At 43.1% G+C, this 123,243-nt stretch overlaps 4 protein-coding genes across 11 annotated transcripts in view; 3 read left to right on the forward strand and 1 right to left on the reverse strand.

The window, feature by feature from the left end:
- The window catches only part of LOC133382323 (keratin, type II cytoskeletal 75-like), a 20,987-nt gene extending 13,609 nt beyond the window's left edge, over positions 1-7,378 (forward strand). The window contains exons 4-6 of the mRNA XM_061622015.1: positions 1,428-1,450; positions 5,857-5,959; positions 7,154-7,378. Coding sequence (XP_061477999.1) covers positions 1,428-1,450; positions 5,857-5,959; positions 7,154-7,378 — 351 coding nt within the window. The remainder of the gene's footprint in view (positions 1-1,427; positions 1,451-5,856; positions 5,960-7,153) is intronic.
- Positions 7,379-16,662: 9,284 nt separating this feature from the next.
- On the forward strand, positions 16,663-32,752 carry LOC133379504 (keratin, type II cytoskeletal 5-like). Its single transcript, XM_061614907.1, has 9 exons — positions 16,663-17,340; positions 19,052-19,266; positions 21,905-21,965; positions 22,441-22,536; positions 24,906-25,070; positions 27,559-27,684; positions 29,472-29,692; positions 31,283-31,314; positions 31,433-32,752. Exons 1-9 carry the CDS (start codon positions 16,774-16,776, stop codon positions 31,747-31,749), a joined length of 1,800 nt encoding a protein of 599 aa, XP_061470891.1. The 5' UTR covers positions 16,663-16,773; the 3' UTR covers positions 31,750-32,752.
- Positions 32,753-49,788: 17,036 nt separating this feature from the next.
- On the forward strand, positions 49,789-80,410 carry LOC133379505 (keratin, type II cytoskeletal 5-like). Of its 7 annotated transcripts, XM_061614909.1 has the most exons (10): positions 72,954-73,246; positions 73,805-73,853; positions 73,955-74,169; positions 74,534-74,594; positions 75,006-75,101; positions 76,286-76,450; positions 76,906-77,031; positions 77,865-78,085; positions 79,314-79,348; positions 79,729-80,407. In XM_061614909.1, exons 1-10 carry the CDS (start codon positions 73,149-73,151, stop codon positions 80,010-80,012), a joined length of 1,350 nt encoding a protein of 449 aa, XP_061470893.1. In that variant the 5' UTR covers positions 72,954-73,148; the 3' UTR covers positions 80,013-80,407. The 7 variants fall into 7 exon arrangements, with proteins under 7 accessions (XP_061470897.1, XP_061470898.1, XP_061470892.1 ...); XM_061614913.1 differs by lacking the exons at positions 72,954-73,246; positions 73,805-73,853 and adding an exon at positions 49,789-49,836 and having other exon boundaries at positions 79,729-80,405; XM_061614914.1 differs by lacking the exons at positions 72,954-73,246; positions 73,805-73,853 and adding an exon at positions 69,425-69,471 and having other exon boundaries at positions 79,729-80,405.
- Positions 80,411-81,639: 1,229 nt separating this feature from the next.
- On the reverse strand, positions 81,640-95,587 carry ETAA1 (ETAA1 activator of ATR kinase). 2 transcript variants are annotated; one of them, XM_061614905.1, is made up of 6 exons: positions 95,289-95,587; positions 91,823-91,960; positions 90,986-91,062; positions 89,195-89,313; positions 86,497-88,520; positions 81,640-83,921 (listed from the first exon to the last, which is right to left on the reverse strand). In XM_061614905.1, exons 1-6 carry the CDS (start codon positions 95,437-95,439, stop codon positions 83,809-83,811), a joined length of 2,622 nt encoding a protein of 873 aa, XP_061470889.1. In that variant the 5' UTR covers positions 95,440-95,587; the 3' UTR covers positions 81,640-83,808. The 2 variants fall into 2 exon arrangements, with proteins under 2 accessions (XP_061470889.1, XP_061470888.1); XM_061614904.1 differs by having other exon boundaries at positions 95,244-95,587.
- Positions 95,588-123,243: the final 27,656 nt, after the last annotated feature.

The following is a 123,243-nucleotide window of genomic DNA, read 5'->3' on the forward strand; positions in this document are numbered from 1 at the left end:
CCTCACTTGCTTGAGTCACCTAGGGAAGGAATTGGCTTTGCAAGCAGGTCTCTGCCGCTATGCACCTCTGCTGTGTATGGGCTGCTGGTCTGTGCTGTGCTGCTGATGTGACCATCCTCTCTTACGTTGTTGCTTTGGATTTCTTGGCCATTCACATCTGCAATTCTACAAGCAGCCCCTTCCTCTCAAAATTAACAGCTGTTAGTTCTAGAACAGAGAAACCAGGAGACAAGGGGATGTCTCTAAAGCCTAAGTTCAACTACCCAGGCTGTTGCAGCTGCAAGCCTGAAACCAACCAACACTGTCACAGTGGATGAGAGGAGTCAGCAGCCTGGGGGAGAATGTTTTAGAGTCAGGGTGCCACAACAGAAAACTCCATTTTCCAAATTTCCATGCATCTAAACTCTGGTGGTGGAGGCTCATTGAGAAGGACCTTTGAAGATGGCCTTAGGGAAGAGCCATAGCTCAGTGGCAGAGCAACTGCCTTTGCATACAGAAGGTCCCAAGTTCAATCTGTGGCATCTCCAGCAGGGCCAGGGGACACTCCTGCCTGAAGCCCTAGAGAGTTGCTGCCAGGAAACAATATTGAGCTAGATGGACCAATGGCCTTAGTATAAGGCGGCCTCCTGTGTCCCTATGATTTTGACAAGCAGGTTCAAGGGGGAGCTGTGGACTGCACAGATGGGTCCTTTGAAACTACCCCCATCCAAAAAGAAGGTGGCTACATGTGGTGGGGGATATTGATCAGCTGAGGAATGCTCTTCCCTCTGCCATATGTGAAGCAGCACCCATCAGTTGCATCATCCTCTAAGACTGGACCCTGTTTTATGTGTATGAATCCCCTGAATCTCTGTTTTATTGGCTTTTATATGCTTTTATATGTTTTTGTCACACATAGTGCATACAGCTCAGACAGCTTTGGAATATTAAATGGTTTAGAAATGCTTTTAATTAATTAATTAATTAAAATGGCCACTTCAGTAGTCAACAGTATGAATATTTGGAGGAGAATATTTTTGAAACTTTGGAGAAAATTCAGGTCATGGGCCTACAGACACACATTTTCATAATATTTTGTATGCTAATTTTGCATATAGATGTAAATTTTGAATTTAAATGTCACAGAAAGTAATTCAAATTATTTCCCATCCAAATAATCCCAGATAAATTCTTCAGTTAAATTACACTCCAATTAAATTATCGCCATTCATTACCCCAAATAATCACTAAATAAAGTCATCTTAAATTAATTTATTCCCTCAATTTAATATAATGCTCAGTAACCCAGATTGCACATACACCAGTTCAATTTCCCCTTAACTCATTACCCACCCAGGATGCTTACAAAAAGATTTGGGGGCATGTTCTGTAGGCCCACTCCTAACAACTCCCTGATTTTGATGATATTTTTCTACACATCTACAAAGGTGAGCAATGTCCAACAAAGTGTGTACCTGCAAACATGGTTCATATCCTAACATCATATCAACACACCACAAACACATTGGAAATAGATAAAAGTTTGTTACAGGTGATTTATGCCAATAGGTGCAGTAGATGTTATGGATAAATACATTCTTGTTGTTCATTTTTAAATGCCTAAAGGAGGAATTGGGGAGAAATCTGATTCAGTTCACATTTAAAACTGAATTTTCAAATCTGCAATTTCCTAAAGAATATGAGAACCAAAACATTTGAACTTATCTGAATTTTGCAATGCAGTTCTCCAACTAAACAATATTTACAAAAATGCATATGTTAGGGAGAAATAAAAATGAATATGTTTGTGAAAACAACATACAAAATGCATTAGGAGAAATTGCTGACAAAAATGAATATATTAGGAGAAATTTGCACTAAAATGCTGAAGAATTTTCAAGAGGATTTTTTTAAAAAAATATCGCAAATTGCTGCAAAAACCTGGAGAACTAAATTTAAGATTGGTAAAATAAGAACCCAAGAGAACTGAAACAGACAGATTCTTCTATCCTTAGTGTAAAGATACACTGAGGATATTATAGTTACAAACTGAAACTTCAGTGAGCTTTGCTTCCAACAGATATGAAGAGGAAATCAAGTGGCACACATCTGCTGAGAATGAGTTTGTCATGCTGAAGAAGGTGAGGTTGCATGCTCCCAAGGTTGATGGCAAACTAAGTTGATTAGGAGATACCCAAGATTATGCCCTCTCAGCCTGACCAAAAGATGTTGAATAAGGCAAGAAGAATGAGCATTGGCGTGGTGTGATTTCTCTTGGTACATTTTGTACTAAGGTAGAAGTAAACATGCACAAAAGCCATGCATTCTGTGCCAGCTTTGAAAAATGTACATGTATATGCACCATTTATGGAAGGTGGTGGCCAGCCCTGTCATCTCCCATGTGGTTCAGATCACATTCCTCAGGACCATCTTTAGCAAGCATCTCACTGATATTGTATTCTGAGAATGTAAACAAGAGGTCAGCAACTGGAGCCCTCTGAGTTAATTTTCTGCCACTAGCCTCCCACTTACCAACCTAGGGGCAAAAGAGGCATGGCAAAACTGGCGGCAATAGCAGCTGGATTTACTCTCAGGCCATTCTCTGGGCTGAGGCATTGGACCACTACCCCTCACTCAGTTCTTCATATGGCCCTCCAGGAAAGCTAGTTGCTGATCAAAGAGATAAGCTGTTAAGTCGACTTGTGCACACTTATGTTCCCCTTTGCTTCCCCCAAAATAGTGCTGACAAAAGTGCCTCTTTTTGAGACACAAAAAGAGACAGAAAAAAAATAACAAATGCTTTTAAAATGTGTTGTCTTTTGTAACTGTTTTGAATCTCCTGAAGAGTGAGCATTTGGCTGTTGCATATTTGTGCTCTCCTACACTTATCGCTCTCCTCTCCCCGATGAAATCTATGTGAATTTGGTTCCTGTCTGACTGTCTTTTTTAGGATGTGGATACTGCCTACATGAACAAAGTGGAGCTGCAGGCCAAAGTGGACTCCCTGACTGACGAGCTCAACTTCCAAAGAGCCCTCTATGAAGTGGTATTCAAACTTCTTATTACCTTGTTTGAGCAGTGTTAAGGAAATTAAAACAGCATTTTTAAGCCTAATCAGGCTTCATATGTATGGGTCCACAAATCAGTGGCTGAAATGCTTTGGAGGAATAATAGCAACATTGCCAGGAGAGACCCGAGAGACCCAAATTACGGTTTGGGGCCTGCTATTCCCCTCCAATATTGTGGAAGGGGCAATGTTGCTTTAAAGTCAACTCTTGGAAGGCTTCTAGCAAAAGAGATTCAAGTAACATGACTGGAACCTAAGAGGGAGATGAGAGCAGCCTAACTGAAGACTGTTGCTAGGCCAGTTATTGTGTTCTATAAACACAACTATTTGTCTTCATTCCCAGATCAGAACTTCAAAAGGAAATATTGGGTAGAAATAGCAATTCACTATTATTTCTGCAATGATTAATCTGACAATGGGTGGAATTGCTCCAAACTGCTCTAGAAACTGAATTACAACTGGGTAATTTCATCTGGATTCTACCAAACTACTGGACTGTGCTCCAGAATCGGCTTTGGTTTCTGGAAACCTGGTTTTTCCATGAAACTTACCCAAATTTGGTTCGAGAGGTTCTGGAGGCTCCATCGATGCTATAGGCTACTTCACATCTGTGTAGAATCCCATTGCCCCAATAATCAAGTGACTTGATTATGCAAATTGGGCTGAGAGACATGTTGTCCAGACAAATAGCATTGGCAATGTGATGATGTAAATGTCATGAATTCTCTCCATTCTTCAAGAAATTTCTGATAAAATATGGGTTTGAAGACACTTTAAGATTTTGTAAATGTTTTTGTTATGTGGAACAGTTTTGGGGACAGACCGTAGTTCAACTCAGTGTCTTCTAAATGTTGTTGAACTACAACCCCCATCAGCCCAGCCAACATGGCCTATAGCCTAGGATGATGGAAGTTCTAGGCTAAAACACATGTGGGGCACCACATAGGGGAAGGATGACACAGATCATCTGTCTCAGATTCAGTCCCTGGAATCTCCTGTTAAAAGCATCAGGGGATAGGTGATGGGAATTACCTCTGCCTGGGACTTCAGAGAGCTGTTACTAATTAGAGCAGAAATACTGGGTGAGATGGACAAATAGTGTGACCTGGTATAAGGCTGCTTCCAAGTAAGTTCCTAAAAGTTGGAGCTGAAATTAATTTAGACATTGAAAAAAAAAACTATTTCAAGCACTATCCCCCACCCAAATTTGTCTATACAAAAATTAAAATTACATTTTTTCTTATTTGAGTTTTGTCTATGGTTGTTGGTAGGGGAGATGTGAAGTGGATTTATAGTGTTGGCTTGAACTTAATCTCATGTTAAGATCTAAAGCAGGATACACAGAGGCCCCATATGCATAGGGTGCAGCTGCTATCCCCTCCTGGTAGCCTTTTGTGCTTCTGCAAATGGTTCCATTGACCTTTAGGAGTAGCTTTTGGACAACTCAAGGCACTATAATGGAAAAGGAGACATGAGTCCTGATGTACACATGAAATAGCACAAGTTGTCCTTTGGCTCTTCGATTTGCTTATTTTTTAAAGTGTCCCTCAAATCCAATTTTTTAGATTCAAAAGATTTTCAAAATGCAAACACTTCATGAAATGCAACCGGTTTTCTAATTTCTCTGCTCTGAAGCACAGGGCCAAACTAGATGTGAAAGGTTTCACTGGCACCAATGGGAGGTTTCCTCAATTTTTGTTAGGACTACAGCAGAGGAGGAAAAAGTTTAACTTCTCCTCTCCACCTACTGTAATTACAATAATTATCAGCCCCCACTCTGTGGTTGCTATATCCATTTTTAAAAATGTGACTATTAAATGCAAAGAGGCATTTAATGTGTCATATCTAGTTTGGCCCCCAGATGTCACAATCAAGCCCGAAGGTGTACGTTTAAGCTTTATCTCTGTATTGGATTGTGGCCAGAGCATTCACAAGAAATCTGCTTGTATACTATTTTAAATATTCATTCTGATGAGCAATAGAGATACACAACATGGGTTACTGTGGCTTGATAAGTAGTGTAATATTCAGAGCCAAAATGAATCTGGGATGTGGGAGACTCATTCAGATACCAAATTTGTAATTTTCTGCTTCTGGTTCTTGAAGCTGTTAACTCAGTGGATACCCCCAATATTTCTAGATGTATTGGAAATACATGTTATAGTTATTTTTTGGTCATTTACTTGAAATTACTTGAATTTATGTTGATTATTTGGCTGATGTATATGACATTATTGGGGTTTTTTTAAATAAAAATTGTTTGTAAGAAAAGATATCAAATTTTCAAAGTTCACACAATGCTAAATTGAAATGAAATGTCTTTTTAGCTCTGAGGTGCGACATAATGGAGTGCCAGGTGTCAGCAGCTGTCAGTTCCTGAGTCACTAGATATGATGGCTCTATACTACCCAGAGGATCAGAGGCACAATTACCTTTTAACACCAGTCACTGGGGAACAACAATGGGAGCAGACTACTGATTTCATGGCTTGCTCGTGTGTTTCCTCCATATGCATCTGGTTGGTCACTTGGGGAAACAGGATAATGCACTAGATAAATCCTTCAGAGCTCTTAGGTTCTTAAATCTAGCCCCTTCAATGATGCCATTTGGCCACTCCAACTGCCACCACCAGAAATGAGGGGTGCAGATGAGGATTTGACAGATGTGTGGGGGGGGAGGTGGTAGAGCAAGTGGCCCTCTGTCAAAATTTGTTCCTGACCGTGGCTGTGCAATTGTGTCCTTCCCCCCAACCCCTCCCCGCCTTCCCTTCTCTTCCCCACTTCTGTAGTTTGAAGAGCTCCAAGCCACAGCAGGGAGCATGGTGATGACCTGCATAATACAAAAGGAGAAATTTCAGAGCTCGGTCAGATGATTCAAAGGATACAGGCAGAAACTGAAAATGCCAGGAACCAGGTCAGAAAATATCTACTTGATGCAATGTTATATTTCAACGTACAGCACAATAATGCTTTAAAGGGTATCCACTGGTTAAGGTTCATATGGCAGGAACCATCTGCATCCAATAGCCTCATTATTGCTTTGTTGAGTGGCAGGGAGAGGTGAGGAGATGCCATCCTGCTTTTGGCTGGAAGTTTGAAAACCATCGGATGTGATCAAAAAGGAAACTGTCAGTTTTAAACCTACAACAGAATGTGGAAGGAAAAGAAGGGAATGAAATGAAATTACATGGCAAAATGAGCAGCAGTGTGTATGTTAACTTGGAAGCAATTCACTAATAGGCAAAAAACCTTGCGGTTTAAGAACATACTTATAGCCAACAGATATTTCTATCAAACTTTAAAAAGCAGGGAGATTGGGCAGCTATAGTGAATGCATCAGGGGAGCAGGAGACCTGGCCTCCTCTCTGAGATATTGGACTGCTCTACAAATTAGTCAAAATGCAAACACAATTTGGGTTGGTCTTTCACAGTCCAATCCACTTCCAGTTAGTTCTTACTGAGCATGCCAGACACTATCATTGAGCCAAAATTTCTTAAATTAATTAAAAATCAGCCAGGCACTTTTTAAACTTTTAAACTGCAGAAGATGAAGGTCAGAGTATGAGACAAGGTCAGTAAGAGGATTACAGGTACTCTGTGAACATGATGGATTTTTTAAATGAATTTCAACAGATTATGAGGGGGGAAAGTCCAAAATGGGTCTGGGTTTCCCCCCTCTTTTTAGACTTAACTCTGTATTCTCTCTGACTGTTCTGTGTATCACCATGAAAATTTAGAGGGTTGTTAAGCAAGCACTTCTGAGTTCAGGACTATAAATTTTGTGAGATTATGTTTTGAAATGAGCTTATGGGAAACATCAGAATGGCATGGGGGGTATTTTCAATTTAACATTGCGGAATGTGAAAAATCCATACTGGCTATAGTATACAGCCACTCTTGTGGCTGTTTAATTCCTGCTAAGTTCAGTCCTTACTAAACAGAACTCCAGCCTCCAAAGACTCAGAAATAAATGAAAGCATGATGGCAATGATGACAATAGCAATAGTAACAGTAACAATGATGATGATAACAAAAAGAACAGTAATAATGAATGTAGAGATATTAATGGCAAAAGGAAACAAGGAATTTAACATCTTCCTTCTTACAGTGCACCAATCTGCAGACAGCCATTGCAGATTCTGAGGATCGGAGTGAATTGGCTCTCAAAGATGCCAGAGCCAAGCTCACTGACCTGGAGGATGCCCTGCAAAAAGCTAAAGGAGAAATGACCTGCCTATTGCATGAGTACCAGGAGCTCATGAACATCAAGCTGGCACTGGATATTGAGATTGCCACCTATAGGAATCTGCTGGAAGAAGAGGAGAACAGATGAGCATGATAAAGTGCTAATAATTTTAACTATGAACTGGTTCAGATGTGGAGCGGGGGAGACACTATGTGGAGACCGGAGTGTTCCCAGCTTGAAGGATACTTCAGTGCTTGCAAAGGCATAGTTCTACTGGAAGATGCCTGTTCAGTTTGCTTTGTCTGATATTTAGGCCATTCTGGAATTCAACAGTATGAATTTAAGGATGAGTTGAATGCCTATTACAGGAATTAAGCCTGCAATCCTAAACACACTTACTAGTGTGTTTCCTAGTGTGTAAGCTCAATTGAACACAATTGTGCTTACATCTCAATAAACATGATTATGATTCTGCTTTGTCCAAGGAAACCTATGGGTTATTAATCCATTGGCATATGAAATCATATGTTACCCCATTCTCACAATGTAAATGGAGTCTCTTTCTGGGTATATGATCAGAAAAGAATGAGGCTCTTCTTGCCATGCATTTAATAGTAGAAGACTGAGGTGGATGGATTGGGAGGGAGAGTACTTGAGCATAACAAAAGTGTTACAATAAATTTCCAGAGAAGAATGGAAGAACAGCTTCCAGTTGGTGGAGAAAGGACTGAAGAGGGGGCTGTTAGAAGCACCAGGATGTAGAGCAGGGCTATGGAACCTGAAGAAATGTTGGTGGACTCCAAATCCCATCAGGTCCAGCCAGCGTGGCTAGTGGGCCAAGAATTATGGGAGTTGTAATCCAGCAACATCTGGAGGAGCCACAATGTTCCCCACCCTTGATGCAGAGATTGTTACATGTCTACCTTTGATCTCTAAAGGTGCCCTGGCAAGATGACAGTTTGTGAATCAGATAAGCTGGACTCCTCATCAAGCCTCCTTTCAGGGGCATAAGGCATGTCCAATTCCAAGCAGACTGAAGCCTTTCAGCCTGTCATTTTATGACCAGTTATGAGAGGTCTTTAAAGGGGTTTGATTTCATATTGTGAGATCTCCTCTAGGTGTCCCTCCCAATTCCTGGGTAGACCTCCAGATAAGAGTGTTGTTTCCTTACAGTACCACTTCACATCTTTACCAATTGTACATGGGTACAACAGCAAGTTAGCACTATCAGCATTATCATACTAAGTCTTGACATTATTTCCTCCATGGGGATGCTCTCCATGAAAGATTTTAGAGTGCATAACCTCATAAAATATATGCATGGAGCATTTTAAAACAACTGAAACCTGGAAAGATGGTTTCTTTCAGGTTTAAGATGGCCTGGGAAGAAGGTGTGAGGCAGTCACTGAGTGTGGCTTTGGATACCTGCTAGTCTGCTATTTAGCTTTTTGCTCAAGCTGTATGCACAACCTTGATATATACCACAGATCGTATTCACTGTGATAGATGAACCTGTTTTCATTTGGTTTTATGTTCCTTCTTCAACAGGCTGACTGGAGAGGGGGTCAGTACTGTGAGCATCTGAGATCTTGATCATTTTACTTATTTGCTAATAATAAAATATTAATAATGTGAGGTTGATTAGTTCAATTATCCCCAAACTGTGTGCTGGAGCAGAAGAAGGGCTGGTGTTAGGGATGGGAAGAAATTCATTGGTAATTTATACTTCCCAAATCAACATGCAATCTGAAACACAGCAATCTTTCAAAATGTACAGTTCTTCACATTTTGCAATGTAATGCTCTAGTCAAGAAATGTGTATAAAAAGCATGTGTTGGAGAAAAATGTGCACAAAAGTGCAAATAGCAAAAATGATGTAGAAAAATGGTTATATTAGGGTAAATTGCTTGCAAAAATGTCTATCTTGGGCAAAATTGTGTACAAAAATGGCTTCTATTAGGAGAAACATGCACAAAAATTCATACAAATGTCTATGCAGACTTTTAAAAGAAAATCACAAACTGACGCAGAACTGAACTTTACACTGGAAAAAAAGAGAAGTTGAGAGAAACTGAAATTGACAGATACGTCCATCCCTAGCTGGTGTGCCTTGAGGAAACCAAACCACCATGTTGGTTTAATCCTCCATTCTGTTCTCAAGAAGTCCAATGTACCATTGAACCTGCCTTTCTCTCTCTCTCTCTCTGTCTGCCAATATATGGACACTGGCATCATTCTAAGGGAATATCGATGCACCGGGATTTCCTGCACTACAGTTGACAGTAGGGGCGTCCCAGAGGCATCCCCATAACTCAGAAAGCAGGATCCCATCCCTGAGTCCCAAATGACTGGGCAAAGGGGAGGGAGGGGTGCCAGAAGGCAAGATTGTACAGGTTATCCCAGAGTTGCAAGGCAGGTATCCAAGGTGGGGTAAAAGATTTTGGAAACCCTGGAGTAGATCTTGAAGGGATGCCATCCAAATTAGGCACCTGAACAGGTTCCTTCCTTGGTACTACATTCCAGGCAGCAGTTTCTTCCAGCACAACCAGATGGGAACAATAGCACAGAGCTGGGACTCTTCCAAACAGGCTAGCCCCTTTTCTCAAGGAGATTCATACCCTCACCATGGAAAGGCAGTTGTGCAGTATCGCAAGTTCCCCTAGACTAGTGTTCTTCAACCTTGGGTCCCCAGATGTTGTTGGACTACAACTCCCATCAACCCCAGCCAGCTTTGCCAGTGGCCAAGGATGATGGGAGTTGTAGTCCAACAACATCTGGGGACCCAAGGTCAAAGAACAATGCCCTAGACTCCCTTGGTCCAGAAAAAGTAGCAAAAAAGAGCAGGCTTGCTTGCTCCTGAGGGCATCCTCCCTCCTGAAGATCACAGGGCAGCACCTCCTTTTCCTAAGCCACAAAATAAAGGGCAAATGGCTGCAGCTTCAGTCTGATCTTCCTCCTCCTTCTACCAGTCTCTTCCCCAGATGCTGTAGGGCTTCTTCCTCAGCTGTGCCCTTCTCCTTTCTCCACAGCTAATTGGCTCTCTTTTCCCTTTCAAGTATGGTTGAGCATCTTGTCCCTCTCCTGGCCTTCTGCCTACTGTGAGATATGCAGATCAAGATCCTGCCCAGATAGCTCATGAGAGCGATGAGCACAGCTGTTGTGGGAATTATCCACTCACTGCTCACCAGCTCCTCCTGTCTATCCATTGACACTCCCTTCATATACAGATCTCAGCCCCTGCTGATCCAGAGTGGGTCCTTCATATCTGCATGGACCAGTGACAAAGACCAGTGGGGCTCAAAGAACAAAACAAACAAACAAAAAACCCAATTTTTTTTTTAGCAATTGTCTTGTTTTTTTGTACACTATGCATGGATGATTATACTGGGCAGCTAGGAATGGGGAAGACATTTCGTTTGTTTCATCTTTGAATGCAAACGTATAGAATTTGCATTTCCTGAAACCATGTGTGTTGAAACTAGGGATGGAAAGATCCGTCTCTTTCGGTTCTCTCCATTTCTCATTTTTCCAGTGTTAAATTCAGTTCTCGACATTTTTACAGCGATCTGTGATTTTTTAAGACAAAAATCCTCATGAAAATTCTCCACCATTTTAGTGCGAATTTCTCCAAATAAACACATTTTTGTAGGCAGGTTTGACAAAAGTACACATTTTTGCAAGCCATTTCTCATCATTTCATGCCTTTTTGCATGTTATTTTCACTCATGTATTCGTTTTTATGCACACTTTCCCCTGATACGTGCATTTTTGTAAATATTGTTTAGTTGGCAAAATGCATCCAAAAATTCTAATAAATGCAAATTTCAAAGGATGGCTGTGTTTTGGTTCTCATATTGTTTTGGAAAGTGCGAATTTGATAAATTCTGCTTGAAATGCAAACTGAATCAAATTCTCACCCATCCATAGTTGAAACACAGCGATCCTTCAAAATTCACATTTCTCTGAATTTTGCAATGAAGTTCTGAAACCAAAAATACTGTGTGCATAAATGTATATATTAAGGGTAGGTGTGCACTAAAATGCAATGAGTGCATTTTATTAAAAACGCATGGTATTAGGCAAAATTGTTTGCTAAAATGTGTATATAAGGCAACCTTTCACCACACAATAATGTGTGTATATGGTGCAATGGGCACTAAAATGCTATCTTTCATGAGGACTTTAAAAAACAAACAAAAAACTGCAAACTGGTGTGGAAATGTGGTGAACTGAATTTAAGATTAGGACTGTCATGCTTTTGACCCCCGCAGGTGCCAAAAGGCATGCTTCAGACCCAATTTCTCACCCTGGGCAATTGATCTGGAACCCAATACCCCCCTTGCCAAGGCTGTGCAACCAACACCAACCCTGCAAGATAGAAGATAGGCTGCCACCACCCCTTCAACTGGTTCCACTCTGAGTTAGAGGAAACCCAGAGCCCAGATATAGGTAAACCAAGGATTCCTAAAGACAAGAGCCAAACAAGCACTCCTTGTCCAGAAGCCTTGTCCAGAAGCCAAAATACACTCCTTCTTTTTGGTAGTTATAGTCAGTGGTCAAGGTGCTGGATTCAGAACCAAATTGGTCTCACTCGATTAATACACAAGGATAATAAGAAGTAGCTTTATTAAAAATATGTGCACATTTAATAGCAGTAAAACAATTCCTCAAAACCACACCCAACAAGGGGTTTAGGTATAACATAAGAGAGTTCAAAACACAACATAAAATAATAAACTAACTAGCCTGTTCTACTTACTGAAGAGGTAGTTGTTGGTAAATCTCATTTCTCCTCAGAGAGATACATCAGGATACATCAAGAAGCAGTGGAACCCCACATGGACAACCAAAGGAAAAACCAGGGGTACATTCAAGGAACATCCAGGGGAATGTGCCAGGCATGTCCAGGGGAACAAAGGCTATGGGTCTCATCCCCTATACTTAAGGAAAAAAACCCAGCAATGGTTCAGGATGGATCAGCCAATCAGGGGGCTTCTGATGCAATCATCCTCCCAAAGCTTCTTCACTTTTTCGCGCCTTGCAGGCCCCCCTCCCCTCTCTGATCTCAACCTTCTCAGGCCCGCATGGCCTTGAGTATCAGGCACCCAGCAGATTAGCAGAGATAAACAGGTGTTTCTGTTCAGGCCTCCCAATTACTTGCAGCTGGAAACAAAACTTAAAATTTTCCTCTCACAGAGGCCCGTCTCCTTCCAAGATGTAACTCCCACAATTCCCTGTATCTGAGCCATGTTACAAGAAAACCAGGTTAACAAAATTGCAAGTTCATGACAAGGACAATGAGCCATGGAGAAAAACTGAAATTGACAGATTTGTCCATCCCTGTGAGCATCTAATCAACTTATGTTTTATTTTTGTTTTTCACAGCTGTTGTCAGCTCCAGTGCTAGAGGTGGTGGCAGAGGAGGAGCTGGACTAGGACGAGGATTTGGTGATCTTGGTCTTGGAGGAGGAGGTGGCAGCTTTGGTCTTGGAGGAGGAGGCATTGGAAGTGGACTTGGCTTTAGTTATGGTGATGCCAGCAGTGGTGGTGGCAGCAGCAGCGGGTTGAGCAATTTCAGCTCCGAGAGTGGAAAAGGCACCAGGGAAGCAAGCAACTCTAGTGTGAAAATTATCTCCAAAACCTCCAGTATTCCCAGCAAGAAAAAAAATGCACATATGCTTTCCCCCCATTTCCTGCCAGCGTTGGTACAAGTCTCACCTCTCACCAAGAATGGATATTCTAAAAGAGCAGCCCTGTGGATCTGAATTGGATCCATTTCCACCCTGAAGTTCTATTTTAAGCTAAACCATTGGAAAGGTTATCATAAAAAAATAGATAAGCAACATTTTGGTTAAACAGTTGGATGTGTGTATTTGAAAAGCTGTCTGATGTTTGGAATCTTACACTTTCTTAAACACTGTACATGTCTGTGTCCTCAAGAATGCAAATGAATGTGTGTGCCTGACATTTTCAGCAATAGTAATTGCTGAAAGGGGTGATCCTAAACATATTCTGATGCCATGAAAGTCAGAAATAGGAATTACACTTTGAAACAATAAAGCTGAACCTACTCGACAAATATTAATGTACTCTCTCTTTTTTAAGGCAGTGGGGAGAATCATAGAATAGTAGAGTTGGAAGGGGCCTATAAGGCCATCAAGTCCAACCCCCTGCTCAGGAATTAATAGAGAGCTTCATGTATACATTTATCCCTTGTTGGAGTAGCTCTGATGTCTGATGCATGTGCAGTGTCTCTGATGTGCACATGAAGCTCTGTGTATATGGGGAATTTTCTGTTCTTTTCCATTTCCACCAATCCAGCACTCTCTTGCAAAGGCTTCAGTGCATACATGGGGCTCCTACAGCAGCTTCCTTCCCTGTTCCTTTCACTGAAAGGGAACAGCACAGCAACTTTCCATTCTAGCAAATTGGGAAAGCCACATGTATGTTAGTGATCATTACGTGTGTGCTTCAGTGTACACAGGGCCCTAAATTTGAACAAGGATTGTAAAAGGCTGCCTACATTCCAGGGCCCATCAGAACTTTACACTGGTCGCTGGAATGAGTTTACTCTTATGTTTCAAGTTAATCAACGTATAACGCTGCTTTATATTGAATCATGCCATTGATGGTCCATGTATTGCCTATTCTCATTGGCAGAAGCTCTCCCAGCACTCCTACCTTTAACTGTGGGTGCTGGGAGTTGAGTCTGGGGCCTTGATAAATGCAAAGCACTTGTGCTGCTATTAAGCCATGACTCCTCTCAGAGGTTCTACAAGGTAGTAAGAATTTGCAGATTCAAATGTACAGTGTATGCATACATTGGTCAAATGCAAAGCATGTGCGCTATGATTAAGATGACCCTTCCCAGAGGTTCTAATACACAGCTAAGAATTGCAGATTCAAATGTACAGTGTGTGCATGCATTGCTAAAATGTGAATTCCACTTTTAATACATTTTTCAGCTTTTGCATTGACTTCTTCCAAAGGGAACAAGGAATGGTTGGGAGGGACAGGAGTGCACAGAGATCACCCAAGGAGTAACACTCTCAAAAGCCTACACTTCAAAGATTACAGCACCCTCTTGCTGCAGTACAGGCTTGCCGAAGCAGTTTTATTCTAAATAATACTAATAGCAATCAAATATATCCTCCTTTGATGAGCCTCAGGTGTGAATGACTCATATTACTGGCAGCGTACAGAGACAGGAATGCCTGGAAACGGAACAAATTGTGCAAACATCAGATTTTTCCAATTGCCGTGAGAAAATGAATTGGCCCTCGATTCAGGTTCTATCAAGTGGGACAATGCTGGTGCCCTTCAGCCATTCAGTTTGGATTCTATCTCCGGGCTTGTATCTTACAGGTCTGACTTTGCAAACTCCTATTCTCATGGTGTGGTTCTGCCAATACTAGTCATAGACAAGGTGTAGTTGTCGGCCAGCAATGTATGTAACTACAGTGAAATCAAGAATGCTGGCTGATATGTACGTGAGTTGAATCCTGCTCTTCCAATTGGGTAGGGCAGAGCGGCTTCTATAGGGCTCCATAGTGGTTTCCCATCCAGATGCTGACCAGGCTGAGACTTGCTCAGCTTGAACTTAAGAGCTTTACATGACTTCACACTGTATTTTTGTGAGCCACTTGACCACAATGTAGCCCAGGTAAACTGAATAAATAGGAAGCATTCACGATCAACTACTGTAGGATCGTTATCTCTTAAACGTCTATATTTGTTAGAAAGCCAAGGTCACAAATGCGCTTTGGGAAAGGACACACACACAAATTTTTCTCACAATAAAAAGTGTCGTCACTTAGTGACACCTGCATTGTAATTTTCCAACGCCTGGCTCTGAAACTTTGCCACAAAGGCTACTTTGGAATAATTAATTTAAGAATTATACATACGGTTATAGATGTAAGAACTCAATTCTGCAATTCTAGGGAATGGTCAAATGCTGAATTCCTAAAACCTATTTTAAAAATAAAATGTGGATCTCCTTCCTCAAACCATTACAAATCATTTAGAACCATAATTTCTAAAATAAGTAAAATAAATCTATTTTAATGTATAATGTTGATCCAAAACATGTTCTCCTGAGAGTTATGTCCCACTGAACACAATGAGACCAACTTGGGAGTAATCAGGCATAAGGCTGCACTGTTAAAGAAGGAGCAATCCAGTGGACGGCTTCAGGGAAAGTATAACCTCACCCAAACCTCTGCTTAGCTATGACTTTTGAGTCGTCCAGAGCTGAAGCTTCATGGTAGTGCATATGCATTGCATGCAGAAGATCCCTAGTCCAGTCCTTGGATTTCCAGTAAAAGAGCTGGGGAAAACCGTAGAGAGAAGACAAGTTTAGGCTAAATGGACCACAACTAGGGATGGGGAAGGAATTCCATTCAATTTGCACTTAAAGGTGAATCTACCTGATTTGCCCTTTCTGAAACAATACAAGAACTGAAACAAAGCCATCATTCAAAATTTGCATTTCTCCGAATTTTGGAATGCAGTTCTCCAGCCAAAAAATGTATACAAAAATGCATATACTGGGGTAAATTGTCCATCAAAATGCATATATTAGTAAAAAAATGACATGCAAAAGCCACAGGATTTTTGGAGGAAAGAGATTTGCAAAAATGTGTGTATTAGGCAAAATTGCATGCCATTTATTATCAATATCAATAGTAATATATGCATATATTAGGAGAAATTCACACAAAATGCTGATGAATTTTCAAGGGAACATTTTTTTAAAAAACAATTGCAAACTGATGAGGAAATGTGAAGAACTTAAAATTGGAAAAACGGGAACCTGAAATTAACAGAGTCGCCCATCCCTAACCACAGCGGTAACTCAGTTGTAAGGCAGCTTCCATTTCCTTGCAGGTTCACTGTGAATATAATTGTACAGGGAATGTAAAACTGTGCAATACAAAGTTGTTGCATATGACAAATCCTTTATGTATATTCCTCCAGACCCCCCCCAAAAAAAAGCAAAAAAGGGAGAAGATCACCTTTGAAGAAACACCATTGATTAAAGCAAACTTTGCTCCCATCGCACTGAAAACCTCGCATGGTTACATTCTGTGGGGATTCAAGTCTTGCAAGGTGGTCTTTGCCGGTCATTGTGCAAATCGATCCCGTCAAAAACCCTGAGTACAAATATGGGGGGGGGGGAGAGAATGTGGTTAGCATAATCTCATTTCCCTTTTCTTTTCTCTTTAATGAGCCATCTAGCTAAAAATAAAAGGGGGAAACGTCTATCTCTTCATTGCTTCTCCTCCCTCCCCCCAATTCCATGCTGCCGGCTTGAGTGGGTGTGTTTTTAATAAGACAAGTTGCTGCAAGGCACATCAGGACGATGAGAGATCAGGTTGCCTGGAATCCCGTGCCAGGTTCTTTCCCAAGCAGATAAAAGGGGAGGTCTCCCGCTCCTCTATATCAGAGGGGTTCTGCCTTCTTCGTCCTCTGCTCTTTCCTTGCAGCTCCGCTTCTAGTCAAAAACCTTTCCTCACATTTTCTTTCTGAACAAAACCACAATGAGTCGTATATCCTATCGATCATCCTCCGGAGGGGCAAGCAGAGGCTTCACCTCCGGCTCTGCAATTGTTGGTGGTGGTGGTGGGAGATCAAGCTACAGCTCCTACTCTGTGGCTCGGGTTGGAGGAGCAAGAGCTGGAGGAGGTGGTGGTGGATTTGGACTCGGCGGTGGATATGGTAGCCGAAGTCTGTACAACATGGGCGGAAGCAAACGCATCTCTTATGGTGCCAACGTCGGAGGTTTCCGACAAGGTTTCGCTGGTGCTGCATATGGCTCTGGTGGGGGAGCTGGCTTTGGTTATGGTGCTGGCGCAGGTGGTGGCTTTGGTTTCGGTGGGCCTGGGATTGGAGGTCCTGGCTTTGTCGTAGGTGGTCCAGGGTTCGGTGGAAGAGGTGGCCCAGGGTTTCCAGTTTGCCCACCTGGTGGCATTCAAGAGGTGACCGTCAACCAGCACCTCCTGCAACCCCTCCACCTTGAGATTGACCCAGAGATTCAAAGAGTACGCACACAGGAGAGGGAACAGATCAAGACACTCAACAACAAATTTGCCTCCTTTATTGACAAGGTAAGTCCAAGGATTAATACTTTTTTGATCATTCTTTCCATTAAGGCACTAAATCTCAGATAGCTTCTCACCAAATTAGGCCACCAATACAGAGGCTCTTTGCAATGGTCTAGACCAAGAGTAGACAAGTGGTTCTCTCTAGATGTTGTTGGACTCCAACTCCCATCAGCCCCAGCCAGTGTGGCCAATGGTCAGGGATGATGGGAGTGGTAATCCAACAACAAAATGGAGGGCCACCGGTTTCCTGTCCCTGATCCAGGACATGTAAAAAATGGTTGCTCCTCCATGAAGCCATGTCATAAGTAGGAATACGGTTCAGAGTGGGTAAGGAGTTCAGTTATTTCTAGAGTCATCATGCACATCCAGTTGTTGAGTTGCTACATCGTTTATGGCTGGGATGGCTATGTAATGTTCTGGCATATTGTCTGTGAGGAGGATAATTGAGTCACAAAATGCACCTCCAACCTCTGAACCACCATTTCCCCAAATATGGAGAAGTTTGACATCCCATGTTTCCAAAATCAGTTGAGGGAAGTGCAGCTTGAGCTGATGTCACTGTTATATGTGTGATTGACAGCAGATAAACAAAGCAATTCATTATCTATATTATTCTTGATCCATATACCTGAACCATTTCAGCTTCTCCAAAAACTGTAGGGAAAATCAACTTGAAATGCCCCCAAAATCTTCGTTTGAAAAGCAGAAAACACAGATATGGTGAGAAGGAAGGTGTTGGTACTTTAATTAATTTCAGATAATGGTAGCCTAATAGAAGCCTGTGATTGCTCCTAAATCATCTTTGAAGAAAAATATGAAGGAAAAAACCACTCATTTGGTGAAAAAAAATTGCCATCCATATCAGCCTGTTAATCAATTTTTGGATGGGAGCATGCTATTCATTTGTGATTTTCTAAATACTCTGGCAATGTAACAAATCTCTTTGCAACATACTGCACAGGCTGGAGAGGCACTGTGATGTCATTGAGGCTAGTCTGAGTTTCTTGAGAATAAGACAAAATCTAAATGGAAATATAACACCCACCTACCCCATAAAAAGGGCATGCCAATAAACATGCATATAAAAAGGGTGCATTTTTAATGTTACTTGAAGTACAAACTCCTCCCCTATTCTATTGTTGATGAAATGTTTTTGTTACTCACGGATGGCTAATCTATTATTAACTCTTGGTTGATTGATTGATTGATTGATTGGTATTGATTTGTGCTTGCTGAGGAACTGGAAAGGAACAGTCTCTACGCAGAGATTGCCAGTTTTCAACGTTCCTTTTGGATAGCGTCTCTCCCTTCTCTCTTTTCTTCTCCTTATTCTCCCTCTCCCCCATCCCACAAGCATTCTTTTTAACCCTTGTGATATCCTCTGTCATACCATTCTGGCACCGTGTACAGAGGCAAGATAGAGAGCAACATGAGCCAAAGATAGCTCCCTGCCCCAAGAAGCTTGCAGTCTACACTTAGACTGTAAATGGGGAGAGGAGAGGGCAAGAAGAGACCGATGTGAGAAGATGCATTTAGGCTTCATTTCAGTTAGGGGACAAGGACTAAGGGGTTAAGCCAACGTTTTCATCAAACAAGGGTGTTAATTTATTGCCTCCATTTCTGTCTCACTGGACACTTCACTCTCCCCCCCCGAGAATATGTAGATTGCTTATATACAGCACCACCAACTCCCTGCCTATCTTGCATCTTGCAGGTCCGATTCCTGGAACAGCAAAATAAAGTCCTTGAAACCAAATGGGATCTCTTACAACAGCAGGGGACAACCATTCGACGAAACAACATTGAACCTCTTTTTGAATCCTATATCAATAACCTCAGGAGGCAGCTCGATTCTCTTGTGAATGAAAGGGGAAGACTGGATTCAGAACTGAGGAACATGCAAGATATGGTGGAAGACTTCAAGAACAAGTAAGAATCTGTCCATGCCAATTCACACAAATTGGAATATTCAGTCTGACATACATGCAGGGATTCAAGGGCTACATTTACTGCTGGATGTGTAGCCCAATCCTATGCATTTTTTGACCCTGAAGTTGGTGCCATTAAATTGAATAAATCTAACTCCCAAATAAGTGTGGATAGGACTGCAGCCTTAGGTATAGTAAGAATTTTAATGCACATATTGACTGGCACCTTCTGTTGGTCTCAAAAAATCTAACAAATAAAAATGCACACATGGAAATCCCTCTGTGCTTCCACTGCTCCCTTTGATCTAGCATAACTGGGAGCCCTGCGGCAAATGGAGTCACTCCCTTTCTTTGGGGAATTTTTGGAGATCTAAATTTCCCTTACTTGATTTGATCCAAGAGGAATTGACAGTGCATGCTTACTGTACACAGATATCATGAACTTGTTTATTTAGGTCGACTGACTGTTACATTGGTCTGCAATTAATTTCTACAAGCTTATTTTCCTTAACCAAACAATAGTTGTTCTTGAGTTTCTAAAAGCTTCCAGTAGCCAAGGCTTGGCAGAAGTCATAGGTATGGTATGTGTCAGAAGTACATAGATAGGCTAAGGCTGCAATCCTAACCCCTTTTACTTAGGAGTAAGCCCTAGTGCATTCAATAGCATGTACTTCTGTGTAGACGTAGACTAATACTCCATCGCCCAAGACAATTGTTGGAAAAATGAAAAGGGGATAGATAGACAGGCAGTCAGGCAGATGGACAGGCAGACAAAATATTTTCTTAGCTTCAGCTCATAGTATTGCACTACGGCCTGGGAACCCACAAAACACCTCTCTACCACCATTTCATCTATGCATTTGCTGGAAGGCAAAATAAATTCGTACAGTGTCTGGCACCAAAGCATTTTAAGAACAAACCTGCCAGATGTAAATCCTTCCAGTCTTTCTCCACCCTACCTTCCAGATAGGTTCATTTGGCCCTAAGGGATTACGTTTCATGAAAGGGATGCCTCTAATGTAACCACAGTTTCTCTTGCCACACCTAGCTAAAGGATTAGAGATCCAATTAAATTGTACCATGAATTAGCATTACCTCACTGATGCCGTTGCACGAAGGCATTTTCTTACAAGAATGGCAACTGGTGCCTTTCAGGGGTCATTATACAAATTTAAAGGTAACTAACCTGAGCGTGCACTCATCCAGGGTCTCCAGCCAATCCTGGCTCTCAGTGATGAGAATACCTATATGATATGCATTCTTCCAGACATGTTGCTGTTTTATTCACATATTATATTATTAGTTTGTTTTGTTGTTTTTTGGGGGGGAAACTTAGATGTAATGTCTGTGAAGCAGCTTTTCAAGATTGCTCAAGGAGTCAATACGTGCCCCTCAGAAAAGTATTTGATAAATAGACTGCTTTGTATCTCCAAAGTATTCAAGCCAAGCTGCATGCAACTAGGAATTGGGAAGAAATTTGATTTTATTTGGCTTTTAATGAGAAACAACTAATTTGCACTTCTAGAACCAATATGCGAACTCAAACACAGCTGTCCTTGAAAATTCACACTTACTTCTCCAAATGTTGCAACACAGTTCTCCTAACCAAACAACATGTACAAAATATGCATATATTAGGGGATAAATATGTATATATTGATGGAAAGAACACATAAAATGCATTATATTAGAGAAAGTTGCTTGCAAAAATGTGTATGTTAGTCAAAACTGCATACAAGAGTATGTGTATTAGGAGAAATATGCACTAAGATGAATTTTTATTTTTTTGTAAAAAAAATGCAACTTGCTGCAAAAATTACAGAGAACTTAATTTAAGACTGGGGAAATGAGGCACTTATAGTACTGAAACTGACATATTCACCCATCCCTATGTGCAAAGGGGTGGGGCAAGTAGTAAGATGACTAAGAGCACAGCTATGCTACAAAAATATATCTCCATTTGATATTAGTTTAACAACCATAGTTTCTCCCATAGAATGGTGGGAATTGAAATTTGCCAGGAGGATTTTGTGTTGTCACTCTTCTCTAGCTCTACTCATTGAACTACAGTTCCCAGTTTAAAACTGTAGAGTAAGCATAACCCTTAAAATGCCTGTACCACTATCTTCATATGTGACTTGACATTAAAACACTGTTATTAATTCAGCCTGCATGAAGAAAGTCAATTTTCATCTAGCTGCTGCAGAATGAGGGTGGATTCTGACAACCAATAGATGTATGTCAATTCCAGGAACACATTTCTCCCGCTAGGTCTCCACAGTGGTGTGGATAATAACACAATGGGAAAAGCATGAGAGAGATGGTCATGAGACAACTGCAGCTGGCCATTAAAACCCTGATCTTGATAATCTATGACCATATATTAGACGTCCTCCTAAGAAGAGTTGATGCAGTATGCAGATGGCGCTTCTGCAAGACTTAATAATGTGGTTATGTTGACCAGACTTTCAAGAAGATAATTTGGCAGCCAATCACTTTGAACCAAATGTCTTGGAGAAATGTGGACTGTGAATGGGATGGACTCATCTGGCCCCCCTCATGCTTTCTTTCCACTTTCAGTGTTAGATTCTCACACGGAAAAGTATTGATGCTATGTTTTTTCTCTGTTGTCCCAACAGATATGAAGATGAAATCAACAAGCGGACACACGCAGAGAATGAATTTGTGGTGCTGAAGAAGGTAATATATATATATATATATATATATATATATATATATATATATATATATATATGATGGGTGGGGCTGATACAAGCTGGAATCCAACAGCACAAGTTCCCCATCCCTGGCACTGTATAATGAGCAGCTGCTCTGTACTGCGTCAAAGCAATGGTCCTCCTCTAGCCCAGAACTATCAGGCTCGATTGATAGGTCTTTGACATGATATAGTAGCAAAGAGCCTTCAGCGGCAGAAATTGGAGCTGGACCTGGAGAGTTTCTACATTTTAAAAAAAAAATTGTGCTGTGGCCTTGCAGCCCAGCCAAACGTAATTTTTTTAAAAGAGGGTGGGCCAACATCTGGTGCCTGCAATATTGGATTCTTCATGAGATTAAAAAGAACCACTGAATTTGCCGCTTTGTTTCAAAAGATGGTTCTTCAGAGTGAGTGTTACTCTCCCCTCAAAACTGACTGACTTTTCTCATGTTTTTGCAGGATGTTGATGGTGCCTATATGAACAAGATTGAGCTTGGTGGCAAATCAGATTCTCTGAACGATGAAATTGAGTTCCTGAAAGCACTGTTTGAGTTGGTAAGCATCCTCCCTTAGGCACCCAAAACTTTCACTTCTACAACTGAAATGAACTCCAGCCTTATACCCAGTCAGAGCCATTGGAGCATCTAACCCACTACTGTCTGCTCTGACTGGTACTATCTCTGATAGGTCTTTCCAAGCCCTATCAGCTGGAGATACCAGGAATTAATTTGGGACCTTCTATATACAAAGCATGTCCTTTACCTCTGATTTGTGGCTGCTCCAGAGAACACTGAAACACTGACTGAGCTCTCAATCCTATTGGTGCAGCAGGAGCCAGGAACATAAAATGAAATTCCAGCTGCACAGCCAGTTACCTGATTTGTGTTCACCTTCAAACAGGCAAGAAAAAATGCTGGCGTTCTTTCCAGCAAGGGTCTTTTAGAAACACACACACATGTTCAAAATGTTTGTTGAAAATATATAGAATTTGAGATCGTAATTGGAAGTTGTCCCACTGGTTTTGTGAGAACATTCTAGAAGGGAATGTGCTCAGATTTAGAGCCTTCCTCTAGAGCATATACTTCCCCTCAAACAATCTAAGCTAGCATTACCTCTTTACACAACGTAAAGAGGGCAATGTAAAAACGGAAAATGCTAACAGAAAACAAAAACAGGATGAACCACTGAGACATCCAAATCACGGTGGTTTGTTGAAGCTTGTATAAATGCACCAATCGTTAGATGTTCCATCGTGGAAATTTTCATATTTTCCTTCAGAAACTCTACATTTCCCAAGGCGGTTTGTGTCTCCACATGCCTCTGCTGATATATTTGAATATATTTTAAGGCAGGCAGAGACTTATTGGTATCAGTTATCACATCTTGCGCAATGTATGCACAATTCCCTCCAGCTATTACTGGATCAAGACAGATAAGCTGAATAAAGCTTCTCCTCTGGGAGGGTGTCTAGTCTGGACTTGATGCTTGCAAGCAATGGAAAATCCACCCCTGCTCTTGGCAACCTGTCCAAGTCATATTAATCACTTTGATTAGGAAACATTTGTAACTGTTTGAAGCTTATTCAATTCAGTTGGAGTTTAGCTCCCAGCTGTTGGGAATAAAGATCATCATTGTAATGGTAGTAATAATAAGCTAATAACTGAAGCCACACATTAGAATTCAGTGGAGGTGATATAAAACCACAAGTCTTTTCTGCCCGTGTTTAACCTCAGTTGTCAGAGGCACTACACCTCTGAATATCTGCTGGGAATCACAGGTGAGGAGAGCACTGTTGACCTCAGGTCCTGCTTGCAGGCTTCCCATGGGCCTCTAGTTGGCCACTGTGAGGATGTTGGACTCAATGGGCCTCCCTTTGGCCTAGGGATCTTCTTAACCTTTAAAAAGACCAAATGGGAATAAGTACTTCGGCTTATCATCTTTGGGTGTCAAAGTATAGCTGAGCTGAGGATCAGACTACAATTTTTAAAACATATACAAAAAATGTATGTCTCAAAAGGGGAAGTTTTATTAACAGTGCAAATAAGTTATTTTATTGATGCCAAATGTGATGTATATTTCTTCAAAGCTGTGTTTGGAGGTTTTCTGCTCATTCTGCTGAGTGGGGCCCTGGATTTCAACCTCACAGTGCCGCAAAAATGTTCAAATGTTTCATGTGGACTTTGGTCAATGTCAAATCAATGGCCTCTATACTGTTTTTTTCATAAAGTAAACAGTCATTGGTGTTTTCATATTACAGTGTTAATAGAACTGATACATTGCCCTGTTCAGTTCACACCCAGGTCTGAAAAACAATGAAAATGTTTTAGTCCTCCTGATACAGTTTGAATCACAGGCAATTTGTTACATATAAGAACTGGTGATACTGGCTGGGGATGCACATCGAAAGGCAGCCAGTTCAGTGGTCTTTGATGAGCATCACAATGGGGCTAAGGATGAAGATGTATCTTTATCTCCATTGGCTATTCACATGAAAAACTGCTTTCACTTCCACATGTGAATCTCCTTGCTCAATCAGGACAAGTGTGTAGATAATATTACACACAGTTAATTGAGTGGCAAATCCAATGAATTTTGATTTTGAAATCCAACTTTGAGGGCTTTTAAAAAAACCTTATACTGCTTAAGCCTTGAGGGTTATTTTTAAAACAATAACGTTAAGTAGCAACTTGCTAAATACTTCTATATCACCTTCTTTCAATGTATTCCAAAAGCCAACAAAATCCATAACAGGGAATACTGGAGGGTAGAGAGCAGAAACCACTTAATTGGAATATAAATTGAAATGGTTGCCAAAAGAAATCAGGCATGGAGGATTAATTGGCAGTTTTCTTTTCCATCCCTTTCAAATCTGCTATGTTTCCATTGCTAAATGCAATCTGACACCAATTTTGTCTTCTTTGCAGGAACTATCTCAGGTACAGCAGCAGGTGTCAGACACCTCTGTTGTGCTGTCTATGGACAACAACAGAAACCTGGACTTAAATAGCATAATTGCTGAAGTCAAGGCACAGTATGAAGACATTGCCAACAGGAGCCGAACTGAGGCTGAATCATGGTACCAAACCAAGGTGAGTGGCTGAGTTGCTAAAGGCTTAGGGGGTTACCTCTGAGTTTCACATAAAGTGAAATGCAAGGTGAAACAGGAAGAGGTGAAACGTGTATGAATTCATCTGAAGTGCACCTGAATTTCACCTAAGGCAAAATTTGAGGGAGGGAGAATTTCCTCATCCAAATTTATCCCAGGAATCAAGAGTTCTGAATGGCTAACACCCTCTTCAGGCATTACAAAACTGCAAACAAGGAAGAGGAACAGGCCCAGGTGCGCAGGCTTCCCCCCCCCCCCGATATTGCTTCATTGAGTGGCAGGGTCTAAAGGGGGCTTGTTCGCCAGAACATGCTTCTAAGCCTCCCTGCAACCAAGAATGCTGTCCAATTGGGGGGGGGGAGGTCAAGTCAACATGCTTAGAAGCCCTCTGCAAACCTTGCTGCTCAATGCAATAAGGTGAGATGGTGGTGGATGGGGTGGGCTGGAGCGTACAGACCCATGCCTTCAATAGCCTTAGGGTTTTTAACACCTGAAGAGAGCTATTGTCTTATTTCTGAAGTTGAACCATTGTACTAGGAATCTTCCATCATTCCGTTTTTTAAAAAAATTCTGAATTTGCTACAACATTAAATCCCTCCTGTTTATTTATATCTACCACCTCCCATGCTAGCAATATGCATTGTCCACACTGATAAAATGCTACCAAAAAAGAGATGTAAATCTCGGTCTGATTACAACTGTATATAGTCATATGAAGATTGCTTTTTTGCAGTGTTTTATCAGTGTTCATATGTGCATTGGTAACAATTGGATTATGGTGGAAATACTGCCCCTTTGTTCTCCTGTTACTCAACAAGCCAAGCTGGAAATGAATAGGTAGAATAACAAACAGCAGTGGCAACACAGATGTGGAAAGTAGATGGCAACTTGAGTTGACCCTGACTGTGTAGGCAGAGCACGCGAAAGGGTGTGGTAATGAGTATTAAAGTAAAGAGGCCCTGAATGAAGAGTGGCTTAGCAAATAAAATTTAGCAAATCCTTGGCTAGGACATCTTGACAGCTTCCGTCCTCTGCTGTTGAGCCGGACGTACTGTTAGGTGGAGTGAGGCAGCTGCCTCAGGCTGCAGATTCTGGGCTGCATACACACCATGCATTTAAAGCACTTTTAAAGCCCATCACTTCCCCCAAAGAATCTTGAGAACCGTAGTTTGTTAAGGGCGTCCAGTATTGTAGCTCGGTGACAGGAAAACTACAGTTCCCAGGATTCTTTGGGGGAAGCTATGTGTTTAAATGTATGGTGTGTAAACAGCCTTGAGTTTCAGCAAGTTACATACTTTATTATAACATTTTTTACCAGAAGAAGGGAAGAACCATTTAGATTTTCCACCTCAGGATCCAAATAGCTCAGGCCAGCCCTGCTCTTAAATGGCAGGTGACTCTCCTGCTCTTAAAGGATAGGCAAAGGTTCATCCACTGGGCCTATCATAGCAACTGCCTCATCCAGAAAGATAATTGGCAGAGATATCTAGGATGGTCATCCTGCAGCCCTCCAGCCAATTATATAAGCCCAAGCTGAGCCCTTGCTTCTCAGATTTGCTTTTCAAAACTTTGCCAGGACAGAAATATGTTAAACACCCTGAGACTGGTAGCTAATTTCTTGCCTCCACTCATTGCTGCCCCTGATGCTGCCAAAGAAGGGTACAGGCTTGGCAACAGCTGTATAGAATGGCTGGTGATCATACCAAAACCTTGCAGTTCTGATCTCTAGTCTCTATTTGAAAGCCAATGCCCAATGTTCAGTTACGCTCTAGCACAACCTTCCCCTACCTGGTGCACTCAAGAACATTTGGACCACAATCCCATCAGCCCCAGCCAGCGCGGCCAATGTCCAGGAGTTGTAATCCTAAACACCTGGAGGGCACAAAGTTGAGGAAGGCTGCTCTAGCATGACGATGAGACAGAAGGGCAGCTTGAGATGTACAAACGAAAAATGTAGAGCTATGCAGTAAAGAGCGACAATTCTCATCGACTGTGCACGCCAACGGCAGGGGCCAAATTCACCTTCTCCCATATAAAGAAATGGCTGCCATTCAACCCCTATGAGGAAAAGTAGAGTGCTGCATTCAGAGACAGTGTTGCTTTCCCACTTCTGCTGCCAGATGGCCTGGCCACAACTGGCTGGTGTTCCACAGTGGGTGCAGCATGTCCTTGTGTTCATAGGACAGAATGCTCCACTGTGCCTGTAGGGACTTTGCCATATGAAGGCTTCCCCCCTACACACATATGAATCATTTCACTTATATTATATTATATTATATTATATTATATTATATTATATTATATTATATTATATTATATTATATTATATTATATTATATTATATTATATTATATTATATTGTTCTCCTTTATCCCAGCACAGCTTTCTTTCCCACCTGTTTTTTCAACTGTGCTGGGGTGCTGATACCCGTATATAATGAATTCTACTCTTTTTTTGCTTCTGGATATTAGTATGAAGAGCTACAGGTCTCTGCGGGGCGCCACGGTGATGACCTCCGCAACACCAAGACAGAAATTACTGAGCTCAACCGGGTGATCCAGAGGCTGCGTAGTGAAATTGATGCCTTAAAGAAACAGGTACGTTGTCTGACTAGCAACTGCTGGCATGTTCTCTTGTTCAGTATAAAAATTGTGCTGCTGTTTACTCATTTTGTACAGAGCAAATCAGACACCTTTCCTCAAGGTGATGCCAGGGCATGCACAGGATGTGGCACTGACGGAGGCAAGCCAAGGGAAGAAGCCGTGGCAACGCAGGCATTCTCCCAGGCCATCTCTCCCAGAATGCTTCACTCTGGGAAAGAAGCCCCTTCCCTGCCCCAGAGTGAAGCCGAGAGGAGAGGGAGGCAGAGTTGCACAGCCACTGCATTAGAAGGGGCAAAACATTAAAAGCAAGGGAAGGGGGAGAGGAGTGGCAGCAGCAGGAGAAGTAATCAAATGGGGCCAGGGGCACTAATTCACTACCTCCCCAGCCCCTGCCATCTAAGGCAATTGCCTTTTTGTCCATTGTTATACAGAACTGAGTAATACAGTACACTCCCTTCACATGGAAAAGTAGTATGTCAAGGAAAAGGCTATACTGAATCCTTCTTCTGGATGTGCTTGTTTTATCTACACAAGGATTTTGTTTACCTTTGAAGCATGCATCCCAGTCTCATATTAAACTCTGATGTGGTACAATAAAAGTTTTACTATTTGATTCTACCTCTGTGTGTGTGTGTGTCTGTGTCTGTGTGTGTGTGTGTGTGTGTGTGCTAAGTTACAGTTAAAGCTCTATCCATTGCAACCATGTTTTCCTAACTCTGGCTTTTAGGGCCCTTGTTAGTTTTTCTGCCAGTGTATGACGGCATGCTGATAACATCACTAGCAATACAGTTCTCATTGTGCAAGTGCCAGAAGGCACTTTGTCAGAAAAGAGTAGAACAAGCCATCAGTATATCTGCCTTCCAATATCTCCAAGGCATTGCAAATGAGAGGAAGGATTCCTACCTCCTCTCTTCCCTGGGTATTGCACAGGCAGGCAAAAAGTTACCAAACGATTCCCACCCAAAGAATTGCAGACAAGGAGGCCCAGCTTCCACACCTCCAGCCTTTGAATACGATTTTAAAGTATTACTTTTCCCTAAGTGGCAATAGAGACAAAGCAGAGGACATGGATTAGAATCAGACATTGGGAAAAGAGCTACCACATTGCAGAAAATGCATTGCAGTTGTTTGACCTAAAATTTGGCTTTATAAATGTTGTTGTTTGTTGTCCTTGTTTCCTTGGTAACAAAGCTTTATCGTCTCTATCAGTCTGTAGCACCGTGCTAATTAATATGTCAGATAATAATACAGTTCTCATTGCAAAAATGCCACAGGGCATCTACGCAATCGAGTGGAACAAACCACAAATTATTTGCTTTACAGTATCTCCCAGGTGAATCTCTTCCACCACCTTTCCCTAGGTACCACACAAGCAGGCAACGTACAAAATGGTCCCCACCCTAAAACATTCACAAAAAGGAGACCCAGCCTTTGAATATTATTGAAATATTCATTTCCGTAATAACAGCAACAATATATTATTTACATTGATTATTTGCCTTTTACCCTAGTCCTCTAAGCAGGGCACAGAGCAAAGCAAATAATAAAATATCAAATTAAAAATAAAATAACATCTGCAGAAATATATATATATGCACAACAAGAAGTCATAAATTATAGACCCTGGAAAATGCTTCCAATGGGACCATTGCTTTGGGAATTACTCCATTTATGCCAATGGAATAATGAAACCCTAACACTGCAGTCATTGCACTAGGTGCTTTTATCGATTTATCAATCTGTCTATTATTAAATACATAAATATATCTCCTCGTTTGCAGTGTGCCAATCTGCAGGCAGCCATTGCTGAGGCTGAGGACCGTGGGGAGCTTGCCCTCAAAGATGCCAGGCATAAACTGAATGAATTGGAGGAAGCCCTGCAAAGAGCGAAGCAGGACTTGGCTCGACAGCTCAAGGAGTACCAGGAGCTGATGAATGTCAAACTGGCCCTGGACATTGAGATTGCCACTTACAGGAAGCTGCTAGAAGGAGAGGAGATCAGGTAGGCTGGGAGAAACAAAGCTCTTGCAAAATGCCCTTGGTGGTGGACTAAGCAGCGGATTGTCTCCCCCTTTTGACAGATTTCATCAAAATTCCTTTTAACTTTCATAAAAATAGAACGTTCCTTCAGGTGTTCCAGGTTCACCACAAATTTTACTCTAGGCAAAATTCAGTAGCATTTCCCACCTTGAGACTAAATGATTGCATTGACAAAGGTCCACCTAGTGCCTACAACGTTCCTGGCAATCCAACCACAATGTTTTGTTTTTGTGGTGCTGTGCCAGTCATTGACTAGGCTACCCTCAGCACTGGTTGGAGCATGATGGGAAGTGACTATTTCTACAGTGTCACAATGAAACATCACAAGGCTATGATCCAGTCATGGTTTGGGGAGTGCAGTTCCCATCATCCCTGACCATTGGTCATGTTGGCTGGGGCTGATGGGACTTGGAGTCCAACAACATCTGGAGAGCCACAGCTTCTCTATCCCTGATTTAAGGGAATACATGTATGTGTCTGTTTAAGGAGACGTTTGTCTTTTCTAGAGAGACAAATCTGGCCCCTCATTATATACACATTAACCACTGCTTGATTTAAATGTAGCTCTTTGGGAAGAACGTTTGGGAAGGCTAGTGGCTGATGTTCTGCTGCTGTGATTTTGTAGGGATTATTTTGCTGCTGATAGTAATTTTTCCCCCTGAACATTGGTTGATTTAAGTTACTTGTTGTTACCCACTTTTGGATCTTGAACGGAGAGAAAGTAGATAAATAAATAACGCATAGCAAATTATGCACATATGTATGCCTAAAGCAATTAACAACATAGCCAGAAAAAGAAATGGCCAACAAATGATCTTAGATTAAAAAAAAAAAAGAATTAGGTGTAGCAAGCAATGCTAATCCTACTTAGAGTAGACCCATTAAAGTTAATGGACACAACTAACATGGGTTCATTCATTTCAATGGGCCTAGTCTAGGAATAGATGGGAATTTTTATTTAGTTTGCATTTCAAAGCAGAATTTAGCAAATTCGCACTTTCCGAAACACTGTAAGAACCTAAACACAGCCATCCTTGGAAATTTGCACTTATTTGAATTTTGTGATGCTGTTTGCCAACCAAACAATGTTTACAAAAATGCATATATTAGGGGAAAGTCTGCATAAAAATGAAAATATGAGTGAAAACATGCAAAAGTGCATTATATGACAAGAAATGCCTTGCAAAAATGTGTACTTGAGTCAAAACTCTCTACATAAATTTGTTTATTAAGAGAAATTCACACTAAAATGCTGGGGAATTTTCATGAAGATTTTTTTTTTAAAAGTAGATTGCTGCAGAAATGTGGAGAACTGAATTTAAGATTGGAAAAATGAGAAACGGGGAGAACCAACATTGAGAGATTTTTCCATTCCTAGTCTACTCCAAGCAGGACTTAGTTGAATTCAACTACTTGACTAAGGAACAAACAGATTCTTAAAATGTCTGCCTTCACCACAGCGTCTTGCTCAAAATGTGGGACCTATCCTAACACAAGCCGAGGCATGCACGTCATTAATTATACTAATTCTGCCCTTCTTTCCTCTTTCTAGGTTGGCAGAAGGCCCTGGAAATGTGAGCTACTGTAAGTACCGTCCCTGTGTTTGGATTTTGGTTTGTTTTTTTAAAGAGACTCTGAAAATGAATATTCTTCCAAAGTGACAGAAGAAACTTAACTTGTTGTTACTGTTGTTGTTTTCCAGCTGTGGTCAGCAACACCACTACCACCGGATATGCTGCCGGAAGCAGCCTTGCAATGGGAGGAGGACAAGGTGTCTGCTTGGGCGGCGGCGGCGGAGGATTTGGACTTGGAGGAGGAGGAGGAGGCTATGCCATTGGGGGTGGCAGCGGCTATGGCGGTGGCAGCAGTTACTGCGGCGGAAGCGCATTCGGCTCCGGGCTCGGTATGGGAGGTGGTAGCAGCTACAGTGCTGGAGGGGGTCGCATTTCCTCAGGTGGAGGAGGAAGCTCCAGTGTGAAAATTGTGAAAACCACTTCGAGCAAGAAATCTGTCTATTAAAAGGTTCTCTCTCTCTCTCACACACACACACATACCCCATCCTGAAATGGCAATTAGCATTGCCAACTGCAAGTTGAAGCTCTTCAGCCCACTGTGTAAATAGCTCAGCAAAGCTCTTCCCCTCTGATACTTTCACCTTTTCCGTATGAGTTTGGCCACAACATGGATCCATACATTTATACCCTGATCCAGCACTGCTAACTCTGGCAGCATTCCTTGTGCTGAAACAGACTTTTGCACCTGCAGTGAGTGGGCAGTGAGTTGCTGTGTTGACAAATCATGTGAGGCACATGATTCTAGAAAATCTAAAGTCTGAAAAAAATACCTATCAGACAGGGTCTCCCTATACTGTGGGGTTGGGGTAACACCCCCCCCCCAAAAAAAACCATTACACACAAGAGTGGTTCTTGCTTGTCAATTGCTCCTAAGTGTGTGTAGAAAAGTCCCATTTTAGGAAATCACATGTAGCAGCAGGTATTTAGCTTTAAACACATCCTTAGGTCCTTTAGAAGGCAATGGGATTTAAGTTTGTACTTAAAGTTAACTTCTTTGCTCAATTAACAGCTTTCAGTGCTACACTTAAGAGACAGCAAAACCCAATGACGATGGAGATTTCCAGGTAGGCAAGCTGCACAAATGAGTCTCGCTCACACACTGTCTGAAATCTTGTCTCCTGTTTGAGCATGTTCTTCTTTGTAGTTGCAAGTGGAGACAGTATAAAGCTACAGATGTGTATAATCATCGGCTCCGGCCAAAAGAAACTAGTTTTGAGACATCAGTGATAAGATCTGCTCCCACCCTGTGTTCCAACATGCACGGGGCTCATTTTCAACAGCACCCCCCTCTTTGATTCCTCCTTTGAAGTGAAAGCAAACTTGGAAAAAGGTGATTGCTTCTGCTGCTGCTGTTTTATGAACTGTAACACTGAATTCTAACGCTTGATTCTAACGGCTATGGACCATGCAAGGCTGCATGACAAATAAAGAGCAATTGTCATTTTTAAGTCTGCTGTTCTCTTTGTCGTCTTTTCTTCTGAAAACATAAATTGTATGTGCATCGTTTGCCAGACTGCTAAAGGTGCTTCCACACTGGTTTTCCCCTGGGATTCAGGCATCTCCTTTCACTGAACCTGGTTTTTTTTCAGGTCACATGACTAGTCCCCAGGCCATATATGCATATGAACATAAGAAGCTGCCTCATCCTGAATTAGACCATTGTCCACCTGGCCCAGTACTGCCTCCTCTGACTAGCAGTCTTGGGAAGCCCATTCCCCATTGCCTGATGCCTGATCAGGGATGAGGAACTTTTTTTAACCTGAGGGCCACATTCCCTTCTGGGCAACCTTCTGAGGGCCACATGCCAGTAGTGTGCAGAGCAATGAATTTACCTTTTTATCTTTGTACAGTAGCCTCATTTTACAAATCCTCACACGCCTCTCTCCATCCTCCATCTAAGGAAATAAGTGGCATTCTCAATGTTCAAGGACGCATTCCAGCCAGGCAAAAACATTTGAGGCTGCAAACTAGAGATGGCTTGGAAATTGTGTGGCGGTGACTGAGAAGGTGTAGCCTGGAGAGAGTCCTGAGGGTCAGACAGAGAGCTCTGGAGGACCATATTTGGCCCACAAGCCTGAAGTCTCCCCCCCCCCATTTTAGCTGGAGATGCCAAAGATGGAACCTGGGACCTCCTGCATGAGAAGCAAGTGCTGTGTCACTGGTTGATACCCGCACACATCATTCTGTCCTGAGAATACTCAGCTGTGGAACCAGGGGCATCGTTTAGGGAAGGCAATGGAGGCATCACTTGTCCTCTTCAGGTCACAGACCACATATGAGTATTCTTCAGGAGCATCTAGACACACTACTGTCCTATACATCACTATAGTATACGCAGTGCATGTCCTATACATGGTATAATGAGACTTAGGCACAATGCATTCATATCAAAACATAAATATCCTTTGTCATTGTTTTTAAAAGAGTGGCTGCACTATGCTGATCACCTTGCTTTAGCTACTAAGAGGTATAAAAGTGTAACCACCTCAGCTCTGCTGAAAATCTTGATGTCCTTCTCCCATAGAAATCTATTTAGTTTACCACCAACCACCACATACCTGACACAGCGAGAGAGATGTGAAACGGTACCAATGAGGGACAGTCTCTCTCGCTTCCACCTTTCTTGTGAGATATGGTCGCAGAGAGATAGGGTTGTCTCCAGTGCTAGTCACAGAGCAGACCCACTGAAATCAATGGCTAGGACTAACAGCTCCACTGAGTATAATTTGGTTAGACACAACCCATGCACTTTGTGTCTTTAAGCAAAAGCAACGCTAGCACCATCCACATTTTAACACTTAGCCTGAACACGTGGACTAGTCAAACATACAGCTTCATAAAGAGTTGTGCATAAGTCTCCTTCTCCTTAGTGCCATTTGGCAGCTTCAAGCAGAACAACTGCATGAGTCATATTTTAAGATTTTTTAAGCGATTCAAGAGTAAAAGCGAATGAGAAAGGGTAGGTTGTGTTTTTTAAAAAAAAGATAAGCAAAAAGATCTAACTAATCCTTACACTGGGCTCAACAGACTTAAGAGTCTCCATTGTCAATGGAGGATCTCGGGATCTGATCCTGAGCAGCTTCGGTCAAGGGTGAATGGAGATGGAGGCAAAAGCATAATCATTTTTATATTGGGGGCCAGGAAGGAAGAGTGTAGGAGAACAGCAGGAATCAACCAGCCAGGGGGAACAAAGCCACCTTGGAACACCTGAGAGGAGGGATGGGGGAGAAATTTGGTTCGGTTGACATTCGAAGCAAAATCTATCAAATTCCAAAACAATACGAGAACCAAAACCCAGGCAGCCTTTAAAATTTGAACTTCTCAGAATGTTGCAATGCACTTCTCCAACCAAGCAATGTTTACAAAAACACATATATTAGGGGAAAGTGTGCATAAAAATGAATATGTTAGTGAAAAATAACATACAAAATGCATTGTATCAGGAGAAATTGCTTGCATAAATATGTACATTAATCAAAACATACAAACGTGTTTATTAGGATAAACTTGCACTAAAATGCTGACGAATTTTCATGAAGATTTTTTTTCAAGAAAATCACATATTGCTGCAGAAATGCTGAGAACTGCATTTAAGATTAGAAAAAATGAAAAACCAAGGGAGCCAAAATTAACAGATCCTTCCATCCCTACCTGAGAGGCTAAGAGACATCACGTACACAGAAGATCAGCCATTAGCCCCTGTCAATTAGCCTAGTGAAGTGGGATCAAAGGTGTGCCTGGAGCACTGTTCCTTTGATTTTCGTCTAGCAGCACAGCCCATTCCTGCCAAAAACATCAGATCCTCAGGGAGAGGAACCTTACACCTGTAGATTCCTCTAGCTGAAGAGCTCAATACGCAGCCCTGTCTATGTCTTACTCTCACTCTGTAGGTGCTTCCCAGGCCCAGCTCCAGCAGGTGGCCAAGTTGGCCACTAGCTGAGGTCCTCTGTGGCTGAAAGGGGGACATGCTGCTGGGGCTGGGGTGTGTGTGTAGCTATCGCTCCGTGATCCACACTAGCATTGGGTTGTGGAGCATGCGCCTGTGACCCCATGCTGGGACAGATCATGGACTAGGAGACACCCTCCCCGGCAACCCCCCCTGCTGACAACATGGAAAACGACACTTCAACAACCCCGCCGCATCAGCACCCCTGTCGCCATCTTGGATTATGGCTGGCATGTGCGCACAGATGCAGCCAAGCCTATTTAAGGCCCCCTGGCATCAGGCAGCAGTATTGCCACTGCATCGCCACTGCTGCCTTTGAGGGACCACTGCAGTCTGGTGCCAACTCTGGTGCTTCCAGATGGATATTCATTGTGGGATTGGTGCCCCTTCTGCATGGTGGTGGTTGGTTTTTTTGGCAGCATTCCACACAACGTTCCTGGCATCAAAATACCAGCCTGCATCCTCCCCGCCCCCAAACACATACACACAATTTAATCCAGATTTACCCTTTCCAGGCGAAATCCAATAGGTAAACAAAATACAAACCGTTGCCAATGACCAATTTGCAAATGAAGCCTCCATCTGGAAGCCCCACCCCCAAGAATCCTGGGCACTGTAGCTCACCTCTCACAAAGCTACAGTTCCCAGCACCCTTAACAAACTACAGTTCCCAGGATTCTTTGGAGGAAGTCACATGCTTTAAATGTATGGTGTGGATGTGGCCACCCCCGAGAGAGATTGATTGATTACACTATCTTTAGCTGGGAATGGGGAAAGAGATGCTTCCCTACCAATTCTTCTATTCAGAACATCCCAGAGTGGTCTCTGTGTCACAAAGCAATCTTCTATCAAACAACTCCTATTGAGGGGCATCCTCTGCATATCCTCGGGTATTAACACTACTTTGTCAAAGTCAAGATTCTGGCCACTTCCACCTGCTGCCTTTTGAGTAAAGCAACCCTATAGTCCTATACATAGAATTCTAACAGCAAACCCACAACAAACACCTTCCATTTTCCTTTCAAAAGAATAGCTTGAAACTGCTGAAGAGAAGTACTCTGACTCCGTCTTGTGGGTGTCTCTCTGGTCTAAGGTGGCTGGGTTTTTTGTCCTGTGCAGAGTATAAAAACATGCTGCATTTCATTTAAGCGATAACGTTTTCAGCTTTTCCATTTGAGATATGTAATTCCATGAAAGGTGTAAGCTAGGGGCTAAATGTGGCGCTCCAAGCTTCTCCATCTGGACCTCAGGAGGACTCTGCCCTGGCTGTATGCTCTGCTAGGGTTGCCAGGTCAGACACATCCCAAACCCTGTGATTTCAGGAGCAGGCCCTAGTGATGTCACAGGGGTGGGCTCTAGTGATGTCACGTGGTGGGCTCTAGTGATGTCATGGGGCAGGCCTGAGTGATATCACAGGAGTGGGCCCTAGTGATGTCATTAAGCATGATACATTAAGCATCAACCACATTCATGGAGCATGCAATTCAAGCAAAAACACTTCTCTGATTGGAAATTAAGATAGCAATCTTAGCTAAAAGATGGAGCCTGAGTAGGGAACATGTAATCTAGCCTACTTGCTTCTTTCAAGAAGGATTTAAGTGCCCTCAGGCCAGGCCAATCACCAGAAGGCCATTGTAGGAAGAAAGGAGCCTAGTGTTGTGGAGATGTTAGGTGGGAGCACTCAGGAGTAAACATGGATGCCAATGAAGGCTGCAATTTTAAACACACTTACTAAGCACCATAGAACTCAACACAACTTACTTCTGAGTAGATATAGTTTGCATTGTGCTGTTGGTAAAGCTTGACTAGGGATCTTCTGCAAATATATTGATATTCAAGCAGGGTTGGCAACCCCCTGCCTGGAATGCCTGCTCTACCTTTTATCATGGCTGCTCCAAACTTCTTTACAGATTTGACCCTTCACTTCAGAAAGAGGTTTGAGAAATGAGTAAGAGTAAGAAGATTCTCTACTCTTTTCTGTCTACCCGGTGGGCTGCTATAAACTCACTTTGACAGCCAACCCAATTCCAGTGAGTAATAATTGACAGAATGAAAACATACATGGTCTGCCTTCACAGGCAGCTTGGGAACAATAACAATTGCAGCCACACTTCCCAGTATATGAATTCTCTTTTACCACTATTGGGCAAGAAGCAAACCATCATGTAACCAACAAGGTGCATCATCAGTGGGTTTAAAGGGGTGGAGCTGAGTGCATGCAACCACTGTTGTTGCTTCTATGGATGTAAGGGAGTGAGGTTAAATGTAAATGAAATGCAAATAGAAAAAGAAAAAGAAAAGATAGTGATGATTTCCTAAATGCAATACCACACCAACCACACCAAGATTCCTATGAGTAAGGCAGAAAACTCAGCATCCCACAACCAATCAGGATTCCTAACCAAAAAACAAAACTAAAGAAATCCTGACAGCCAGTCAGCCAAGATCACAGAAATCCCCATGCAGCACAACCTGACCTTGGGGCTGCAGTTAGTGCAGCATGCTGTGGCACAATTGCTGACATGAAAGAGACTCTATCAGCACATAATACCTCTGCTCTGAAATCTGTAATGGTTGTTGATTTGCTACCAGGTCAAGTTCAAGGTGTGCGTTCCATGTTATGGATGCCACATAGCACTTGTTCTGCTCTTGCAAGAAATCAGTCCTTTGGAACTCCCTGCCTATTGACATTAGGCAGATGCCTTCATTGTACTCTTTTCAGCACCTGCTAAAAACATTTTTGTTTAGGCAAGCCTACCCAGGCATGTGAGAGCCAGTGTGGTGTAGTGGATAAGGTGCTGAACTACAATCTGGGAGACCAGGGTTCGAATCCCCACACAGCCATGAAGCTCACTGGGTGACCTTGGGCCAGTCACTGCCTCTCAGCCTTAGAGGAAGGCAATGGTAAACCACCTCTGAATACCGTTTACCGTGAAAACCCTATTCATAGGGTCACCATAAGTCAGGATCGACTTGAAGGCAGTCCATTTCCATTTACCCAGGCATGTAGAAGCTATTGTGTTTTTAATCTGTTTTTAACTCATTGTTGGTTTTATTATTTTCAATGTTTTTAAATACCTCTTTTAAACTCTTTTTGCCAATAATTTTATTGTTTTAATTCCTTCTGTAAGCCGCTTTGAGGACTTTTACAATAAAGCAGTATATAAATGTTGTAAATAAAATACATAAATACTTTTTGGAATCACTGTGGCCCTTGGATTTCTTTCCACTTTTAAGGACAAAGGAATCTGCATTATAGCGACTCAGGCCATTTGGTACCATCTAGCTCAATATAGGTGACACGGACTAGCATTGGCTCTGCACGATTCCAGGCAATAGTCTTTTCCAGAAATTGAATTTTCGACCTTTGCATGCATAACATGTGCCCTACCACTGAGCTGCAACCCTTCCCCTGTTTAAAAAAGTATATTTTAAAATTGTTATTTTCAATTCACTAATGAATGCGCATCATACCTACAACAGATCCACACCATTCATTTAAAGTTCATTCAACACACATTTGAAGCATGTGAATCACACCACAGAATCATGGGAAGTCTAGTTTGTTAAGGGTGGTGGGAACTATAACTGTGAGGGGGAAACTACACTTCTCAGGATTCTTTGGGGAAAGTCATGCACTTTAAATGCGAGTTGGATGTGCTTTAAATGTATTGTGTGGATCTATTTAACACACTTTGCCTGCATGTAAATCATTTTAATTAATTTTAAAAAATTGAAATAAGCTATAGAGTATACTGGGTGACCATGGGCTACTCACCATCTCTCAGCCTAACTGCCCCTCAGGATGAAAACAACAGAAAGGAACCATGACCACCCCAAGGAAGAAGGGCACGATTAAAATATAGAGGAAATAATAATGTAAAACCATAGTGTGAAATCAAATACTTAGCAGACATAATATTGTTGCACGCCTCCCCAATCTCCGAGCAGTGAGATTTCCGGGGTCCCTGCGCTCCTCCAGGGTTTTGGTTTCCTTTGGGGAAGAAGGTCAGCGGAGACTGCGGTGTCTTTATGAAATATGGTTTGTTTATTTACACACATTCCAACCTGAGCTTAGGATGGAGGGGGTTCAAGGCATCAGCAGTCCAACATCCAGCTTTCCCATCTGGGTTGCAGGAGGCACCCCAAATGCCATAGTGCAGAGAGCCAGTCTCTCTGCCTGCCTTCAGTCTCCAAAAAACATTCTCTGGACAAAACTCAAAACTACAAGCCTCTGCTGGGCTCCAGGAAGGGGGGGGATGCTCTCCTGAAGAGTTTCAATGACAAAAGGGTCTTCCTGGCCCATTCACCATTGCTGGGCAACTGATAGGCCCATTATCTTACCTGGCCAATCTATTTGGTTAACAAAGGAGAGACTCATCTGACCAGCAGAGTGAGTTTCTGTCCCCAAGGCATAGAATTCCAAACCAGAGATTGGAAGGGGACCCACAGGAATAATCCATCCCAACCCCCATGCTCATAACAATATGAAGAAATTTTTATTTTTATTATTTTTTATTATTAAATTTATTAGTCGCCCATCTGGCTGGTTGTCCAGCCACTCTGGGTGACGTACAAAATAAAATGTACAAATACATTAACCATTAATAATAATAGTAAAACCTAGCCCACCCCAAAAGCCTGCCTAAAAGAGCCAGGTCTTCAAGGCTTGGCGGAAACTCATCATAGAAGGGGCATGGCAGAGATAATTTGGGAGGGAGTTCCACAGGGTGGGGGCCACAATTGAAAAAGCCCTCTCCCTAGTCCTCACCAGTCTGGCTGTTTTGTGGGATAGAGAGAAGGTCTTTTGAGGCTGATCTTGTTGGGCGGCATCACTGATGATGCTGGAGGTGCTACTTCAGATAGACTGGGCCAATATCATGTAGGGATTTAAAGGTCAAAACCAACACCTTGAATTGGGCCCGGTAAGCAACTGGTAACCAGTGCAACTCTTTTAGCACTGGAGTGATATGATCTCGCTGGTGGCTGCCTTTAATCAGGTGCGCCGCCGCATTCTGTACCAGTTGCAACTTCCAGACCATTTTCAAGGGTAGCCCTACGTAGAGCACATTACAGTAGTCTAGGTGAGAGGAGACCAGGACATGTACCACTGATGGGAGCAGATGACTGGGAAGGTAGGGGCGCAGCCTCCGTATCAGATGGAGTTGATACAGTGCCTCCTGGCTTACAGCCAAGACCTGAGCTTCCATGAACAGTTGGGAGTTAAGAATGACCCCCAGGCTGCGGACCTGGTCTCTCAGGGGCAATTGTACCCCATTGAACACCAGCTCCAAATCCCCCAATCTTCCCTTGTTTCCCATGAACAGTACCTTGGTTTTGTCAGGGTTCAGCTTCAGCTTATTTCTTCCCATCCAGCCACTCACCAACTCCAGGCACTTGGACAGGGTTTCTACAGCCAACCCCAGTGAAGATCTGAATGAGAGACAGAGCTGCGTGTCATCCGCATACTGATGACATTGCAGCCCACATCTCCTGATGATAGCCCCCAGCGGCTTTATATAGATGTTAAATAGCATCAGGGAGAGGATGGAGCCCTGTGGCATCCGACAAGTGAGAGGCCAAGGGTCCGAAACCTCATCCTCCAATGCCACTCCCTGGTGCCTACCAGAGAGGAAGGAATGGAACCACTGCAGTACAGTGCCCCCTACGCCTAACCTCTCCAGGCGGTCCAGAAGGATACCGTGGTCAACGGTATCAAAAGCTGCTGAGAGATCCAGGAGGACGAGGAAGGTGCATTCACCCCTATCCAACGCTCTCCTCATATCATCCACCAAGGCGACCAAGACTAAATATTTATATAAGCATGACTGTCAAATATGTTTATTATTTACACAACCTGTAAAGATATTTATAGAGCAATCCTATGTTTGTTTACTCAGAAGCAAGTCCCAATGTATTCAATGGGGCTTACTCAAACAGGGAAGCGTCTGCAGAACTGCAACCTCAAGTGATAAGGAACTTCACTCATGTTTACTCAAAAGTAAGTCCTATTTAGCATGTGTTTTTAAATTGCTTTTTTAAAAAATGTGTTTTTAAATTTGTGTATTTGTTTTTAATGTTTTTAATTGTTGTAAACTGCCCAGAGAGCTTTGGCTATGGGGCGGTATACAAATAAAATAAATAAACAAACAAATAAATAAATATTGAATTCAGTGGGGTTTACTTTGGGTATGTGGGATTAGCATTGCAGCTTTACTCCCAGAAAAGTGAGCATTGGGTTAAAGCTGCACATTGGGAAAGTTTTCAAAACACTGCTCTCTTCAACACGCCAGGAAAATTTATACCTGTTTGACTCCTGCACACAAGAGAGAAAAAGACTGAAAACTATATACTTACTCAATTTATGAGATTTTCAGATAAGCAAGAAAAACAACATTTTTCTGGCCTTGCAATGGGATCTCTAGCTACTGTCTGGAGATCAACAAATCCCTTGTCAATCACAACCGTGACTTCACTTATAGGCTACAACCTGAAAGGGCGAGGTTAGAGCAGCCAGCTACAAGCTCATTTAACAGAAGTTGTGGGGAGGTGACGTTTTGGTCTACATCTCATGAACCAGATTACCTAGAAACTTTTTTAAAAAATGAAAACTGTGAGTCTGGAGATCAAGGTGACTCACCCAGAGAAGACCCAAAAAATCCGGAGACTCTGGGCAAAAACCAGAGACCTGACAACTCTAATGCTCTCACCAGCAGCACCCCACTCCCAGGCTACACTGCTCACTGGGTCTGCTTCATGCCCTCTTTATTGCTTTTGCCTGGATGGAGTGTGCCCTTGGCCTCTGCTAATGCTTCTTGCTTGCCTGAAAGGAGGATAGAGAGGGTGTGTGTGTGCATAGAAGCTAGGCAACTCTACAAAGATAGAACTTGCATTCATTGCTCCATGAACTTTTGTCTCTGGCCTCACCCACTACTGGAATGTGGCCCCTAGAAGGTTGCTCAAAAGTGAATGTAGCCTTTGGGTTGAAAAAGGTTTCCCACCCCTGCTGTAAGTTGTTGTAAAAATGCCAGGATCACTGTTGCATGAAGATGAGGAAGTTTGCAGTATGGGAACATCCCTTGATACTGTAAAATACAGCCTGCCAAAAAGGGAACAAGTCAAATGGAATATTATCACAAATCTTTCTGGTCTTTTAAAAAAACCCACAGTGGCTACTGTTCTCCCTCAAAAGTGAGGGTGCTCTAAACTCCAGTTTTACCCACCCCAAACTCCCCTGGTCAAGGTGAAGACGGGTTTTTCAAAATCACTCTCACCCTTATGCTGCTTAAGTAAACAATGTGGAGGGGGACCCCCTTTTAACTACTACAGCTACGAGCATGGCAAGGTGCTTAAAGGGGATGAGGGCTAACTTAAGAGAAGCTGTTTATCTGAGAAAGGTGCTCATGACATGGAGGCAAAACCTTCTGAACTTAAACATTATTAGCTTATGAGAAGGAGCTGTTGAGAATAATATCCATGTACTTCTTTATTGTCCTTTATATAAAACTCCAAGATATCAACTAATTACCCCTTTGCTAACTCCTTTCCCACATGAGTCTGAGCATTTTTGGATGGAATATCTCTTAGGAGATACCTCTCCAAAAATAACTGTTCAGGTGGCAAAATTTAGTGTTATTGTTCAAAGCCTCAGAACTAACATTTTTTTAAAAAGTATTCTTAATTAATTTTAGTGATATATATATATATTTAGTGATATTTAATTTAAATTGACTCATAAATATCTATGGCTATGTTGTTTTATACCAGTTTATATTTCTTTTAAATCTAAACCTATTGATTCTATTAGCATTGATATATCTTATGTATATGTATAGGATGTGTCTTTACATGTCTTGTACTTTTATGCTGACCATTGGTCGAATAAATTGAATTGAATTGAAATTGAATATTAGCTTATACACCTCTGAAAAAATTGCAGACATTTAAAATACACATAGGTACTTATAAGATTCTGGTGGTTATAAGGACATTGCTGATTTTTCCATTCATTTCTTTGAAGCTCTACCTGGAAATGAGGTAACTCCATAGTAGTAGGGAAGCTGGTCATGCCCATTAAGAGATTGGGAGCCCAAAACAATAGAGAACATGGAGAGGCTTCGGATCACCCAATTCATTAAGAGCAAAGCAACAACACAGCAGGGGGGTTTTAAAGCAGATTTTCCAACTGCACAAATTCTCCATTGGACACCACATACTAAAAACAACAACCCCCAAACGAACACAAAGCATGCTCTGCTCCTTCCTTACATCCTGTATCAGTGGCAGTTTCTTCATACGAGCCAGTAGTTCTTATCTACTATGTCAGCAACGATTCATTTATGAATCTGCCTTAGTTCACTAACTAACAGGAGAATCCAACGGATCTTGGACTGATATAGATCCCAGCTCGCTGACACTGACATCGGAGCAAGGGCCACTGGATCATCCTGAAAGTTATCTATCTATTCCTGCTCTCTCATCAGACTTGTGCTGGCAAAATTGGTACCTCTCAAAAATGGGCTTCTGTTTTCACCAAGGTTGCCCGATAAGCACAGCTCAGCTGGTGGCTTAAAACGAGTCCATTTTACACTGTAGCCAATAGGGCAGTGATTCCCAACCTGGGGGCCATGTTGTTGGAGGTGTGCGTGAAGTAATCCAGAGAGGGACGTAAAAAGTAAAGAAATGTTTTATTTATTAATTTTTTAAAAAAAGTCTTCACTCCCTGGACGGTGTCTGCTTCCCACTGTTGCTACAGACAACACTTCCCTCTTGCTCCAAATGAGAGGGGAGGACTTTTGCTGAAGCACCAGAGCATTTTTCAAGCACGCCGAGGGCAGACATCTACCTTTAAAACACGTGGCAGATGCCAAAGGAGACTGAGGGTGGAGCTGCCAGGAAGAAGAGGGGATTACTATCGCTGACTACTGTCTCCTCGCACTGTCACTGCTGACGGCACCCTTACTCAGAACAAGAGGAGAGGAATTTTCATGAAGCAAAAAAGAAGCAAGGCTGCAAGGAAAGGCTCCTTCCCTCCTTCCTTCCTGGCTGCCTGCCTTTCTTGGCTCCTGCTTTGCTGCCACTTTCTTTTAAAAATTATTCTTATTTGCGAGGCTGCCCAAATCTAATCTCCAGCCCAGAAATAGCCAAGGAGCAGTGAGGAAGCTCAGGACTTGCTCACCCCCACCTCTGAGGCTAAGTGTATGTTCCAGCGCCGCCCTTTCTTCCACCTACACTCCACCCCCCCATCACTCTCTCCAAGATGCTGCAGCAGTTGAAGGCTTCCCCCCCCTACGTACCCAAATGCATGCATGCCTACAGATGCTTGCAAGAGGGGCAGGTGTGTGTGTGTGTGTGCGCGTGCATGCACTGATCTGTCTCCTGCTCCACTCTCTTTCCCCAAGTGCATGCTAACCAAGGCAATAGTTCTGATTATCATCCCAAGGCCTAAAAGACTAACCCCCTCCTCAATCTATCCACCCTTTTGTCTTCACAATCTTGTATCCCCACCATTGCCACATTGATACTTCTTTATTATTATTATATTATTATTTTGTTGTTGTTGTTGTTTTGTTGTTGTTATTAAACCGTTCAGCATGTTGGCTGAGGGTGGGATCCACATACTGCAGCTGAAATGTATTTATTTATTTAATTATTACTGCATTTATATCCCACTTTTCCTCAAAGTTGCTCAAGGTGGTGCACATGGTCCCCCACCCTTCCATTTTATCCTTACACCAACCCCGTGAGATAGATCAGGCTGAGAGACTGTGTCTGGGCCAAAGTCACCCAGTGGGCTTCATGGCTGGATGGTAATTTGAACTTGGATCTTAGTCCAACATTGAAACCTACTGATGTTGGGAGACAGGACTGTACATCTTCAGACTGTGGGCAGGAGAGGGATACCAATTTGATTGGACCTTTGCATTAAGGGGGGGAAAGCAACACCTCCCTGTCTGCAGGGAGCTTTTTATGGAAAGGGAGGTGTGATTTTGCCACTCACCATTTTTTCAATTAACAGAGACTAAAATTATAATTAGTGGGGGGTCACAAAACATTTTGAGCTTACAAAGGGGGTCCCATACTCATAAAGGTTGGGAACCACTGCAGTATAGGGTTGCCAGGCTCAGGGCGTGAGAATGATTCTGTATCTTTAAGAGAAGAGAAAATTCAGCCAAGTGCAGGTTTTCTTGCAACACTGTAATGAGAAAAACCACAAGGTGAAATTCTCCCTTCCCCCTGCACGACTTTTAACCTTGTGGTTTTTCCCATTACAGTGTTGCAAGAAAACCTGCACTTGGCTGAATTTTCTCTTCTCTTAAAGATACAGAATCATTCTCACGCCCTGAGCCTGGCAACCCTACTGCAGTAGGGCCTGCAGTACAGACATTCAGTACAGTACAGTAGGGCCCCACTCACACAGCAGGTTACGTTCCAGACCACCACCGAAAAACGAAACCCGCCCAAAAGCAGAATTCCTTCAATAAAATGGTGCCCGACACCCAAAAAATGCCGTAAAAGTGGAACAAGCTCCATACGAGTGGGGCCTTACTCTAATTTTAGCCGCTGTAGAAGCGGAACGCCAAAAAGCAGGTCCTGAAAAGCAGGGCCCTACTGTACTGACTGCTGTTAGTTCACAGAAGAAACAGGACAATCAGGGCCGGTTCTAAAGGGCAGCCAAGTGGGACACTGGCTGAGGGTCACTGGGGCTACAGGGGCCACTGGGGGGCCCTGCGCTCCCCTTCCACAATCCGCAGCACGATTGCTGCCGCAGATAGCAGGGCAGGAGCTTCAGAGCCGCCCACTATTCCCCCGCTTCACCTACCTTTCTCTCTGCTGTTTTTTGCGGCTGCGCGCACCGTGAGCACAGGTTTGCAATCAATGAAGATGGCGGCCGAGGTTTCCCTAAGGGGCTGAAGCCTCTGCCGCCATCTTAGTTGATGGCAGCAATGTGCGCATGTAGCATGCATGCATGCCATCAACCAAGATGTTGTTGGACCACAACTCCCATCTTTCCTGACCATTGGCAATGCTGGCTGAGGCTGATGGGAGTTGTGGTCCAACAACATCTGGAGGCACACTGGTTGGGAAAGGCTTGGCTTGTGGTTGTCCTAGCCAGCAAGGAATTCCAAAAGCTGTCCTCAGCAGCTACAGTTACAGTTCTCCACTGCCCTTGAAGGTCTTCTTCCTCAGTCCTTCAACAGAATTTAGTCCTGGGTCTGCTAAGTTCTTACAGCAATGATATGCTGTTAGTTCTCTCTGTTTAGGAAACTATCACAGGCCAGGCCCCAATTCTTTCTTCAGGGCCTGCAGGTTTTCATCCTTCTCAAACTCTTCTTCTCTCACATTATAGCAGCTGTAGCAGGACACGTTCAGACTACCAGACAGCTACTAGGCCCAACACACTGAACTAGGCAGCACACAATGTGAGATACGTTTGTGCCCTAAACCTATTCCGATATTGTTGGCTTTATTCAAATCTCAACAGATCTGCTGAAATATATGGTGATCTACTGATTGTCTGAAAAATACCTTTGAATGAGAGAAATCTACAGATATTTGGCCTTCCATGATTTTTTTTACATATTCCACTACAAGGAAGCAGCCACAAACTCTATACAGGTTGCTTTAGCCAGGCGACTCAGTGGAGTCAAAGCAGAGGCAGGGTCAGATTTGCAGTTGTGTTCAGTGTGTACTCCGCGATTGGCAAGATGGTCTGCTCAGTTCCCTCTGCAAGTATATTTTGTATTGTCTGCAGAATCAAGTTGTTGCCAACCAATAGAGCTTTTTCAGAAGGTTTCTGGATGGTCTAGCTCAGATTCAGCCCAAGCCTATGACTGACCTGGTTTGGGCAGTTTGTTTTAAGTATGGAAACTGAGTGCATTGTACCCTTATATTATCTGTGTACATGCTGTCCCTGCCATTGTCAGTCATTTAATTGCTTAATAAACACATGCACCTAATGTGTCTAGTTTCCTCCCCATTTTCCAACTGCACATTATCAGTTTTCCAACTGCATAATTTTTCTCAACTGCACATTTTGTGTCCAACCACACTTACACACACAAAAAACCCCTGCAACACAGTTGGCACAGTTTTTTCTGTTAGGCTTCTGGGCCTCTAACAGCCTCATAGAGAAATGACCAGCAGAGGTTCTGTGGCCCCAGGTTTACCCCAAGACGGCACCTAAATTCTAGAAAAGGTTGCTGGCACGCAGGGCTTCGCTCTGTTTCAGCGCAAGCCCCAGTCTGGTAGCCACTGACAACAGGCGTACAGCAGGTCACACTCCTGGTGTCTTCCCTCCACCCACTTCCCATCGCTTGGGCCAGGGGACATGGGGCTCCCAGCAACTTAGAGCCCATCTCCTTGGGAGTTGCAGGGCTACCAGCCAAATTCTGCATCTACTGCGTGGCAAATTCAACCAGCCATTCCTCCTGATCTTCCAGGCACTTGAACCCGGTAATGTAGCCAACATGGTCTACGCCATACGTAATTGTATTATTTTAAACTGAGTTTGAATTATTTTAACTGTATGTATGAATGGTTTTAATACTGTAAATAGTTTAATTCGATTTTAATCTAGACTTTTGTGTGTTTTTAATTATATGTGTGCTTTTATCTGGAAGCCGCCATGAGTTCCAGTTTTGGAAAAAGGGTGGGGTAAAAATAATGATAATAAATAAATAAATAAATATGCCAGTGGTTCCCATCCCCCCCCCCACTGGCCACTTGAAAATTGCTGAGGGTCTTGGTGGACCATCAAATGATTTTTTTTCTGCTGGTTGTAGCAATGGTGATGCACTGGGCTAGATGCTGCATGGTTTTAACTGCATTTTTATTGCTTCTTTCCTTTCTTGTATTGTATTTTAATGTATTTCCGTTTGCATTCCATAGAAGTCAAATTGTAATACAATAAAATATAATATAAGAAAGAAAAGAAGCAATAAAAATACTATTAAACATCAATATGAGTACTGAATACAGACAATTAATCCACGGACTACAATTTGGGAACCCCTGGTCTAAGCAACACAGCAGCTGGGGGGGGGACTACCAGCCCTTGAGTGTTACCAGAAACCAATATAGCTCAAGAAGCCGCTGGTTCAAGAGAAGTATAAAAAGGGGGAAACTGGGGAAAAATTGTGTATGAGCGCTCAAAAGGAAAATAAAACACAAGACCAGACTATTGGTCTATCTAGTCCAGAGGTGGGGATTGGTCTATCTAGTCCAGAGGTGGGGAACCTCAGGACCAGGGGCCAAATGCAGTCCTCCAGGCCTCTGTATCTGGCCCTCACAACTCTCTCCAGGCCAGTGGTCCTGCTTTGCACTCCAAGTGTTTTTGCCTGGCTGGAATATGTCCTTGAAATCTGATGCTCCCTTTTGCTTGTCTGGATGGAGTCCAGCGAGGGGTGCACGAGTGTGTGCAGAAAGCAGCCTACATACAAAGGTAAAAAATTACATGTATTACTCTGCCCACTTTTGCTTCTAGCCCCACCCACTACTGACTTGTGGCCTTTGGAACACTGCCCAGGAGGGAACGTGGCCCTGGTTGAAAAGGATTCCTCACCCCTGATCTAGTTGAAGTCCTATATTAGGCAAACGAACACAGCAAAGATTTATGCCTACGGTCACTTCCATAATTTGTAGCTTCCAAAAATGGCTGACAGGTCTAGAGGCATAATTACATGTTTCATGCTGTTTGATCAGGGTGATCATGATTGACAGCTACAAGGGCAATGGATCAATCAGCAGGAGTCCGCATAAGTAAGGGGTGATGGAGGAAAGCAGCAGCAATCACCTGGTGAGAAGATGAGACACAGAATGGAGATGGCCAGTCTTTCCTGCCAGGCAATGATGTGGAGTCCAAGGGGGTGCTGGTTTGGTACCTGACCAGTAGAAGGTCATGACGCGGGGTCTGCTATTCAAACCAACTATATGAAAGGTTTAAAACAGGAGTGGGGAACATCTGGCCCCCAGGCCAATCTTGGCTATTTCCCCCAAACCACAATCACCCGCCCATCAGCTGGTATCACATACTCAATTTTTTCTTCTGTCTCCCTCCCCCCTTTAAAAAAGAGTAGCTTATTAAGATTTTATCTATAACAGCAATGCTAAATAATAATAGGAAGTAGAAAATTATAATTAAAATTACAGGGGAATCTTTCCTTTTTTATTAAAAAAAGCAGATACATTGGCCCTTGGGGTAATGCAAAATGTCATGAAGAAAAGAAACTTTTAGTGTTTAAATTGCATCCCAGGATATCCACTAGGTGGCCTTAGGCTACTGTTCTCTCCATGCCACAGCTTTGTATCTGCAACATGGGCATAATAACGCTGGCCTGTTTTACTAAATTCTTACGAAAGGGTTAGTGAGCAAAATATCAGAATTACAAAAAAAGCATGGCTAGAGAAAAAGAGTGTTCTCTCCCAACAACGTATCTCACCAACACAGGGACAGCCAGCTTCACACTTTCAGGACCTGGGTTCTTCCAATGAGCATTTTGCCTTTAAGAAAAAGCAAGAAAAAATATGAAAGCCAACCTGACTGTTTGAATGGCAGGCAAAACAAACCGAGCTTTGAAGACCAAGGTGCTGATTTTTATAAGGAAGAAAGAAAATTATTTTCATAGTGTGATGAATTAAAATGCACACTGAGTATTTGAAAAATAAATGTGCTTTGCAAAAACCATACAGGTAGCAGGCCTGGAAGCATATGCCCATTTAAGCACAGTGATTCTGTTGTAAATAAAGGAAAACATTTGCAGGGTGGGGGGATACATATCCGTGAAACAAAGACCCAAGAATTTGAAAAAGTTGAACTTTATATTAAAAACAGTATTTAGGTAGCATTACACCTCTGTAATGTTGACTTACATAAATAAAAAACTTTCCTCAGTATTGGAGGTCTAAAAAGGAGAATGACCTGTACTTTCACCTCTGGTGACCTGTACTTTCACCGTGTGGTTTAAGAACGTCCCTATAGCCAACAGATATTTCTATCAAACTTTAAAAATCAGGGAAATTGGGCAGCTATAGTGAATGCACTGGGGGACCAGGAGACCTGACCTCCTCTCTGAGATATTGTACTGGCCTACAAATTTGTAAAAATGCAAACACAATTTGGGTTGATCTTTTACAGTCCAATCCACTTCCTGTGTAGCTTGGAAGAATTTGGTAACATATGCCTCTGAGCATAAGATGAGTGGTGACAACACCTGCAATCAGGACTGCATTTCCAAAGATGGAGAATTACATTCTTTGTTTGTATGTTGGTGTTCTTTTTGCTTTGTTTCTTTCCTGTGTTAATACTGTTGCTACAGAGCATCTAACCTAGAAAATTATATTTCTTTCATTATTCATCCTAGAAATCTGGGTCAAATATTTTTTTATTAATTTCAAAGCCTTTTTATTGGTCAGTGTCATATGATGGTGAAGACAGCCTTTTGTGTTTCAAATTGGAGGTTGTGTTCTATTTCTATTTTGGGCGCATTAACAGTTGAATCTGAAGCTGCAGTTTGATGTAAAATCGGACTAATCACAATATGTTGCTACTTAAGCAATGACTCTAGCTGTTGGAAAAAATAAACTTGGCCTGCCCAAGATGCATGTGTTCAGCCTGCTATGCTTAAACTTCCCCACTTAAGGAAGGGTAGGCATGGTAAATTAAAAACACAGAACGCACCTAGAAATTTCCTAGAATATATTTCACCTCGCACTGTTTTATCTTGTGCAAAGTGAGACTCTCCTCATGTCCATTGGAGACTATTCCACAGGATAGTCAGTGCCATTATTCCACAATCGTTTTTGGAGTTTTTTTAGTGTAAATTATGCAAAGTGTTGCTGTACCTCACATATTCACAAAAACAGAAGCAAAACAAAATGCTTCACTGAAATTGCAAAGTAAATCAAACATATTCAAAGTGACTATCTGAACAATATCAACTGTCTTAATATTGTTGCTTCCTCCTTGTTAGAACAAGATCGGCACAGCACATGTCTTGTTTCTGTTTTTTGGGCTGATTGCAGGTGTTGCCACCACTCAGCAGATGTTCAGAGGCACATGTTACCAAATTCTTCCAAGCTACACAGCAAGTGGATTGGACTGTGAAAGACCAACCCAAATTGTGTTTGCAATTTTACAAATGTGTAGGACAGTACAATATCTCAGAGAAGAGGCCAAGTTTCCTGCTCCCCTGGTGCATTCACTGGAGCTGCCCAATTTCCCTGCTTTTAAAAGTTTGATAGAAATACCTGTTGACTAAAGGTACGTTCTTAAACCACAAGGTGTTTTTTTTTAACCTATTAGTGAATTTCTCTGTGTTTTAATCCAGGAGGTAAGAAATGCTTATTGAGTTCAGTAGTATTTACTTCTCTGTAATAATGCTTAGGATAGGTGAAGCTGATCACGGGGGGGAGGAGAAGAAGGAGGAAGGAAGTGAGGGTTGGAGTGGGCAGAGAAGAGGAAGAAGGGAGGAGAGAGGAAGGAGAGGAGAGGAGACAGAGGGACGGGAAAGGCAGATCTGATCATTTGCATGCTTATTGACTTCAATGGGATTTACTCTCCTGCAATCATGCTTAGGATAGGTGAAACTGACCACAGGATAGAAGGAAAAGTGGGGAGAAGAGAGGAGAGCAAAGAGGAAGGGAGGGAGAGGGGAGCGGAAGGAGGGGGTAGGGAATTGGAATGGGAGGGGGAGGGGTAGAAGGGGGAAGGGAGGGGAAAGAGAAGGCAGGAGGGAGGGGATAGGAGGGAGGAGGAGGGAAGAGTAGGTTTGATAATTTGCATGCTTATTGAGTTCAATGGGATTTATTCCTGCACAATCATTTATAGGATATGTGAAACTGACCTGGGGGAGGAGCCGGGAGGGGGAGAGAAGGGAAGGATGGGTCAGGCAGGGAGGGAGGGGAAGAGGGAGTAGGAGGGGATGAGACTGGGTGGGCAGAGGGGAATCCTCTTTCCTTTCCAAAAGGAAAACATTGTGAACAGTATCATTAGTTTTTCAGGATTTCCTCCACCTTTTTATTCTACAACAGGAACATGTAGTCTCCCACCCAGATTTTAAACCAAAGCTGTCCCTGGCAACATCCACACCAATCCTTTATTCCACTTTAGACAGTCATGGCTTCTCTCCAAGAATCCTGGGAAGTGTAGTTAGTGAAGGGTGCTGAGAGTTGCTAGGAGACACGCTGTTCCCCTCACAGAACTTCAATGAGTGGCTGACTGTTAAACCAGTCTGGCCGCTGGAGCTCTCGCAGTGGAACAAGAGTCTCCTCTCAGCACCCTTCACAAACTACACTTCCCAGGATTCTCTGAGGAAAGCCATGACTGTCTCAAGTGAAATCAAAGTCTGGCGTGGGTGTAGCCTCCTGATTAGGCAAGCCCAGCAGCTGTGAGTCTGGCTTTTAGAACACTGACAGTTGGTTCTCACTGAGCATGCCCAACACTATCATTCAGTTCAAGGCAACATTTATTAAATTAATTAAAAATCAGCCAGAGATATTTTAACTTTTAAACTGCAGAAGATGAAAGTCAGAGTATGGGGCAAGGTCAGTAATAGGATGGCAGGTACTCTATAAACATGGCTGATTTTTAATTAATTTCAACAAATTATGAGACCACTGACAGAAAAAGTCCAACAGGGGTCTGATTTTTTTCTCTTGTTTTACACTTTGAACTCTGCATTCTCTCTGAATGCTTTGTGTATCACCATGAAAACTTAAAGGGTTGTTAAGCAAGTGTTTCTGAGTTCAGGACTATACATTTTGTAAGATTTGTTTTAAAATGAGCTTATGGGAGGCAACAGAATGGCATGGGAGGTATTTTCAATTTAACATGGCAGAATGTGGAAAATCCATGGTGGCTATAGTATACAGACACTGTTGTGGCTGCATATTGAAATTAACCTAATCACAAAACAAAGAATGTCACCAATACCCACTCTAGCACTTTTGGGAATATGAGGTGGGCTGAATGTTGAAGGTACCAGTAATGGGCTAGTCAGATATCTACTCACAGCCACAATTATTGCAAGGTTTTGGAAGTACTTAGAGGGAGCTACCAAAGAAGGATGTATAGTCCTGGCGTGGGGAACCTCTGGCCCTCCAGATATTGCGGAACTACATCCCGCATCATCCTGGTGCTGACGGGAGTTGCAGTTCAACAACTTCTGGAGGGCTGAAGGTTGCCCACACCTGGTATAACCAGGTATTGCAATAGCAGAAAAACTAACCCAAAAATTTAGTTTAAGAAGAGGCTAAATAAAAATAAGGATTCTTTTTTAATATATGGCAAGAATTTATTCTCTATATGAACACTGAAAGCGACATGATTCAAGGTAAATATGCCAGCATCTGGAATACATAATCATCTCCTGGCTGATCCTCATATGGATCCACGGATTATAGAATGCCAAAGCCAAGCAATATGCCTCCCCCCACTTCTGCTACGGCCGATGTGCCCAGTAGGGCTGAGAATGCAATATAGTAGTGGCCCAACTGCTCCGTTAGGCCATGCTGGGTAGCGTTTGCACCCTAAACAAATTTCATAACCCTTGCCTTGACCCCACTGTTTATTACTCCTCTTCCTCTGTATGTATGTATGTAAATCTATCTATCTATACCAGCCAACTGAAGATAATGGTTCATGCATCTGAGGAAGCAAGTGAATTATAGTCTAAGAAATCTTATGCTACAACAGCCTTTCCCAACCTTTGGGTCCCCAAATGTTGCTGGACTATAATTCCCAAAATTCCTGATCATTGGCCATGCTGGCTGGTACTGATGGGAGTTATAGTCCAGCAAGAAGTGGGGACCCAAAGGTTAAGAAAGGCTGTGTTACAATAAACGTGGTAGTCTTTCTACAATAAATGTGCTAGTCTTTCAGGTGCTATAGAAATTATAACACAAGAAATGGAAGCTTGGTTTTGTCAAAGCGATAGACGTTATTTTATCCAATGTGATGGGGATGTTTAAAAGCACAGAGTTTTCAAACTATGACTATAAATACAGCTTTGACTCTCAACATTTTCATTTGCCTAAGGACCCATTAATATTTTGTTAAATTAAGGAAAACACGTCATTCCAGTGAAATAGTATGAAGTCATTTAATATTTCTTCACTATTATCAGACTTATATTTGGGAAACACTGGAAATTGGGTTCAGAACCTTCTAACAAAAAAGAAAAGAATTGTTGCTAAGAGTAAGGGAACAAAAAATATTTGTCAAATTAAGAGAGGTATATCTAAGCTGCAAACTATTAATCAAGTGTGAAGACAATGGGTTGTATTCAGTGTTAATCTGATTCAGAGTAGACCCTTTAAAATTAATGACCATGAGTAACTTAGATCCATTAATTTTAATGGGTCAAATCTCAATCAAATTTAGCTGCATGCAACCTCAATTACTGAATGATGATAAGCTCTTATAATGATCCTGTCTGATGTAATCCTAAAACTCTGAGACAGTGTTTGTTTAATATGCAGTTTTAAAATGTCAGATGTCTACCAGCTTTTGTTGTTTGTGTTTGTCTGCAAATCTGTTTTAAAAGTTTGAAAACACTGAAAGGGTGGGACGGAACTGTAGCCGCATAAAGTATTTTTCAGCAGAGGGACCCAGGGCTTCAGCTACAAGTGCTGAAATATTTTTGAAAGCTCGTAAGTCTCAGAATGGAATCACACACATTTGTCACCCTCAGGGGAACCAGACAATGTAATCTACATGGAAAGACTAATGTGAGCATTAAGGGCCACGCCTTCTTCACAAGTTCAAAAGAAGATTAGGCTTGCTGGTAGTAGTTATGTGATAATGAAATGAGATTTTAAAAATTACAAGCTCTACACAGGGCAGCTGTCACTACAGACAGTTCAGACTGACAGTAGAGCTGTCAGCGATTGTTTATTGTGCAGTCCAGAGAGACATCTATGTCAACATAGGGTTGCCAGGTTCAGGGCCTGAGACTGATCCTGTATCTTTAGGAAAAGAGAAAGTCAGCCAAGTGCAGGTGTCCTTGCAACACCGTAATGGGAAAAACCACAAGGTGGAATTCTCCCTCTCCCCTGCACAACTTTTAAAGATACAGAAGACCTCTTGGTTGCCAGGCCCGGCCTCCAAGAGGTCTTCTGTTTCTTTAAAAGCTGTGCAGGGGGAAGGGAGAATTCCACCTTGTCGTTTTTCCCATTACAAGGTTGCAAGAACACCTGCACGTGGCTGACTTTTTCATCTCCTAAAGATACAGGATCAGTCTCAGGCTCTGAACCTGGCAACCCTACTCGACATAGAAGAGTATGAGGTACAGAAGCATGCATTGAGGGGAAATGATGGGCTTTGTCTGGCAAAGCGAAAGAAGATTTCCTGAAGTGCCTCATGGCTCAAAGTTAGTTACACCTTCACTTCAAAGTGCCTTGAGTGTGTCGCTGCCAGGCCCTCCAGGCTAACAAGCACTTCTCCACAGCTCCAGTCCTGGGAAAGCAACACAAAATGGTCAAAGAGGGGACATATTTTCAGAAGAGCAGAAAGAGCAGAAGAAAAGTTGTGGCAACTTAAAGACGTTAGCTTGGTTTATCGTGACACATTACGTTTTTTCTTTTTTTATAATTCATCATATTGTTGCGCGCCTCCCCAATCTCCGAGCGGTGAGATTTCTGGGGTCCCTGCGCTCCTCCAGGATTTGGTTTCCTTTGGGAAGAATGTCAGCGGAGACTGCGGTATCTTTATGAAATATGGTTTGTTTCTTTACACACATTCCAACCTGAGCTTAAGATGGAGGGGGTTCAAGGCATCAGCAGTCCAATATCCAGCTTTTCCATCTGGATTGCAGGAGGCACCCCAAATGCCATGGTGCAGAGAGCCAGCCTCTCTCCCTGCCTGCAGTTACCAGCCTTTCTTCTCAGACAACTAAAACTACAAGCCTCGCCTGTGCTCGGGGGGGGTGGGCTGTCCTGAAGAGTTTCAATGACAAAAGGGTCTTCCTGGCCCATTCACCAGTTGCTGGACAACCGATAATCCCATTATCCTACCTGGCCACTCTATTTGTTTAACAAAGGAAATTCATCTGGCCAGCAGAGCCGGCCCCAAGGCATGGGATTCCAAATCAGAGGCTGGAAAGGGAACCCACAGGAATCATCCATTCCAACCCCCATGCTCATAACAATATGAAAGGTGTGAACCAGCAGGGACTTGGGTTCCAAGTACTGGCAAGTACCTGGAGTGAGCAGGCAGCCCAAGAGGATTATTGGCCGGATAGCCTCTCTCTCAGTTACAGGTTTCCCAAACTAGGAGACTGCAAGAGATTTGGAAGAGTTTTAGCAGCCAGTGCTACAGGACTAGCTCTGTGAGACAACCTGATTCACAGAAAGATACTAGCATGTAGTGCTAAATGCTTGCAGTTTTCTCCTTTCACCGGTGGCCCTGGTGGGTAGAAGGGACAGGGGATCATGGAGGATAAACCAAGGTAACATGAACACCAAAGTACCTGTGGTGCCTTAAGACCAAACTAGATGAGATATGGGAGATCTGTAATTGACTGTGTGGAGATCCAATCACACATCTCCCATATCATGTCTAGTGTGGCCCTTACTTTTTATTTATTATGACAAGGGTTTACTCAGGCAACAGCCCGCTATACTTCATCAGAAGCACGAAAAGGCAATAAGGCAAGGATGCCTTACTTGTGGCCTTCCAGATGCTGTTGAACTACAAGTCACACCAGCATTGATTGACCATGCTGGCTTGGGCTGATGAATCCAGCACATCTGGAAGGCCACATAGTCCATTACAAAGGAACAAAGGAAACTGCCTTATCCTGAGCCAAACCATTGCTCCATTTTATTCAATATTGACCACACTCTCTGGCAGTGGATCTCCAGGGTTTTAGACAGGGAGTCGCTCCCAGCTGTACCAGGAGATGCCAGGTATTGAACCTGGGACCTTTTGCATGCAAAGCATGTGCGCTACCACTGAGCCATGGCCCTTCACAGATTAGCCACCCTACAGTAGGGTATGGGTTAAGCAGTACAAGAGGATGTTTCCATTTAGCAAACAATAAATTATTTATGACATGTATATCCCACCTTTCCTCCAAGGAGCTCAAGATGGCATGCATGCCCCCCCACTCTCCATTTTGTCCTCACAACAACCTTGTGAAGTAGGTTAGGCTGAGAGATGGTGTCTACTGGCCCAGGATCACCCTGTAAATTTCATGGCTGATTGGGGTTTTGAACCCAGGTTCCTCCAGTCTTAGTCCAACACTCTGACCACTATAGAATTGCTATCCCAGAGCAGGGTGGAGACTTGTTTGCATAGTTCCCTCATGAGTCAAAAGTAACTCAGCGGCTTCTGCAGCTCAGTAAGCCCTTGAGAAGCCCCAGCAGCCACCAGAACTAGGAAATTCACGGTGGAATTGTGACAGGGTAGGAGGAGAGACATTGATGGGTATGTGGATGAAAGATCTGGGTCCATCAGGACTTTTCCAGGTTTGGAACTGGGGTGGTTCCTCCACCTCTCTCTGTGCTGCATGATATGGCTATACAGTGGTGGCTGGTGCCCTCTCAGACTGGTGGGGCAAAAAGCAAGGAGGCCAGTGGAAGGTGGAGCCAGAGCCAATGACAGGTGGAGCCAACCAGTTCTAGCTTTCTCCCCATCTTCCTCCGAGCTGAGTCCTACAAGGGCAAAACAGACTGAGGAGGAGGAGGAGGAAGCTGAGAAGTAGTGCTACCCTCTGGACTGGATGTAAGTAAGAAGGCAGGCAGGTGGGGCCTACCTGAGGCCCCTGAATAGACCAGACTCCACTGACTGCACTAACTGGGAACTGGCTCAAGGCAGGCTGAAGTTGGTGGGGCAGTGCCCTGTTCGCTCTAATGGACCAGTCGCCACTGTTGGCCTCAGCCATTGCTGACACATTTACTACCAATACCAACCTAAACCATTGGGTGAAACCCTAGCCATGAATGCCATGCACAATAAAGCACAACGGCAGGAGTTCAATTATGAACAATGCAAAATATGAGAGTGCAAACAGGTATTGATCTATAGTGCCCCTTGTACTGGAACTCCCAAATGCGCATGCGTACCCATACCCACACAAATGTGCATATGTAACAGTGTTAAGAGACTGGCTGTCTCTAAAATAAATTTAGGGTGGTAACTCTGCTGTCATCATCAGTCACTCCCGAACCTGTATGTACCTCTCCTTACACATAGTTTTGCCTAGTGTCATTAGATTTTCCTTATTCTTTTCTGGTGAATAAAAACCACACCATGTCCACCCACTGTGAAGTGCTGAGCACAGAGTTTCCTTTACTTTCTAAAGGTCGCTAATGCAAATTCTTCACCATCATCACATTATAGCTTGCAAAAATATATATTATAAGTCTTTTCTGCCCATGATAAGAATGGCTCATCTGCACATAACATAAAAGAATACATTTCCTGGAATAAACAAATCATTCCTATGACTTTTGTTGTTGTTGGTATCAGGTTCTGCTGTTTCCAAGACTTTACCTATTGTTGTGTCAGATGGTACTTTCCAGCAAGGAGGCTAGACAATTTTGGTGTAACCAAGAGTACATTCACAAGTGGGACCTGCAACAAAATACTGCCTTGTGGAAAACTCCTGTTCAGGGTGCCAGCCAGCCAGCCTCTTCCAGGATACTCCACTCCATTCCAGAGCTTGGAAAGTTAATTTGAAAAAGGAACTACTTCAAGTTCAACATGTTCAAGAAGGAACTAATCCCAGTTCATGTTTGTTCCTTTACAAAAGAATCTAGTTTGGTTCATGTTCAGTTCACAGTTCAATTCCAGCTTATCCAGATGATCAACTGCAACTTTTTTCCAGCATTCAGAATGCTGCAAGCTGCTGTGTTGAAGTATAAAATATACTTAAGATGACATCAAAATGCACGCAGTGGAATATGAACTGCTTAATGTATTTTTCCCAATAATTATGATCTTAAAGCTTAAAGACCCAAAGAGCCTGAAGAGTAAAAAAAAAAGTAAGAGAATGAACCTGAAGATGAACTATAAATCGTTCAGTTCTACCCCAAAATCAACTTAATTCATGTTCGGTTCACCTGGCAATTATGGGAACTTTGCCTGTCTTTTTCATAGAGAGGCTACCATTATTCTGGCTATATAATGGCTGCACATCACTTTAAATTATTCTTTAAACCATAGTTAATCTTAAACTAGTGCAAGGGGTGCATGGGGTGGGTGCTTTGCTTCTGCTGTTGCTGCACGTCTGGGAGCCAAGCCATGGTTTGGCTTAGCTTTATGACTAATCTCAGATTTGTGGCTTTTCTACCCCAAACAAACCACAAGCAATAAGACAAGAACAATCCTTGGTTACTACTAATGGTTTGTTTGGAAAGATATAAGCCACAAACCTCGGTTTGGAGTTAACTCTAAACCAAATCAAGGCTTGGCTCCAGCAGCATAGCAGCAGCAGGAGTCGGGGAGGTGCAAAGTGCCTGTGATTTCAGCCTGATGCACCAGCAAGCTACATGCTCACCTGTAAACCATAGTTCAATTAATTCACTTTAGTGTGAATAAGGCTAATAAGTTCAGAGAATTATTTTACTATTAACAGGCATGGGGAACCTCTGGCGCTTGAGTCAAATTAGGTCCAGCAAGGGTTTTTTGGCCTGTAAGGCCGCTTTCCCCAAGCCATGCCCATTGGCTTCACATGTGACATCTTAGGATGTCACATGTGGGGCAAAAAGGTGTGCCTGAAAAGGAACAATGGGGCTCCTTAAAGCATGCTCCCTACTATTCCTTGGCAAACAGGGCTTGCATTCAGCACTTTTTAATTTGGCACCAAATGCAAGCCCCACTAGGATTGATTCCACTCAGAAGTTGATCAGGATTGACTGCAAGCCCTGATCCTTACCAAAAGTGGGGCTTCAGATCGGCCTGATCAGCTCATTGGCACTGACTGAAAGCCCCACTGGGATCGGCTGCAGTGAGGAGTTCTTAATCAGGGGCTCCCAAATGCAGCTGATCCTTGCTTAGGCAGAGAACTTTACTTGCAGCCTGGTTTGAGTTCAAGCCGCGTTGCAAAGGGGGGGGGAATTCCTTTGACCTGCCCAGCTGTCAGAGTAGTCCATAGGGCAGCCTTTCCCAACCAGTGTGCCTCTAGCTGTTGTTGGACCACAACTCCCATCAGCCTCAGCCAGCATTGCCAATGGTCAGGAAAGATGGGAATTGTGGTCCAACAACATCTGGAGGCACACTGGTTGGGAAAGCAGGGGTGTCACTACCGGGGTGCAGGGGTACAGATCGCACCTGGGTGACACCATGAGGGGGGTGACACCCAGAGCCGCCCCGCCCCGTGCCGCCCAGCAAAGGAGCCAAGAAGCGCTCCGGGTCCTCCTTGGAGGCACGCAGGCGGGCGGGTGAGACGGGGAGCAGCGTCGGCGGGGCGAGGAAGGTGCGCTGGCGTTCCCAGGCCTGCTTCTCCAGCTGGGTGCCCCTCCGGCGCGCGCCCTCCCAGGGACATGGATGGGGGTGGCTGGCCTCACGTGCACACGTGCACTCAGCACAAGATTTGGGGACTCACCAAGGGCCCCTCGGCCCCCGGTCCGGTGCATGCCAAAAGCAGGTGCCCGCTTGCTGGCGGTGAAGCCTGGACGGGCCTTCCACGATCAGCCTGGAGTGTGTGGTGAGCACACACATGCGCAAGACCTGCCACCCCTCTCCATGCCCCTGGGAGGGCGCGTGCTGGAGGTCCGTGTGATGTTCCTATATATTAGTGTATATATGGTAAGTGCTGGTTGTTTAGAGTATACATGGTAAGTAGTGAAAGAGGAGGGGGAGTGAATGGGCAATAGAATGCTTGATGATTGGCTGAATGTTTAAAATGGCTGACAGTACAAATGAAAGGATGACAGGTAAATCTGGGTGAATGTGAGGTGGTAAATTGTGGAATAGGGGGGAGAAGAGAAAGAGTGGATTGCTTGGTGGGGTTTGAGAGAGTTGTTTGTCAGGAGACAGTGAAGAAGGAGGGAGGTGGAGTTCGGATTAGTATTGAGTAAAACCATATGCTTATGTGCCTTAAGAAGAAATCCTGTTAATCTTGTTAGTTTTGTTATCTGTAATAAATACTTAATTTGGTTTACCAAAGGCCTGATCCTTGGCTGGGGTTTCACAGACCAGAAGGGAGGGTAAGGTAATGACCAAGGCTGAAGGGAAACTGTAACAAATGGTGGCAGCGGTGAAGAGAATAACAATACCAGTCTCTGGGAATACTAGTATTGGGACGTTACTGGTGGTTGCCTAGCAGGGGGATCTGTTGAGATCTGTGCTAGAGCGGATAGGTAAACCATAAGAGAGTGCAGTCCGGACTGGTGGAGTCCCTGGTGGTGCCTAGAGACAGGCAGTAACCACGAGCAGGTAGGAACCTGACAGGGAGAGCCAGGGAAGGACGCATCACAGTCTGCATCCCCACACTCCCACTAGTGACGCCGCTGTGGGAAAGGCTGCCATAGGGGACGGGGGAAGTTCAGGATGTGGCCTGCCAGCCAGAATCTGGCCTAAAATATCAGATTACCTCTTGCCAGTCATCCTCAAAAACATTCAAAAGCAAAGTTAAAGTTTAACCTTCACCCTGTGACTTGGAAAATAACTCAAAATAACTGGTTCTTTGATCAGTGGATCTTGTTGTATCTTGTGTGTCAACCTGTTTAATGGGCATTCATCTTGATTTGTTTGTACAATGCTTATGCAGATGTTATATGATGTACACTGTTTATTGAGCATTTGTCCTTGTTTGTTTACAGGTTGTCCAACTTACCATCAATCAGTTGTTATCCCATACTTTCTAGTGCATTCTCCCATTACTTTCTTTACAGCAAAAAGACTGTTTTTGTTGTAATGGATTTGTTGCACCAGGACACTTTAATCCACTTTAATTGTGCAAACCTAAATTTCCCAGCATGCAGTTGAATCCTTCCCACAAAATGGGGACAGTCTGGAGGGGACCGAGGTGAAACTGGTTCAGACATAATACCAAACTATAGTTTGGCAATACATGAATGAGTCTCACAAGCTCCTTCCTCTCCCTCCTGGCTTTCCTCCAGGTAGCAATTAATGTTGCATCTAGTTTGGCCTAAAACGATGTGTCATACCTGCACTTTTTGCAAGCTTTTTAAACTGCTCCCTGATTAACAATGGGGGACATATTTTTAATCAATCTACACGTTTTCAGTCCATCAAAACTTACAATCAAGCAAATGTCGCAACCCTAGGTCTTAGACAGACAAGGTATTTGTCTCTAGTAGAGAGCTAGGAGAAATTTGATTCAGTTGGCATTTAATGTTGAATTGGTCAAATTTGCACTTTTCGAAACCAAAGCACAACCATCCTTCAAGATTTCCAGTTATCCAAATTTCGTGATGTGCTTGTCCAACCAACCAATGTTTTTTTAAAATGCATACAATAGAGGGGAAACCCCTTGAAAATAAATGTTTACAATGCAGCGTACAAAAATGTGATTAATAGGAGAAATTCACACTAAAATGCTGAAGAATTTTTTTAAAAATGCAAATTGCTGGAGAAATGTGAAGAGCTGAATACTGGGAAAATAAGAAACTGAGGGAACCAAAACTGACATATCTTTTCATCCCTATTCTCTAGGTTCAGGCAACACAACCAGTATATATAACTTGACTGCTTTTAAAAGACTTTACATTTGGATTCCCAGTGATACGAAAACTGAAATACCTAAAGAATAGATAATCCAGGATACCTTTAAAGGGTGGGTCTTTTTTCTTCTTTTTTAGCTTGCTTCGGCATCTAAGCATCTTCCCAGACTATTCAAGGAAGAAGTGATTCATGCCAAAATCTGTTTATACAAGCAGTCTCTCAGACACATACCACATGGCAATCCTCATTGTTCACATATCTGAGTGTCTGCTGGTTGCAAGAATGGGATGGTGTAACACTGAGGGTGCTTTCTTGTTCTCTTTTGTCTCCCATTCCCTGCAGACTGGCCTAACCCTTTAGCCCTCCTCATCCCCAGCTGAAACAAAGCCTAGGTACATGTGACTGGGCTTGCTCATATCCATCCTTTTGTTACCCTTCCCTCTGCTGCTGTCGTGGATTGTGAGCTCATCAGAGTGGGAGCGCATTCTTTTCTGTACCCTATACATCCAGGGTGCTAGAAAATAATAAGTGCTCATGGAGGCCACTTTGGATCTCCCTAAGTGGTGATTGTGACCAATCACAATGTGATTTTAACAATGTGATATGGTGATGGTGAGCCACTCATGCCCTGCTTTTGACCACATGGATTGGCTGTTTTTGTTTTCTCCACACCATTATTGGGATCTTTCTTTGGCCACTGTAGTAAAAATGTAAATGTACTGCCTTCAAGTCGATTCCGACTTATGGCAACCCTATGAATAGGGTTTTCATGAGGCTGAGAGGCAGTGACTGGCCCAAGGTCACCCAGTGAGCTTCATGGCTATGTGGGGATTCGAACCCTGGTCTCCCAGGTCGTAGTCCAACACCTTAACCACTATGCCACACTGGCTCTCCTGGGCCACTGTAGTGGCAGTAGGGAACTGCAGGAAAAACAGCATGGTAGCTGTTGCATATGGAGAGTTGCCATTGTGTGGACTTAAACTACAGTAACAGCTGATTTGTGGTTGCTGTCAAAAGCAGCAGTCCCACATAGGGATGAAAAAATCTGACAATTTTGGGTTTCTCTTTGTTTCTCATTTTTCCAAACTTAAATTCATTTCTCCACATTTCTGCAGCAATTTGCTATTTTTTTTTAAAAAGCCGCATGAAAATTTGTCAGCATATTAATGCAATTTTTCCTATTAAACACATTTTTGTATGGAGTTTTATTTATTTATTAAATTTGAATCCCACCCTCCTTCTCACAGAAGGCCAGATCAGCTAATACATACATTTCCCCAAGCAATTTCCCCTAAAATAATGCATTTTATGTTATTTTCACTAATATGTGCACTTTTATGAACACTATTTTCTAATGTATGCATTTCTGTACACATTGATGGACTGGAGTTCTGCATTTCAACATTCAGAGAAGTATGAATCTCAAAAGATAGCTATGTTTCTGTTCAGTGTGAGACATGCACATTAGGTAGTTTAAAATTAAAACTCAAACAGAAGTGAATTTCTCCCCCGGATCTACTCCCACATCACTACTCCTCTCTGCCCTGTAATGTTCAGAAAGGCAAATTTCATGGCATGATGTTGTCATATTGCATGTTTTCAGTGGCGTCACTAGTGTTGGTGTCACCCAGTGCGGTAACTCATGGTGTCACCCCCATGGACCTCCTCCCATATCAGACCATACAGAATCCTTATTAATGTTTTTTGTACTAAAGTTACTTGTAAATCGTAATTCCCATATATCACTGAATGTAATGGCAATAGTAGTGACATAAACAACTAGCAAAATTAAAATTACACCTTTAAATTACAATATCATACGCACAGCCCAAATTCTTGCTCTTATTACTAATGGGAGTTAATTATCTTGCATATGCCCATAGTAAATTTTCAGATACTTTCAGACCCTCAGCAATTTTCAAGTGGTCTATGTAGAAGAAAGGTTTGGGAACCCCTGGAATAAGACACCTGCTTATGTCCCTATGCTGCTCTCTCCCCTCATTTAGGTGCCTGGGATGCATGTGTGTGGACACACCTCCTTACAATTATGGAAAGTGATTCTTAATAATAAGTCTCCAGACACAAAGTTACATAGGTATTTATCAGTTGTTTAGTAGAAAATTCAGAGCTGCAGGGTCCCTTCATGATAGTTACAGCCACGTACACCCTTTTTTGCTCCTGGATTAAGAATGCGATCTTTGTTAATGCATTCTCTCACAACAACAAACATCTCTAGGAGCCAATCAGCATGAAAGTGGAGAGCGTTAGCAACTGAGAAGAGTCTTCTCAGTGGCTGACTCACCTCCTTTCACTCTGATTGGCTCCAATCTGCAGAAAAGGCAAGGAAGCATATTAGAAGACTCTTCTCAGTGACTAACACATTCCCTTTTCATGCTGACTGTAGGATGCTTGGAGACATAGGGACCCTGCTCCCAAAAAAGCAGAGGAACTAAGATCCCCTGGGCGACTACCCTCCTGGTGCTTATGGACATGACCGTAATATATTTTGTGACGTGCAAGTTCGATATTATTTATTAAGTGTGTTTAGGATTACACTGATGGCATTCCCAAATATATACTTTCACACAGACTTTGGTTTTCCATAACACAATGTTTGTCCAAGCCTCCACACTTGGGGGGGGCACTAATTGCACACCCCTTCCATAAGCACGTTGTTGCTTACTTAGTCTCATCAGGGTAGAGAGTAGGAGAGGAAGTGGGTCTGCTGCTTTCAGAATATACCGTGCATCAGCTTAAATATTAGATGGGCCCAGCCATATTCACTCGGCCTTACAGTATAAGGCTGTATGAATAATGTTCTTGTGTGTTTGTTTGTGTCTATGTCTGTGTTTGTGTGTCTTCTCTATTCAAAGCTCAGTGGAAGAGCGCATGTTTTGCATGCAAAAGGTACCAGGCGTCTCTAGGTAGGGCTGAGAAATGACTCTGTCTGAAGCCCTACCAATTGTTGTAGATAGGGTTGCCAGGTTCTTGGCCTGAGACTGATCCTGTATCTTGAGGAGAAGAGAAAGTCAGCCAAATGCAGGTGTTCTTGCAACGCTGTAATGGAAAAACCACAAAGTGGAATTCTCGCTTCCCCCTGCACAACTTTTAAAGATACAGAAGACCTCTTGGAGGCCAGGCGTGACAACCAACAGGTCTTCTGTAGGGGGAAGAAAGAATTATACCTTGTGGTTTTTCTCATTACAGGGTTGCAAGAACACCTGCACTTGGCTGACTTTCTATTCTCCTAAAGATACAAGATTAGTCTCAGGCCAAGAACCTGGCAACCCTAGTTGTAGACAAGGGGTAGCCAATGTGGTGCCCTCTAGATGTTGATGGACTACAATTGGCATCCCTAACCATTGGACAAACTGATGGGATCTGGAGTCTCAACAATATCTGGTACTCACCATGTTGGCTGAGGTAGATGGACCAATGGGCTGGTATAAGCTAGTTTCCCATATTCCTAACATCTTGATCCTACCTATCCATCAGATCTTCACTCCTGGAATAACTAGGTTTGGGCATATTGGGATTGGCTTAGTGGATAGATGTGAACACAGGTTTAGTGTCCAGCACTTCTAGCTAAAGGGTCTCAGATAGTAGGACTGGAGGAAGACCTCTGTCTAAGGTATTGGAGAGTCATCAACAAGAGTACACAGCACTGGTCTAGTTGGATCAATATTCGGATGAGTATAAGACAGCAGTGGGGAAACTGTGACCCTCCAGATCTCATCATCTCTATCAATTGACCATGCTGGCTGGGACTGATAAGAGTTGTAGTCCAATAACATCTGGAGGGCCACAGCTTTCCTGTGCCTGGTATAAGGCATCTTCATAAGTCTGGTGCTGCTGCTGCAGTGGTGGTGGTTCCACACAGGGAAGAGAATTGTGGAAACTGCAAGCTGCTGTTTTATGTAGCCTCCAAAGGACCTTTCGGCTTGACAGGAGTTGTGCAAACATAAAATCCTTCCCCATTTTGTGTGTGTTTAGTCCAGATCTGAGATTTACATGGGTCTGGCGATATGCACCTCTCAACTGTGCTCATGTAGGGTGCATACAATGTCACAGCATTGTTGAAACGAACCAGGTGTGGTCCTGATTGGGGTGAGGATGGGAAACCACCGGGAGCTCCACATAAGCCACTCTGAGCTTTCCAAGGTACAGTGGCAAAAAAAAGTACAAGAAAGAACCAGAATCCTTCCTTGCGCATGCATGCCTTTGTGGTTAAGGTTAACTGGGTTTTCTTTAGGTACAGAGGATTGTAGGTTCCCACCCTTCTGCTAGGGCCTCCCTGCCACCATACACTTGGCTTCTTTCAAACACACTAATAGAAATTGCATAACTGAACATTCTCACTGTGGTTGCTTTCTTTTCTTTTTCATATACTGTTCCTCTGTTATGGAGAAGGCGAAGCAACTGCATGCTAGGACTTGTAAATCAAATCTGCCCCCCCCCCTTTATTTTGAAAAAAGAAATCTCATACTGGTGAGTCTTGAGGCTGAAATGTGGGTACCTGTGCAAACTATGCTATGCACAGGTAGGGTGATGGTGGCAAAAATAATGGTTAGGGTGCAGACGCTTCACAAGACATTGCCTTTATATTATTTGTTCCTTCTTCTGTCCCCTACTGATTGCTAGTGCTACCACTGCCTTAGCACCATTATTCACTGCTGGAACAGATTGCCCCTGACTCCAACCTCCACACATGATTTGATGCATAGATCACTTCTTGCTGAATTGGGGAAATGGTGCCCCCCCATATCCCATTAACATTAAGAATGATAAAAAAGTTTGTTATATTTAATTGATTTATATTTCGCTTCATATTTCCGAGGAAGCCTCGAAACGGTTTACAAATCCCAACCAAAAAAGAATTCTGTCCTAGCCCCGACTGAGTCCACACCTAGTTAGTTTCACTATGAAATTCCGATCATTACAGCGGTGAATGCATTTGTGTGGAGAGAGGTCTTGTGCATTGTAAAGAAACCTCATGGAAGGGTGCAGTGCATCTTTGCATGATCTATGCACAGACACACCTGCTCCCACCACCTGCACCGTGGGACCACTACAGAATCAATACCTGCCACTACTTGGGTTATTCAGATATATTGCCAAACTATGGATTGTTCTGGATTCCTATACTGCAGAGATGGGGAACCTCAGGCCTGAGAAGAGGGGCAAATGTGGCTCTTTAGGCCTCTCTGCCCCTTGAGACTCTCCCCGGGCCATATCCCTCACTGGTTCTGTTTTGCATCCCTTGTTTTTGTCTCTTGCCTGCCTGGAATGTGTCCTTGAACTTTGATACTCAGTACTGTAGTGGCAAATTCAGAAGTGCAAGGTCCCTGCATGATTGTCATGGCCATGCCCCCTCCCCTCCCCTCCCCCTCCTTTTTTGCTGCTGGGTTGAGAATAAAATCCTTGTTAATGCATGCTATGCGCACATCCCTGCCATGAGTCAAGATGGCGGCAGAGGCTTCAGCCCCTTAGGGAAACCTCAGCTGCCATCTTGGTTAAGGGCAGCGCTGCGTGTGCAACCACAAAACAGCCGAGAAAGGTAGGTTAAGGAAGGGAATGGTGGGGGCGTCGAAGCTCTCGCCATGCAAATCACGGAAGGGGAGCACTGGGGTCTTGGGCAGGCTTGTGCCCAAGGGCCCCGGCATGTCTGGGGCCGGCCCTGGCTATTTCCCATAAAATTCAGATCAGTGCGAATTTTGAAGCACAGCTGTGTTTTGGCTGGTATATTGTTTCGGGAAATGCGGGTTTAGAAAGTTTGCCTTTAAATGCAGACTGAATTGAAATTTCCCCCCATTCCCACTCTCCAGCATTCATGAGGCATTATCACAGTTCCAGGACATCTTCCAGCCTTGCAGAAGCACTTGAGGTGGGTATAGATCAGGGATGGTGAAAGGTATGGTGGCCTGGGGAAAGGAGATGTGGCCTGAGGCATGACTGGAGGGGCAGAAGGAGAAATCAGGAGGGCCTGAGGTGAAAAATCCCATTTAGGTTTTAAGGGCACCTGGCAAAGACTAACATCTATATTATCGCATGAGCTTTTGCGGACTACAGTCCACTTCATCAGATGCATGAAACATGGGGGGGGGGGAGTTGTACACAGTGATATCAGAGGGAAATGAGATGCAGAAAAGTATAGCCATGATCAAATGTGGTTGTTCCCAATAAACGGTTTTGCTGGTAACACAGACATCCTGGCATTCTAAGCCAATTGACACATGTGGTGCGGTTTTTTGAAAAATAAATAAAATGAAACCATGATGTTGATTGATTCAGTCCATACATGATAGGCCTGAACGTCTTGATGAACTGCAGCCTCCCTTTGAGTCTTCAGTTCTAGCATGGTTACGTTAAGGTCAGATGCAGAGTGTGCTGGGAAGTTAAAATGCTCCCCCAAGGGCTTTTCCATAGTGCCATTTCTGATGTCAGATTTGTGTCCATTTATTCTTTCAATTAGAGGCTGCCCTGGGTTGTCCTGTGGAGAAAGCAGAAGGGCACTGCTGACAGAGAGTGGCATATATCACATTGGAATCCCACGCATGGGTCCCACTGTGTTCAATGGGGCCTCCTCCCAAGTAAGTGTGCAAGGGAATGCAGTTTGACTTCGTTTTTATAGAATTATTTTTGCAAGGCGCATCAGGGTGGCAAGAAGGAGCAATGACACCAGGCTGCATCTGATAACTAGAGCTCTTTGTGCCATAGATTGGCTTTTTAAAACATGATGTGAGTGCCTAAATGTGAAAATATTATACAGGGGTTGTAATATTGGAAGGCTACTACTGGGATTCTCTTGGGCAATTGATCCTGGGAAACGTTACGTTACCCAGGGGAGCCAATTCACATATGGCCTCAAATGTTGTAGGGCTTGGGCCCAAACGGTAGAATTTAAATATTTTAAACAAGTAAATCCCTGCACCCTGTATATACGGAGAACATTTTTTCATAGAGCTTTAGTATAAGCCATCACTCATCTCATTGGAGCCCATCCAGACGCCCACACATTCCCCAGAGTCCCAGCATCCAGGCTACCCAGGAGAGCCACTGAAAATGGAGGCAACAGGGTGAGACCAGGCTCATGGATGCAGCCCTCCCCATCAGCCCTCCTTTAGTAAGAGCTCTTACAATGCTCTGCTGATTTAACACTACCGAAACAAATTCATAAAATTCAATCTCTGCAGAATGCCTACCACTTGGGAAAGATATCAAGCCTGGGCCACATTTTCTGATGTTTGCAATGAGCATTAGGTGTGTCCATCCCTGCCTTTCATATTTCTAATTTAGGGAGGACAGTGAAGAATAGGCTGTCTTCTTCATGGGTTTGAGTGAGATATATCATCAGCTTGCTTTCTTCTAGTTCCCCAGCTCAAGCACAAATTGAACTCATTAACATTGCCAATCTCCTTTGCCTGCAGAGGCCAGGGAAGGTAATCATTATTTCCAAATGACAAGGATGTCTGCTTAAACTCTTGTGCTTCCATTCAGCCTTTTGCGTATGGGTGTGTGGGCAGGGCAGGGTGATGTCACACACTCAGAAGAGCCTCAGGGCATGCCCAGCCCCATTAATCAGAAAGATGATCCACGTTATTCACAACCAATCCCACTTCCTCAAGAATATAAATAAAAAGAGGAACTCTTAAGTCCCAGAGAACACAAGCACACCTGCCTCTGTCTGATTGACTCTCTGCGCTTTCTTTCTCTCCCCTTCTGCCACTCCGTTCTTTCACTTCCATCCAGCTAAAATGTCTCACCAAGCCACTGTAAAGATCCAGAGAAGAGGCTTCAGCAATGCCTCAGCCGTCATTCCTAGCTCTTGCCGCACCAGCTTCAGCTCACACACTGTATCCAGAGGTGGAAGCTGCGGTGTCGGTGGCACTGGTTTTGGTAGGGTTGGTGGTGGTGGCTTTGGCAGCCGAAGCCTCTACAATCTTGGTGGATCTAAAAGGATCTCAGTTGTTGGTGGCGGTTCTGGTGTCTGCTATGGCGGCAGCGTCGGTGGTGGTTATGGTGGCGGCCTGGGCAGCATGGGTGGTGGCTATGGGCTAGCTGGAGCTGGCTTTGGGAGAGTTGGGCCCGGCTTCCCTGTTTGCCCACCTGGTGGAATCCAGGAAGTGACCATCAATCAGCATCTGCTGGCGCCTCTCAACTTGGAGATTGACCCCAACATACAGAGAGTCCGTAAAGAGGAGGGGGAGCAGATCAAGACGCTCAACAACAAATTTGCTTCTTTCATTGATAAGGTGAGAGATAAGATTTCATGAATACCTTCTTCTGTGATTTGTGAGTTGTTTTAAATAATGCAAGGGTCCTGCTTCTCCCTTTCTAGCTCATGCCACGACCACCATTTAACACTCTTGCTGGTCATGGACCAAAATAAACATTCATTCATTCATTTAACACTGGTGCTAGCCATGTGCTCAGTGCAGACTGCCAACTTTTTATTGGTCTTGCTCCTGCTCCTAATAGCAACTTTCTGTGTGGAACTTTTGCAGGCGATGCTTTATCTTGGCACGGAGATAAAGCGATTGAGAAAGCTTCTAGAGCTGCGTCTATATTTTACTTGAAATGAAATCTTCAAGGCAAATCGACAGGTTTCTGCTTGGGAGGAGCATTTGCGTAAACTGTAACCGTAAACCGCCCAGAGAGCTTCGGCTATGGGGCGGTATACAAATACAATAAATAAATAAATAAATAAATAAATTGAGTATTCAATAAGTTCAATAACAATAGTAAAATTTCAAGGGAGTCCCACAGAATCCCTTTAGCTGGCTAAATGTGTCGTGCTGCTGTTAGGCACTTGACCAGGCCTGGTGAAACATGTTGGCAACCCTAGCCCAGAAACAGAGAGGAATGAAGTGATTCTACCCCAGAGAACTTTACATTTGATGCAGAACGCAGGTCTGAATGGGAGAGGTGAGTCATGATGAGTAGCGGTGATGGATGGGTGAGAGTTAAGTCACAGTACCAGAACTGAAGGTTCATGCAAGATGAGGCTTGAGCAGTTGAGGGGTTCATTCATTTATTCATTCGTTCACATTTATAGTTCACCTCACCCCAAAATTTTAGTGCAGGTAATCTATTAAGAACAATTGTTCTAACAACCCAATTCTATGCATATTTGCTTTGAAATATATCTCCAAGTGTTCAGTGGGGCCCACTCACAAGTAAACGTTCATAGCACTGCAGGCTTAAAAGCCCCATTAAAAATTAAGAGGAGATCAACTGGAATACAACACAAAATAATGTTATTTATTTATCATTACATGTATATCCTGCTTTTCCTCCAAGGAGCTCATATGTAGCCCACCCCCACCTCATTTTATCCTCACAACAACCCTGTGAGGTAGGTTAGGCTGGGAGAGAATGACTAGTCCCATGGTCAGCCAGTGATAAGAAGGGATTTGAATTTAAGTCTCTCAGTGTTAGTCTACCTTCTAATGCCAACAACCAGGCTAATTTATTTTAGCCTCTCTTAAAAGATGTTCAATCCTGATCTCAGGTGAAGTTCCAAGAGGGGTGGGAAATGAGTTCCATAGCTACGTTGCAGGCTTTAGGTAATTCAGGAATGTGTGTGTGTGTGTATTATATAATTTGATACAAAACCTGAGTTATCTGTGCGTTTTTTGTATTTCAAATAGTAATGTATACAGACTCCACTTAGTGTGGAATTTCCCTGGTGGATGAGTTTGGGAAACTCTGTGTGCCTTGCTAGCACATGACTCTGTGAATTGCTAAAAGAATGCTTAATATAAATAGTGGCTGTATAACTGGCCTGTGCCCCAACACCAGCATTGGAGGCCATGCTCATTGGCCCACCATCAAGATCAATAGACTGGTAGAGACCAAAGACAGGCCTTCTCAGGAGTAGCTCACAGCTTATGGAATTCCTTTGTAAGCGACGTGTGATTGGCCTCACCTGTGCCAGCCTTCAAAAAGGTTTTGAAGACCCATCGGTTCCGTTTGCCTTTTAGCCAAGGCGGTTTAATTAAGGCGACTGTTGAGTTTTAGAGTATTGGTTTTAGATTTTGGTTACTGAACTTTTTAATTATATTTATGATGGGCTGAACAAAAAAAAAACCCTTGCCTAATTTGTACTTACTGTTCACTGGCTTTTTGGCCTTTTGTTGTTTCTAATTTGTTTTAAATTGCTGGGATTTGTAAATTTATCTGTCAGACATTTATAAGGTGCCTAGAGAGGACATTTTCCTAGAAGGTGGCCTTTAAAAAAAACCCTTCAAATAAACACTTAAATAAAATGGAACAGAAGTCTTGTTCCCCGAATGAACTACACTACAATCATCTGCACCACCCTCCAGTATTCAGGCTGAGAATAGTGCTGCTCAAATGTTTTCAGTGTGTATGCAGTGTGTATTTTAATAGAATTTAAGCATGGCATATAAGGAGGGAGGGAACATGAAAATCTGTCTCCTCAAGGGCCCTTCAAAGCTATGCTGCTGGCCTGACAAAAAAAAAAAAGGCTCTCACTGTGAGGCAGACCCAGCACAACAGGTTGGGAGACCCACATTTACGTACGTAGGAAGCTGCCTTATATTGAGATAGCCCATTGGTCCATCTAGCTCAATATTGTCTGCACTGACTGGCAGGGGCTCTCCAGGGTTTCAGACATGGGACATTTCCAGCCCTATCTGGAGATGCTGGAGATTGAACCTGGAACCTTCTACTTGCACAGTAAATAGGCAGCCACTAAGGTACAGGCCTTCTTCAATTTGACAGGCACTGGCTTAAGATTTCCCACCTGAGGGTAGAAACACACTCACTGTTATGCTAGTTCCAGTGTGTTTCTGCCTCTCTCTTCTGAAAACGGGGACACATGATGCTAGTCAAACCCTATCCCTTTTCCCTGTAAAACTTGGTGGGAGCCACTTGAGTGTTTGTTTGTTTTAAATTCAGCTTCAAAGAGATTGCAACTGATCAGCAGATCAACCTGTTCTCCCTCCAGGTGTGGCTAATGGAAACTCTGGAGTAGGTGACAAGTGTGTTCACAGCCTGTGTCTCTTTTAAAAATGCTTGACATGATGATTTGGGTCTTTCTCCTTCCAGGTGCGTTTCCTTGAACAACAGAATAAGGTGCTGGAAACTAAATGGACATTGCTTCAGGAACAGGGCCAGAAAACTATTAGAAACAACATCGAACCCTTTTTTGAAGCTTACATCAATAATCTGAGGAAGCAGCTGAATTGCCTGGAGAACGACAGAGGAAGACTGGCTGGAGAACTGAATAGCATGCAAAACCTAGTTGAGGACTTCAAGAACAAGTAAATCTCTTTTTCTTTCAATTCTTCCACTTCTTCTTTCTCTTCTACACTTCCTTCCCTTTCTGCTAAAGCCAAGATTCTCACAAGTAAACAGCAAATGGTCACTTTAAACACAAAATGTGTCATGTGGCAACCTCTTCATGTATGATGCCTGCCATGTGGTGTATTTTAACAGTCCTGGCTTACAGGCCGTGCAGGTCCTGTCTAGGAACATAACAGGGTTTCGGTGCCATTTTGGCTTCAAGTTGACCACTTGTGATCAAGAATAACCTCTTAGATATAATCAGGACAATTCTAAACTTCTTTAAGCATTGCAGTCATCCCTTAAATCATTTGGCTAACCATAGTGTCTCTGCCCAAACAGATATGAAGATGAGATCAACAAGCGTACAAATGCAGAGAATGAGTTTGTAACCCTCAAAAAGGTGAGTATCTGTGGGTAGCACAAACAAGGAGTAGTAGTTTTGCTGTGAGTGGTAGTGTTCCTTTGCTATTGTGTTAGAAGGTGGGCCCACAAACCCTGCAAACAACTAAGTAAAATATATCTCTATAAAGAAATCTGTAATAATTCCCAATTGCTGTAACTGTGCCAGAATCCATTGTTTATGAAGAGATGTGTGTGCTTCTAGTTTTTTTAAAATTCAAAAATGGAATATGTTCACAAAATGTCCCTCATTATTAGTGATGTCACTGGCGTTAACCAATAGGTGCCTATGACATATATGCAACTATATTTCTCATAGCACTCATACCATAGTGAGTCATTGATGCACAAGCTGGATCACCCTGGACACCTTATAATTTCTGACCATCTAGGCCAACAATGTCTTTTTTAGGATGTCGATACCGCATACATGAACAAAGTGGAACTACAAGCCAAGGCAGATTCCTTGAATGATGAGATCAACTTCATTAGAGCCCTATATGAAATGGTAAGGATCATTCCTATTCTCTGCAGCTGAAGTATTCTGTGCTACACAGTTATTATATGTAGACTGCCAAATAGGACAGCTGTTCATTTGCCTTATTATTCTGCCATAAAAATGCCCATTTCTGGAGGCTTCCATGGATATTGAGCACAAATAGGTGAAGAATTATCCACGGACTGTAGTTGTCTCCAAGCTGTCATCAGTTTTGCCTAAAGTGTAATTTTGAAGCAAATTCTAAAGATTCTGGTTGGCTGAAAAAGAACTAAAAACAAGGAATTTCAAAGAAAGAAAACCCTCTTTCTCAGAAGAGTGGGATTTGCTTTCACATTCTTGCCATTGAATTTTACCTGCTGTGGTTAAAAAAAAATCTGAGGAATTTTTAAGAAAGCTGCAAGTTTCTTTTCAGAAAGAAAAGATGAGCAACATTTCGCCAAAGGGTTTTGAGCCTCCCTCTTCCCAAGATCTAGATATGCTACTACAGACTTAAGCATTACTTGCATGAAGGGGCAAAACATGTTAAAAGGGGCTGTGGGATCCAACCTTTAGCCCCCACCACAATGGCATGTGAATGTTCTCAGCACTGCCCCCACACCATCCACACGTTGAGAGGTCTGAAGGAATAATGCCTGACCAACATAGAGTGTCCCCATCAGCTGGGACTCGAAGTGCACAGAGTTCTAGCTCATGGAGACAGCCTATATATGGCTGCCCTGCTTCAGAACTGGATAGCATGGGGGCACGAGTGGCCCAGAAGACATGCTGGCGGGGTGAGTGTGCACCCGCACCTTCTCTCCATGCGATATTAATCATGTGGAGCACAGAATGTTTGAACCCAACTAGAGAGATGCTCTGATCACCTCTTGGTTATTATTAATTGGTTGATATAATAATCCTTCATGAATTCCATGAGAAATTATTGGTCTTCCTGACATGCCATAGCAATAGTTTGTCTTGCTTTGCTTCAACGTATAGTGGAATTTCAAGAGGACAGAGAACTAAGTTGAATTTCCAGGAATTAACTATTGGAGTTTTAATGTCCTGTAGATCAATCTTGGAAGCAGAACAACTGATGTGAATGCAAGTTTGCGTACTTGCATAATTCCTGATTTGAAGGATTTGCTTGGTGCAGAATTTGGGTTGGGAATTATATATATATTCTGAATGGGATGTTGTTGCATCATCTGCAGGAACTGGCACAAATGCAGACACAAATCTCCGACACTTCCGTAGTTCTCTCTATGGACAACAACCGCAACCTGGATCTTGACAGCATCATTGCTGAAGTCAAAGCTCAATATGAAGAGATTGCAAACAGAAGCAGAACTGAAGCTGAAACCTGGTATCAAAGCAAGGTAAATCGTCATTACTAGATATGAGTGACTTCCTGCTGGCTCGTGTTGACTTGGCTTAGAAAGTAAGTTGTTGCCTTCCCCCCCCAAATTGAAAATAGCTTATTTTCCAAAGCCAGTCCAACATCAGAGTTTGCCTCCTATCCACTCTCTCTTTTCCTCTATTCTCCCAAACTCCTCCCCTTCTTTAAACAAAATGTACCCATCTGGGGAACTAATGGCCCACTCTGGCCTTGGGAAATGGGAAGGAGGGAGATCTGATCTCTTCCTTCCCTATTTGTTGTGCTGATAGCATGCCAGGAAGAAAAACCCAGTAGGCCTCGGGAAACGTCATTTTCCCAAGGACTATTGGAAGTGGCCGTGTATATAGTGTACACATGCGCACAGAGAATAGAAAGAATGGTTGCTCCGAACGGAATGAACATTATGTTGTTGTGTTTGCTTTCTACGTATTTTAGTATGAAGAACTGGAGGCTACTGCTGGAAGACACGGCGACGACCTTCGCAACACCAAGCATGAGATTTCAGAAATTAACCGACAGATCCAGAGGCTGCGTTCTGAAATTGACAATGTGAAAAAACAGGTAAGGTATTGCTGGAAAAAAGGAAAATGTGCAAGGGAGAAACTTGACGGGACTGGAGGGAGGGTTCTCAGAGGGTAACTTTGGTTTGCCCACCTTTGTATAGGCATGTAAGGTCACCTGGATCATCTGAGGAAATTTGACTCGTGGTACTTCACCCTACAGAATATCACAGGGTGGTGACCTGAAAATGGGCATTTTCGACCATTGCCTCTGCATTGTTGAAGGCTGTTTCCTCTGCCATACATGAAGCATCATCCATCAGTTGCTTCAGACATCCAGTGAAGATATCTCTTTTTAGCCAGATGTCCCTGACCCATAAAACTGGATCTCATTATTCCTGAATTCTTGTATTTATTTCTTTTTTATAATATGGTTTTAATGGTTTTTGTGTTGTATCTATTTTCACAGTACTATCTTATAGTACTATTTTTGTATATAGTGGAGATTTTTAAATATTAAGTGGTGTAGACATACTTCTAAGTAAAGAAATAAAATAAATGGGGGGTTGTTCAGTATTGTCCATAGGTTCTTGTTAAATGCCTGTTTTTTATCATTTGTTATTTACATAGTGCTGTCAGTGTCCATGATGCTTTATGGCAGGGATAGGGAACCTTTGGTCTTCCAGATGTTGCTGGACGCTTAACAACCATCAGCCACAGCTGGCATATCCAATGGTCAGGAATGATGGGAGTTGTAGTCCAGCAACATCTGGAGGAGCCACAGCTTCCCCACCCATGCTTTATGGACCAACATAAGCACATGATAGATCTTTTTTTGCTCCAAGGAGCTTGCCATCCATATTGATCAGTCTTTTCCCTCCCTACCCCAAACAGTGTGCCAATCTTCAGGCAGCCATTGCTGAAGCAGAAGAGCGGGGCGAGCTGGCTCTCAAGGATGCAAGGCAAAAACTGGCTGAGCTTGAGGATGCTCTTCAGAGAGCCAAGCAAGACATGGCCCGGCAGCTGAAGGAATACCAGGAACTGATGAACGTCAAGCTTGCCCTAGACATTGAGATCGCCACCTACAGGAAGCTCCTGGAAGGAGAAGAATGCCGGTCAGTGCGAATCAATCATGGCACCCTTGTACAAAATCACATCCTTATACTCCACAGTCAATTAATCTAGGACAGGGGTAGGCAATGTGGTGCTCTTCTTGATGTTGTTGACCATTGGCTACGCTGGCAAGGAGTGATGGGAGTTGGAGCCCAACAAGATCTGGAGGGACCACATTGGCTACCCCCTGCACTAGAAATTATGAGTACAGAAGACAGAGGTAATGGTTCTTCATCTGCTCTCTAGAATAATTATCGCCTGTCTTCTGTACTCAGAATACAGAAGACTGAGGTGATAAGTTTGTTCTCTAGAGAAAATTAGAATCCCCTCTTCAGATCTGCCTTTATACCATTCTGATAATTAAGAGAAATTAAGGATATCCTCCTTAGGTAATCGTAAGCATCTGTCTATCTTGGAACCCAAATGAGAAAGAGCTTGTCCTTAGTCAACAATAAAGCATTGGGAAGGATTTTTCCGCATACTATGCCTATCACAGCAAATGGTGCTGGCTTGTGAGAAGTGAGTAAATGGAGTAACCCTTTCTCCTTCCTTCTTCATGGTGTTTCTCTGTCTTGGAACGCAAACATGCCCAGAGGCTCACTCCTCTAGAGTGGAAAGAGATTTCCTGATTGCTGCATTAGGTCTCATAGGTTATAGCAGCTTGGAAGAAGGATCACCCAGGCCACAGAGAGTAGATTCTTGCCTTCTCCTTCCTAAGATGGGTATTATAGCATCTATGACATAGTATTTTTAAGTATATCTCCATGTCTATCGGCCAACCAGCTCTCCTAAGGGCATGGATAAGGTAAGTCCCTTCTGGGGAGCCACCAATTCCAGGTAGGCAGCTTTAGATGTTTTGGCTCCCAGGACTTGGGCTTTGATATGGCCTTATCAGAGAAAACTTCCAAAAGGGGAGCTCTGGTGTTCCAATGTGGAGATGTCTGCTGTGCTGCTCCAGTGGTTTTCCTGTACACAGGTCGATCAAGGTATTGTGCATGTGTGTATAGGGCGGTGGTGTCTTAGGTGTTCAGGGGGCAGAGGCTGTGACATTCAGATTTCACTGTCGGGTGAGAATTTTACAGAAGACTAGAGGAAAATGTGTGCACCATTTAACATGCCATCTAAGGGGACTTGCAGATTTTATCACAATGAGCCATACAACTCTGTCTCTTTCCAGCTAGCTCCAGTCAGTGCTTGAATTCTCACCTCTCCTGTTTTGTTTCCCAACAGGCTGGCTAGCGATGGAGCGGGTACAGTTAACATCTGTAAGTATCCTGGGGAACATTCAAAGTTGAGGGTCATATGTGGGAGAGGGTGTCAGAAAAGATGCCTTGGTTCTGTTCACTGAGGAGGGAGGGGGCTGCACATAATGCTTCCACTCACCCATCCTGCCATGCCTCTTCTCTGCCCACATTTCAGGCACTCCTGTCCAGTTTTGCAGTTACTTCACCAGCACAACTTAGATTTTCTGCACTGGTGCAGCTCTTGAGGCTGGATTGATTCAGTGTCTTTTGCATCCGAACCTATCCATTTTGTCCCTATCAGAGCCAGCCATAGGGTACTTAACATCCCACGAGTTCATTCTGGCCAGATTGACTACTGCATTCTCAACGAGTCTTGATCGTGTGTCATTTCCTTTTCACAGCCGTCATCTCTTCAACCGTCGGACGTAGTGCTGCAGCTGGGGGCAGCGGCCTTGGCTTTGGAGGTGGATGCGGCCTTGGCTATGGCAGTGGAAGCAGCCTCAGCCTGGGAGGAGGTAGCAGTTTTGGTGTAGGAGGATGTGTTGGCCTTGGGGGTGGACTTGGTGTTGGAGGAAGCAGCATCAGCTCTGGAAGCGGAAGATGTATCGGAGGAGGAATGAGCCTTGGAGGTGGCAGCAGCTCTAGCGTAAAATTTGTTTCCACTAAGAAAAGCTACAGAAGCTAAAGCTTCCCTTAGTCTGCCTTGTAGTCTTTTTAAAATGAAAATGTAACTGGTGAACCATGTCTCAACTGGGCCTGCCTCTGCAGAGTACCCACAAATCTCTCTTACTACGTGAACAGCTGGTTAAAGACATTCTGTGTCTGCTCATACTTGGGAAATATACTACCCTCTGCTTTTCAATGTATTGGGCTCTACCTTCAACATATTTTGCACCAATTTGTAATCTTGGCCCTCACCCCACCCCACCTTTTTTTGCTGTCAAGTCAGAATTCTGAATTTTCAACTTTTGTACAAACCAGATCACCATTTGTTTGTTCTTGCTTTAGTTCTTTGAAACCTGACTTTCCTTTTGGGGTGTTATTGTGTTCAATAAAATGCATATTGTAATTTATAAATTTGCCTAGTCCTTCTGAATACCTAACAGAAAACAGAGACATATATACAGCAATTATTTCAGATAATTTTGCAGATTTCCATTGTCCAAAGTGCTTTCCATCTCACTAATCTTTACAAAAGCGCTGGGAAAGAGACCACTAATTTACTGGCATGGTAGATGTTGTGAGTTTGTGGGGAAGAGCTTAAGGCAAATGTGGCTTGTCTAAGGCTATCAAGTGAGTGAGATTAGGCAATAAGATTTGAACCAGGGACTTCCTAGCTTCACTCTTGGCCAGTAGGCCAGGCTTCCCCAACCTGGTGCTCTCCAGATGTTGGTGGACTACAACTCCCATCATTTCTGATTTGGCTACGTGGGCTAGAGCTGATGGGAGTTGTAGTTCAAAACATCCAAAGGGCATCAGGGTAGAGAAGACTACACTACACTAGTCATGTAAATCATACAATAAAATAGTTAAGGCCAGTTACCACCTTCTAACCTAAAATTAGAGTCTAGACAGGCACTTGAACTATCACATGGGACAAAACGAGTAAGACATCAGAGGGCCTCTTTTGCGGCTCCACACAAATCTTAGGACACATTTTAATTACTTGAAGTCTTCAATAAGAGCTGGACAACAGAACGCTAAAACCTGGTGACCCTGACAGCTCCCTATGATACTATGCAGAAATTTCAGCTTCATATCTACTTTGAAAGGTATCCCCCTCCCAATTCCATTCTATTACTCTTCTGCGAGTTGCTTCTCTCCTGCAATTCTGTGTGTATTCCATTCTCCAATGCAGTTAAAACTGGAGCATATGATCTCAAACCGACCCTATTCGATTCTAGCTTCTCCAAGCTATATTGCAGGCTACACACCTTGAAAGTGGGGTCATGTATGAAAACAGAGAGCGAGCCTGCCTGGGCAAGACCATGCTCCTGGCTGTACTTCAGAGGTAGAAAACCAGGTCCGTCCCCTGATGTGGATCGACAAATCTCACGGCTCATGAACGGTTTACATCCAGAGAAGCTAAATGTCAAAATAGTTCTAAGTGCTCCCCTTTGCACTACCCTACCCACACCTGTACACCCCGTGTCTGGTTTTAATTCCACCCTTTTCCTTCTTTTTAATCTTTCATGACCAGGGCAGACAAGTCAGCATATGTGTAAGCTGTAGCTGTTGTTTAATATGTAAGACACAGAACATAATACATGCCAGTAGCCTGAGGGCAAGGAAGCATGGGAAGTAGAAGCTTACTTGATGTATGTCCTACATTGGCAACTGTATAATTGAAGAGGGTGGGGGGGAGGTTAATTGAAAAATTAAAAAACCTTTCTGTAAACAATAAAGAACAATTTAAGCTGATTTAACTCCACGCACCTCAGTATTACAATGAGAAATCCTGCTCTTGCTGGGAGTGCTGCTGCAGGGCCAAAGGATCCTGTGAATCTCGTCACCTGCACAGGGAAGTCCACCTCCAAAGATCTCCACCACTGTGAAGGCAGTGTTATTTCCAGAAACGAGGCCAGAAACCTGCCCCATAAAAACAGCAGCAAGCTCTCTGCACACAGAAAACTAGAGTCTCAAGAAGAACGATCAGTTACAATCCTTCTGACAGGTAGTTTTTCATATAGAGGGGAAGTTTTGCTTTCGACAGAAGTACAGGATTCCCCTTTCCCCACCAGCAGCAGAAAGTGACACAGCTGAGAGGAAGGATTACCATCTCATTGAGACAGCAGAGGACCATGAAGCTCCGTTTAAGATGTAGCCATCTAACGAGGTGTCCATTAGCCAACAGGAAAGGTAAACAAATGACTATGAGGTACAAGCGGCAGTGTTTGAGACTTTCCATTTTACACCTCAATATTATTTCTAACAGGTTTGAAACCTGCTGCTGCAAAGCTTGAGGTCATTTATGGTTCTTCTTCTCCACCTATGCTAGGCTCCTATAGGCTGTCCTCCTCCAGCAGGTCAGGACCTAACTGGCTTAGGTAGAAGCTACTACTCAAGGTATTAGGCCAGGGGTAGAGACCCTTTGGCCCTGTCCAGATGTTGTTGGGATTCCAATTCCCATCAGCCCCAGCCAGCATGGCCAATGGCCAGGGGTGATGGGAGCTGTAGCCCAGCAACATCTGGAGGGCCACAGGTTCCCCACTCCTGTGTTAGGCTATTAAGCCTGGCCATTCCCCATTCTCAATAGTTACAGCTTAGCTTCAAAAGAGCCCCCCCCCTAATCACTCTGTAAACTTTCTTTGGGTTTCTAAGCTCCACTGAACAGGCTAGAAGGCCTCCAGCATTCCCTACCCAACCCAGAAAGAGGGAATAATGCCACAATATTTTCTTCTACATAAAGTCCACATCACACAAACCAATGGACAATAACAAGGAAGCCATTCTATTGTTAAACATTCTTGGTGCTGGTATGCTTCACTGTGGAGATGGGGAACCGGTAGTCCTCCAGATGTTGCACTCCAGCTACCATCAGCCTCGGTCATCATGGCCAATGGCCAGTGACGATGGCAGTTGTGGACTCCAGCTTCACGTGGAAGGCCACAGGTTCCCCATTTGTGCTGTAGGGGTTGATCTATAGGACAAGCCACTGTATACAAACAGCTTGCTGTATGAAGCAGGTCCCATACCAGGGAGGATGCTGTTGCTTGTTCACGTGAAAAGAGGCAAGGATTCCATTCTAGCACAGTTCCCCAACTGCAAATCCAAAAAGGGTATTGTCATAGAAGCAGCAGCAATTTTAATCACAATTTACAAAGTGTACATCATTTACAAAGATAAATAAATCTTAAGAAAACCCTCCTCTGGAGTTAAAAAAAAAAAAGAGGCTTTTTGTACTGCTGTGACAATACAAAAATAAAAATGGTCCTAGGCTATGAATTGATGTCTAGGTTTAACATGACAGTTTTGCATTCATTCTATACCACATTCAGAAAACTGTTCAATTTGGAACTATGTCATCAATAGCCCTGGAGTAAATGGCATATGGACTGAAAATTATGAGAACCACTTTGTACTGGGAGTTACACAATAAACCTATTAAATTAAAATATCTTGAGATGTTTTGACTTCTCACACATTCCCAAGTAAAAACTGCCACAGTATTATCTTTGGCATGAAACAGTTGATGCCAATCATATTGTATATGAATTAAGGAATTAACATCACAGTGAGCCAGATGCTGGATTACAGACTGGTAATTTAGTACCAGGAAAAACCATTCACACTTGTACACAATAGTGTTTCAAAACTCAAAAAACCCCAAGCAGCTTCTTTCGTCTTGGTCAATACCGGTATTTCACAGAAGAATCTAGTCACAGCAAGAGGAAGGATAGGCAAAATTGCAAAATAGTGTCTTGATGATTCTGCTGCCCAGCTTCTAATGACTCCTCTACATCCAAATCTGCCAACCACACTCAAGTAGGTGCTGTGTTTTTGAGCAATGCTTGAGTTTTACATTTTCTCCGCTCAAGAGCTTCTTGCTTTTTCCTTGCAATTTCTTCTTGAGAACACTTTCTGCTTTTCTCTTCTGCAAGAGAATACATGTATTAGCAGCCTAAATTATTAGCCACCATGATCTGAAGGTAGCCAGGTATGGCTCCAGTAGCCATTAAGTAGATAGAACTAGTTCATTAATAATATGCTAGAATCCCTCAAGGAAGAAAGAGAAAAGATCCCCAACTTTTGCACTTATGAAGGGAAAGAGCTCCTTGACTCAAGCACATTTTACAAGGCTGCCCTTCAACTGAACCATTAGCCAAACCAAATTTCAAGGAACTATATTATAAAATATTAGTAAAAGGTGTCAAGACTAAAATTGGGAAGAGAAAGGGTTTTATGAAAGTTTGAATCACATATAACGTATGTTTCAAACAAATATGATCAAAGGAATTGAGAGATCAAATATAACCAGTAGTTGCAAGACTGTGACATGACAGCCTAGGACAGTTGTGAGGAATGTGTGGCCCTCCAGATGTTTGATGAATTACAATTCCCATCAGCCCTGACCACTGGCCATGTTTGCTAGAGCTGACAGAAGTTGTAGCTCAGCAACATCTAGAGCAGCCTTTCCCTACCAGTGTGCCTCCAGATGTTGATGGAACACAATTCCCATCTTTCCTGACCATTGGCAATGCTGGCTGAGGCTGATGGGAGTTGTGGTCCAACAACATCTGGAGGCACACTGGTTGGGAAAGGCTGATCTAGAGGGTCACATGTTCCCCATTCCTGGCTTAGGAAATGTTCCCATTCCTGGCTTAGGAAATAGGTTCTTTGCAGCAGTAACACATAATAATATAAACATTTTTTGATATTCCAAATGTGTTGGAATCCATCATTAGAGTTGTGATATTCCAAATGTGATAGTAACCCATCATTACAGTTGTGCAAGCCTCATAATCCGATCTGGTAATCTGGATCCAGCTCAGATTCAACCAGATCCAGGATTCCGAATCTTGTACTCCTATTCACTTGCAATGGGAAATAAAAATGGCCACAACCTTCTTGTTTTTTTCACATAGGTGCATGAAATTTGGGAACATGGTAGCCTGTGCACTACTGTGTCTTTGTTCCAACTTAACACACCTAAGAGAGGGTTATCGGTCTGCTAGTTTATAATGTATCAATGTGAGCAAGACTTAATCCAGAGTACAAACAATCTCAGCTTTCCTTTAAAAGAAAACCAGTTTGTATGCCACCTGGTTATCGAAATGTGTTTTGAAGTCAAACAGGAGGTTAAAAAGGCCCTCCATTTCCAGAAGGTGGAGCTTCTGTGCCTCAAAGCCACTCTAGTGCAGCCTCCAAATCACTTTTCTCTAGCTACACACACGCAGATCAATATCTATGCAAATAAGCAGATTTTGCACTATTTCTACTGATCTACTTTATTCCAAGTACAGTATCTGAGTTCTCTTGGTATGTTATGGGGTCTCCCTTGTTGCAGAATCCCTGCTACTTCAGTGCAGAAACTAATCGGAAGTGTCTGTGCTACAGCTTCACGCTGTGTGAAAGTTTCGTTTTACTTTTTCCCAATCTGGGAGTGAGTAAATGTGAAGTATGGGAGTGTCTAATCAAAGTCCAGAAACTAAAATGGGCCTTAAACAGGGGCTTCTAGTAGCCTCAAGATCAAGGCCTGAGTGCCCTATGCAAACCCCTGCTACCCTATCCCTCTCTTGCCGGCCCATATCCTCCTCTAGAGCAATTTTTTTTAAATTAAAATAAACTGAATCTGGCAAAAATGTATTTTGGATATTTTGATAGACAGCTATTAACAGCGAAAATTCACTGTACACATAGCACTCTTATTAAGGTAATATATGAAGAACTGCAGGTAATCAACAGCATGCATAAAGTTCCAGGGTGTAGCCCAAGAACAGATGAAAGATCTCCCAGCTTGGTTGTCACTACAGCGTATTTTTAGACCTTATGGCTGTGCAGACGCAGATCTGCTTTTTGGCCTCTCCCATTCTACAGTTTCCTATTTATCTTTCTGTTCCCCATCCTACCAAATTACAAGTTACTCTGGCCACATTCCCACGTAATATTAAACCATGGTTTACTGAACAAGGTAGGATTGTTGTCTCAGACCAGCAACATATCCATGGCTTGTTTCACCTAATGTTGATTTCACTATTTAACTGTTCTTGCCTTGCACCTCTGTAGCTGGGCGAGCGTCTGGGATGGCATGCTAAAACAAAACAGGATGAAGCTAGGATAACAGGTTTGGACGTAGCAAGAAACCATAGTTAACACAAGCAGAATTTCATACACAAACTTAAAACCATTACTTTATATTCTGATTTGTGGAATATATATAAACCACACTTACGTTGGCTGAGATGGGTTTGGATGTTCTTAGTGCTATATGTGAACCAAGCCATTGTGTTTCAAAGGAAAAAGGAATTCCAAGAATCTTACACCTCTTTACACCTATCAGGTGACAACATGCGAGTATAGGAATGTTTTATAGGACAGGCCAAAAAGGCATCAAGTGATCCTGGAAGCCTTTCTAGTTACTTATGCTTAAATCAAAGAATAAATTTACAGTCAGTTTGATATTTTGAAAAATTGCACAACACCAACACAGTAGCATTAATAAAACCTACCTGTTTCAGACTGTGAAAAACAATCAGAGAGGTGCCTCTTAAAGGCTGGCTTTGTGTTCAATTGTTTTGATGTCTGCAACAAGACATTTGGTGGATTCTTGCTTTCTCCCAACCCCACATTCGTTCTTGAAAGGTTGCCTACATTTACATTTTTATGGTCCACAACTAGGGCTTGGGAATTATTGGTCTTTCTGAACATATATTTTGATTTTTCAGCCGACACTTGATGAAAAATGCTGTTATTCTGTATCTTGCTCACATTGCAAAGGCCGTTCTGCCGCTGTATATTATTAACATTCAGACATACATTCGAGAGAGTGGGTGAGGCAGTAACAGAAGCACAGCTACCTTCAGGCACCGAATGTGACCTATAAAGTTTCCCCGGGACACTGTTTATGCTGTCAGTGTTAAACTGTGCCCGTCTATGCTGTACAGAAGTATTTGCAGAGCTCTCACTCTTCAGCAATGTTGGAACTGTAACAGGAGCATCCAATGAGAAGGTTTTCCTGCCCATGTGGCTCTTTTGAGAATGTGGGTAATTAGAAAGTCCTTGCATGGGTACTGAGAGGCAAGGAAAGACCTCCAATTTAGAAGTACTTCCTACCACCAATTTAGCTTTTTCATTCTCTTTTGCCACATCTGGGCTCAGGCTACGTTTTTCAACATCCCCACAGACTTGATAAAGTAAGTCGTCATCATCGCAGTTTGTATCCCAAAGACTGTCGGATTCACAAAACAAGTCTAAAACTTCGTCTGAGAACCTAGGCTCATTCCAGTCATCAAACAAAGGCACACTTTTCTTTGGCACTTCTGCCTGCTTTAGATGACCTGTACTGGCTTGGTTAGCCACTTTCTTTGGGTTACGCAGCCGTGTATTGGCGGAAACAGTGGGTGACTGATGGCAAATACTGTGCACTTCATTTCTGCGCTGTTCAATCCATAATATAGGGACATTAGAAGGTACCTCAATAGAAGCAGCTCTTTTTTCAGGAAAATGGGTGCTGGTGGCACGTTTAAGTCGAGTAAAGCTTTCCCGTACACTCTCCTGTTCAGGTTTCACTGAAACAGAAACTTTGTTTTGGCTGCTTTTAGAAACAGAATTTATTTTATATGTTTCCAAATGATAATCATCATGCAGAAGAACAGACTTTGTCTTCCCTATCCTAATGCTTCGTTTTTGAGCAGCATGTGATGCTGGAACATTGTTAGAGGAATTTAAAAATATATGCTGGGCATTGTAGCGTTTTTCAGAATCTATCGTTCTTTCCTTTGTTTCATGGTTTTCGTTAGAAGTATGAGCTAAAGCATTTTGTGGAGTGCTTATCAGCTCAGGGTTCTGAGTAATCTGCATTAAAAATGAGTCATCTGGCAACAAATCAGCACCCCAGTCATCAAAATCATCACAGACAACTCCATCAAGCTTCACTGAGACAACCGATTCTATCTTAGAGGAGGCTGCACTTAGAATTGTTCGTTCAGAAACCGTTTTAACTTTTTCAGCTGGGATGTGTTCCAGACGTTCTACAGCAGGTGCTGAATCTTGTCTTTGATGTGCATCTTCAACTACAGATTCAGTAGCAGCTGTCATTTCATCTGGAGGGTGCTCTTCTTCCAGCAAGGTGGGCTGGTTTTCATGAAAACTATCATTTGAGGAACAATTTGACAGGCCTTGGCTCAGCTGATGACTACATTTCTGGGTAGGGCCATCAAAGAGGGCATTAAGTGCTCCTTCAGCATCAAGGTCTATAGACGTCTGACTGCTGTTTTCACAATGAACTCTCCCAGCACTCTCTTTAACAACTCCAAAGGGCAAGGCAATATCCGTCTGGAGCGGTTCTCCAAGGAACTGCTGTTGATTTCCCACTTGTGCTTCATCTCGACGGTCAACTGACACCATTGTCTCTGATGTAATGTGGACATTATGGCATGGAGCACTTTGATCCTGGATTGCATCAGTCATGTTTTTATCAAATTCCTTCGCCAACTTTATAAGCTCCTCTTCTCTGTTTTTTAACTGAAGGCCTCTACATGAATGAGCAGAAGGGGAAAAAATATATTAAACACACAAGGTATTTTGAAATGGCTAACTTGTTTTATAGCTGTTACAAAACACAGACGTTTTTCACATCACATTTCAAGTAAGGCATAATTTTGCTCTTTACTGTTCAGTTCAGCACAGAACATTTACTGCACTTTTCTACAGGGAGTATTCAAAGCAACTTACAAATAATATAAAATGAAATCAATAAATAAGTTACCAAACAAACTAAAACGTGGTATCAGATATAAACAAACCAAAGCAATAAATACAAGACATCAACAACAATTAAAAGCCAACAGAAGATAATTTAAAGATTACATCATATCCGAAAAAACGAAAATGTCTTCATTACTTGTCCAACAGCACAATGCCATGCAATTCTATTCATAGGTCCTATCAACTTCAATGGGACTTACTCCCAGATAAGCATGTATAGAATTGCAGCCTAGAAGCAGATACAGAGGGAGCACAGCAGACCTTCACCAGCAGAATGTTCCATAATCATGGAATTACCAGTGAAAAAGCCCCATCTTCCATAGGTTACAAACAGTACAAGTGAGGTTACAAACCTCCTATAGGTTACAAACACTAAACTCTACAAGTTTTGTGAATTTACTGATCATTCTGGGGAAAAAATCATTTTGGAATAAAACACACCTTGCACCATTTACATTCATTCTAGATCGTACTTTTGCTACTCCGGGAGTACATGGAATTGCATCTTCGCCAATCCACAGCCCAAGAAGAGATTCTTCAGAGCAGGCACGTTTTTCATCCTGAACAATAGGAATCAAATAGGTGAATGCCATGGTGTTATTAAAAGTGGGTAATTATATATCTGTTGTAAAAGCTCGCAAAACTGGTTTTAAAAAGCATTTGCTATACATTTATATTCTGCTTTTCTGTCAAGGGAGCTCTCATCAAAAAGTAACAGTAGCAGTAACAACACCAATAACATAATCCAAACACAGCCAACAACAGAAAAGTACAGCCTCCCCCCCCAAAAAAGAGTGCAGATCATATCAATACTACATTGGTTCTGATACCCCATTCCAAAATCCTTCTTAAAAATCCACATCCCCACTGCAAGCACCGAGGTGAATAGGTAGGCCTCTCTTGGGAGAGTGCTACACAATTTAGAAGCCCTAGTATAACTCTCCATTATACTTCAGACAAAAATGTGGCTGAGGACGAGATAATGCCGTCAGTTGTTAAAACATGGGGTGTTGGGAGTAGACATTGATGGGCATTTGCTGAGGTTCATATCTCTGCAGAGGGACCATTGTCATTCTCTGGAGCCTCCTGGCCTTTCTGCTCCTCGCTGCCTATTCATCCCCCTTCTCTAAGCATGCAAGTAATGACAAGAGTGAGGAGATGGAGTAGCTCTCCCTCTGTGCAGTTGTGCAGACTGGGTGCATGGAGAGAAAGCGACAATATCCTGTAGCCCCTGGATCTCCTTTCTAGAGTGGATAGCTGAACCCTGCTTATCACCTGGTTGTATCCAACTGAGTTCAACTCAGAGTAGATTTACTGACATTAATGAACCTAAGGTAGCCATGTCCTTTAATTTCAATGGGTCTACTCTGAAGAGGACTAAGTTTAGATATTGATTGATTGATTGGTTGATTGATTGATTGATTGATTGTATTTATATACCATCCCTGAAGGTGAAGCTGAAACTCTCTGGGCGGTTTACAATTAACTAAAAACATTAAAAACAAATATACAGATTTAAAAACACATCTCTTAAAAACAATTTAAAACACATGATAAAATGCCTGGGAGAAAAGTCTTGACCTGGTGCTGAAAAGACAACAGTGTTGGCGCCAGGCACACCTCGTCAGGGAGATCATTCCATAATTTGGGGGGCAGCACTGAGAAGGCCCTCTCCCTTGTTGCCACCCTCCGAGCTTCCCTCGGAGTAGGCACCCGGAGGAGGGCCTTTGATCTTGAGTGTAGTGTACGGGTGGGTTCGTATCGGGAGAGGCATTCCATCAGGTATTGTGGTCCCAAGCTAAGGCTTTATAGGTTAAAACCAGTACCTTGAATCAAGCTCGGAAACATACAGGCAGCCAATGCAAGTGGGCCAGAATCGGTTTTATATGTTCGAACTGTCTGGTCCGTGTTACCAATCTGGCTGCTGCATTTTGCACAAGCTGCAGTTTCCAAACAGTCTTCAAAGGCAGCCCCACGTAGAGTGCATTGCAGTCATCTAACTTGGAGGTTACCAGAGCATGGACAACTGAAGCCAGGTTATCCCTGTACAGATAGGGGCGTAGCCACTCTCATGGCTGTATAATAGATGTTAGTATGCTAAAAAACACAAAATTATAGCATTTATGCTGCTTGCCTCAAGGATTACTAATGAAGAAACTGCTTTCCCTCTCTGTTTTCACAATGGAGGTAGTGTGGAGACTATGCAGCTTTACCATAGGAAGTAATAATTACCTGAGGAGCAATGCGATTAACAATTTCTGAAATCTCAACCGTACGCCTACTAGCCTTCTGCTTCATTCTTTCCTTGCCTGAAAAACAAAACAAAACCTTTCTAGCAATTACTAATCACTATAAGAGGATTTCCAAAACTTAGAGGCAGACCTTCATATAGAAGCATACGATTTACTGGAAAAATAGAATTTCTAGTCTTATAGTAATAAATCTCCTACAGAATTAGCATACAAAAAAGTTTTTTATTTACATTTTCCCTCTCTGCTATTTTTCCACCATAAGATCTCTAAGGCAGCTTACAAATAATATACAAATTATTAAATCAATCCACAATTAATAAGCCATTTGACAAAACTAGGCATTGAGAGAGTATGTGGAATGCCCTGCTTGGAGGGAATGTTACAGTGAACAGAAGCAATCATTTTATGTGGGACGATACACTGCAACTTTTTGTTGCAGGTTCCACTTGCATCTGCTAAAAATTAAGTACCTCTATATACTTGGAGGGGGGGAAAAGAACAGTTTTTACTTGGGACCCAGATACCAGCCATATAAGACCCTGGTGAAAGTACCCACGGAGGGAACTGTACAATTAGGATCCCACCACAAACAGCCCAATTCCTAATAGCCATGCACCCCACTCTGAAGGTGGGGACACCCAGACCAGGGCCTCAATCAAAGTTCTTAATAATTGGGCAGGTGCATATGGGAGCAGGTCGTCCTTCAGACAAACTGGTCCTAGACAGTTTATATCTTTCACCATGCATTCCCAAATGACAAATTACTGCTACAAATAAAGGCAAACATGAAATAAGGATGGTTGCAATATGTAGTTACCTAGCTTGTATGTAACTGGTGACTGAGGATCCCAGAAGATCTCTTGCTGTATATCAGTTTCATTTGCAGGAGAACCGAAAGTAGGCAAACGTGATCTGGCATGCACTGTTCTTTTTGGAGTCTTACAGGAACATGTTTCTACGTTAATACAGAGAAAAATATGCAAAATTGTTAACAAAATAGGAAAACATGGGACTTCTGCACCCTACCAATGATGTTTAATATGCTCAAGTTGAAACTGACTGGAGAAGCCGATTCACTGATATAGGGAATATTTGTCAGCATAAGCTGCTTTATATCAAGTCAAACCAATGGTCCATCTAGTTCAGTTCTGACTACACTGACTAGCAGGCCTCTCCAGGGCTTCATACAAGAGACTTTGTGCAGCCCTACCTGAAGATGCTGGGATTTATTTAATTATTTGTTACATTTATATACCGCCCCATAGCCAAAGCTCTCTGGGTGGTTTACAAAAATTAAAAACATTGGACATTAAAACAAATATACAATTTTAAAACCATACAAATTTTAAAAACCATGAAACAAATAAACAAGTTAAAAGACCTGGGGTCAAAGCTTAGCACATGGTGTTAGAATGCCTGGGAGAAAAGGAAAGTCTTGACAACAAGACAACAATGTAGGTGCCGGGCAAACTTCATCAGGGAGATCATTCCATAATTTGGGAGGCACCACTGGGAAGGCCCTCTCCCTTGTTGCCATCCTTCAAGCTTCCCTTGGAGTAGGCACCCGGAGGAGGGCCTTTGATGTTGAGCGTAGTGTATGAGTGGGTTTGTGTTGGGAGAGGCGTTTCATCAGGTACTGTGGTCCCAACCATGTAAGGCTTTATAGGTTAAAACCAGCACCTTGAATTGGGCTCAGAAACATACAGGCATAATTACAGAAGAAGTTTCCCATTTTTAGAGAACAAAAGGGCAGTCCAGATTTTAAGATGTTAACTGTCTAGGACCAAGATCAGGAATAATATCACAGTGTAGAACATGGGTAGGGAACCCTTTTCAGCCTGATGGCCACATTCCCTCATGGGCAACCTTCCGAGGGCAACATGCCAGTGGTTTGTGAGGCCAGAGGCAAGCGTGAACAGAGCAATGCATGTGACACTTAACTTTGTATATATAAAAATCCATAAAAAAATCCAGTGTATTATCCTGCAGATTTGGTAACGTCATTCCAAGATAATTCACTCAGCAAGGCTCAACACCTGTACTATTATTATTATTAATTTTATTACACTTTTAAACCGCCCTATAGCAACAGGCTCTCAGGGCGGTGTACAATATGTATAAAGAGGCGAGGCAAGTAACAGGACCTTGACAAGAACATTAGGGTCCACCTCCACTTGAAAATTGCTGGGAGTCTTGGTGGACTGCTTTATAAACTTTTTTGTTCAACAAATCAAAGCACTTATGTAACTTGTATTTTAATAATCTTTTTTCCCCTTTAATGTTGGCACCATTGTCAAGACTGCACAGTATTATGAAAATGATGAGTCCTAGGCCAAGCCACTTTAAAGAAAAATAAGTTGACTGCACAGCTGCTTGTATTATTAAATCACAGGGCAGAATTCAATGTAGCACTAAGTCTCTCATTCCATCAGCACAAGGATTTCTCCTTGTGCAATAGACGATTCTCCCCCTCTCCTTCCCCTATACACCCCCTAAATCTATTCTAGGGGTTCCCCCAACCATCTGGAACAGATTTGGGGAGGTCCAGAGCGCATACATGGGGAGGGGAGCAAGCCCATTGCACAAGCAGAAATCCTTGCGCTGATGGGATGCAGTTAAACACTGTTCCCAGGTGCCAGGCCAAAGTCTTGTTAGCCTGGTCCACAATTTGCCCCTGACCAAAATGGCCTTAATTTTGGTCATCAGGGGAAAAAAATCAAGTACAGAACCCAAGCAGATATTCCCAGCTGTTCCACAATTTCTCTGTAGACCACCTGCATAGTGCTCATTGATCACCAGTGACCAGCACCTCTGATTTAGAAAGTGCATGCTGTACTTTGCTATTTTACTTGTGAAGCATGGCTACTGGCAATCTGCAAACAAGGCAGCTCTTGGTTATTTCATTACGTTATACAGTTCCGCATACAAATGATGCTGATGGGTAGAGATAAAAGAAGACAAGGCTTCTGCACCGAACAGTCATGTAGAAGACAAAGCGTTTCAGTGTGTACCCAGGCTACCCTATTGATGCAGAGAAGATTTGGCTTGGGGGACAGTATCTGCCCTGTCTGTCTACTCAGAAGTGAGTCTCCTTAAGTTCAACAGATCTCATTCCCAGGAAAAGCGGGTATAGGCCTGAGGGATATGTGAGCTGTCCATTAAACGTTCAAATCCACACCCTACAACCACTTCAGCTTGCTTTCCACTTTGGATAGTGAAACTGGTTATGAACTTTATTTGTGTGGGGGGGGTCTGCCACTTTCCTAAGAGCAGGTCACTTTTTTGTGATAGTACTCATCAATACGCAGTACCAGTACCTCTTTTTTTGCTGCCCATGGCAGCCATTTGGTGCTGACCCAGCACCCACGGCACTTTTATCAAGGCATGAGTACCAGATACTACCAGCGCCTTATTTTTAACTAAAAAACACTGAGTAAGAGCCACATTTGTCAGAGAGCAGCTACCTTTTGGATGGAGGTAGCAACACGTAACTGAAATTTTTTACTTAAAATTGATTTCTTCTTTTAGTGTGCCTTAATGTTTGCACGCAAGATTATTGTTATAGTTATGGGTGATGAGAAATGCTCCTTGGGAATGGAAATTCTTCTGCCTCAGTTCTATATATTATCAACCAAGGATCTTGTAACCTCTTAAAGACTAACAAAAATGTTATAGCATTCACAAGCCTTCACCAGCCTGGCACACTCCAGATGTTTTGGACTACAGCTTCCATAGCACAGCTGTGCTGGCAGGGGACTTGTATAGTCTAAAACTCTGGAGGGCACGAGATTAGTAAAATCTGGTATATTGCTGTAATCAATTTGTTAAGTCTTTAAGGCACGCCAAGCCTCTTACTTTTTCTTGCAACAACAAGCTAACACTACTATCCCTCTCGAAATTTCTGGACAAGGGGAATCCTCCTGTGAGTTCCCATCCCCACATGAAAAAGGATGCTGCCTTTGGGAGGAAACCTCCTTCCAGTCAATGGGGAAAAGTATATATACCAGGAGGTCATCGGGGGAGGGGGGGCGTTGAATTCAACTGAGCTCTTATATTCAGACTGGACTATCCAGTATACGTGCCGCTTACTTGGGGGGTAATCTTCATTAAGCCAAGTGCAACTTACACATGCACAGAATCAGGCTACAATTTTGTTATGGGAAGGCAACGTTTACAGGCAGGAAGTGAGCCACCTTGCCTGTGGCTCGCGAGTGGAGACAGCGAGGAGGGCAAGGTACCTCGAGGGATCCGAGGGAAAACGAGAAGCTCCCCAGGGTCCTCACCCTCCGCTTTGTGGCCGCCGCGGGGACTCTCTCCATCTTGGGCGCCCTCCGCAGCTCCCCGTCTACTGCTCCGCTTAACCGCACTCTTGGAGAGACGCTCGTCTGCGCCCGTTACCGCTGTTGCTGCCGCCTTCCGCCGCTTACTCGCCATGTAAGATCCTCACGGCTGCGCTTCTTTCCCAACCCGGCCCGCTCACGACGACGCCATTTTGCCTAGCGTTGGAAAGCAGACGCCGATTGGCCGAAACCATTTCACAGGGAGTGGCGATTGGCCACGCTAACTGAAAGGGGAGGAGAAGAAGTTTGTATGGATGAGCGCGCGGGAGGATTATAGAACTTCTCGAGGCGGCGCAGCGTTTGGGGGTGTGTGTGAATTTTTTCGGTTAAAGCTGTAGTTTTAAAGGGGCGATGCTTCTTGCAGTGGATGCTACAAGGTGTGGGACAGCCTAAAGGCTTTCACAAAGAATCAAACAACATAATGGAGATTAGGTCTATTAATCAGTGGCTTTTAGCCGAGCTCGCTAAATTGGAGCCGCCCTGTACAATGATAGCATACCTCTGAATAGGAGGCGAACAACAGGGGCTTTGTGCCCTGCTTATGTGTGTGTGTGTGGGGGTCCCAAATTATCTAAATGTACGATGATCGATGGAAACCGGATGCTGGGCTAAAAAGACCTCCGGTCTGATCTACTAGGGCAGTAAGTAAGTAATAACCTTTATTGCTCAAAGCCATTAGCCACTGCAAAAAACCAAAAATGCATAAAATACACGAAACGCTACAGAATACACCAAAAACATCCAAAAATAAATATACATTCATACATAAAAACCTACGTTAGTAGACGTATGCATGTAAATTTAAATAAACGAAAACAATATCAAACCGACTCTAATTGTTTTACATAATTAGCCCTGATCTTCCTGGCTGCCAAAGCAAAGTTGGCGACCCGAAATGTTATATGAGTATCCGTACCGGCCAGAGGAATGGATATTAGTTCCGGCACAGGCCTATCCGACATAGGGTGGATTATGGGAAATAAAATTTTAGACCTGGGATCTTTATAAAGAGGGCATCTCAGAAGGTAATGGGCCATATCCTCCACCTCACCCGAATGACATATACAAACTCGAGAGTGGTGGGGAATGTTAGCATAACGTCCCTCAAGGATAGCCGAGGGCATGGTTTGGAGGCGTAAGGCAGTAAAAGACCTCCTCAACGATGGAACAGAAAGGAAGGAAAAATATGACTCCATACTAATTGTCGTCTTGTACCAAGGGTACCATAAGGAGAAGGACGTTTGGGAAGCTGAATAAAGCGTCCATCTTTGGGCATATAAAAAGATCCTGTCCTTCAGCAGTTTTTTTGCCCTCAAAGAAAGGTGTGAAAGTAAAAGGGCTATGGAGATCCCGTAAGCGGCCAATTTAGATTTGGTTCGATTTAACCAAGTAGAGTGATAAGATGATTGGAGTTGTTCGAGAAAACACTTTTTAGGTAGACGGGAATCATCCATGCCGGCAAGCCGCAACCAGTAGGAAGCCAAAGCGTCATGAGCCAGCGATTCTATCGGGTGCGAGCCAGTCTCTAACCTTAATAGAGAAGCTGGCGTGCCACGGGGGGTAGCCAGAATAAACCTGAGGTAAGCGTTCTGAACTTTTTCAAGAGAAGAGATGTTGCCATAACCCCAGATCTCTGCCCCATATAAGAGCTGTGGAATTATCTTCCTGCGAAAGATTTCCAGGGCAGGGGGAACCAAACTACCTCCCTTGCGGGTGAAAAAACGGCATAGCTGATGTATAGAATGGGCAGCCTTCAGCCTGACAGAGTCAAGATGGGAATTCCAGGAAAAATTGGAAGTAAAATTAAGGCCCAGGTAACGGTAACTCCGTTGCTGTTGTATAATCTTGTTATTAAGTCTCCAGACATGTTTGGTTCGTTTTCCCCCAAACACTACCACTTTCGTCTTGGAGTAATTAGTGAGGAGACGTTCCTTAGCACAAAATAGGCCCAGGCTGTGTAACAGCCTCCTCATTCCAACTTGAGTGGTTGAGATGAGGGCCAGATCGTCGGCATAAAGTAAAACAGAAAGTTTAACAGATAAAATTGAGGGTGGAAAATACATTGAGCCTGAAAGTTCCCGTACGATATTGTTTATATAAAAGTTAAAAAGAAAGGGGGCTAGTAAACAGCCCTGGCGAACCCCACGATAGGTAGGGATCGCCTCTGAAAGTTGACCATTAGCCCCTAGTCTCACCCTAAGGGATGTGTCAGAGTGCAAAATTTGCAGGAGTAGAAGTAACCGTTTGTCTATATTTGTAGTGCCAAGTTTCTGCCAGAGGCGTCCTCTGTCTACCAAATCAAAGGCAGACGAGAAATCTACGAAGGCAATAAATAGTTCTTTTCTGTTATGGAATGCATATTTCTGAATGAGATGAAATAAAACATAACAGTGATCAATCGTAGATTTACCGTTAACAAACCCAGTCTGTTCCAGTGCAATAATGGCATTCTCATTAGCCCACCTGTCAAATTTCGCTAGAAGATACTTAGTGTAAAGTTTGGACGCAATGTCCAATAGACTGATCGGCCTGAAATTTTTGGGGTCGGACTTAGTGCCACTTTTGTAAAGTGGGATCACCGTACTAAGTCCCCAGCCCTTGGGGACATCACCATAAGAATTAATAAATGTGAACAATTTGGCAAAAACAGGGGCCCACCAATCAGGATTCGACTTAAATAGCTCTGCTGGAAGCATGTCCTCTCCAGGGGCCTTGTTGTCAGGCACCGAATTGATCAGTAGAACAACCTCCACAGGGGAGACCGGTTCCCATTCCGGGCAAAATAGTAAGGATCTGGATAAAGTGGTAAGGGGAGACTGGGAGCAGGGCAAATTATTTTTATAAAGAGTGGAGAAATACGAGCTCCATTGATCCAAGGTTATTTGATTATCGATGGCTGCTCACTCCCCCTTCAGACCCTTCGAGACAAGTTCCCAGAATTTGGACACATTTTTCTCTAGGGAGGCGAGGCCCAACTCCCTCCATTGTTGCTGTATATAATTGGCTTTTTTGTGGTTAAAAGTTTTTTATAGGACCGCCTGTATGATAAATAGGCATAAAAATTTGCTTGCGAGTCCACCTGCCTTAGGGACCTGATGGCCTGGCCTAGCTTGCGTTTCGCTACTACACAGCAATTATCAAACCAGCCGCTATTCTACGGTATGACAGATTGAGTGGTAGACAGCAGGGGCTTTAGCTTCTTAACAATAGAGTCATACAAGCTAGATGGATCAAATGAGGCCAGAAGGCAGACTCTCAATTCTGACATCAAGGGAGATCTACTAGGGCGCATCCGTTCTGTAAGCGTGTCATGTTTGCTTACCTGGAATTCAGTCATAGTCCAAGGAAAACTAGAGCTGATACATTCACTGTTTTTTATTTGAAATAATACAATTAAACAAAACTTGTAACAAAAAAACTGCTCCAGAATAAATGCAATCTTTCTCTTCCATAAGAACATAAGAAGAGCTCTGCTGGATCAGACCAAAAGCCCACGTAATCCAGGCTCCTTTTCTCACAGGGGCCAACCGGATACATATGGGAAACGCACAAGCAGGACAGGAGCACAACAGCACTCTCCTACTGTTGTAATCCCCAACAACTGGTGCTCAGAGGCATACTTTCTCCAACCTTGGAGACACTACATAACCATAGTGGCTAGTATCTATTCATAGTCTTATCCTCCCCTCCCCTCCGCATTCAGTCACTTCTCAAAAAACTTTACTTTAGATGACTTTCCACCCTCCCTGAACCCCAACCTCCGGCTACCCAGATCACATAAGACTTGCTTAACTGTCAACAGGCCTATTCAGTGGTTTAAATTTTTATCACGAGTCAGTCATTTTTATTATTCCGTTTTTTTCAATGGTATTTTAGTCCTTGTGTAAATTTTGTTGTACACCATTCTCATATTTTGTACGAGGGGCGGTCTATAAATATTTTATTAAATAAACTAAATTAAATAAGAGTAGAGTGAAAGAACAAAGGGGGAAAGGGAAGGATATTTTCTGAGATTCTCCCTCAGATAACCAGAGGCTCCACATACTTTCTCAGTCCCCAAAGAGGGGGAAGAAGCCCTACCAGATATCTTCAAACATTAGATTTTCTCTTTTCAGGTACGCCACTTGCTCATAAGCTTAAAGAGTCAAGAGGTCACAAAACCAGTGATCTATATCAGGTCCTGTCTGAGTCTTCTATTTTTGCAAGGTCAGCCTCTTGGCAATTAGCAAGAAGCTAAGCTGCTGAATTCTTGCTTAGATCTTGTATCTGAGAAGTATAGCTCAGAAGCACTGGGGTGGGACCTCGGTCTGCTTCAGACTGAGGATCATGCATACACGAGCCAGAATGATGCTGTCACCCTGCACCTCCAAAGCATATGGTACAGGCCTGCTCCTGCAGCACCACATCTCCAGCACTGTGGAAGAGCCCAGATGGCTCCCTGGTTTATAGGAGAACTTCAACTATGAAGCAGGCTGGCTAGAATGCAAATGGTGGAAGCCTCAATGGACGAAAAGATCGAGTGCGGGTGAGAGTTTACCTGCCCTTCACCATGATATCCCAGGATGGGTTACAACAGTTTAAATACATCATTAAAATAACAAAAAATAGGATACATCCTAAAAATGTACATCTCAGGTGTCAAAGGCCAGAGTAAAGTGCTGCGTCTTTAGCATTTGCTGAAAACTACAGTGACGTTGCCACACGCACTTCAGAGGGGAGAGAATTCCACAATTTGGAGATTGCCACAGAAAATGCCCTTTCCCTGGCCACCCCACCCCCAAACTTCTGAGGATGGTGGAACTACCAAGAGAGCCCCATCTGCTGATCTCAACACCGGAGAGGGTCTGTAAGGAAGGAGGCGGTCTTTGAGATATTTCAGACCTAAGTCATTTAGGGCTTTAAACACTAATGTGAACACCTTGAATTGGGTCCAGAAACGAACTGGCAACCAAAGCAACTGTTTTAGTACAGGGGTTATATGACTTCCAATGGGAACCCCAGCCAGTAATCTGGTTGCTACGTTTTGGACCAATTGAAACTTCCAAGGCATCTTCAAGGTTAGCCCAACAAAAAACATATTGGAATAATCCATTCTGGAAGCTACCAGAACATGGAGTACAGTGGCTAAGTCATCTCTGTCCAAAAGGGGCTATAGTTGGCGAACCAGCCGGGGCTGAAAAAAGGCATTCCTAGCCACTGAGGCCACCTGAGCCTCCAGGGACAATATTGGATCCAGGTGTACCTCCAAGCTCAGACCTGCTTCTTCCAGGGGAGTGCAACCCCATCCAGAACAGGCCATCTCCCCACCATCAGAACTCGGGACACGCAACACTCTGTTTTTTCAAGAGTCAGCTTCAAGCAGCTATCTAGCACAGCTTTTTGGAGTCGTGAATGGGCTACTAGGATTTTCCATTTAAGGGCGAAAACCTAGAAGCATTGGAAACTGGTGAACAAGTTTTGAGGGCAAAGTTGCTGGTATTTTGGCTGAACTTTACACCACTGTTACCAGAGGTCCAGTGAAGATGTCTAGAACACTGTTGGGTTTGGTTATGTGGGATCGTTTATTAAGGCCCAATACCATGAGCAAGCTGCTTAAAAGTGTTCTGGCTTTGTAATTTTAGAAATGGCCTCTGTTAGATGTGCCTTTAACTGCAGCTTGATCTGCAGATACTAACTGATGTTTATTTTCATGCAGTGAAAAGTTTCACCTGCTGATGTCTGTGTTAGAGAGTGGCTTTGCTGCATTTTGATTTTTCTGGCCATTTAAGAATCCTAAACTTGAGTCAAGGACTCTACATTGAATTCTGCCAATTGCATAAATTGGCCTGTCACAGGCTAGCACACACCTACAAGGAAAGGCTTGAGCAGAAAAGAGGAATGTTGGCATATGAGAAAAGCTGCATTTGTCAGTGTTTCCCTCTTTGCCACTATTAAGACTGGCATAGGGAACATGTGGCCCTGTAGATGTTGTTGGACACCATCAGCCCCAGCCACATGGCCAGTGGAAAGGGATGATGGGAGTTGTAGTTCAGCAACATTTGGAGGGCACCAGGTTCCACATCCCTTTATTAAAGGGATAGGACTCTACGCTGGCTACTCTAATAGTAAGGAAATTTTGTTTGATTGCTGGACAAAGGAAATGCTGAGCAATGCTTTTTGATAACTGGAATCTATCATGAGTGAAGGCTTCATAAAGGAAGCATAAAAAAGTGGGCTCATAAAGCACCTCCTATGTTTCCTTTTACTAGAATTATGTAAAATTCTAGTTAGTGGAATGATTTTTTTAAAAAAAATGTTTATTACTCTTAAACATCGAAGGAGGCAGTTAATTTTTACAGATTGCCCTGCAGACAGCAGTTTAATGGGTATAGGAAATATACAATGCGATACCAAAATGTGACTGAAATGCACACATTTCACTCGGAAGCAGAGAGAGAAACTCTGGTAACTTTGCTGTTAAGTGTCTGAAGTGTTTTGTGGAGATGGATCATTAAGCATCATAGTGAAAATGTTTCCATTTTTGCACAGAGCTCCTGGGTGATGTCTTGCTTCTTCCAGCCTTCCTGGGAACATCCGGTGGGGATAAATAAAATAACACGTGGCCTCAGCCTTTGGCTGGCCAAATAACTAGCTCTCTTTTTTTAATGACTCGGACATGCAGTGCCCAAGCTTTTCAATTTGCTCTGAGGCTCCCTTTCTCGGTTTCCTTTTTTTTAATTCCTGGTGAATTGTATTGACTTATCTGCATTGATGTAGTACAGGTGTGGGGGACCTTTGGCCCTCCAGATATTGTTGAACTACAGCTCTCATCAGCACCAGCAAACATGGCCAAAGGCCAAGGACGATGGGAATTGTCATTCAGCAACATCTGGAGGACCAAAGGTTCCCCACACCTGATGTAAGTCTTTACACCTGTGAGCTCTGAGGTGTCCTCATTACCCCCATACAACCCTGTGATTGGAATAACTCTTTGTTTTTATTAGGTATTTCTTTGATGGGCTTGTTTTAAGGTCTCATTTTTAAAAAGAACAATGTAGTGATGACAGCTGTAATGACTCCCCCAGGGATGGAATAGTTCTGTAGAACATCACAATCCAAGTTTTACCAGAAAGACGCCTTAAAAGCCAATCTCTGGAATAGAGATCTGCAACTGACAAGCGGTGGTGATAAATACGGCCTCTGTAGGGTACCATCTTATTCCCGCATAACACATGCACAGCTACTAACCTCAGAGAAAAGAGGGTATATGTCGGGTGGGTAGGAGGGTTTCTAGCCCCCAGGCCATTTTTACAGTCCCCCCTCCTGGCCATTCTGATGTTACAATGATGACAGGTGAACTGAAGTAATAGTTTTGCTTTATGGGCATGGTTCAACCTGCATCTGTAGAAGATGATCCACAATGTAGGCAGAGGGACTGCAGCTCTGGCCATGGGACTGAACTGGCAGTAATGAATGGTTGGCTGGTTAGAGGCCTAGAGTAGAAGTGGGCTAACTTCAGGATGCTTGGTCTACCTTTATAATTTGACCAAAATCTTTGTGTTGTGTTAGAAATGGGTGAGAATTCCACTGAATTCAGATTTAGCACTGGAGTTTTCAGTGAACTGCGCACGTTCTCCATCTTTGCAGAATGATCTTGTTTGCTCTGAACTTCAGTGGTTTCCCCCGACACTGGATTTTCTCTCTCTCAAATTTATTGTTATTTTATTGATTTTATTCACAGCACAGCAGTACAGTGCGGTTGCTCTCTCTCTTTCTCTCTGCCACCCCCCACGCTGGAACAATGCCAGCTCCAAGCGGGGAGGAACTAAGCCAGGATTATAGTAGGGGAGGAGCAGCAGGCAAAGCATAATTGCTTTCAGAATACCAGTATTTTCTTTCAAAATATCAGTATTAATATTAACATTGCAAACAATCGGTCCGGTACAAGCAATGGATAGGAGACAAAGAACGAACTCAGATCGGTACTGCCTGTTAGGCTGATGGAATGCTTTAGAAGCAGCACCGGCCAATGGATCCCATCCCTACATTACATTGATCAGTTTTAACTAATAAGTCAAGAATGCATACTTCGGATCTCCTGCCACCTAAGATGCTCTAATGGGTTAAATTATCTCAAGTATGCACTTTTGCTTAAAGTGTGGAAAGTGCCTTTCCGGGCCAGATTTAAAGTCCACCTAATCTAGCATGCTTTGCAAAAAAAAAAATGCCACTAACTAGCAGGAGCTAGGTGACCCAGCAGATATTGGCCAGCGATCCACCAGTGGATAGTGGGTCTACCTTGTGCCCACAGTTACACAGTGCTGCAACACCAGTGTCAGCTACTGTTGGGCAGCTGAGATCCCTGCTCATTGCGCCAGTCTTGTGTGACCATGAGAAAACTTTATACCTCCTTTGCTGCATTTTGGGAGCAAGCACAGCAGGAGTTGGAACACCTTCCATGTATAACCTTCCAGAGCTTGGAAAAGTTACTTTTTTGAACTACAACTCCCATCAGCCCAATCCAGTGGCCATGCTGGCTGGGGCTGATGGAAGTTGTAGTTCAAAAAAGTAACTTTTCCAAGCTCTGTAACCTTCAGGTACTAGAAAACATCTGTAATAACACAAAACCTAAGAGCTGTTGTACTCATGTCGTGCTTATAGGCTAGGCATCTGGTTGGCCACTGACAACAGAATGCTGTAATTGACTTGATCCAGCAGGACTGTTCATATGTTCTTAAACCCATCTCCCAACAGCCTCGATCAGCCTTTCCCAACCGGTGTGCCTCCAGATAATGTTGGACCACAACTCCCATCAGTCTCAGCCATTGGCAATGCTGGCTGAGGCTGATGGGAGTTGTGGTCCAACAACATCTGGAGGCACACCGGTTGGGAAAGGCTGGCCTAGATATTATGTTAGACTATCAGTATTTGAATCCTCATCTCTGCTTCAAAGCTTTCGGTATGTTTTCATGATCCCCCTTCATCTTGTGTTTTACCCCACTTTTTAGCTAATAAGGCTCCCAGAGCAGCTTACATAAGATCAATAAGAACAGTCATATAACCTTAAGAAATGTCAACTATCTTCCTGGTTCAAAGGGAAATATTCTGTTTCTCTCAGGCACTAGTGATTCCTGGTGTATCAGCTGCTCTTCACACAATATAGTTTAAAAGGATGATATTAAAGCAGGAATGATTAAACTGTGGCCTTACTGTTGTTGTTGGACTACAGCTCTTATCATCCCTGACCATTGGCTTTGCTGGCTGGGGCTGATGGGAGTTGGAGTCCAATAACATCTGGAGGGCCAGAGGTTAGCTACCCCTCTATTAAAGGGGAAATTGGATAATATCGATGTTACTTTGTTTAATGTTTACAACCAAGATGACAATCAGAAAGGTTTTTTTTAAAAAAAATTAAAGTAATTGAAGGAATAGAATGAGTGGGATGAGTGGGATGTATTTTATATTGTTTAAATTTTTATTCCAGTCTCATTTAACCATCCATAATCTATTACTTAACACAGTACAAAATATTTTTTTTCTTCACAGTACCATCATTTACTCCTGCTTTGACCACTGTTCCACCTGCTTGGAGTTTGTGCATTACAGGCATTTTGAAGTGCCGTCCTTTAGCAGAAAGCCGGGATATAGTCCTGATCAGGCTTCCTTTCATATACTTATTGATTCCACAGTAGTTTGTGTAATAAATCAAATTAAATTGAGCGGCAAGAAATGTATCTCATTTAAATAGTCCTTTTGCCAGATGAGCAGATGAAAATAATGGATCACTGATCTATTGCTAAAGATTTAATTTACACACAATAACTTGTCTTTAAATTTAGAACAGTTTTTCCCAGCCTGCTGCCCTCCAGATGTTTTGGACTGCAACTGCTGTCATCATGACCACGCTAGCTGGAGCTGGGCACAAAACTGGAGAAGGCTGATTTAGAGCCTTGTCAGACATTTTACATGTTTTTAGATACGCTTAATGTTTTAAAGTGTTTGAGAGGTTTTCAATTTCAACTGTTGTTGATGCAGAAAAGGCATTCAGTAGAATAGAACAGAACATTTTGAAATTAGTTTTTTAAAAATACAGTCTTTTCATATGGATTCATCTTTTCTGTGTTTCATATTCAGCTACACTGTTTATTTGTGGTCTATTTTCTGAACTATTTTAAGTTGAGTCAAGGTGTGAGGCAAGGATGTCCACAGTCACCCTTAATCCTTAATTTATTTGAGACTGGAGCTGGCCAGGATTCTTCACTTCCATCTTGGTGAGACTATTCATGCCCCACAAAGGGTGGGAATACCTTCAGTGACTTTCTGGAGTCCGTGCAAAAGCTTCTGGGTGGGAGGGTGTGCTTACATTTTGATGAGCCCTGAGAATACACTATGTGATGATTTCACATTCCCAGAGTAGTCATCTTTCCTCTGCCACCAAGAATGCATGTGGGGGCAATGCTCCATCTTTTACATAGCATTGTTCCCATAGGCATCCTGGAAACATATTAAATGGCCACATTTCCTTGTGCTACACATGCCGTTTCCACAGGAGCTGGAATCCTGTATGATGAGGGTTCCAGCTCCTATAAAGCCTACACATGTAGGTCCCCCCCCACCCGTGGAGATATCCTGATATGACAATGAATGTTGAGGGATTGCACAAGCTTGGTGGTGGGGCCAGTGGCATAGCCCAACTGGCCTCATCACATGAGCTTCTTTTACACGATGCATGATTGGGTGGAGGGAGGCTCTAGTCTAGGACCAGCCCTTAGGACCAAAAGGCCTCTCCCTCCTCCCATATAGCATACCGTCCCTTTTGATCTTCAGCGCTATGTAACAGAGCTCGCTCTCTGATTAGCCTTACCGCAGTTCCTTATTTCCTCTATCATTGAACCCTCAAGCCACATTCATTCTCCATGTAGGGAAGGCCCGTAGCTCAATGGCAGAGTGTCGGCTTGGCAAGCAGAAAGTCCGAGGTTTGATCCTTGGCATCTGCAGGTTGCGCTGTCTGAAACACTGCAGAGCAGCTGCCAGTCAGTACGGACAACACTGAGCTAGATGAACCCAACAGTCTGACTCGGTATAAGGCAACTTCCTATGTTCCATCTCCTCTTTCTTCGGATTCCTTTTTCTCAGTCCATTTACTATTCTGCATCCTCCTGTCAGCCTCTTTGCTTCTCAGCACCATCTCTCTTTGCTTTCCGGGGCCTCTTTCCCAGCCCTCTTCAACTTGGCCATAATTCTGTCTCATGGTAGGGCCAGCCCTGATTGCTATAAAGTGGTACAGCCCACCCATAGGCTTTACCACCTCAATGAGACCCTAAGCCTTAACAAGTCTGTATTGGGCTAGGCATTCAGGTACATAAGCTTATATTTACCAAAGGCCTTGCTCTCGTTATGGTTCAACAAAGTAAAATTTATCGTTAGTCACTAATACACACGGTCTGTCTTTCTAATCTCAGGTTTGAATAGGAATGCAATCAAAGGAGCTGTGCTGAAAATGACTATGTTGTACTTAAAAAGGCAAGTGATGGGGGCATACCTTTGTTCAAGACCTTGAGAGATTGGTGATGTATTGGTATTAACATTAAAATAAATCAAATGTAGATATGAAGAATTACAAGAATATAACCACTTTATTCTGGAGAACCAATGTGGCATAGTGTCTAGACCAGAGTTGACTAGTCTGTGACCTTCCAGAGGTTGCTGGACTACAACTCCCATCTGTTGGAATATATGGGGTTCAACTCCAACTTGGGTTGAGGCTGCATGGGGTTAAAAAGGGTAGCTAGAGAGGAGACTTCTTGGTTGCTAGGCTATACCTGTCCTTTGATCTCCTGCTGTCTCTCCCTTCCTGCTAGACTGATATGCAAAGGATGTTGATCCCAGTTCCTTCCCTCCTTCCCAGTCTTCTTCTTTCTCTCGAGAGGGGAGCAGACATATTCCTTTGTCTCTCCCTCTCCTCCAGCATGAGGGCGAGCACTGGGCTCAGTGCTTGCTGCTCTAACTTAGCTAGTTAGCTAGATATAGGACTCTTTCCTATCAAACATGTACTTCCAGAATAAAGTAGTTGTTTCTTATTTTAAAGCTTAAAGTCTCTGTCTGACTAATTTGCAGGGAAGGTAGAATCTTAGCAAAGATTCAAACACACACACATAAGCTTGCTCAATACTCTCCGTTCCACAGCGCAACTCTGCAGGGTCCTACAGGACATTGGGCCCAACGTCCTATACCATCATCCCTGACTTTTGGCTATGCTGGCTTTTCATCAATTTCATCATCTGTCACTAGAATACTGGATTGCTCTCCAGATTTCCAGCAGCTGTTTTCTGAAATAATTTGTTTGTATTTTGGATCACTTCCATATCAGGCCAGTGTAAATTTGCACATCTGTCAGTTCATGCCCACCTATAATATCTAGCACAATAACCTGACAAATGGGACCTTCCAGATTGTGTGGATAGTGTCCATGCCAGCAACAGAGGTTTCGAATGTTTCCAGTAATTATGACTGTTGTAGAAATTCTCCATGACATTGGGAGGATCCACATGAACATATTGTGTTGCTATGGAAAAGTTACTTTTTTGAACTACAAGTCCCATCAGCCCAATCCAGTGGCCATACTGGCTGGGGCTGATGGGAGTTGTAGTTCAAAAAAGTAACTTTTCCAAGCTCTGCTTCAGATGGATCGCATGGATTTTTCAGTTTATGATTGACCATTTCAGATTTGGGACATTCACTGGCTATCAACATTTGATGGAATTTTACTAAACTTTTTATCTTCCTCTAGCAAATGGATTGCATCTTTATCGACAAGTCAGAGAAAGAAGCCAAGGTGGAAACCTTGATGCAAGACATATGCATATGCATTTTTATAGAACTACCTTTAAGGAGGTGACAAAGGATGTTTATATTTGCTAATCCTGCTTGACCATTATGGTGAAGAAGTCCCATGTGTCCTCCTCAACAAATGTTATATAATCTGTGGCCCTCTAGTTACTGTTGGACCACAAATTCCACATCAGATCACAACTGACCATGGCCTTGCTAGCTGTGGCTGATGAGAGCTGGAGTCCCACAACATCTGGAAGGCCACAGGTTCCCCTCTCATTATTTAAGATGAAGGCTGTTATGTAAAGATTCACTAATGTAAGTGGAACTTAAGGCTTGTTCACACTGAACATAGGTACAAGCTGTCTTTTCACATGAACAAGTAAGTGAGAGAGTGTGCACTTGTTGATTTCTGCAGCTCAACTCTTACGTGCACAGGTACACAGACTGTACACTCGTTCAACGTTAAATGTGAATAACTGCAAATGTACAGCTCAATTAGCTGTGAACACAGTTTCTATATTGGTTGAATGTTATGTGTGAACACCCCTTTATTTATGCATAAACCTGTTTAGGCTCTGGGTAAATGTCTCTTTTTTCAAAAAAGAAGTCTTAAAAAGTCTTATCTCAAGTAAAATAATTTACCATCCACCTCAGGATTGTAGCATAAAGAAATGGAATTCAACAGCAATCAGCTGAATGCCTTCTGTGTTATTTGCAGGAAATCTGCGAGTTGCAGTCACGCATCTCAGACACCTCTGTCACAGTGAAAATGGACACAGTCAAGGCCTAGATGTGGCCTGCATAAATGAAGAGTTCCGCCGTCAGTATGAAGGAGCGCCTCCAGCATCGACAGGGATGCCGCTCAACAAGATCAGCCTCAGAAGACCTTCTCTGGATCCCACCTGTCAAAACAGCTAGACTGGTGAGGACTCGAGAGAGGGCCTTCTCAATTGTGGCCCCCACCCTATGGAACTCTCTCCCAAATGATCTACGCCATGCCCTGTCTATAATGAGCTTCCGCTGGACCCTGAAGACCTGGTTTTTTAGGCAGGCTTTTGGAATAGGCTAGTTTACTGTGTTTTTAAATTTTTAACTGTTTTATATACTGTTTTATCGTGTACGTCGCCCAGAGTGGCTGGCTATCCAGCCAGATGGGCGACTAACAAACCTCATAATAAATAAAAGATACTGCTGCCCAAAGCCGAGTGGAGTCTGAGGCTTGGTGCCAGTGCCAGGTTCATTGATCTGTCTTGAGCATCTCCACTTGGGGACTTTGCACATGCAAAGCATGTTCTTTGCCACTGAGCTGTAGTCTTTGGTCCAAACTGCATAAATTCTGGGTAAATATAATGAACCCAACTTAGATACATTTTTTAAAGTTCTTTGGGTGACACACAAAAAAAGGCCTGAACTACATGCCATGCATGCCACAGGGTTGTCTCCTAAAACAGTTTCCTTCCCCTTTTCCCCATAATGCTGACCAGCCTTCCCCAATCTGGTGCCTTCCAGATGTTGTTGGACTGCAACTCCCATCAGCCCCATCCAGCATGGCCAATGGTAAAAGATTATGGGAGCTATAGTCCAGGAATATTTGGAGTGCACTAGGTTGGGGAAGCTGGAAACAGTTACCCTGTGATGGGAAGCAGCTGTTGCTCAGCCGGAGAGCAGGGGGTTTGTGTGAAGAAGTTCCCAGGTTAAACTCCTGGGCATATCCATACGGATTTCAGGGGCACTGACATTTTGCTCAGCTGGATCATTTCCCTCCTTGCAGTGTCAGGAGCTGAGGAGCTGCCAGACACTGTGACAATCTACACAACAGCAAGGACGAACTTGGCTAGCTGACCCGGGTGGCTTACAGAACCCAGGCTGAAATTTCAAATGTCAAAGCTCAGGTGAACATGACCAGTGGGGCTTAGATGCATCAAGAATGCAACCATTGTTGGTGTGGTTCATAATGATGATGGATAATATGTAAAGGTTTTAATACCTTATGGCCGATTAACACACGACCATCTTAATGAGGGGATATGTTACTCAAGACAGACTCTGCCTGTGTTGGTCTATAGAGGAAGAATGAAGGCAGGTTCCATTAGGTGCGGCCATTACTGGGGTTGGAGGTGTGCCCCCAAACATCCAGTTGCTACATAAGGACCACATTGTCTCCATTGATGCCCATTGCAAATAATAAGGGGGCATGTGACCTTCTGTGTTGCACTGAGTAGTGGCAGATTAGTCCTTGTCTACTGACCCACTGCAACAGAATGTGTTATGATTTTTCCAGGATGGTGTAATCACTTGGCTCTGTACCACTTTAGGCTGTGAGGTGGCAGATAAAACTTCTCAGTCTGTGCCATAATAGTTTTCTATGTGCAAGGAGGGTTCTTTCATGAGGGAGGGCTCAGACATCCCATTTTCCCACTGGCAGTCTGAAGTGACACAAGTCCTGCCACTTGATACTGTGAATTGTATAAACTGGACCTGAGTGTATGGTGGTCATGGGAAAACTTGCATCCGGTGTCCCCCGGCTTGTAGTAAGCCAGTTCTGTGCAGGTTTCCAATGCTTCCCAGCATACAGAAGGCTGAATCTCATGCACAGTATAATAAATAAACTTAATAAACTTTAATTTATAGGCCGCCTATCTGGCCAATGGCCACTCTAGGCGGCGTACAATAAAGCACGATAAAATACATGGTAAAATATGATACAATAAAAACAATATAACCAGTACAGCACAATGCAAAATTACAATATTTAGTAAAGTTGTCAGTAATACAATTCTGAAGCTAGTTCACCTTAGAAGTCTCAAGTTCATAAAGGCCTGATGGAAAAGCCAAGTCTTCAGGCCTCGGTGAAATATATATAAGGAAGGGGCATGTCGAAGATCTATTGGGAGGGAGTTCCAAATCGTGGGGGCCGCCACAGAGAAGGCCCTCTCCCGAGTCCTCACCAACCCAATCACTTTAGTTGACGGGACTGAGAGGAGGCCCTGAGTGGCAGATCTTGTAGGGCGGCACAATTTATGACGTTGGAGGCGCTCCATCAGGTATACTGGGCCGAAACCGTACAGGGATTTATAGGTCAATACCAACACCTTGAATTGAGCCCGGAAAATAACTGGAAGCCAGTGTAGATCGTACAGCACTGGGGTAATATGATCATAACGGCGGGTGTTCGTAAGTAGATGAGCCGCCGTATTTTGTACCAGCTGTAATTTCCGGACTGTTTTCGAGGGCAACCCCACGTAGAGCGCATTGCAGTAGTCTAAACGAGAGGTGACCAGAGCGTGTACTACGAGTGGGAGCTGGTGGACAGGAAGGTAGGGTTGCAGTCTTCGTATGAGACGCAATTGACCCCAAGCTGCCCGGCATACCGATGAAACCTGAGCCTCCATGGACAGCTTGGAATCAAGGATCACCCCGAGGCTGTGGACCTGGTCCTTCAGGGGCAATTTTACCCCATTAAATACCAGGTCAATGTTTCCCAACCCCCCCCCTTGTCTCCCACGAGCAGTACCTCAGTTTTATCAGGATTCAGCTTTAGCCTGTTTCTTCCCATCCATCCACTCACGGATTCCAGACACTTGGACATGGTCTCCACAGCCGACTCTGGTGAGGACTTAAATGAGAGGTAGAGCTGAGTGTCATCCGCATATTGGTGGCACTGCAGCCCAAACCTCCTGATGATAGCTCCCAGCGGTTTTACATAGATGTTAAATAGCATGGGAGAAAGGATAGAGCCCTGTGGCACACCGCAATTGAGGGGCCAAGGGTCTGAAACCTCATCTCCCAATGCCACCTGCTGGTGCCTATCGGAAAGAAAGGAACGGAACCAGTTTAATACTGTGCCTCCTATTCCTAATCCCTCCAGACGATCCAGCAAGATACCGTGGTCGACGGTATCAAAAGCCGCTGAGAGATCTAGGAGGACAAGAAAGGTGGATTCTCCCCTATCTAATGCCCTCCTCATATCATCCACCAGAGCGACCAAGGCTGTTTCAGTTCCATGTCCAGTTCTGAAACCCGATTGGTATGGATCTAAATAATCCGTTTCATCCAAGTGCGCTGACAGCTGATTGGCCACCACTCGCTCAATGACCTTGCCCAAGAATGGTAGATTTGAAATTGGGCGGAAGTTGTTTAAATCTTGGGGATCCAAGGAGGGCTTTTTCAAGATGGGCTTTATAATTGCCTCCTTGAGGGCTAATGGCAATACACCCTCATTCAAGGATGCATTTACCACCGCCTTGATCCCTTCGCCCAATTTCTCTTTACAGCTCATCAAGAGCCATGACGGGCATGGATCAAAGAGACAGGTGGTAGGTTTCACAGTTGACAACACCTTGTCCACATCCTCAGAAGGAAGAGGCCGAAACCGATCCCATTGGATCACATTATGACTGGTCAACTCTGGTCCACTATCTGCATTCACGGGATGCGAAATCGAGCTTCTTAGATGTTCGATTTTATCAGCAAAATGCTTTGCTAAATTGTCACAGGAGGCCTTTGAGTATTCCAAGGGTTCCTGAGCAACTGGACCGACCAGGCTTCGGACCACCTGGAACAACCTCCTGGGACAGCATTCTGCAGATGCAATAGAGGCAGCAAAGTAATCTTTCTTTGTTGCCTTTATTGCCACATGATAGGCAGCTACTGCTGCTCTAACTTGTGTCCGGGCATCTTCAGAGCGGGACTTACGCCACCGGCGCTCTAGTCGTCTCACCTCCTGTCTCAGAGCACGCAACCGTGGTGCATACCATGGTGCTGTCTGGGATCTTTCCAGGGGGAGAGGACATTTCGGGGCCACTCGGTCTAATGTCCTGGTGATCTTTGTATTCCAGTCCATCACCAGGGTTTCGACTGAATGACCTTCAGCAGGTTCCGATTCCCCTAGCGCAATCAGGAATCCTTCTGGATCCATCAGATGCCTGGGGTGGACCATTCTAATAGGTCCTGTGCCTTTGCAGAGGGTGTGTGGCATCAAGAAGTCTACGTTTACCAGATGGTGATCTGACCATGACACAGGGGTAGAGGTAATAGTCCCTAACTTCAGAGCACTTTTCTCCTCCCCCAGGACAAATACAAGGTCGAGAGCATGACCGGCTACATGGGTGGGCTCAGTATTACTAAGGTGCAGTTCCCAGGAAGTCATGGTTTCCAGGAAATCCCGAGGGGCTCCATTGAGAGTGCACGTTGAAGTCACCCACCACCAACAATTCTGGGGACATCATACGAACACCCGAGACCACCTCTAGCACCTCGGCCAGGGATTTTGCCGTGCAGCGAGGCGGGCGGTACACGAGCAGGATCCCTAAACTGCCCTTCGGGCCCAGCCTCCAGTACATGCAGTCAAAAACTTGGTCCCATGGAGAGGAGACCTGGCAAAGACCAGAGACTCCCGATAGATGACAGCCACTCCCCCTCCCCGCCTTCCTTCCCTCGGCTGCTGTGCATAACGGAAACCTGGCGGGCACATTGCCTCTAGAATAGGTGCCGAGGCTTCGTCCAACCAGGTCTCCGTTATACATGCCAGGTCTGCAGATTCATCCAAGATCGTATCATGGATGCAAGATGTTTTCTGTACCACAGACCTGGCATGGTCTAGTATCTAGTATGATATGTGTGTGACTGATTTATCACAAGCCGGGGGAACAATCATTCACAAGCTGTTGAAGAATGTTTCCCATGCCACCACCCATCTAATAGTCATGTGAATACAAAGGAAGGGTGGAGATTCATCTTACATGGTTCATGCTACAGCACCGTGATGTTGTCTGTTCCTTCTTTTGCCTCTTGCCTTTCCTCTGTGCCCCTGCTTCTACAGTGTTGCAAACTGGAAGAGGAGGTGGCTGGAGCTGAGGAATGTGGGGAGATGGCGGTGAAGGATGCCAAATGCAAACAGGCTGATCTGAAGGAAAGCCAAGCCAAGCTCAAAGCCAAGCAGGACAGGGAATATCAGGATCTGATGAACCTCAAGTTGGCCCTGGATATTGAGATTACCACCTATAGGAAACTTCCAGAAGAATAGGAGAACAGGTGAACATAAGAGATCCTTCTGGGCATAGTTGAAGGTCTATTTTAGCAAAGCTCCTCCTGAAAAAAACTATCGGCTGTGTTGCTGCAATATTACACTTGGCCAGATTAGTCTGTTTCCAACTCATGTCACTTTTGCATATGTTTCCTCAGTAGTTCGTTCTATGAGGCGTGTTCACACATTACACTGAACACAGGTGCAAGCTGTCTCTGCACGTGTACAAGTGCTTGTGTGAAAGAGTGTATATTTGTTGATTGGCATAGCTCAACTATTGTGGACACAGGTACCCACACTGTGCATTCTTTGAATGTTACATCTGAATGACTGCATGAGTGTACAGCTCAGCTATTTGTGTATACACATACATTCATTGAATGTAATGTGTGAACATTCCTATCATATTTCTGAATTAATCTGCAGTTTAAAAAAATAAAATCTGTACAGAAATTCCCATATAAATACTTATTTTTACACATATTTTATCTCAAAATGCACATTTCTAAATATATTTTATTTCAAACTAAACTTTTAAAAATGTATCTTGTGTTGAGAACTGCATCCCAGCTAGGGATGGAGGAGAATTTCATTTGGGCCACATTTTTAAGTGAATTAACTTAATTCACACTCCTCCACATGAATTGCAATGCAATTATTCTTCAGATCTCTGAATTTTGCAGTACAGTTTTCACCTCAAAAATGTACCAAATACATACATTTTCAGGTAAAATTAGTTTAGAAATGCAAATGTTGATATAAAATATGTATTTAAATACAAATCTTCATGTTACAGATTAACGCAGAAATACATGTTGCATAGACCAGGGATGGGGAATCTGGTACCCTCCAAATATTATTGGACTCTCACTTCCCATCAGCCCCTGCTAGCATGGCCTGTGATCTGTTGACTACTGATAAAGTGCCTCGCAGCTTCTGTGGGGTGACTGAGAGAAATTCCCACCTTTGCAGGAAGCTCTGAGGAGGCAATGAGGAGGCAGAGAGTGTTAGTCACCACTGCATGTTTCATGGTTCTCAAGAAGATAAGTAATGGTTTGGTCCAGATTCACTGAAAGACAGCTGGTTCTTCATTATTTATCTTCTTTACCATGTGCAGCCACAACAGCTATGCTCTAGACTCTGCTTTCAGTCTATCTAACATGGTAGCAACACACACCCTGCCTAGCCAGTATCCCACGTGGTCTGAATGTAAGCCTACAATATGCCCCAGAATCCTTTACAATGCACTGAAGTTCCGTAAGCAGATGTGCAGAGGTTTCTTGACATTTATTGATCTGTAAAGGGGTTTCGCAGAAAGTATACAAGCAAACAAAACCCAGTGTATATATTTTGTGTGCATTTGTCCTACGCACAAGTGATCGTGTAAGGGAAAATGTGTGTGTCAAGCCAAGCTCTCATATTACTTTTCATGCATACTAAAAAAAGGGAAGAAAGAAAAAAGATCTCAAGAAGAGGATTCAACACATGAGGATTTAAACATACACACACATTTCACACGGTAAACATTTCTTATGTGCCCCCAAGTGGTGACAACTAGCATTCACAACATTAAGGTGTCTGCTGGTTTGATGTTTTCCCCGGTGTAGTAAGATCAGTTGCCTGTACATCGATGGTGACTTTCTTCTTGAGAATTTACTGTTGTGGATCCTATTTGAGGCTGCGCATTTGTAAGCAAGCAAGCTTTCTGCACTGTGTTCTCCTAACCAGGCAGCGTGGATTGCCTATTTAAAGGGCGAGACCCATCTGAATGGACGAGTAACTCCAGCTGACGTAGGCAAACATATGTCTGGATGTACATACAAACACGGACACACACCTGTATTACATATTAGGCCATGTGCCTGATAGGAGCCCAGATATGGCTCTGCAACGCCACTATTTATAACATATATAACATCCCTCCCCTTGAATATTAGGCAGGCGCCATCTCTGCTATCTTTTCGGCGCCTTTTGAAGACTTTCCTCTTTCAACAAGCCTTTTAAGTTGAGACCTATCCCAGTCTGCGTCTGCGTTAGAATTGCTTGTTAATATGTTTTTAAAGATGTTTTTAAAGCTTTTTTAAAAAATGTTTTTAACGTTGCTTTGTATTTTAAGGTCTGTTTTTATGGTGTTTTAAAGTGTTTTTAGCGTTTCTGTTTGCCACCCTGGGCTCCTGCTGGGAGGAAGGGTGGGATATAAATCAAATACTGAATAAATAAATAAAATATTCCAGATGTGAAATTATTGGTAAATTGGGCCTTCATTTCAGCTAATGACATATTTTAATCTATTTAATTCCCTCCAGAATGAGCGATGGAGAATGTGCTGTGAATATCTGTAAGTACCTTCAAAAGATGCCTTCAGACATCATTGCTATTTTACTGCTTTTTTGCTGGAATCTATCTATATATTTCATCATATGGTTCCCCCCTTTCACAACTGTGCAGAGGAGTCAGGATGCAGTTGTGTGCAATACTGACCATAGCTGTGGACCAGGAAGAGGTGGAAACATTCTGATTGGTGGAAGAGAGATTTGCAGCCCTGCAAGCTTCAAAAGAGGCATAGCCACAGGCTGTGCCCTTGGTGGTGATCTGGGTCCCCCATGGGAATGTGTGTGTACCCCTCCTCTGCAGGGATTCAGCACCCTAAGTGTGAAGGACTCCAATGTTAGGCTTGTAGTTGCTCCTTGTGGATCAAGAGGTTAAAGCGAGATTATGGGCTTCTTGATATAGTTGGAAATGCCTGAAGTTCTTGATGCAGCATTCTTACCCAGAGTCAGCAGTTTTTGATTGTATAAAGAAATGGGTTTCTTTATGCAATCAGAAATGCCTGCAGTTCTTGATTCAGCATTCTTAATCTGAGTCAGCAATTCTTGTACATCTCAGGAAAATGCTTGCGGGCAGCTCCCTTCACCTATACTTGCCCCCTAATCTTAGGTCACTTTCAGTTCACAGTATGCTTGTGGTGAATTCTGAAATATCACCTGACTTCAGCATACCCAACATTGTGTGGTCACTTACTCTGAGACAAAATGGAGGTGAGGCAAAAGCCCCCATTGATCCCAGATCTTTCCTCCAACTCCAATCAAACCCCTTGATTACTCAAAACATGGATGTTGTTATTTCAGGGCAATTGATTACAAAAGCAAGTCCAACGCCTACAATGAGTGGGAATGTTTATTTTATTTGGTAATGCTATGTCTGTCTGATGATAAAAAAATGCAAACATTTCTGTACTTCCTGTAAATGGGTCGTACAGACATCACAAATTAATCTAAGAGGTGGGATTTTTTTTAAAAAAAAGACAACTTTCTGTATTTTCCCCGGAAAAGGTAAATTCAGATTAAATGAGGTATAAACTGGCATTTTGATGCCTAAGCTATCATGTGGACACTGAAAAATTTGCATGCTGGACAGCCACCTGTCAGGTATGCTTTAAGTTGGATACCTGTGTTGAGCAGATGGTTGGACTCAATGGCCTTATAGGCCCCTTCCAACTCTACGATTCTATGAGGAGGACTGATCTCACACTAAACAGCTGTCTGGAAGTACCCAATATGTGGAATAAAAGCGTAAGAGGGGAATGCTTGCCTTGCTGAATCAGAGAAAAGGCTCCCTGTAGTCCAGCATTCTTATCTTCAACAGTGACCAACCGGGTGTCTCTGTCCTTTCATGAGGCAGGCATCTGATGGCCTTTCCCTATTATTGTCCACAGTAGGAATGAGGAAGAAATTCAATTCAGTTCCTATTTAAAAGCAAATCTACCTCATTCACACTTTCTGAAATGATGCACGAACTGAAACAAAGCCATCCCTCAAAATCTGCACTTCTCCAAATTTTGCAATGCAGTTCTCCAGTCCAAAAGACATATGGTAGTTTAAAGTGATATGGAAATGCATATATTGGTGAAAACCAGCATACAAACATGCATGGTATTAAGAAAATTGCTTTGCAAAAATGTGCATTTAGGCAAAATTATATACAAGAATGTGTACATGAGAAGAAATCTGCATTAAAATGTGGATTAATTTTCATGAGGACTTTTTAAAAGAAATAATCACTGACTGACGTGGAAATGTGGAGAATTGAAGTTAAGATTGGAAAAATGAGACACTGAGTGAAACCCACTTCCGGGAAGGGTGACTTAGCCTGTGCCTGCTTTTGAGACGGGCTCCTGCCTCAAAAGAAGCTTATTCAGATATATCAGTCAGTTTTTTCTTTTTTTTTTGACTGATTAAACTTCTCCCGGGTAGGGAGAAACGAAGAGATTAACCTCAAAGCCTATTTTTGTTGGGACGACCAGATCTCATTAATTTATGGGACGAGGTCCAGCCGACGAAGGTGGGACGGATTTTCAACAGCAAGCTCTATCTGTTAAAGCGAACGTTCATCTTATCTTCTAAGAGAGAACGCACTAACAGGCAAGCACCCTTCTTTCTATATTTTTCTTTTACTTGACTTAAATTGTTGCTGTTTAAAAGAGATTTGCCAGATTGATCGGTTTTTGACATCTCACTGGGGAGCCGTAACTTCTCTCTGCTACGCACTAATTAATAGCTTATCTCTGTTTTTGTTGCAAAAAGCTGTCCTGGATTTGCATTCTAAAGATATACACAGAAGAGGGATTTCTATTCCAGATTTTTATTTTGAAAAATATTATACTGTTTTGAGACTACTCTCTTTTTGGTCTATTTTATTTTGACGAATCTGTTTCTTGACGATTGCCATTAATTGTTTCGATCCTGGGAACTGCATTTTGTTTACTTAACTATTGGAGAGATAAGGCTGTCTGCTCTGTTTATACTGTGATGTCACCAAGTTTGGAGTATTAACCCAATTGTTGCTGAAATAAGAAGTGGTTTTCCTATATTTTTCTTTTAAAATGGCAATTAAGAAAGTGGCTGAGAATCTGGAAATAACTATGTTTCAGAAAATAATGGATGAGATTGAGATAACGAAAATTGAATTGAGTAAAATGAAGCAGGAGATTAAAGATATAAGGGTCCCTGTGAGAGAGGTGACCCTGGAAGGGGTCCCTGTGAGAGAGGAGACCCCGGAGATTGGAACAGGGGTCCCTGTGAGAGAGGAGACCCTGGAGACTGGAATAGGGGTCCCTGTGAGAGAGGAGATCCCGGAGATTGGAACAAACGTGGAACAGGAACAAGATTTGGAGTCTATGGACTTTAGAAATAAAATCTATTGTTTGGAACTCAATGTTATCTCTGAAGAAATTAATGAAGATTCTAGAGATAAAGTTATCAATGGCATGGATTATCTTTTGGACTGGAATGATGTGATGGAGCCCAATATAGAGAAAATCTATGGAATTAACTGCAGCCATGTGACAATGGAAAAACTTTTAAGAGATGACCCAGTGTATTTTGAAAAAAAGAACAGAGATATGATTTTACAGCAGTATTTCAGCAACCTATTCAGAATGGATGGCAAGAAAATATTTGGGATAGAGGTAATTCCCATCAGACTCTTACTATATGACTATGGCTTTGACAGCAAGATTATTATGGAATACTGATAATGGAAGATTGGATATTGAAATTACTGGACTTAACAAGACTACTGAAGATGGAAGATGGAAAATGGAACTACTAGAGATAATAGAACAATGGCTACTGAAATTACTGAACCTAACAGATTCTGATGTGATGGATTAATTGAAATGTTTATTTTGACTATGGTTATGACAATAAGATTATCATAATTAGTAATGAGATGGATTAATCGATATGCTTATCTGGAAAAAAAAATTGATAGATATATTTCTTAAAGAATTGAAACCTCTCTTTGACTTTTTGTGGAAAGAATAAAGTAATGTTTATGAGATTTGATGATTAAGTAAGATAACTACTGGAGGAAAGTGATTTTATAATATGACTTAAGAGACAGGATTGTTATATATTATAGACTTATAACTGATTTGATCTTTGACAAATGGGAAGTCAATATTTTATTCTTTATTTTTTATTTTTGTTTTTTTTTTCTTTTTTTCTTTTTGTTTAACTATTTTTGATTTTGTTTTTTGTCTTTGAATGTTTTATGATTTTGTCTTGTATGTTTTATGAAAATCTGAATAAAAATTATTGAAAAAAAAAAAGAGACACTGAGTGAAACCCAAATTGTCAGATTCACCCATTCCTAGTCCACAATATCTAGTGTTTACAGGCATACTGCCTCTGCAGGTTGATGCCATAGTCCAGCCTTTCCCAACCAGTGTGCCTCCAGATGTTGTTGGACCACAACTCCCATCATCCTCAGCCACCATTTCCAATGGCTGAGGCTGATGGGAGTTGTGGTCCAACAACATCTGGAGGCACACCGGTTGGGAAAGGCTGCCATAGTTAATAGCCAGGGACAGATCTATCCTCCATAAATTTCTCTTGAGCTGCAATCCTATACACACTTACCTGCGAGTGAGCCCTCGGTGAACTCAGAGGGGCCTGAGCAGACGTGCACAGAATGGCATTGACAATCCTTTTTAAATGTCTGATCTAGGCATCGGTTTACACAATGCTGTGTGTTCATGCAAGCCAAGAACATATAACCAAACCGGTTTGCAAAAAAAAAAAAAAAAGTGCTCTCTGTGGTAGCAGTGAAGGAATTTAGACCGCCTAAATGCCACAAAGGCAACTGAATACACCAGTCTTTGGTGAACGGAGAAGGGAGTCAGGTTGTTTTTCAGCGGCTTATGTATCTGCCAAGTTGTATTTCAGTGAAAGAACTTTAGCATTGCATGAGTGTTTGCAAAGAATAGCAAATGAAAAAGTGGAAACTATTTCAGCATTGATCATGCTTTTTACTCTCTAGTGCAGCATTTCCCAACCTTTGGGTCCCCAGATGTTGTTGGACTACATATCCCATCAGCCCCAGCCAACATGGCCAATGGTCAGGAATTATGGGAACTGTCATCCAGCAACATCTGGGGACCCAAAGGTTGGGAAAGGCTGCTCTGGTGGGTTGCTTTTTTATGTGAACCTCTGTTTGTGTCTGTGTGTGTGAACCTCTGGTTTCAATAAACTAATCTAGCTAAGGAGAGACTCCAGTCTGATAAGCTTTAACTATGAAACAAGGGAATGAATGCTGTGTTTCAGCTACATCACATGTAACATTTTGCTGCTTTAAGTCTGTGGGATAATCTAGGGGCAGCTGACTCCCATATTCACTTTTTGATAATTGTGGTATTAAGCATTGACTTGCGAATGTGACTGGGCTGTCCCATGTGGAGCATGACTTTAATCATGCTGCTTTTCAGTGGAGTGAGTTTATGGGTTCCGCTGCCTGTCATCATGCTGGGTAATCCCATGATGCACCCATGCATATATTATCCAAGCCTGTGATGTCACCGGTCTCTCCACCCCTGTGCCCATTCCAACATACAGTTTTGGTGTTCCTCATGCAATGATAGAGTTGATCTGTGTCCTCTCTTTGTGTCACCCACTACACCACCATACTCCTGTGATGGAAACAGGCTGGCACTGCTTTTGAGAGGGGGATAGTTTTTCACTGAACTGTAGGACCATTAAGATGGGAGGCTTTCCAGGCATACAGAAGCTATCCTATGTGCAGCTGAAACTCATCTCACACCTTACATCTATGTGCGTGACATTGTAAAAACTTAGACTGGTGTACCCAGCAAGCGAATAACATCTCATCATATCACTCCAACCAGGGTTGCATTGTTATCACCTCTTCAGATGACTCATATCAATCATCCCACAACAGAATTACTGCTTTCTGTTAAAAAAAACACACAGAAAAAGATCCAGTTTCATACTGTGTTGTTTGCAACAACAGCAGAGCCAAACAAATTTTCTCTCCATCTTCCTAGGGGAAGACTTAATTGCCTTGGGATCATGGGAATGAGGTAGGGAGGGCAAGTTTAGTTCTTCTATCCCTGCCACAGCCCTGATAAAAATCACCTCTCAGAAGCTGTTATTTGTATTTCAAGCAAAGCTCCTATGGGTGTCAATGGAGAGACTTTCCTTCAAATGCAAACTGTACCTTTGGGAGCAACAATTTTTGTAGGACTGCAGCAGGGAGAAAGTAAAATCTTCCCCTACCTCATCTCCACCACCTGTAGTCTCAAGGCTGCTCAGGCTTTCCTGAGGATGCTTGCTGTTTACATAACAAGTTTGGCCCTTTGTTTTTCTACCGCTAGTGAGTTCTTTGTGATAGACTGTGAGCATGCTCCCCTTGAAGATGCAACTGCACATGTATGTCCTAAGCACCAAGACCAGGTTTTACATAAGTAATTTAGAAAAGCAATTTGGAACGCACATATGAAACATCTAGCCATAAAGCAGGTATGACTACTGGTAGGCATCTAGGCCAGGGGAAGTGAACAAGGCCCCCTTCAGATGTTGTTGGACTCTAACTCACATCAGCCTCAGCCTCCTTTGCCAATGGTCAAGGATGATGGGAGATCGAGTCTGACAACATCTGAAGGGCACCATGATGGTACCCCTGATCTAGACCATCCCTAATGTAGTGATGTCAGCAGCAAGCATATGTATCATATATTGGGGGGAAATTGTGAGGGGCAGTTGGAACATCTGAGAACTGCTCCTCTAGTGCCTCTTGTGTCTGACACCAGGAGCCAGAAGCTGCAAGAGTCATCAGCAGTGGCAGCAGCCTGGGTGAAGAGGCCCTACCCAGCAAGGGACTAAAATCTGGATGCTGGACCAGCAATTGCCAGGCTCAGGACATTTCTTCTGAGATCTTAGGTGCCCAGAGATCCCAGAGCAGAATGGGAGCATCTAAAGCAGGTGTGAGATACGTCTGTGGCCCTCCAGATGTTGTTGGACTCCACGTGTCTGCAACTGGACTCTGAATGCAACTTCTGCTTCACAAAGAGCGACTTCCTCAGCAGCTTAGAGAGATTTTGCAAAAGGTCCCATTAGTCCTGTTTCATGCAGTGATGGCGACTTTGTGACATCAAAGCAAGCTTTCATCTTCAGATAAGCAAATCTGGTAATTAAGCCTCCCAACGTTTTTTGGGAGGGAGAGGCAGGGGGTGTATTATTATCCTCCCTAAGAGGTCTATAA

This window comes from Rhineura floridana, chromosome 3, assembly GCF_030035675.1.
Source record: "Rhineura floridana isolate rRhiFlo1 chromosome 3, rRhiFlo1.hap2, whole genome shotgun sequence".
In the NCBI taxonomy this organism is placed as follows: Eukaryota; Metazoa; Chordata; class Lepidosauria; order Squamata; family Rhineuridae; genus Rhineura; species Rhineura floridana.

What these genes read in the sequence shown, in the direction of transcription:
- LOC133379504 (XM_061614907.1), top strand. Translation starts at nt 16,774, where the DNA reads ATGAGTCGTATATCCTATCGATCATCCTCCGGAGGGGCAAGCAGAGGC. An exon ending in AATTTGTGGTGCTGAAGAAG is followed by an intron (nt 21,966 to 22,440) that starts GTAATATATATA and finishes ATGTTTTTGCAG; the next exon opens with GATGTTGATGGTGCCTATAT. An exon ending in TGAAAGCACTGTTTGAGTTG is followed by an intron (nt 22,537 to 24,905) that starts GTAAGCATCCTC and finishes TCTTCTTTGCAG; the next exon opens with GAACTATCTCAGGTACAGCA.
- LOC133379505 (XM_061614908.1), top strand. Translation starts at nt 70,636, where the DNA reads ATGTCTCACCAAGCCACTGTAAAGATCCAGAGAAGAGGCTTCAGCAAT. An exon ending in TTAGAGCCCTATATGAAATG is followed by an intron (nt 75,102 to 76,285) that starts GTAAGGATCATT and finishes CATCATCTGCAG; the next exon opens with GAACTGGCACAAATGCAGAC. An exon ending in AAACCTGGTATCAAAGCAAG is followed by an intron (nt 76,451 to 76,905) that starts GTAAATCGTCAT and finishes TACGTATTTTAG; the next exon opens with TATGAAGAACTGGAGGCTAC.
- ETAA1 (XM_061614904.1), bottom strand. Translation starts at nt 95,439, where the DNA reads ATGGCGAGTAAGCGGCGGAAGGCGGCAGCAACAGCGGTAACGGGCGCA. An exon ending in TTAATCGCATTGCTCCTCAG is followed by an intron (nt 89,314 to 90,985) that starts GTAATTATTACT and finishes CCTATTGTTCAG; the next exon opens with GATGAAAAACGTGCCTGCTC. An exon ending in TTTTTCACAGTCTGAAACAG is followed by an intron (nt 83,922 to 86,496) that starts GTAGGTTTTATT and finishes ATTCTCTTGCAG; the next exon opens with AAGAGAAAAGCAGAAAGTGT.